A 144,179-nucleotide genomic window follows, 5' to 3' on the forward strand; every position below is an offset into this window, starting at 1 on the left:
TTGAAATTTCTGAGATTTCGGAGAATTCGGACATTCCTTAGCACTCTGAGATTTTTGATATTCCTGAGATTTCTGAGAATTTTGAGATTCATAAGTTTCTGAGATCTCTGAAATTTCTGATATTTCCTAAATTTCTAAGAAAACTGGGATTTTTGAAATTTTTTAAATTTCTTACATTTCTGAGATATCTGAGCTTTTTCAAAGCTCTGCGAGTTCTGAGAATGTTTCAGAGAATTTTGAAAGTTATTTGATTTCTGAAAATTTTTTTAGATTTTTGAAATTTCTGAGATGTCTGAGATTTTTGAAATTTCTGAGATTTCTGAAGTTTGCGAGATTTAATAAAATTCTAAGATTTCTGAAAATTCTGTGATTTTTGAAAGTTTTGAGATTTTTGAGATTTCTGAAATTTCTGAGATATCTGAGATTTTTCAAAATTCTGAGTTTCTGAAATTTCTGAGGATCTTGAAAATTCTCAGATATCTGAGAATTCTGAAATTTCTGAAATTTCTGAATTTTCAGAAATTTCTGAGATTGAGAAAATTTCTGAGAATTCTGAAACTTTTTTAATTTCTGAGATTTCTGCGAGTTTTGATATTTGTGAGATTTCTAATATATATAAAAATTCTAAGATTTTTGAAAATTCTGAGATTTTTGAGAATACTGAAGTTACTGATAATTCTGAGATTTTTGAGATTTATGAAATTTCTGATATTTCTGAATTTTTTTATAAACATTGTTTATTTAAAACAACTTTAAAACTTGCAAAACAAAAGAATAGTGGGGTACATGTAGGGACGACGTACAGGTTTTACAAAGAACACTTAAGGATATTTTCATCAATCAAAGCATTGTTGTTTCCAACAATGTGGATGATGTAGTTTGCAAACAAACGTAGGATAGGAATCCTCTTACTTATGCTAATGTGACTTAAAATAGGTAAGAGGAGGGAAGGGAAGTTGAGGTTGTGGTTTGGGACAATGGCTTCCATAGCCTGCATCAGTGTGCTCCAAGCACTAGACACCCTGGAGCACAGGGCAAACTTGTGCTCCAGAGTCTCTGTCCGGGAGCAGAATGAACAGGCTGAAGGAGCCCGATTCATCCTGTCGAGCAGCAGTCCGTGTGGCACCTTGTTGTGCACCAGCAAGTACAGCATCGAGCGTTGGTCGGAAGAGAGTTTGTAGCTGGTGACGTTTTCCAAATCCATCGCCAATCCGTGGAAGGTGACTCCATAGCCACTTTGGAGTCTGGAAGTCTGTCGAGCATCATTTGCCGCAAACTTTTGGTTGTGACTGTAGGTACCGGATGGTATGCGAGCTGCTGGATTACCATCCGAAGGCACGGATAAGTTGTGGCAATGGAGCCTATATTCGGGGGATTCCCAGCACAATCTATGTGCTGAGCCCCGACTTTCAGGCAACCCTGCCCTGCAACGTACCGATTCACCAGCAACGCTGTTGTGGTAATGGCGGGAATGTGAAGATTGAGTCCACCTCGGTTGCGTGGAAGGGCCAAATGGGTTAACGGGATTCGAAAACCCCCAGATCCGTCCCACAGGTAAGACCACACCGTCTTGGAGGCCAAATCGATGTCCATCGATCGTGCGCCACACACCGATGCAACAAACCAAAGCTTGGGCAGAAGGAAAGTGTTCAAAAGCACCACCTTTTGCGCCAAATTGAGGTCTCTAACACGATGCAATCTGACCAAATGACGGAACTGTTGGATCACGTTTACCCAGTTATGCCCCATGGCCTCCCGTATATTGTTCGTGAACAATATGCCAAGCAGGCGCAATCTTTCTACTTCCCGCAGCTACGGAACATGCATCGGGGTGGTTGTTGGTGTGATATGTCCTATGTCCAGTGCCGTTGTTTTTTCCACGTTCAGCTTCGCCCCAGCGGTTCTGCCAAACGCTTCTATTGTTGTTTTAACCTCCTCGAGTTTGGGAAGGGAGGTTGTCACCACCGAGATGTCGTCAGCATATGCGTTGATCAGGTCATCCTGATCGCAACAAATACTTTCTAATCTGGAGATGAGCGGATTAGGGTAAAGGACAAACAGGTGCATCGATAAAGGATAACCCTGTCTGACAGAGCAGCGTATGGGAAACGACGGGGAAAGGTTTCCATTCACAAGGATACGGGAGGAGGATCGTTCACCAACCGTTCGCAAAAATCGCACAAGTCCTGGATTGAAGCCCAGAGAAGACATAGTTTGCCACAAAAAACTTCTATTAACTCTGTCAAAGGCCTGTGATAGATCAAAGGAAACGAGTTTACCACGCTTTCGCTGATTCTTGAGATCAACCACCCTCTCCTTAACAGAGAGCACCGCTTGAAAAATGTTGCAAGGTTTGTTGCTACATTTTTGCACTGTCGATAATATTCCCCACTTCCTGATTATAGAATCAAGACGTAGTTTAATAATTCTCGACAGTAGCTTGTAATCTGTGTTAAGAAGGGATATGGGTTGAAAACAAGAAATGGAGCCCGTACCTCCTTTTTTTTCACTAGAACTATGACACCGTCAACAAAGTCTCGCGGAAACTTTCCTTCAAGAGCCTCATTCAAAATGAGATGTAGTTCCCTTTGGATTATCTCGTTTGCACGAAGATAAAATTCCTTAGGAATCCCATCAGGGCCAGGAGACTTTCGCGACGCAGATTTTTTAATCGCATCGAGGATTTCATCAGGTGTGATCTCAACCATGCAATAATTACAATTATGCAATTGGTATCACAATCCTCTGGAATGATTTGGATACAGGTAAACGTGTCGTCCGTAGGCAAGTCTTCGTCAGAGTAAAGTTGTTTGTAATATTTGTGAATGTGTTGTCTGATATCTTCTTCTTGATCAATCACTCTGCCATCTTCAGACAAAAGTTTGTAAATTACGGTTCGAATTCGCCTGCGTTCCTCAAGTTGAAACGTGGACACACTCTCACCAGCAACACGAGTTTCGTTGATGCGTGTGTACTCTTCAGAGAAGCGTCTCTGAAGAGATAAGATTTTACCCTTGACTCGGTTTATATTACTAAGATCGTCAGGGTTTGCCAGATAGTTATTGTAAGAGTTTTTTAGAACTCTATGCAGGATGTCCATACGCAAGCTAAACGCGGAGTATTTTTGATTCGTCTTCCAGCGGAAAAATGATTTGATTTTTGGTTTGGCGAATTGAATCCACCAATCCATCCAGGAACTGAATTTCCTTCTTTGTCTTGTCCATACGTTCCACTTGCATCTGAATTCCTGCATATTTTCCTGTGTTAATATATGAGGCCTTAACTGCCAGTATTCATTGCTACGCGATCTTTGACAAATGTTAACTGGCAGGCAAACTCGAACCGTCAGAGCTTTATGATCAGAAAAGGCCAGTACGTGTAAGCAAGTCGTCCGTAAGTGTGTCTTGAGTGTCGATGATTCGTAACATCGATCGATACGTGAACCCGAACTACGTGTGATATGGGTAAACTCTACAAAGTCGCCTTTGAGGGCCTCCCAGCTATCACACATCCCCATAACGTTGACAACATTCCTCAGAGCAGGGCTAATATTTCTCTCGCCCGTTGCGTCCTTTTGATTCAACACGAAGTTGAAATCCCCTGCGAGAATGACATGCTGAGATGCATTTCGCAGGTAGTACGCTATGGTGCGATTGAAAAACTCCTCCCGCTCTAACCAACGTTGGCTTCCAGAGGGAGCGTAAACGTTACAGAGTGTGGTAGAATTCTCAAGACGAAGACAGATTATACGTGAGTCTAAACTGCGTTCGACCTGAGAATATTTCAGGTGTTCCCGTATAGCGATCGCTGTTCCACGTTTATCAACATTCACATTCGAGAGCACTTTTTACCCAGGAAGCGCAATGTTGCCATCATACACTTCTTGTAGGAAAATAATATCTGCGTCAATTGATCGAACAAATGAACGCAGAGTATTTATTTTAGTCGGGTTTGAGATGGTATTTAAATTAATTGAAACTAATGTAAAACTAGCGAATTTCAAATAACTTTTTACCCCTCAGTGTGTGTGTTAGTAGCCGTGACTGTCTTTGTATTTTTCGGTGGTCTGCCAGGCTTACGCCTGACTGATTCTCCGGTCGATGCGTTAGACGCGTCACTATCAGTCTCGTCTTGGTTTTTACGCTCACCTTTTGTTTCAGCGTCAGGATTTGTGGTAGGAGGTGTGGGGGTAGGATCCCGAGGAGCTTTGAACACAGGTACAGCTATCGCCGTAGCGCACTCGAGTTCCTTCTGCTGTGCTGTTGATGTCGATGCTGCCGCTGCGCTGCTCGGTTTCATCGGTGCCAGCGTCAGAGCCTTCGGTGCTACGGTCGGTTCCGTCGGTGCCACTGTCGGAGCCTTCGGCGCTACGGTCGGAGCCTTCGGTGTCACGCTCAGAGACTTTGGTGCTTCAGTCGGAGCCTTCGGTGTCGCTGTCGGAGTCTTCGGTGCTACGGCTTTGCTAGTGAGCGGTGCACCGTCTACTTTTAGCGTTTTTGCCGGAGCTTTCGGTGGTGCAGTGTTTTTGGGTGCTGTTGCTGTTGCTGCTGCTTTTGTCACTCCAGCATATGATATGCCTTGCTTAGTCAAGCTACGCTTGCTCTGCATGCATCCCATGCCAGTGTGTTCGGGCATCCAGCAGTAACGGCAGTACGGATTTTGCCCATCATATGTTATGGTGGTGCGCTCTTCCCCGATGGTAATCGTCGGTCCGATTTGGAGTATCGGTGATTTGAGGATGATCTTCATCGCGATGATCCCAGTTTTTTTCCCCGGAACTTTACCATCCGGACCGTACTCAGTCTCCGTGATAGAGATGATTTTGCCGAAGCAAGACATCGCTGCCTCGATTTCTGCTGCCGTGACATACGGCGGAAGCTCGTGCAGCCGCATTTCCGTTGCATCATCCTCTAGCATAATCGGCAGCGGGTATGATGCTTCGTCGATGGTCAGGAAATGCTTCCTCTGGTGTTTCGATACGATCTGCTCTGCTTGTTGCATCGTTTCCGTCTCAACGTAAACGATTGCCGTCGACGTGCACATTTGGATCCTCGTGACGACCTCTCCGGCTTCAAGCGTATCGACAATAAAGTCGATCACCTCTGAACGGGAAGGGCGTCTCGGAATCCATTCGTACACTATTTTTAAGGTGTTTGCCCTAATGGGCCTTGGTTTGATTGTCTCCATGATAATTTGAAACTCTGGTTACGAGATGAAAAAGTACTCTTGCTACTTGAAAAAATCGCGTCTGCTCGCTGCAGTAGTCAAGAGTCAACTGGGATAATTCTGAGATTTTTTAAATTTCTGAGCTTTCTAAAAATTCTGAGGTTTTAGAAATTTCTGAGATTTCCGACATTTCTGAGCTTTCTGAGAATTCTGAGGTTTTAGAAATTTCTGAGATTTCCGACATTTCTGAGAATACTGAAAGTTCTGAGGTTTTAGAAATTTCTGAGATTTCTGACATTTCTGAGAATTTTGATATTTCTAAGAGTTCTGAAATTTTAAATAACCTGAGATACCTAAGGATTTGGAGACTTTCGAGAATTCTGAGATATTTGAGATTATTGAAAATTCTGAATTTTCTCAGATTTCTGAGATTTCAGATTTTTCTAAGCTTTCTGAGATTTTTAAAAATAACGACATTCCTAAGAATTCAGAGATTTTTTAAAATTCTGAGATTTTTGAGAATTCTGATATTTTTGAAATTACTGAGATTTCTGAGATTCCTGAGATTTTTTAAGTTCTGAGATTTTTGAAAATTCTGTGATTTACTGAGAATTCTGAGATTTTTGAAAATTCTGAAATTCCTGAGATTTCTGAGAATTTTTAATATTCTGAGACTTTTGAAAATTTTGAGAATTTTGAAATTTCTGAGATTTTTGAGATTTCTAAGAATTCTGAGGATTTTGAAAATTCTTAGATTTCTGAGATTTCTGCGAATTTTGAGATTTCTCAAATAACTAAGTTATCTGAGATTTCTGATATTTCTGATTTTTCTGATATTTCTAAGATTTCTAAGAATTCTGAGATTTTTTAAAATTGTTAGATTTCAGAGTATTCTGCGATTTTTTTAATTTCTGAGATTAATGAAATTTCTGAGATTTCGGAGATTTCGGAAATTCCTGAGCATTCTGAGATTTTTGAAATTTCTGAGATTTCTGAGAAATTCGGGATTCATAAATTTCTGAGATCTCTGAAATTTCTGATATTTCCTAAATTTCTAAGAAAACTGGGATTTTTGAAATTTTTACAATTTCTTACATTTCTGAGATTTTTTCAGAGTTTTTCAAAACTCTGCGAGTTCTGAGAATGTTTCAGAGAATTTCGAAAATTATGTGATTTCTTAGAATTCTGAGATTTTTGAAATTTCTGAGATGTCTTAGATTTTTGAAATTTCTGAGATTTCTGAAGTTTGCGAGATTTAATAAAATTCTAAGATTTCTGAAAATTCTGTAATTTTTAAAGTTTAGAGATTTCTGAGATTTTTGAAATTTCTGAGAGATTTGAGATTTGTGAAATTTCTGAGATAACTGAAGTTTGTGAGATTTAAGAATATTTTGAGATTTCTGAAAATTCTGAGATTTTTGATAGTTTTGAGATTTCTGAGACTATCAAGATTATTGAAAATTTTGAGATATCTGAGAATTCCCAAATTTATAAAATTTCTGAGATTTCTTATATTTCTGAGATTTTTGAGTTATTTAAAAATTTTGATATTTATGAGAATTCTAAAATTTTTGAAATTTTTGAAATTTCTGAGATTTCTGAGATTTCTGAGATTTCAGAGATTTCTGATATTTCTTAGCTTTCTGAGACTTCTGAGATTTATGAGAATTCTGAGTGTTTTGAAAATTCTTCGATTCAATTTCTGAGAGTTCTGAGGTTTTATAAATTTCTGAGATCTCCGAGATCTTTGTGAATTTTGAAAATTCTGAGATTTCTGAGAATTCTGATATTTTTGAAATATCTGAGATACCTGAGACTCCTGAGATTGTTTAAAATTGCAGGATTTCTATTATTTCTTAGAATTTTGAAATTTTTGAAAATTCTGAGATATTCTGAGAATTCTGAGATTTTGGAATATCTGAGACTTCTGAGACTCTGATTTTAGTGAGATTTTTGAAAATTCCAAAATTTCTGAGAATTGTGATATATTTGAAATTTCTGAGATTTCTGAGATTTCTCAGATTTCTGATTTTTTTTTAAATTCTTAGATTTGTGAGATTTCTGAGATTTCTGAGATTTTTGAAATTTCGAAGATTTCTGAGATTGCTGAAAATTATGATATTTTTGAAATTACTGTGAATTCTGAGATTCCTGAAAATGATAAAAAATTGGTGATTTCTGAGATTTCGAAGAAATCTGATTGTTAAAAAACGAGCGGCTTCTTTTGCCTCTTCAGTGTACTGAGCTTTCTTTATTACCAAGCTCTTTAGATACAATAGCGAGAAAGAAAGAAAGAGCCAAAAAATTAGTCCGCTGTTCGCGCGCGCTAATATTAATTTTCCTAACTTTATCCGCTCGTGATACGTTTTCGAAAGAATCGATCGTTCCCTAACTGATCCCGGGGCAGGCTCGTCCTGCCCTTTTCTGATCCTTCTTATTTCTTCTATTCTTCTTCTTGCCTCCTAACTGACAGGGCGTTGAGAACCTTATAAAGTTTCCAACACTGATATTTTTGAAAATTCAGAGATTTATTGAGAATTCTGATATTTTGAATATTCTGAGATTTCGGAAATTTGAGAGATTTTTAAAAATTCTGAGTTTTCTGAAAATTCTAAGATTTTTGAACTGTCTAAGATTTCTGAGATTTCAAAGAATTCTGAGATTTTTGAAAATTCTTAGAATTCTGAGATTTCTGAGATTGCTGAGATTTCTGAAATATCTAAGAACTTTGAGATTTCGAGGTTGATTCCAATGCTGCCTTACAAGCGAGGCAGGCGTTGTTCCAGGTGCAGTGTTCTCCACTCCAATCCAGTTTTGACACATTTAGTTTGACAGCGTTGGCGTCGGGTTCGAGGTGTTTGGCGGGCTCAGTTTCGAAAGAAGTGAAGTCGCTTTCGCTGCTGTTGACTAGAGTGAGCTTTAAATGTCATGGCTGGATTGCACTGGAGAGCACTGTACGCAGACAAATAAATGTTTGTGCTGTCTTAACAATGTTTGTTTGTTTGTTAAAGTCGAGACCAAACATCAAATGTCAACAATAGAACAGCCACATCACCAATTTAGCCGGAATTCAGATGCAACCAACCACCATCATCACAATAGTCACAGCAATAGTCCTGGACCATCAAAATTCACAACATCCACCACTACATAAGGCAAAGTATAAGGAGGAAATGCCTTATCAATATGTGAAAATCTACTCAACACAACGGTGTTGACAATACGGCACTGGACCGTAATAATCAAATGAAAATAAATAAATAAATAAAAATTCTGAATATTTTGAAAATTCTGAGATTTCTGAGATGTTTGAAAATTGTGAGATTTCTGCGATCTCTGAGATTTTGATATTTCTGAGATTTCAGAGATTTCTGAGATTTCTATCATTGGTGATATTTCTGAGATTTCTGAGAATTCTGCGATTTTTGAAATTTTTGAGATTATTGAAATATTTTAGATTTCTGAAATTTCTGAGATTTCTGTGATTTTTGAAAAATCTGAGTTTCTGAAATTTCTGAGAATCTTGAAAATTCTCAGATATCTGAGAATTCTGAAATTTCTGAAATTTCTGAGATTTCTGAGAGTTCTGAAATTTCTTATATTTCTGGTGTTTTTTTTTTTTAACATTGTTTATTTAAAACAACTTTAAAACTGGTTACCAAAGAATAGTGGGGTACATGTAGGGACGACGTACAGGTTTTACAAAGAACACTTAAGGATATTTTCATCAATCACAGCATTGTTGTTTCCAACAATGTGGATGATGTAGTTTGCAAACAAGCGTAGGATAGGAATCCTCTTACTTATGCTAATGTGACTTAAAATAGGTAAGAGGAGGGAAGGGAAGTTGAGGTTGTGGTTTGGAACAATGGCTTCCATAGCCTGCATCAGTGTGCTCCAAGCACTAGACACCCTGGAGCACAGGGAAAACTTGTGCTCCAGAGTCTCTGTCCGGGAGCAGAATGAACAGGCTGAAGGAGCCCGATTCATCCTGTCGAGCAGCAGTCCGTGTGGCACCTTGTTGTGCACCAGCAAGTACAGCATCGAGCGTTGGTCGAAAGAGAGTTTGTAGCTGGTGACGTTTTTCCAAATCCATCGCCAATCCGTGGAAGGTGACTCCATAGCCACTTTGGAGTCTGGAAGTCTGTCGACCATCATTTGCCGCAAACTTTTGGTTGTGACTGTAGTTACCGAATGGTATGCGAGCTGCTGGATTACCATCCGAAGGCACGGATAAGTTGTGGCAATGGAGCCTATATTTGGGGGATTCCCAGCACAATCTATGTGCTGAGCCCCGACTCTCAGGCAACCCTGCCCTGCAACGTACCGATTCACCAGCAACGCTGTTGTGGTAATGGCGGGAATGTGAAGATTGAGTCCACCTCGGTTGCGTGGAAGGGCCAAATGGGTTAACGGGATTCGAAAACCCCCAGATCCGTCCCACAGGTAAGACCGCACCGTCTTGGAGGCCAAATCGATGTCCATCGATCGTGCGCCACACACCGATGCAACAAACCAAAGCTTGGGCAGAAGGAAAGTGTTCAAAAGCACCACCTTTTGCGCCAAATTGAGGTCTCTAACACGATGCAACCTGACCAAATGACGGAACTGTTGGATCACGTTTACCCAGTTATGCCCCATGGCCTCCCGTATATTGTTCGTGAACAATATGCCAAGCAGGCGCAATCTTTCTACTTCCCGCAGCTACGGAACATGCATCGGGGTGGTTGTTGGTGTGATATGTCCTATGTCCAGTGCCGTTGTTTTTTCCACGTTCAGCTTCGCCCCAGCGGTTCTGCCAAACGCTTCTATTGTTGTTTTAACCTCCTCGAGTTTGGGAAGGGAGGTTGTCACCACCGAGATGTCGTGAGCATATGCGTTGATCAGGTCATCCTGATCGCAACAAATACTTTCTAATCTGGAGATGAGCGGATTAAGGTAAAGGACAAACAGGTGCATGGATAAAGGATAACCCTGTCTGACAGAGCAGCGTATGGGAAACGACGGGGAAAGGTTTCCATTCACAAGGATACGGGAGGAGGATCGTTCACCAACCGTTCGCAAAAATCGCACAAGTCCTGGATTGAAGCCCAGAGAAGACATAGTTTGCCACAAAAAACTTCTATTAACTCTGTCAAAGGCCTGTGATAGATCAAAGGAAACGAGCTTACCACGCTTTCGCTGATTCTTGAGATCAACCACCCTCTCCTCAACAGAGAGCACCGCTTGAAAAATGTTGCAAGGTTTGTTGCTACATTTTTGCGCTGTCGATAATATTCCCCACTTCCTGATTATAGAATCAAGGCGTAGTTTAATAATTCTCGACAGTAGCTTAGAATCTATGTTAAGCAGGGATATGGGTTGAAAACAAGAAATGGAGCCCGTACCTCCTTTCTTTTTCACTAGAACTATGACACCGTCAACAAAGTCTCGCGGAAACTTTCCTTCAAGAGCCTCATTCAAAATGAGATGTAGTTCCCTTTGGATTATCTCGTTTGCACGAAGATAAAATTCCTTAGGAATCCCATCAGGGCCAGGAGACTTTCGCGACGCAGATTTTTTAATCGCATCGAGGATTTCATCAGGTGTGATCTCAACCATGCAATTATTACAATTATGCAATTGGTATCACAATCCTCTGGAATGATTTGGATACAGGTAAACGTGTCGTCCGTAGGCAAGTCTTCGTCAGAGTAAAGTTGTTTGTAATATATGTGAATGTGTTGTCTGATATCTTCTTCTTGATCAATCACTCTGCCATCTTCAGACAAAAGATTGTCAATTACGGTTCGAATTCGCCTGCGTTCCTCAAGTTGAAACGTGGACACACTCTCACCAGCAACACGAGTTTCGTTGATGCGTGTGTACTCTTCAGAGAAGCGTCTCTGAAGAGATAAGATTTTACCCTTGACTCGGTTTATATTACTAAGATCGTCAGGGTTTGCCAGATAGTTATTGTAAGAGTTTTTTAGAACTCTATGCAGGATGTCCATACGCAAGCTAAACGCGGAGTATTTTTGATTCGTCTTCCAGCGGAAAAATGATTTGATTTTTGGTTTGGCGAATTGAATCCACCAATCCATCCAGGAACTGAATTTCCTTCTTTGTCTTGTCCATACGTTCCACTTGCATCTGAATTCCTGCATATTTTCCTGTGTTAATATATGAGGCCTTAACTGCCAGTATTCATTGCTACGCGATCTTTGACAAATGTTAACTGGCAGGCAAACTCGAACCGTCAGAGCTTTATGATCAGAAAAGGCCAGTACGTGTAAGCAAGTCGTCCGTAAGTGTGTCTTGAGTGTCGATGATTCGTAACATCGATCGATACGTGAACCCGAACTACGTGTGATATGGGTAAACTCTACAAAGTCGCCTTTGAGGGCCTCCCAGCTATCACACATCCCCATAACGTTGACAACATTCCTCAGAGCAGGGCTCATATTTCTCTCGCCCGTTGCGTCCTTTTGATTCAACACGAAGTTGAAATCCCCTGCGAGAATGACATGCTGAGATGCTTTTCGCAGGTAGTACGCTATGGTGCGATTGAAAAACTCCTCCCGCTCTGACCAACGTTGGCTTCCAGAGGGAGCGTAAACGTTAAAGAGTGTGGTAGAATTCTCAAGACGAAGACAGATTATACGTGAGTCTAAACTGCGTTCGACCTGAGAATATTTCAGGTGTTCCCGTATAGCGATCGCTGTTCCACGTTTATCAACATTCACATTCGAGAGCACTTTTTACCCAGGAAGCGCAATGTTGCCATCATACACTTCTTGTAGGAAAATAATATCTGCGTCAATTGGTCGAACAAATGAACGCAGAGTATTTATTTTAGTCGGGTTTGAGATGGTATTTAAATTAATTGAAACTAATGTAAAACTAGCGAATTTCAAATAATTTTTTACCCCTCAGTGTGTGTGTTAGTAGCCGTGACTGTCTTTGTATTTTTCGGTGGTCTGCCAGGCTTACGCCTGACTGATTCTCCGGTCGATGCGTTAGACGCGTCACTATCAGTCTCGTCTTGGTTTTTACGCTCACCTTTTGTTTCAGCGTCAGGATTTGTGGTAGGAGGTGTGAGGGTAGGATCCCGAGGAGCTTTGAACACAGGTACAGCTATCGCCGTAGCGCACTCGAGTTCCTTCTGCTGTGCTGTTGATGTCGATGCTGCCGCTGCGCTGCTCGGTTTCATCGGTGCCAGCGTCAGAGCCTTCGGTGCTACGGTCGGTTCCGTCGGTGCCACTGTCGGAGCCTTCGGCGCTACGGTCGGAGCCTTCGGTGTCACGCTCAGAGACTTTGGTGCTTCAGTCGGAGCCTTCGGTGTCGCTGTCGGAGTCTTCGGTGCTACGGCTTTGCTAGTGAGCGGTGCACCGTCTACTTTTAGCGTTTTTGCCGGAGCTTTCGGTGGTGCAGTGTTTTTGGGTGCTGTTGCTGTTGCGGCTGCTTTTGTCACTCCAGCATATGATGTGCCTTGCTTAGTCAAGCTACGCTTGCTCTGCATGCATCCCATGCCAGTGTGTTCGGGCATCAAGCAGTAACGGCAGTACGGATTTTGCCCATTATATGTTATGGTGGTGCGCTCTTCCTCGATGGTAATCGTCGGTCCGATTTGGAGTATCGGTGATTTGAGGATGATCTTCATCGCGATGATCCCAGTTTTTTTCCCCGGAACTTTACCATCCGGACCGTACTCAGTCTCCGTGATAGAGATGATTTTGCCGAAGCAAGACATCGCTGCCTCGATTTCTGCTGCCGTGACATACGGCGGAAGCTCGTGCAGCCGCATTTCCGTTGCATCATCCTCTAGCATAATCGGCAGCGGGTATGATGCTCCGTCGATGGTCAGGAAATGCTTCCTCTGGTGTTTCGATACGATCTGCTCTGCTTGTTGCATCGTTTCCGTCTCAACGTAAACGATTGCCGTCGACGTGCACATTTGGATCCTCGTGACGACCTCTCCGGCTTCAAGCGTATCGACAATAAATTCGATCACCTCTGAACGGGAAGGGCGTCTCGGAATCCCTTCGTACACTATTTTTAAAGTGTTTGCCCTAATGGGCCTTGGTTTGATTGTCTCCATGATAATTTGAAACTCTGGTTACGAGATGAAAAAGTACTCTTGCTACTTGAAAAAATCACGTCTGCTCGCTGCAGTAGTCAAGAGTCAACTGGGATAATTCTGAGATTTTTTAAATTTCTGAGCTTTCTAAAAATTCTGAGGTTTTAGAAATTTCTGAGATTTCCGACATTTCTGAGCTTTCTAAGAATTCTGAGGTTTTAGAAATTTCTGAGATTTCCGACATTTCTGAGAATACTGAAAGTTCTGAGGTTTTAGAAATTTCTGAGATTTCTGACATTTCTGAGAATTTTGATATTTCTAAGAGTTCTGAAATTTTAAATAACCTGAGATACCTAAGGATTTGGAGACTTTCGAGAATTCTGAGATATTTGAGATTATTGAAAATTCTGAATTTTCTCAGATTTCTGAGATTTCAGATTTTTCTAAGCTTTCTGAGATTTTTAAAAATAACGACATTCCTAAGAATTCAGAGATTTTTTAAAATTCTGAGATTTTTGAGAATTCTGATATTTTTGAAATTACTGAGATGTCTGAGATTCCTGAGATTTTTTAAGTTTTGAGATTTTTGAAAATTCTGTGATTTACTGAGAATTCTTAGATTTTTGAAAATTCTGAAATTCCTGAGAATTCTGAGAATTTTTAATATTCTGAGACTTTTGAAAATTTTGAGAATTTTGAAATTTCTGAGATTTTTGAGATTTCAAAGAATTCTGAGGATTTTGAAAATTCTTAGATTTCTGAGATTCCAGCGAATTTTGAGATTTCTCAAATAACAAAGTTATCCGAGATTTCTGATACTTCTGATTTTTCTGATATTTCTAAGATTTCTAAGAATTCTGAGATTTTTAAAATTGTTAGATTTCAGAGTATTCTGCGATTTTTTTAATTTCTGAGATTAATGAAATTTCTGAGATTTCGGAGAATTCGGAAATTCCTGAGCATTCTGAGATTTTTGAAATTTCTGAGATTTCTGAGAAATTTGGGATTCATAAATTTCTGAGATCTCTGAAATTTCTGATATTTCCTAAATTTGTAAGAAAACTGGGATTTTTAAAATTTTTTAAAATTTCTTACATTTCTGAGACTTTTTCATAGTTTTTCAAAACGCTGCGAGTTCTGAGAATGTTTCAGAGAATTTCGAAAATTATGTGATTTCTTAGAATTCTGAGATTTTTGAAATTTCTGAGATGTCTTAGATTTTTGAAATTTCTGAGATTTCTGAAGTTTGCGAGATTTAATAAAATTCTAAGATTTCTGAAAATTCTGTAATTTTTGAAAGTTTAGAGATTTCTGAGATTTTTAAAATTTCTGAGAGATTTGAGAATTGTGAAATTTCTGAGATAACTGAAGTTTGTGAGATTTAAGAAAATTTTGAGATTTCTGAAAATTCTGAGATTTTTGATAGTTTTGAGATTTCTGAGACTATCAAGATTATTGAAAATTTTGAGATATCTGAGAATTCCCAAATTTATAAAATTTCTTAGATTTCTCATATTTCTGAGATTTTTGAGTTATTTAACAATTTTGATATTTATGAGAATTCTAAAATTTTTGAAATTTCTGAGATTTCTGAGATTTCTGAGATTTCAGAAATTTCTGATATTTCTGAGCTTTCTGAGACTTCTGAGATTTATGAGAATTCTGAGTGTTTTGAAAATTCTTCGATTCAATTTCTGAGAGTTCTGAGGTTTTATAAATTTGTGAGATCTCCGAGATCTCTGTGAATTTTGAAAATTCTGAGATTTCTGAAAATTCTGATATTTTTGAAATATCTGAGATATCTAAGACTCCTGAGATTGTTTAAAATTGCAGGATTTCTAATATTTCTTAGAATTTTGAAATTTTTGAAAATTCTGAGATATTCTGAGAATTCTGAGATTATTGAAATTTCTGAGACTTCTGAGACTCTGATTTTAATGAAATTTTTGAAAATTCCAAAATTTCTGAGAATTGTGATACATTTGAAATTTCTGAGATTTCTGAGATTTCTCAGATTTCTGATATTTTTTACATTCTTAGATTTGTGAGATTTCTGAGATTGCTGAGATTTTTGAAATTTCGAAGAATTCTGTGATTTTTGAAAATTCTGAGATTGCTTAAAATTATGATATTTTTTAAATTACTGAGATTTCTGAGATTCCTGAAAATGATAAAAAATAAGAGATTTCTGAGATTTCTAAGAAATCTGATATTTTTGAAAATTCAGAGATTTACTTAGAATACTGAGATTTTGAATATTCTGAGATTTCTGAAATTTGAGAGATTTTTAAAAATTCTGAGTTTTCTGAAAATTCTGAGATTTTTGGAATGTCTAAGATTTCTGAGATATCACAGAATTCTGAGATTTTTGAAAATTCTTAGAATTCTGAAATTTCTGAGATTGCTGAGATTTCTGAAATATCTAAGAACTTTGAGATTTCGAGGTTGATTCCAACGCTGCCTTACAAGGGAGGCAGGCGTTGTTCGAAGTGCAGTGTTCTCCACTCCAATCCAGTTTTGACACATTTAGTTTGACATCGTTCGGGTTCGTCGGGTTCGAGGTGTTTGGCGGGCTCAGTTTCAAGAGAAGTGAAGTCGCTTTCGCTGCTGTTGACTAGAGTGAGCTTTAAATGTCATGGCTGGATTGCACTGGAGAGCACTGTACGCAGACAAATAAATGTTTGTGCTGTTTTAACAATGTTTGTTTGTTTGTTAAAGTCGAGACCAAACATCAAATGTCAACAATAGAACAGCCACATCACCAATATAGCCGGAATTCAGATGCAACCAACCACCATCATCACAATAGTTAAGATGACAGCACAGCACAAGAAAAGCAACGCAGCAAAACGCGCCACCCAGCATCGCAACATGAGAACCTGCAACATAAACAAACAAACGACCGAGCAGCGCGCGCAACATTATCTGCAACGCAGCATAATTCACCACGCACCAACGCACCAGCATCAATCCAAACCAAACCAAATTTAGTTAGTTGATATTCAGACGCTAATCCGAACGGTATCTAACTCCGCCGGTCGATGGTAATAAAGTTAAGTTTTTTTTAAAAACACTTCTCCCGGACACCGTGCGTTAACTGGCGCCTGAATAGAGACCGCGCTATGTGAAAAATAAAGTTAAGGTGCAAGTGAAAAGTAACCACGTTACAGTGAAAGTTACCACCAAATCCTAAACTGAAAAAGACTTCCTGATCGCCGAGTGCAGCCGTGTGAAAAGGATCCCGAGTCACCTGTGCAGTTAGCAGCTCACGCAGGACAAAAAGGAGCCATCCGTCACACTGAGAAGGAGGACTATCATAGCCGGTTTTCTACAAAAACAACACATCGTCCGTTAGAGGAACGAAAAACAACACAAGGCCCGCTAGAGGAGCTGAATCAAGACAACATAAAACGTACAAGCAACGCCCGAAACAGGATGCGTATGGTACTGTAAGTATATTACAAAAAAATTGTAAGTGAAAAATTTGAATTGTGAAAAAATCTATAACGCGTATCAAAAACGATCGCAAACTAATATAACATATTACCAACTCCAACAAGTGAAATTAAAAACGTGTTAAAACTAACGAAAAAATCCTGGAGAATTTAATTAATTCATTACAATCCCTAACACTAAAAATGTCGAGACCCGAACTTGATCAAATTATCAACCGCATTACCGCACTCGAAGCGTGCAATATTGCCCCCACTTCTATCGATTATTCCGATCCACCGCTTTATTTTACAAAACTAGATGGAACAAGTGTAAATCCTGAAACGTTTGAAAAAATCCCTGATTTAGTAAAGGATTTACCAACATTCACTGGGGATCCCAGCGAACTGAATAGCTGGTTAAATGACGTAGATAGTTTAGTGAAACTATACCAAACTAAAGGTACAGACACCATCGAACGTCAAAATAAATACCACATGATATGCAAATTCATTCGTAGAAAAATTCGAGGTGAAGCGAATGACTCACTCGTCGCTTCAAACGTAGGCATAAACTGGAACCTGATCAAAAAAACATTGGTCACTTATTACGGTGAAAAACGTGACTTGGAAACATTAGACTTCCAACTCATGAGCGTACAACAGAAGAACCGCTCACTTGAAGTATATTACGACGAGGTGAACAGATTACTGTCCCTCATCGCAAATCAAATAAACACCGACGAAAGATTTACACACCCCGAAGCTTCCAGAGCTTTAATTGAAATGTATAACAAAAAAGCAATTGATGCTTTCATGAGAGGACTCGATGGAGACGTTTACAAATTCATAAGGAATTATGAGCCAACATCCCTTGCAGGAGCATACAGCTATTGTATCTCTTTCCAAAACATTGAATGCAGAAAAATGTTAACAAAACCAAGAACCTACACTCCACCAACGGCACCAAGGAATATGATTCCCTTACCGCCACCAACACCAATAAGGTACACACATCCTCAGCCACCACCAAGGCCTCATTACCCAAAACCACAAATGTATGGAAATCGAAATTTTAACAATTTCACTCCAAGGCACCAACAACCCTTTCAACAAAGGCAATTTAATCAATTTCAACGTCAACCACCACCAGAACCGATGGATGTTGATAAATCCATCAGAACTCACCAAGTGAATTACGGAAATCGTCCCAATTCAAACAATGCGAGACCACCAAAACGACCTAGAATCAATAATATCCAAACAAACTCAGGAAACATAAACACCATGAACCATATAGCAGATGCCAATCTAGCACAAATATTCGAAAACGTACACAACAACGTGAACAACACAATGGATGACATTGTGCAACAGTCATTCGAACGATATCTCAGAACAATTGAAAAACAAGAAGGTAAAAACTTCAGAGACACTCTTGAAGAAGCAGAGCTCAATTTTTTAGATTAAAATCAGCGTTGCCCTACTTCTTATTCTATGGTAACGCTTCAGAACCACTCAAAATGTTAATTGATACTGGATCTAATAAAAATTACATACATCCTAAATATGCAAAAATTTCACATAAGGTTGATAAACCATTTTTTGTATCAACTGTAGCAGGAGATATTAAAATCGACGCTTATTCTCAAGCACGATTATTCAAACCATATTCAGAAAAAATGCTAAAATTTTATCATTTAGAAAATTTAAAGTCATTTGATGCCATAATCGGACACGATTCATTAAAGGAAATTAAAGCAGTAATTGACACAGCCAATGAAATATTAATCATTGACGGCACAAATATCATTCCATTACAACAATACCAACTACAGGAAGTAAATAAAATCAATATTCGTGATAACCATTTGAACCAAAACGAAAAAAGAAAGTTACATGACCTATTACAGGAATATCAAGATCTTTTCCAACCACCAGATATGAAACTACCTTGCACTTCGCGAGTCAAAGCGACAATAAGAACAAAAGATGAATCACCAGTTTATAGTAAAACGTATCCCTATCCCCAAGCACTTAAAGGTGAAGTTAACAGGCAAATTGAAAAACTCTTAAATGATGGAATCATCAGACCTTCGAAATCCCCATACAATGCACCAGTGTGGATTGTTCCAAAAAAACTGGATGCTGCAAATGAAAAAAAATATAGACTTGTCGTAGACTACAGAAAATTAAACACTCAAACAATAAGCGATAAATATCCTATTCCGGATCCATCTACTGTTTTAGCCATTCTAGGTTCAAATAAATATTTCACAACTGTTGACTTAGCGTCAGGATTTCATCAAGTACATATGTCGGAAAATGATATTGAAAAAACCGCATTTTCGGTAAACAACGGAAAATATGAATTCGTACGCATGCCTTTTGGTTTAAAAAATGCCCCTTCAATATTCCAACGCGTCATGGACGACACTTTAAGGGAACACATCGGAAAAATTTGTCACATATACATCGATGACGTAATCATTTTTAGCGAAACAATTGAAGAACATCTGAAAAATTTAAAAATTGTTCTAGAAACTTTGAGAACCGCTAATTTTAAAATACAACCGGACAAATCTGAATTTATAAAAACAGAAGTTGAATTCCTTGGATTCATAGTCTCAAGTGAAGGACTTAAACCAAATATAAAAAAGGTTGAAGCCATAAAAAATTTCCCAGAACCACAAAACCTTAAAGAACTGAGAAGATTCTTAGGACTGTCAGGGTATTACCGCAGGTTTATTAAAAATTATGCACAACTGGCAAAACCCATCACAAAATTCCTAAGAGGGGAGGATGGCCATCGCCAAATTTCCAAACACGAATCAAAAAATTTTCCTATTGAATTTGACCAAGCCGCAAAAAACGCATTTCAAACCCTTAAAGACATAATATCTTCTAATGATGTTTTAGCTTTTCCAGATTTCAAGAAGCCATTCGAACTAACAACAGACGCATCGGACAAAGCACTAGGAGCTGTGCTTTCACAAAAATTTCACGACGGTGATAGACCGATAACCTTCATTTCTCGCACTCTTTCCAAAACACCGGAAAATTACGCAACCAACGAAAAAGAAATGCTTGCCATCGTTTGGGCATTACACACATTGAGAAACTTCATATACGGAGCTAAAATTAATATTCATACAGATCATCAACCATTAACATTTGCTTTATCTCCGCAGAATAACAACGCAAAACTGAAAGGATGGAAATCTTTCATGGAGGAACACGACTACCAATTATTCTACAAACCCGGAAGATCAAACGTCGTAGCAGACGCACTTTCCCGTATACAACTAAACTCACTAACCCCAACTCAGCACTCAGCTGACGAAGACGATCATTCGTATATACCTTCAACAGAAGCACCAATTAATGTATTCCACAACCAACTAATATTTAAAATTGGAACTAATTCTTCCTACCAATTAATTACCCCTTTCCCGAAATTCAAAAGACATATTTTCATTGAACCAATATTTACTTCTGATTTTATCAAGGATAAATTCAAAAAATTAATCAATCCAAATGTAATTAATGGTATTCACACAGATGAACAAACAATGGGAATTATCCAAGAGGTTTATAAAAATCTCTATAATCCAAAAACAGTCAAAGCTAGATTTTCCCAAATACAAGTACAAGACCTATGCGATGAAGAAACACAAATTGAAGAAATCAAAAATATTCATAATTTTGCTCACAGAAATGCTAAGGAAAACTCATCACAATTTAAAAAAAAATCTACTTTCCTGGAATGAGAAAAAGTATTCAAAACATTGTAAAAAATTGTGAAATATGTAAAACAGAAAAATACGAGAGAAAACCAAAAAATTTATACCAGTAAAAACACCAATACCGACATATCCTGGAGAAATTATCCATGTCGACATATTTGCTTATAACGCAAATTTTTTATTTATCTCATCAATAGAAAAATTTTCAAAATACGTTCAAATACGACCAATAAAATCGAAATCCATCGCTGATGTAAAAGAAGTTTTACTACAACTCCTATATGACTGGGACTTACCAGCTCAAATTGTAATAGACAACGAATGTACGTTTGTGTCAAACGTTATCGAACAATCAATACTAAATCTAGGAGTAAAAATATTTAAAACTCCAGTTAATCGTTCAGAAACGAATGGACAAATAGAACGTTGCCATTCGACTATAAGGGAAATCGCTAGATGCACAAAAAGACTCAATCCAGAGATGAGCATTATAACATTAGTACAACAAGCTGTTTATAAGTATAATCACAGCATACATTCATTCATAAAGGGTACACCACGAAATGTGTATGTAGGAGAAATATCAAACGATCTGCTAGAGAGATCAAGAATAAGAGAAAAAACAAATGAAAGAATACTAGAGCTATTGAAAAAGAATGAAGAAAAAATCTAAAACGAAAAATATAAGGATTACGTAGAAAACGAATATGCATTCGAAAAGAAAAAGACGAATAACAAACGCGATAGTCGTTTTAACAGAGTAAAAGTAAAGGAGAATCATCCAACATATATTATCGATTCAAACAATCGAAAAATACATAAAGTAAACTTTAGAAAGTAATGAAAAAATATTAACATTCTTTCAAATTTATTTTAAATATCGTTACAGAATACTAATGATCCTGTTGATCAAACTAATTTTCGGAGATATAAACATATATGATTTAAATAACAATCCATTAGCCATAATACCGATAGGTAAAGCTAAGACACAAATTGGATACATAAGAACAATACATCCAATAGATTTAACTGATATAAAAGAAACAATAGAGGAAACATTACAAGATAGTCCAAACGGAAATTCTACTGAATCTATCGAAAATTTGATCAGAATAAAAGCTAGCATGCTACAGGACACTTTTGCGAAAATCAAACCATTTGTGAACAGACAAAAACGATGGGACACAATAGGCAAAATTTGGAAATGGATCGCTGGAACTCCAGATGCTGACGACCTACATGTCATTAACTCCACAATGAACTCCCTGATAGCAGAAAGCAACAAACAAATAATAATCAACCATGGTTTCAACGACAGGTTGAAACAAATAACTGATGTCGCTAACCAAGTCGTAAATATTGAAAACGAACGCTATGAGTCACACCAAGTGGAAATTCGAAAACTTATTCTACTTTCCAACATAAATATGCTACAAGAAAAATTGGATGTCATAGAAGACGCTATACTGTTAGCTAAACACGGGATTCCGAGCAGTAAGCTACTATCCCTTGAGGATCTGACCTCAATAGAACAGTTTCTTGAGAAGAATAACATTAAATACAACACACCGGAAGAATTGCTAAGGGAATCAACTGCCCAAGTTGCAGTAAATGAATCACATATACTTTACATGCTAAAATTCCCCAAACTATCTTCAAGAGAAGTGCCAACAACAAGAAGATGTTTATATATGTCCGCAAATCGGCTTACAAAAACCCACGACATGCATTCAACAAATTGTGAGAAGAGAAGATTCACAATGTAACTATGAAAAGATTTACAGTCGAGGCATCATAAAAAGAATCAAAGAAGACACAATACTAATCAACGACGTAATAGCAGAAATCGCATCAAACTGCAGCAAAATGAACCAAGTACTGAACGGTTCCTACGTCATACAATTCGAAAATTGTAACATTATCATAAATGGAGAAATTTATTCAAACAACGAAGTCACCATTCCTGGTAAACCATTCAAATCAACAGCAGGAATCAACATCGATAAGGGCGACATCGAACATAAACCGCCTCTCCAACTCATACAAAAACTCACCATAGAACATAGAGAAAAACTACAAAGTATTAACTTGCAGAATGATTCTTTGAGATGGAAATTCAATGTATTCGGAGGTACATTTGCATTCATATGCCTATGCGCATTGATAATCTGTTTATTCTTCCACTTCAAGAAAACGACGATAAAAGTAAACATGACTCAAGCGAAACGACCCGAAACCTTCGTTAGCAGACCAACTTCATTCCACGCAGCAACGAGACTTTGAGGGCAAAGTCATTTAAGAGGGGAGGAGTTAAGATGACAGCACAGCACAAGAAAAGCAACGCAGCAAAACGCGCCACCCAGCATCGCAACATGAGAACCTGCAACATAAACAAACAAACGACCGAGCAGCGCGCGCAACATTATCTGCAACGCAGCATAATTCACCACGGACCAACGCACCAGCATCAATCCAAACCAAACCAAATTTAGTTAGTTGATATTCAGACGCTAATCCGAACGGTATCTAACTCCGCCGGTCGATGGTAATAAAGTTAAGTTTTTTTTAAAAACACTTCTCCCGGACACCGTGCGTTAACTCAATAGTCACAGCAATAGTCCTGGACCATCAAAATTCACAACATCCACCACTACATAAGGCAAAGTATAAGGAGGAAATGCCTTATCAATATGTGAAAATCTACTCAACACAACGGTGTTGACAATACGGCACTGGACCGTAATAATCAAATGAAAATAAATAAATAAATAAAAATTTTGAATATTTTGAAAATTCTGAGATTTCTGAGATGTTTGAAAATTGTGAGATTTCTGAGATCTCTGAGATTTTGATATATCTGAGATTTCTGAGATTTCTATCATTGGTGATATTTTTGAGATTTCTGAGAATTCTGCGATTTTTGAAATTTTTGAGATTATTGAAATATTCTAGATTTCTGAATTTTCTGAGATTTCTGCGGTTTTAGAAAATTCGGAGTTTCTGAAATTTCTGAGAATCTTAAAAATTCTCAGATATCTGAGAATCCTGAAATTTCTGAAATTTCTGCTTATTCTGAGATTTCTGAAATTTCTGATATTTCTGATTTTTTTTTAACATTGTTTATTTAAAACAACTTTAAACCTTGCTTACAAAAGAATAGTGGGGTACATGTAGGGACGACGTACAGGTTTTACAAAGAACACTTAAGGATATTTTCATTAATCACAGCATTGTTGTTTCCAACAATGTGGATGATGTAGTTTGCAAACAAGCGTAGGATAGGAATCCTCTTACTTATGCTAATGTGACTTAAAATAGGTAAGAGGAGGGAAGGGAAGTTGAGGTTGTGGTTTGGAACAATGGCTTCCATAGCCTGCATCAGTGTGCTCCAAGCACTAGACACCCTGGAGCACAGGGAAAACTTGTGCTCCAGAGTCTCTGTCCGGGAGCAGAATGAACAGGCTGAAGGAGCCCGATTCATCCTGTCGAGCAGCAGTCCGTGTGGCACCTTGTTGTGCACCAGCAAGTACAGCATCGAGCGTTGGTCGAAAGAGAGTTTGTAGCTGGTGACGTTTTTCCAAATCCATCGCCAATCCGTGGAAGGTGACTCCATAGCCACTTTGGAGTCTGGAAGTCTGTCGACCATCATTTGCCGCAAACTTTTGGTTGTGACTGTAGTTACCGAATGGTATGCGAGCTGCTGGATTACCATCCGAAGGCACGGATAAGTTGTGGCAATGGAGCCTATATTCGGGGGATTCCCAGCACAATCTATGTGCTGAGCCCCGACTTTTCCACCGTCTTGGAGGCCAAATCGATGTCCATCGATCGTGCGCCACACACCGATGCAACAAACCAAAGCTTGGGCAGAAGGAAAGTGTTCAAAAGCACCACCTTTTGCGCCAAATTGAGGTCTCTAACACGATGCAATCTGACCAAATGACGGAACTGTTGGATCACGTTTACCCAGTTATGCCCCATGGCCTCCCGTATATTGTTCGTGAACAATATGCCACGCAGGCGCAATCTTTCTACTTCCCGCAGCTACGGAACATGCATCGGGGTGGTTGTTGGTGTGATATGTCCTATGTCCAGTGCCGTTGTTTTTTCCACGGTCAGCTTCGCCCAGCGGTTCTGCCAAACGCTTCTATTGTTGTTTTAACCTCCTCGAGTTTGAGAAGGGAGGTTGTCACCACCGAGATGTCGTCAGCATATGCGTTGATCAGGTCATCCTGATCGCAACAAATACTTTCTAATCTGGAGATGAGCGGATTAAGATAAAGGACAAACAGGTGCATGGATAAAGAATAACCCTGTCTGACAGAGCAGCGTATGGGAAACGACGGGGAAAGGTTTCCATTTACAAGGATACGGGAGGAGGATCGTTCACCAACCGTTCGCAAAAATCGCACAAGTCCTGGATTGAAGCCCAGAGAAGACATAGTTTGCCACAAAAAACTTCTATTAACTCTGTCAAAGGCCTGTGATAGATCAAAGGAAACGAGCTTACCACGCTTTCGCTGATTCTTGAGATCAACCACCCTCTCCTTAACAGAGAGCACCGCTTGAAAAATGTTGCAAGGTTTGTTGCTACATTTTTGCGCTGTGGATAATATTCCCCACTTCCTGATTATAGAATCAAGACGTAGTTTAATAATTCTCGACAGTAGCTTGTAATCTGTGTTAAGCAGGGATATGGGTCGAAAACAAGAAATGGAGCCCGTACCTCCTTTCTTTTTCACTAGAACTATGACACCGTCAACAAAGTCTCGCGGAAACTTTCCTTCAAGAGCCTCATTCAAAATGAGATGTAGTTCCCTTTGGATTATCTCGTATGCACGAAGATAAAATTCCTTAGGAATCCCATCAGGGCCAGGAGACTTTCGCGACGCAGATTTTTTAATCGCATCGAGGATTTCATCAGGTGTGATCTCAACCATGCAATTATTACAATTATGCAATTGGTATCACAATCCTCTGGAATGATTTGGATACAGGTAAACGTGTCGTCCGTAGGCAAGTCTTCGTCAGAGTAAAGTTGTTTGTAATATATGTGAATGTGTTGTCTGATATCTTCTTCTTGATCAATCACTCTGCCATTTTCAGACAAAAGTTTGTCAATTACGGTTCGAGTTCGCCTGCGTTCCTCAAGTTGAAACGTGGACACACTCTCACCAGCAACACGAGTTTCGTTGATGCGTGTGTACTCTTCAGAGAAGCGTCTCTGAAGAGATAAGATTTTACCCTTGACTCGGATTATATTACTAAGATCGTCAGGGTATGTCAGGTAGTTATTGTCAGAGTTTTTAGAACTCCATGCAGGATGTCCATACGCAAGCTAAACGCGGAGTATTTTTGATTCGTCTTCCAGCGGAAAAATGATTTGATTTTTGGTTTGGCGAATTGAATCCACCAATCCATCCAGGAACTGAATTTCCTTCTTTGTCTTGTCCATACGTTCCACTTGCATCTAAATTCCTGCATATTTTCCTGTGTTAATATATGAGGCCTTAACTGCCAGTATTCATTGCTACGCGATCTTTGACAAATATTAACTGGCAGGCAAACTCGAACCGTCAGAGCTTTATGATCAGAAAAGGCCAGTACGTGTAAGCAAGTCGTCCGTAAGTGTGTCTTGAGTGTCGATGATTCGTAACATCGATCGATACGTGAACCCGAACTACGTGTGATATGGGTAAACTCTACAAAGTCGCCTTTGAGGGCCTCCCAGCTATCACACATCCCCATAACGTTGACAACATTCCTGAGAGCAGGGCTAATATTTCTCTCGCCCGTTGCGTCCTTTTGATTCAACACGAAGTTGAAATCCCCTGCAAGAATGACATGCTGAGATGCATTTCGCAGGTAGTACGCTATGGTGCGATTGAAAAACTCCTCCCGCTCTGACCAAGGTTGGCTTCCAGAGGGAGCGTAAAAGTTACAGAGTGTGGTAGAATTCTCAAGACGAAGACAGATTATACGTGAGTCTAAACTGCGTTCGACCTGAGAATATTTCAGGTGTTCCCGTATAGCGATCGCTGTTCCACGTTTATCAACATTCACATTCGAGAGCACTTTTTACCCAGGAAGCGCAATGTTGCCATCATACACTTCTTGTAGGAAAATAATATCTGCGTCAATTGATCGAACAAATGAACGCAGAGTATTTATTTTAGTCGGGTTTGAGATGGTATTTAAATTAATTGAAACTAATGTAAAACTAGCGAATTTCAAATAACTTTTTACCCCTCAGTGTGTGTGTTAGTAGCCGTGACTGTCTTTGTATTTTTCGGTGGTCTGCCAGGCTTACGCCTGACTGATTCTCCGATCGATGCGTTAGACGCGTCACTATCAGTCTCGTCTTGGTTTTTACGCTTACCTTTTGTTTCAGCGTCAGGATTTGTGGTAGGAGGTGTGGGGGTAGGATCCCGAGGAGCATTGAACACAGGTACAGATATCGCCGTAGCGCACTCGAGTTCCTTCTGCTGTGCTGTTGATGTCGATGCTGCCGCTGCGCTGCTCGGTTTCATCGGTGCCAGCGTCAGAGCCTTCGGTGCTACGGTCGGTTCCGTCGGTGCCACTGTCGGAGCCTTCGGCGCTACGGTCGGAGCCTTCGGTGTCACGCTCAGAGACTTTGGTGCTTCAGTCGGAGCCTTCGGTGTCGCTGTCGGAGTCTTCGGTGCTACGGCTTTGCTAGTGAGCGGTGCACCGTCTACTTTTAGCGTTTTTGCCGGAGCTTTCGGTGGTGCAGTGTTTTTGGGTGCTGTTGCTGTTGCTGCTGCTTTTGTCACTCCAGCATATGATATGCCTTGCTTAGTCAAGCTACGCTTGCTCTGCATGCATCCCATGCCAGTGTGTTCGGGCATCAAGCAGTAACGGCAGTACTGATTTTGCCCATTATATGTTATGGTGGTGCGCTCTTCCCCGATGGTAATCGTCGGTCCGATTTGGAGTATCGCTGATTTGAGGATGATCTTCATCGCGATGATCCCAGTTTTTTTCCCCGGAACTTTACTATCCGGACCGTACTCAGTCTCCGTGATAGAGATGATTTTGCCGAAGCAAGACATCGCTGCCTCGATTTCTGCTGCCGTGACATACGGCGGAAGCTCGTGCAGCCGCATTTCCGTTGCATCATCCTCTAGCATAATCGGCAGCGGGTATGATGCTCCGTCGATGGTCAGGAAATGCTTCCCCTGGTGTTTCGATACGATCTGCTCTGCTTGTTGCATCGTTTCCGTCTCAACGTAAACGATTGCCGTCGACGTGCACATTTGGATCCTCGTGACGACCTCTCCGGCTTCAAGCGTATCGACAATAAAGTCGATCACCTCTGAACGGGAAGGGCGTCTCGGAATCCCTTCGTACACTATTTTTAAAGTGTTTGCCCTAATGGGCCATGGTTTGATTGTCTCCATGACAATTTGAAACTCTGGTTACGAGATGAAAAAGTACTCTTGCTACTTGAAAAAAACACGTCTGCTCGCTGCAGTAGTCAAGAGTCAACTGGGATAATTCTGAGATTTTTTAAATTTCTGAGCTTTCTAAAAATTCTGAGGTTTTTGAAATTTCTGAGATTTCCGACATTTCTGAGCTTTCTGAGAATTCTGAGGTTTAAGAAATTTCTGAAATTTCCTACATTTCTGAGAATACTGAAGGTTCTGAGGTTTTAGAAATTTCTGAGTTTTCTGACATTTCTGAGAATTTTGATATTTCAAAGAGTTCTGAAATTTTAAAAAACCTGAGATACTTAAGGATTTGGAGACTTAAGGACTTTGAGAATTCTGAGATTTTTGAGATTTTTGAAAATTCAGAATTTTTTCACATTTCTGAGATTTCAGATTTTTCTAAGCTTTCTGAGATTTCTAAAATAACGACATTCTTAAGTATTCAGAGATTTTGTAAAATTCTGAGATTTTTGAGAATTCTGATATTTTTGAAATTACTGAGATTTCTGAGATTCGTGAGATTTTTTAAGTTCTGAAATTTTTGAAAATTCTGAGATTTACTTAGAATTCTGAGATTTTTGAAAATTCTGAGACTTCTGAGATATTTTCGAATTTTCAAAATTTCGAAACTTCTAAAAATTCTGAGATTTTTGAAAATTCTGAGATTTCTAAGAATTCTGAGGTTTTTAAAAATTTTAAGATTACTGAGATTTCTGAGATTGCTGAGGTTTCTGAAATTTCTAAGAATTTTGAGATTTCTAAAATAACTGAGATATCTGAGATTTCTGATATTTCTGATTTTTCTGATATTTCTAAGATTTCTTAGAATTCTGAGATTTTTTAAATTGTTAGATTTCAGAGTATTCTGCAATTATTTTAATTTCTGAGATTTATGAAATTTCTGAGATTTCGGAGAATTCGGAAATTTCTAAGCATTCTGAGATTTTTGAAATTCCTGAGATTTCTGAGGATTTTGAGATTCCTGTTTGTTATGCCCGTTTGCCCGGGGTAAGGCAAAGAATAAGGAGGAAATGCCTTATCAATATGTGAAAATCTACTCAACACAATGGTGTTGACAATACGGCACTGGACCGTAATAATCAAATGATAATAAATTAATAAATAAAAATTCTGAGAATTTTGAAAATCCTGAGATTTCTGAGATGTTTGAAAATTCTGAGATTTCTGAGATTTTTGATATTTCTGAGATTTCTGAGATTTCTGAGATTTCTGAGATTTCTGATATTTGTGAAATTTCTTGGATTTCTGAAAATTCTGCGATTTTTAAAATTTTGGAGATTATTAAAATTACCTAGATTTCTGAAATTTCTGAGATTTCTGAGATTTTTGAAAATTCTGAGATTTCTGAAATTTCTGAGAATCTTGAAAATTCTCAGATATCTGAAAATTCTGAAATTTCTGAAATTTTTGCGATTTAAGAAGTTTCTGAGGTTAAGAAAATTTCTTAGAATTGTGATATTTTTTTAATTTCTGAGATATCTGCGATTTCTGAGATTTTTGCGATTTTTGATATTTCTGAGGTTTCTGATAATTCTATGAATTTTTAAATTTCTGAGCTTTCTGAGAACTCTGAGGTTTTAGAAATTTCTGAGATTTCCGACATTTCTGAGAGTCCTGATGTAACTGAGAACTCTGAGATTTTTTATAATCTGAGATATCTAAGAATTTTGAGACTTTTGAAAATTCTGAGATTTTTGAGATTTTTGCAAATTCTGAAATTTCTGAGATTTATGGGATTTCAGATTTTGCTGAACTTTCTGAGACTTCTAAGAATTTTGACATTCCTAAGAATTCTAAGATTTTTGAAAATACTTAGATTTCTGACATTTCTGAGAATTTTAAAAATTTTGAGATTTCTGAAAATTCAGCGATCTCTGAATTTTTTGAGAATTCTTAAAGTTCTGAGAATTCTGAGATTTGTGAAATTTTTGATTTTCTAACATTTCTGAAATTTCTGAGATTTTTGAAAATTCTGGGAGTTCTGAGAATCCTGAGATTTCTGAGATTTCTGAAATTTCTGAGATATTTAAAAACAGAAGTTTTTGAATATTAAGTGATTTCTGAGAATTCTGAGATTTTTGAAATTTCTGAGATTTCTGAGAAATTTGAAATTTGTGAGATATATGATGTTTCTGAGATTTTTGAAATTTCTGAGATTTCTCAAATATCTGAGATTTACAAAATTTTTGAAAATTCTGACATTTTTGAAAGTTTTGAGATTTGTGAGACTTCTGAGATTTGTGAAATTTCTGAGATTTCTGAGAATTCTGAAATTTCTTAGATTTCTGAGATTTCTTTTATTTCTGAGATTTCTGACACTAATGAGAATTCTGAGATTTTTGAAATTCTTCAATTCGATTTCTGAGAGTTCTGAAAATTTTATAAATTTATGAGATTTCCGAGATCTCTGCGAATTTTTGAAAATTCTGAGATTTCTGAGAATCCTGAGATTTGTAAGAGTTCGGAGATTTTTTTTAAATATGAGATTTTTGAAAAATCTGAGATTTCTTAGAAATTCGAGATTTTTGAAAATGCTGAGATTTCTGAGATTGCTGAGATTCCGAGTTTTCTGAGATTTCTAAGAATTCCGACAATTCTAAAAATTCTGAGATTTTTTAAAATTCTGAAACTTCTGAAGATTCTGAGATTTTTAAGATATCTTAGATTTCTGAGATTCCTGAGATTTTAAAAAATTGAAAGATTTCTGAGATTTCTAAGAACTCTGAGATTTTTGATTATTCTGAGATTTTCTAAAAATCCTGAGATTTTCGAAAATCTGACATTTCTGAAATTTCTGGAATTTTTGAAAATTTTTTGATTTCTGAGAATTTTGAAATTTTTGAAAAATCTGAGATTTCTGAAATTTTTGAGCTTCCTGAAATTTCTGAGATTTCCAAAATTTCTGAGAATTCTGAGATTTTTGAAATTTTTTGAAAATTCTGGGATTTCTGAGGATTCTGAGATTTCAAAGATTATTGAAAATTCTGTGAATTCTGAGGAGTCTGGGAGTTCGGAGAATTCTTAGATTTTTGAGGTTTCTGATATAGTTAAAAATTCTGAGAATTTTGAAAATTCTTAGATTTCTCAGATTTCTGAGATTTTTGAAAATTCTGATTTTTCTGTGATTTCTGATATTTCTGAAATTTGTGAGATTTCTGTGATATTTAATAATTATAAGAATTTTGAATATTCTGAGATTCCTTCGATTTTGGAAATTTCTAGGATTTTTGAAATTTCGTAGATTTCTGAAATTACTGAGATTTCTGAAGTTTCTGAGATTTCTGAGATTTTTGAAAATTCCGAAATTTCTGAAATTAATGAGATTCTTGAAAATTCTTAGATATCAGAGAATTCTTAAATTTCTTAAATTTCTGAGAAATCAGAAGTTTCTGAGATTTAAAAAAATTCTGAGAATTCTGATAATTTTTTTAATTTCTGAGATTTCTGCGATTTCTGAAATTTATGAAAATTTTGAGATTTCTGAGATATCTGAGTATTTTATAAATTCCGAGTTTTCTGAATTTTCTGAGATTTTTAAAATATCTGAGTTTTCTGAGATTTCTAAGAATTCTGAGGTTTTTGAAAATACTGAGGTTTCTCAGATTTCTAAGATTGCTGAGATTTCTGAAATATCTAAGGATTTTGAGATTTCTAAAATTTCTTAGACATCTGAGATTTCGGATATTTCTCATTTTTCTGATATTTCTGAGATATCTAAGAATTCTGAGATTTTTTAAAATTGTAAGATTTCTGAGTACTCTGCGGTTTTTTAATTTCTGAGATTTATAAGATTTCTGAAATTTCGGATAAATCGGCTATTTCTGAGCATTCTCAGATTTTTAAAATTCCTGTGATTTCTAAGAATATTCAGATTCTTTAAATTTGTGAGATCTCTGAAATTTCTTGTATTTCCTAAATTTCTGAGAGTGCTGAAATTTTTGAAATTTTTTAAATTTCTTACACTTCTGAGATATCTGAGTTTTTTGAAAATTCTGAGAGTTCTGAGATTTTTTCACAGAATTTTGAAAATTATGTGATTTCTGAGAATTGTGAAAAATCTGAGATTTCTGAAGTTTCTGAGATTTAAGAAAATTCTGATAGTTCTGAGAATTTCAAAATTTCTAAAATTTCTGAGATTTCTGATATTTCTGATATTTCTGATATATCTGAGATTTCCGAGATATCTAAAATTCTGAGATTTATGAAAATTCAAATTTTTTTGAAAAATTCTGAGATTTCTGAGATTTCTGAGTTTTCTGAGATTGCTGAGACTTCTGAGTTTTATGAGAATTCTGAGATTTTTGAAAATTCTTCGATTCGATTTGTGAGAGTTCTGAAGTTTTATAAATTTCTGAAACCTCCTAGATCTCTGAGAATTTTGAAAACAAAAAACTGAGATTTCTGAGAATTCTGAGATTTCTAAGAGTTCTGAGATTTTTGAAATATCTAAGATTTCTAAGAATTTTGAGATTTTTGAAATTTCTGAGATTTCTGAGTTTTCTGGGATTTCTAAGAATTCGGACATTTCTAAGAATTCTGAGATTTTTTTAAAAATTCAGAGATTTCTGAGAATTCGATTATTTTTTAAACTTCTGAGGTTTCTGAGATTCCTGAGATTTCTGTGATTTTTGAAAATGCTAAAATTCCTGAGAATTCTCATATTTTTGGAATTTCTGGGATTTCTGAGAATTCTAAGAATTCTGATTTTATTAAATTCTTAGATTTCTGAGATTTCTGAGATTGCTGAGATTTTTGAAATTTCTAAGAGTTCCGAGATTTTTGAAAATTATGAGATTGCTTTGAATTATGATAAGTTTGAAATTACTGAGATTTCTGAGATTCCCAATAATTATAAAAATTGTGACATTTCTGAGATTTCTAAGAAGCCAGATATTTTTGAAAATTCTGTGATTTCTGAGATTTGTGAGAATTTAGAAATTTCTGAGGTTTCTGAAGTTTCTGAGACTTTAGAAGATTCTTAGATTTCTGTAATTTCTGAGATTTCCAAAATTTCTGAGAATTCTGACATCTTTGAAAGTTTTGAGATTTCTGAGACTTCTGAGATTTGTGAAATTTTTGAGAGTCCTTAGATTTCTGATATTCCTGAGATTTCTGAGATATCTTAAAATTCTGCGATTTATAAGAATTCTAAAATTTTTGAAATTTCTGAGATTTCTGAGATTTCTGATATTTCTGAGATTTCTGAGATTTCTGAGATTTCTGAGATTTCTGAGATTTTTGAGATTTCTGAGATTTCTGAAATTTCTTAGATTTCTGAGATTTCTGAGATTTATGAGAATTCTAAGATTTTTGAAAGTTCTTCGATTCTATTTCTGCGAGTTCTGAGGTTTTATATATTTCTGAGATTTCCGAGATATCTGAGAATTTTAAAAATTCTTAGATTTCTGAGCATTCTGAGATTTCTATGATTGCTGAGATTTTTTAAAAATATGAGACTTTTTCAAAATCTGAGATTTCTAAAAATTTTGAGATTTTTGAAAATTTTGAGATTTCTGAGATTTCTGAGTTTGCTGAGATTTCTAAGAATTCTGGCACTTCTAAGAATTCTGAGATTTTTGAAAATTCTGAGATTTCATAGAATTCTGAGATTTTTGAATAATCTGAGATTTCTGAGATTTTTTAAAATTGAATGCTTTCTGAGATTTCTAAGAATTGTGAGATTTTTAAAAATTCTGAGATTTTCTGAGAGTTCTGAGATTTTTTAAATTTCTGAGATTTCTGAGATTCCTCACATTTTTAAAACTTCGATTTTTTTGAAATTTCTGAGATATCTGAGATTTCTAAGAATTCTGAGATTTTTGAAAATTCTTAGATTTCCGAGATTTCAGAGATTGCTGAGATCTCTTCTGAGTTTTATGAGAATTCTTAGATTTTTGATAATTCTTCGATTCGATTACTGAGAGTTTTGAGGTTTTAAAAAATTCTGAGAGCTTCGAGAACTCTGAAAATATTGAAAATTCTGGGATTTATGAGAATTTTGAGAATTCTTATAGTTCTGAGATTTCTAAGAATTTTGAGATTTTTGAAATATCTGAGATTTCTGAGATTTCTGAGTGTTCTGAGATTAAAAGAGTTCTGAAATTTTTTAAATTCTGAATTTTTTGAAAATTCTTAGATTTCTGAGAATTCAGATATTTTTGAAATTTCTGAGATTTCTGAGAATCCTGAGATTTTTATAAACTGAGAGTTTTCTGAGATTTCAAGGAATTCTGAGATTTTTGAAAATTCCGAGATTTTACGAGCATTCTGAGATTTTTGAAATTGAAAATGAGACTCTGTTTTTAATAAGATTTTTGACAATTCCAAAATTTCTGAGAATTGTAATATTTTTGAAATTTCTGAGATTTCTGAGATTTCTAAGATTTCTGATTTTTTTATTAATTCTGAGATTTGTGAGATTTCTGAGATTGCTGAGATTTTTGAAATTTCGAAGAATTCTGAGATTTTTGAAAATTCTGAGATTGCTGAAAATAATGATATTTTTGAAGTTACTGAGATTTCTAAGATTCCTGAAAATGATAAAAAATTAGAGATTTCTGAGAATTCTATGAAATCTGATATTTTTATAAATTCAGAGATTTACTGAGAATTCTGAGATTTTGAATATTCTGAGATTTCTGAAATTTGAGAGATTTTTTAAAATTATGAGTTTTCTGAAAATTCTGAGATTTTTGAAACGTCTAAGATTTCTGAGATTTCAAAGAAATCTGAGATTTTTGAAAATTCTTAGAATTCTGAGATTTCTGAGATTGCTGAGATTTCTGAAATATCTTAGAATTGAGATTTCGATGTTGATTCCAATGCTGCCTTAAAAGGGAGGCAGGCGTTGTTCGAAGTGCAGTGTTCTCCACTAAAATTCAGTTTTGACACATTTAGTTTGACAGCGTTGGCGTCGGGTTCGAGGTGTTTGGCGGGCTCAGTTTCGAGAGAAGTGAAGTCGCTTTCGCTGCTGTTGACTAGAGTGAGCTTTAAATGTCATGGCCGGATTGCACTGGAGAGCACTGTACGCAGACAAATAAATGTTTGAGCTGTCTTAACAATGTTTGTTTGTTTGTTACAGTCGAGACCAAACATCAAATGTCAAGAATAGAACAGCCACATCACCAATATAGCCGGAATTCAGATGCAACCAACCACCATCATCACAATAGTCACAGCAATAGTCCTGGACCATCAAAATTCACAACATCCACCACTACATCATCATCATCATCTTCATCATCATCACCATCACCAAAACCATCCATAACCGAGTATGCCCGGGATAAGGCAAAGTATAATGAGGAAATGCCTTATCAATATGTGAAAATCTACTCAACACAACGGTGTTGACAATACGGCACTGGACCGTAATAATCAAATGAAAATAAATAAATAAATAAAAATTCTGAATATTTTGAAAATTCTGAGATTTCTGAGATGTTTGAAAATTGTGAGATTTCTGAGATCTCTGAGATTTTTGATATTTCTGAGATTTCTGAGATTTCTGAGATTTCTGAGATTTCTGAGATTTCTATCATTGGTGATATTTCTGAAATTTCTGAGAATTCTGCGATTTTTGATATTTCTGAGATTTCTTATATATATAAAAATTCTAAGATTTTTAAAAATTCTGAGATTTTTAGAATTCTGAAATTTTTGCTTATTCTGAGATTTCTGAGATTTATGAAATTTCTGATATTTCTGATTTTTTTTTAAACATTGTTTATTTAAAACAACTTTCAAACTTGCTAACAAAAGAATAGTGGGGTACATGTAGGGACGACGTACAGGTTTTACAAAGAACACTTAAGGATATTTTCATCAATCACAGCATTGTTGTTTCCAACAATGTGGATGATGTAGTTTGCAAACAAACGTTGGATAGGAATCCTCTTACTTATGCTAATGTGACTTAAAATAGGTAAGAGGAGGGAAGGGAAGTTGAGGTTGTGGTTTGGAACAATGGCTTCCATAGCCTGCATCAGTGTGCTCCAAGCACTAGACACCCTGGAGCACAGGGCAAACTTGTGCTCCAGAGTCTCTGTCCGGGAGCAGAATGAACAGGCTGAAGGAGCCCGATTCATCCTGTCGAGCAGCAGTCCGTGTGGCACCTTGTTGTGCACCAGCAAGTACAGCATCGAGCGTTGGTCGAAAGAGAGTTTGCTGGTGACGTTTTTCCAAATCCATCGCCAATCCGTGGAAGGTGACTCCATAGCCACTTTGGAGTCTGGAAGTCTGTCGACCATCATTTGCCGCAAACTTTTGGTTGTGACTGTAGTTACCGAATGGTATGCGAGCTGCTGGATTACCATCCGAAGGCACGGATAAGTTGTGGCAATGGAGCCTATATTCGGGGGATTCCCAGCACAATCTATGTGCTGAGCCCCGACTTTCAGGCAACCCTGCTCTGCAATGTACCGATTCACCAGCAACGCTGTTGTGGTAATGGCGGGAATGTGAAGATTGAGTCCACCTCGGTTGCGTGGAAGGGCCAAATGGGTTAATGGGATCCGAAAACCCCCAGATCCGTCCCACAGGTAAGACCGCACCGTCTTGGAGGCCAAATCGATGTCCATCGATCGTGCGCCACACACCGATGCAACAAACCAAAGCTTGGGCAGAAGGAAAGTGTTCAAAAGCACCACCTTTTGCGCCAAATTGAGGTCTCTAACACGATGCAATCTGACCAAATGACGGAACTGTTGGATCACGTTTTCCCAGTTATGCCCCATGGCCTCCCGTATATTGTTCGTGAACAATATGCCAAGCAGGCGCAATCTTTCTACTTCCCGCAGCCACGGAACATGCATCGGGGTGGTTGTTGGTGTGATATGTCCTATGTCCAGTGCCGTTGTTTTTTCCACGTTCAGCTTCGCCCCAGCGGTTCTGCCAAACGCTTCCATTGTTGTTTTAACCTTCTCGAGTTTGGGAAGGGAGGTTGTCACCACCGAGATGTCGTCAGCATATGCGTTGATCAGGTCATCCTGATCGCAACAAATACTTTCTAATCTGGAGATGAGCGGATTAAGGTAAAGGACAAACAGGTGCATGGATAAAGGATAACCCTGTCTGACAGAGCAGCGTATGGGAAACGACGGGGAAAGGTTTCCATTTACAAGGATACGGGAGGAGGATCGTTCACCAACCGTTCGCAAAAATCGCACAAGTCCTGGATTGAAGCCCAGAGAAGACATAGTTTGCCACAAAAAACTTCTATTAACTCTGTCAAAGGCCTGTGATAGATCAAAGGAAACGAGCTTACCACGCTTTCGCTGATTCTTGAGATCAACCACCCTCTCCTTAACAGAGAGCACCGCTTGAAAAATGTTGCAAGGTTTGTTGCTACATTTTTGCGCTGTGGATAATATTCCCCACTTCCTGATTATAGAATCAAGACGTAGTTTAATAATTCTCGACAGTAGCTTGTAATCTGTGTTAAGCAGGGATATGGGTCGAAAACAAGAAATGGAGCCCGTACCTCCTTTCTTTTTCACTAGAACTATGACACCGTCAACAAAGTCTCGCGGAAACTTTCCTTCAAGAGCCTCATTCAAAATGAGATGTAGTTCCCTTTGGATTATCTCGTATGCACGAAGATAAAATTCCTTAGGAATCCCATCAGGGCCAGGAGACTTTCGCGACGCAGATTTTTTAATCGCATCGAGGATTTCATCAGGTGTGATCTCAACCATGCAATTATTACAATTATGCAATTGGTATCACAATCCTCTGGAATGATTTGGATACAGGTAAACGTGTCGTCCGTAGGCAAGTCTTCGTCAGAGTAAAGTTGTTTGTAATATATGTGAATGTGTTGTCTGATATCTTCTTCTTGATCAATCACTCTGCCATTTTCAGACAAAAGTTTGTCAATTACGGTTCACGAAACACGAGTTTCGTTGATGCGTGTGTACTCTTCAGAGAAGCGTCTCTGAAGAGATAAGATTTTACCCTTGACTCGGTTTATATTACTAAGATCGTCAGGGTTTGTCAGGTAGTTATTGTAAGAGTTTTTTAGAACTCTATGCAGGATGTCCATACGCAAGCTAAACGCGGAGTATTTTTGATTCGTCTTCCAGCGGAAAAACGATTTGATTTTTGGTTTGGCGAATTGAATCCACCAATCCATCCAGGAACTGAATTTCCTTCTTTGTCTTGTCCATACGTTCCACTTGCATCTGAATTCCTGCATATTTTCCTGTGTTAATATATGAGGCCTTAACTGCCAGTATTCATTGCTACGCGATCTTTGGCAAATGTTAACTGGCAGGCAAACTCGAACCGTCAGAGCTTTATGATCAGAAAAGGCCAGTACGTGTAAGCAAGTCGTCCGTAAGTGTGTCTTGAGTGTCGATGATTCGTAACATCGATCGATACGTGAACCCGAACTACGTGTGATATGGGTAAACTCTACAATGTCGCCTTTGAGGGCCTCCCAGCTATCACACATCCCCATAACGTTGACAACATTCCTGAGAGCAGGGCTAATATTTCTCTCGCCCGTTGCGTCCTTTTGATTCAACACGAAGTTGAAATCCCCTGCAAGAATGACATGCTGAGATGCATTTCGCAGGTAGTACGCTATGGTGCGATTGAAAAACTCCTCCCGCTCTGACCAACGTTGGCTTCCAGAGGGAGCGTAAAAGTTACAGAGTGTGGTAGAATTCTCAAGACGAAGACAGATTATACGTGAGTCTAAACTGCGTTCGACCTGAGAATATTTCAGGTGTTCCCGTATAGCGATCGCTGTTCCACGTTTATCAACATTCACATTCGAGAGCACTTTTTACCCAGGAAGCGCAATGTTGCCATCATACACTTCTTGTAGGAAAATAATATCTGCGTCAATTGATCGAACAAATGAACGCAGAGTATTTATTTTACTCGGGTTTGAGATGGTATTTAAATTAATTGAAACTAATGTAAAACTAGCGAATTTCAAATAATTTTTTACCCCTCAGTGTGTGTGTTAGTAGCCGTGACTGTCTTTGTATTTTTCGGTGGTCTGCCAGGCTTACGCCTGACTGATTCTCCGATCGATGCGTTAGACGCGTCACTATCAGTCTCGTCTTGGTTTTTACGCTTACCCTTTGTTTCAGCGTCAGGATTTGTGGTAGGAGGTGTGGGGGTAGGATCCCGAGGAGCATTGAACACAGGTACAGATATCGCCGTAGCGCACTCGAGTTCCTTCTGCTGTGCTGTTGATGACGATGCTGCCGCTGCGCTGCTCGGTTTCATCGGTGCCAGCGTTAGAGCCTTCGGTGCTACGGTCGGTTCCGTCGGTGCCACTGTCGGAGCCTTCGGCGCTACGGTCGGAGCCTTCGGTGTCACGCTCAGAGACTTTGGTGCTTCAGTCGGAGCCTTCGGTGTCGCTGTCGGAGTCCTCGGTGCTACGGCTTTGCTAGTGAGCGGTGCACCGTCTACTTTTAGCGTTTTTGCCGGAGCTTTCGGTGGTGCAGTGTTTTTGGGTGCTGTTGCTGTTGCTGCTGCTTTTGTCACTCCAGCATATGATGTGCCTTGCTTAGTCAAGCTACGCTTGCTCTGCATGCATCCCATGCCAGTGTGTTCGGGCATCAAGCAGTAACGGCAGTACGGATTTTGCCCATTATATGTTATGGTGGTGCGCTCTTCCCCGATGGTAATCGTCGGTCCGATTTGGAGTATCGGTGATTTGAGGATGATCTTCATCGCGATGATCCCAGTTTTTTTCCCCGGAACTTTACCATCCGGACCGTACTCAGTCTCCGTGATAGAGATGATTTTGCCGAAGCAAGACATCGCTGCCTCGATTTCTGCTGCCGTGACATACAGCGGAAGCTCGTGCAGCCGCATTTCCGTTGCACCATCCTCTAGCATAATCGGCAGCGGGTATGATGCACCGTCAATGGTCAGGAAATGCTTCCCCTGGTGTTTCGATACGATCTGCTCTGCTTGTTGCATCGTTTCCGTCTCAACGTAAACGATTGCCGTCGACGTGCAATCGTTTGGATCCTCGTGACGATCTCTCCGGCTTCAAGCGTATCGACAATAAAGTCGATCACCTCTAAACGGGAAGGGCGTCTCGGAATCCCTTCGTACACTATTTTTAAAGTGTTTGCCCTAATGGGCCATGGTTTGATTGTCTCCATGACAATTTGAAACTATGGTTACGAGATGAAAAAGTACTCTTGCTACTTGAAAAAAAAAACACGTCTGCTCGCTGCAGTAGTCAAGAGTGAACTGGGATAATTCTGAGATTTTTTAAATTTCTGAGCTTTCTAAAAATTCTGAGGTTTTAGAAATTTCTAAGATTTCCGACATTTCTGAGCTTTCTGAGAATTCTGAGGTTTAAGAAATTTCTGAAATTTCCTACATTTCTGAGAATACTGAAGGTTCTGAGGTTTTAGAAATTTCTGAGTTTTCTGACATTTCTGAGAATGTTGATATTTCAAAGAGTTCTGAAATTTTAAAAAACCTGAGATACTTAAGGATTTGGAGACTTTAGAGAATTCTGAGATTTTTGAGATTTTTGAAAATTCAGAATTTTCTCAGATTTCTGAGATTTCAGATTTTTCTAAGCTTTCAGAGATTTCTAAAATAACGACATTCCTAAGTATTCAGAGATTTTGTAAAATTCTGAGATTTTTGAGAATTCTGATATTTTTGAAATTACTGAGATTTCTGAGATTCGTGAGATTTTTTAAGTTCTGAGATTTTTGAAAATTCTGAGATTTACTTAGAATTCTGAGATTTTTGAAAATTCTGAAACTTCTGAGATATTTTCGAATTTTTAAAATTTCGAAACTTCTAAAAATTCTGAGATTTTTGAAATTTCTGAGATTTCTGAGATTTCAATGAATTCTGAGGTTTTTAAAAATTCTTAGATTTCTGAGATTTCTGAGATTGCTGAGGTTTCTAAAATTTCTAAGAATTTTGAGATTTCTAAATTAACTGAGATATCTGAGATTTCTGATATTTCTGATTTTTCTGATATTTCTAAGATTTCTTAGAATTCTGAGATTTTTTAAATTGTTAGATTTCAGAGTATTCTGCGATTTTTTTTAATTTCTGAGATTTATGAAATTTCTGAGATTTCGGAGAGTTCGGAAATTTCTAAGCATTCTGAGATTTTTGAAATTCCTGTTTGTTATGCCCGTTTGCCCGGGGTAAGGCAAAGAATAAGGAGGAAATGCCTTATCAATATGTGAAAATCTACTCAACACAATGGTGTTGCCAATACGGCACTGGACCGTAATAATCAAATGATAATAAATTAATAAATAAAAATTCTGAGAATTTTGAAAATCCTGAGATTTCTGAGATGTTTGAAAATTCTGAGATTTCTGAGATTTTTGATATTTCTGAGATTTCTGAGATTTCTGATATTTGTGAAATTTCTTGGATTTCTGAAAATTCTGCGATTTTTGAAATTTTGGAGATTATTAAAATTACCTAGATTTCTGAAATTTCTGAGATTTCTGAGATTTTTGAAAATTCTGAGATTTCTGAAATTTCTGAGAATCTTGAAAATTCTCAGATTTCTGAGAATTCTGAAATTTCGGAAATTTCTGCGATTTCAGAAGTTTCTGAGGTTAAGAAAATTTCTTAGAATTGTGATGTTTCTTTAATTTCTGAGATATCTGCGATTTCTGAGATTTTTGCGATTTTTGATATTTCTGAGATTTCTGATAATTCTATGAATTTTTAAATTTCTGAGCTTTCTGAGAACTCTGAGGTTTTAGAAATTTCTGAGATTTCCGACATTTCTGAGAGTTCTGATGTAACTGAGAACTCTGAGATTTTTTATAATCTGAGATATCTAAGAATTTTCAGACTTTTGAAAATTCTGAGATTTTTGAGATTTTTGCAATTTCTGAAATTTCTGAGATTTATGGGATTTCAGATTTTGCTGAACTTTCTGAGACTTCTAAGAATTTTGACATTCCTAAGAATTCTAAGATTTTTGAAAATACTTAGATTTCTGACATTTCTGAGAATTTTAAAAATTTTGAGATTTCAGAATTTCAGAAATTCAGAGATCGCTGAATTTTCAGAATTCTTAAATTTCTGAGAATACTGAGATTTGTGAAATTTTTGATTTTCTGACATTTCTGAAATTTCTGAGATTTTTGAAAATTCTGGGAGCTCTGAGAATTCTGAGATTTCTGAGATTTCTGAAATTTCTGAGATATTTAAAAACAGAAGTTTTTGAATATTAAGTGATTTCTGAGAATTCTGAGATTTTTGAAATTTCTGAGATTTCTGAGAAATTTGAAATTTGTGAGATATCTGATGTTTCTGAGATTTTTGAAAAATCTGAGATTTCTCAAATATCTGAGATTTACAAAATTTTTGAAAATTCTGACATTTTTGAAAGTTTTGAGATTTGTGAGACTTCTGAGATTTGAGAATTGCGAGATTTTTGAATTTTTTTTTTTTCTAAAATATCTGAGATTTTTGAGATTTTTGAAATATCTGACATTTCTGAAATTTCTGAGATTTTTGAAAATTTTTTGATTTCTGAGAATTTTGAAATTTTTGAAAAATCTGAGATTTCTGAAATTTTTGAGCCTCCTGAAATTTCTGAGATGTCCAAAATTTCTGAAAATTGTGAGATTTTTGAAATTTTTTAAAAAATTCTGGGATTTCTGAGGATTCTGAGATTTCAAAGATTATTGAAAATTCTGTGAATTCTGAGGATTCTGGGAGTTCGGAGACTTCTTAGATTTTTGAGGTTTCTGATATATTTAAAAATTCTGAAAATTTTGAAAATTCTTAGATTTCTCAGATTTCTGAGATTTTTGAAAATTCTGATTTTTCTGTGATTTCTGACATTTCTGAAATTTGTGAGATTTCTGTGATATTAAATAATTCTAAGAATTTTGAATATTCTGAGATTTCTGCGATTTTGGAAATTTCTACGATTTTTGAAATTTCGTAGATTTCTGAAATTACTGAGATTTCTAAAATTTCTGAGATTTCTGAGATTTTTGAAAATTCTGAAATTTATGAGATTCTTGAAAATTCTTAGATAGCAGAGAATTCTGAAATTTCTAAAATTTCTGAGAAATCAGAAGTTTCTGAGATTTTAAAAAATTCTGAGAATTCTGATAATTTTTTTAATTTCTGAGATTTCGGCGATTTCTGTAATTTATGAAAATTCTAAGATTTCTGAGATATCTGAGTATTTTATAAATTCCGAGATTTCTGAATTTTCTGAGATTTTTAAAATATCTGAGTTTTCTGAGATTTCTAAGAATTCTGAGGTTTTTGAAAATACTGAGGTTTCTCAGATTTCTAAGATTGCTGAGATTTCTGAAATATCTAAGGATTTTGAGATTTCTAAAATTTCTTAGATATCTGAGATTTCGGAGATTTCTCATTTTTCTGATATTTCTGAGATATCTAAGAATTCTGAGATTTTTTAAAATTGTTAGATCTCTGAGTACTCTGCGGTTTTTTAATTTCTGAGATTTATAAGATTTCTGAAATTTCGGATAAATCGGATATTTCTGAGCATTCTTAGATTTTTAAAATTCCTGAGATTTCAGAGAATATTGAGATTCTTTAAATTTGTGAGATCTCTGAAATTTCTTGGATTTCCTAAATTTCTGCGAGTGCTGTGATTTGTGAAATTTCTGAGAGTTCTTAGATTTCTGATATTTCTGAGATTTCTGAGATATCTTAAAATTCTGCGATTTATAAGAATTTTAAAATTTTTGAAATTTCTGAGATTTCTGAGATTTCTGATATTTCTGAGATTTCTGAGATTTCTGGGATTTCTGAGATTTTTGAGATTTCTGAGATTTCTGTGCTTTCTGAGATTGCTGAGACTTCTGAGATTTATGTGAATTCTAAAATTTTTGAAAGTTCTTCGATTCTATTTCTGCGAGTTCTGAGGTTTTATATATTTCTGAGATTTCCGAGATATCTGAGAATTTTAAAAATTCTTAGATTTCTGAGCATTCTGAGATTTCTAAGATTTCTGAGATTTTTTAAAAATATGAGACTTCTTCAAAATCTGAGATTTCTAAAAATTTTGAGATTTTTGAAAATTTTGAGATTTCTGAGATTTCTGAGTTTGCTGAGATTTCTAAGAATTCTGACACTTTAAGAATTCTGAGATTTTTGAGAATTCTGAGATTTCATAGAATTCTGAGATTTTTGAATAATCTGAAATTTCTGAGATTTTTTAAAATTGAATGCTTTCTGAGATTTCTAAGAATTGTGAGATTTTTAAAAATTCTGAGATTTTCTGAGAGTTCTGAGATTTTTGAAATTTCTGAGATTTCTGAGATTCCTCAGATTTTTAAAACTTTGAATCTTTTGAAATTTTTGAGATATCTGAGATTTATGAAATTTTCAAAAATTCTTAGATATCTGAAAATTCTGAGATTTTTGAAATTTCTGAGATATCTGAGATTTCTATGAATTCCGAGATTTTTGAAAATTCTTAGATTTCAGAGTGAATTCCTGAGATTTTTGAATTATATGACATTTCTGCATTTTCTGAGATTTTTGAAAATTTTTTAATTTATGAGATTTTAGAGATTTTTGAAATTTCTGAGATTTCTGAAATTTTTGAAATTTCTGAGAATTTTGAGATTGTTGAAAATTTTGAGAGTTCTGAAAATTCTTAGATTTCTGATATTTCTGAAATTCTTAAAAAAATTCTTAGATATCTGAGAATTCTGAAAATTCTGAAATTTTTGAAAATTTTGAGATTTCTGAGGCTTCTGAGGTTTTTGAAAATTCTTAGAGTTCTGAGAATTCCATCATTTCAAAGCTTTCTGACATTTCTGATATATCTGAGATTTCGGAGCTATTTAAAAATTCCGAGATTTCTGCGGATTCTTTAATTTTTGAAATTTCTGAGATTTCTGAGATTTGTGAGATTTCTGAGATTTCTGAGATCTCTGAGATTTCTGAGAATTCTTAGATTTTTGATAGTTCTTCGATTCGATTACTGAGAGTTTTGAGGTTTTAAAAAATTCTGAGAGCTTTGAGAACTCTGAAAATATTGAAAATTCTGGGATTTATGAGAATTTTGAGAATTCTTATAGTTCTGAGATTTCTAAGAATTTTGAGATTTTTGAAATTTCTGAGATTTCTGAGTTTTCTGAGATTAGAAGAGTTCTGAAATTTTTTAAATTCTGAATTTTTTGAAAATTCTTAGATTTCTGAGAATTCTGATATTTTTGAAATATCTGAGATTTCTGAGAATCCTGAGATTTTTATAAACTGAGAGTTTTCTGAGATTTCAAAGAATTCTGAGATATTTGAAAATTCCGAGATTTTCCGAGCATTCTGAGATTTTTGAAATTTCTGAGACTTCTGAGACTCTGTTTTTAATAAGATTTTTGAAAATTCCAAAATTTCTGAGAATTGTAATATTTTTGAAATTTCTGAGATTTCTGAGATTTCTCAGATTTCTGATTTTTTTTTTATTCTGAGATTTGTGAGATTTCTGAGATTGCTGAGATTTTTGAAATTTCGAAGAATTCTGAGATTGTTGAAAATTCTGAGATTGCTGAAAATTATGATATTTTTGAAGTTACTGAGATTTCTTAGATTCCTGAAAATGAAAAAAAATTAGAGATTTCTGAGAATTCTATGAAATCTTATATTTTTAAAAATTCAGAGATTTACTGAGAATTCTGAGATTTTGATATTCTGAGATTTTTGAAACGTCTAAGATTTCTGAGATTTCAAAGAAATCTGAGATTTTTGAAAATTCTTAGAATTCTGAGATTTCTGAGATTGCTGAGATTTCTGAAATATCTAAGAATTGAGATTTCGAGGTTGATTCCAATGCTGCCTTAAAAGGGAGGCAGGCGTTGTTCGAAGTGCAGTGTTCTCCACTAAAATTCAGTTTTGACACATTTAGTTTGACAGCGTTGCGTCGGGTTCGAGGTGTTTGGCGGGCTCAGTTTCGAGAGAAGTGAAGTCGCTTTCGCTGCTGTTGACTAGAGTGAGCTTTAAATGTCATGGCTGGATTGCACTGGAGAGCACTGTACGCAGACAAATAAATGTTTGAGCTGTCTTAACAATGTTTGTTTGTTTGTTACAGTCGAGACCAAACATCAAATGTCAAGAATAGAACAGCCACATCACCAATATAGCCGGAATTCAGATGAAACCAACCACCATCATCACAATAGTCACAGCAATAGTCCTGGACCATCAAAATTCACAACATCCACCACTACATCATCATCATCATCTTCATCATCATCACCATCACCAAAACCATCCACAACCGAGTATGCCCGGGATAAGGCAAAGTATAATGAGGAAATGCCTTATCAATATGTGAAAATCTACTGAACACAACGGTGTTGACAATACGGCACTGGACCGTAATAATCAAATGAAAATAAATAAATAAATAAAAATTCTGAATATTTTGAAAATTCTGAGATTTCTGAGATGTTTGAAAATTGTGAGATTTCTGAGATCTCTGAGATTTTTGATATTTCTGAGATTTCTGAGATTTCTGAGATTTCTATCATTGGTGATATTTCTGAGATTTCTGAGAATTCTGCGATTTTTGATATTTCTGAGATTTCTTAAATATATAAAAATTCTAAGATTTTTGAAAATTCTGAGATTTTTGAGAATTCTGAAATTTCTGCTTATTCTGAGATTTCTGAGATTTATGAAATTTCTGATATTTCTGATTTTTTTTAAACATTGTTTATTTAAAACAACTTTAAAACTTGCTAACAAAAGAATAGTGGGGTACATGTAGGGACGACGTACAGGTTTTACAAAGAACACTTAAGGATATTTTCATCAATCACAGCATTGTTGTTTCCAACAATTTGGATGATGTAGTTTGCAAACAAACGTTGGATAGGAATCCTCTTACTTATGCTAATGTGATTTAAAATAGGTAAGAAGAGGGAAGGGAAGTTGAGGTTGTGGTTAGGAACAATGGCTTCCATAGCCTGCATCAGTGTGCTCCAAGCACTAGACACCCTGGAGCACAGGGCAAACTTGTGCTCCAGAGTCTCTGTCCGGGAGCAGAATGAACAGGCTGAAGGAGCCCGATTCATCCTGTCGAGCAGCAGTCCGTGTGGCACCTTGTTGTGCACCAGCAAGTACAGCATCGAGCGTTGGTCGAAAGAGAGTTTGTAGCTGGTGACGTTTTTCCAAATCCATCGCCAATCCGTGGAAGGTGACTCCATAGCCACTTTGGAGTCTGGAAGTCTGTCGACCATCATTTGCCGCAAACTTTTGGTTGTGACTGTAGTTACCGAATGGTATGCGAGCTGCTGGATTACCATCCGAAGGCACGGATAAGTTGTGGCAATGGAGCCTATATTCGGGGGATTCCCAGCACAATCTATATGCTGAGCCCCGACTTTCAGGCAACCCTGCCCTGCAACGTACCGATTCACCAGCAACGCTGTTGTGGTAATGGCGGGAATGTGAAGATTGAGTCCACCTCGGTTGCGTGGAAGGGCCAAATGGGTTAACGGGATTCGAAAACCCCCAGATCCGTCCCACAGGTAAGACCGCACCGTCTTGGAGGCCAAATCGATGTCCATCGATCGTGCGCCACACACCGATGCAACAAACCAAAGCTTGGGCAGAAGGAAAGTGTTCAAAAGCACGCCCTTTTGCGCCAAATTGAGGTCTCTAACACGATGCAATCTGACCAAATGACGGAACTGTTGGATCACGTTTACCCAGTTATGCCCCATGGCCTCCCGTATATTGTTTGTGAACAATATGCCAAGCAGGCGCAATCTTTCTACTTCCCGCAGCTACGGAACATGCATCGGGGTGGTTGTTGGTGTGATATGTCCTATGTCCAGTGCCGTTGTTTTTTCCACGGTCAGCTTCGCCCCAGCGGTTCTGCCAAACGCTTCTATTGTTGTTTTAACCTCCTCGAGTTTGGGAAGGGAGGTTGTCACCACCGAGATGTCGTCAGCATATGCGTTGATCAGGTCATCCTGATCGCAACAAATACTTTCTAATCTGGAGATGAGCGGATTAAGGTAAAGGACAAACAGGTGCATGGATAAAGGATAACCCTGTCTGACAGAGCAGCGTATGGGAAACGACGGGGAAAGGTTTCCATTTACAAGGATACGGGAGGAGGATCGTTCACCAACTGTTCGCAAAAATCGCACAAGTCCTGGATTGAAGCCCAGAGAAGACATAGTTTGCCACAAAAAACTTCTATTAACTCTGTCAAAGGCCTGTGATAGATCAAAGGAAACGAGCTAACCACGCTTTCGCTGATTCTTGAGATCAACCACCCTCTCCTTAACAGAGAGCACCGCTTGAAAAATGTTGCAAGGTTTGTTGCTACATTTTTGCGCTGTCGATAATATTCCCCACTTCCTGATTATAGAATCAAGACGTAGTTTAATAATTCTCGACAGTAGCTTGTAATCTGTGTTAAGCAGGGATATGGGTCGAAAACAAAAAATGGAGCCCGTACCTCCTTTCTTTTTCACTAAAACTATGACACCGTCAACAAAGTCTCGCGGAAACTTTCCTTCAAGAGCCTCATTCAAAATGAGATGTACTTCCCTTTGGATTATCTCGTATGCACGAAGATAAAATTCCTTAGGAATCCCATCAGGGCCAGGAGACTTTCGCGACGCAGATTTTTTAATCGCATCGAGGATTTCATCAGGTGTGATCTCAACCATGCAATTATTACAATTATGCAATTGGTATCACAATCCTCTGGAATGATTTGGATACAGGTAAACGTGTCGTCCGTAGGCAAGTCTTCGTCAGAGTAAAGTTGTTTGTAATATATGTGAATGTGTTGTCTGATATCTTCTTCTTGATCAATCACTCTGCCATCTTCAGACAAAAGTTTGTCAATTACGGTTCGAGTTCGCCTGCGTTCCTCAAGTTGAAACGTGGACACACTCTCACCAGCAACACGAGTTTCGTTGATGCGTGTGTACTCTTCAGAGAAGCGTCTCTGAAGAGATAAGATTTTACCCTTGACTCGGTTTATATTACTAAGATCGTCAGGGTTTGTCAGGTAGTTATTGTAAGAGTTTTTTAGAACTCTATGCAGGATGTCCATACGCAAGCTAAACGCGGAGTATTTTTGATTCGTCTTCCAGCGGAAAAATGATTTGATTTTTGGTTTGGCGAATTGAATCCACCAATCCATCCAGGAACTGAATTTCCTTCTTTGTCTTGTCCATACGTTCCACTTGCATCTGAATTCCTGCATATTTTCCTGTGTTAATATATGAGACCTTAACTGCCAGTATTCATTGCTACGCGATCTTTGGCAAATGTTAACTGGCAGGCAAACTCGAACCGTCAGAGCTTTATGATCAGAAAAGGCCAGTACGTGTAAGCAAGTCGTCCGTAAGTGTGTCTTGAGTGTCGATGATTCGTAACATCGATCGATACGTGAACCCGAACTACGTGTGATATGGGTAAACTCTACAAAGTCGCCTTTGAGGGCCTCCCAGCTATCACACATCCCCATAACGTTGACAACATTCCTCAGAGCAGGGCTAATATTTCTCTCGCCCGTTGCGTCCTTTTGATTCAACACGAAGTTGAAATCCCCTGCAAGAATGACATGCTCAGATGCATTTCGCAGGTAGTACGCTATGGTGCGATTGAAAAACTCCTCCCGCTCTGACCAACGTTGGCTTCTAGAGGGAGCGTAAACGTTACAGAGTGTGGTAGAATTCTCAAGACGAAGACAGATTATACGTGAGTCTAAACTGCGTTCGACCTGAGAATATTTCAGGTGTTCCCGTATAGCGATCGCTGTTCCACGTTTATCAACATTCACATTCGAGAGCACTTTTTACCCAGGAAGCGCAATGTTGCCATCATACACTTCTTGTAGGAAAATAATATCTGCGTCAATTGATCGAACAAATGAACGCAGAGTATTTATTTTAGTCGGGTTTGAGATGGTATTTAAATTAATTGAAACTAATGTAAAACTAGCGAATTTCAAATAATTTTTTACCCCTCAGTGTGTGTGTTAGTAGCCGTGACTGTCTTTTTATTTTTCGGTGGTCTGCCAGGCTTACGCCTGACTGATTCTCCGATCGATGCGTTAGACGCGTCACTATCAGTCTCGTCTTGGTTTTTACGCTTACCCTTTGTTTCAGCGTCAGGATTTGTGGTAGGAAGTGTGGGGGTAGGATCCCGAGGAGCATTGAACACAGGTACAGATATCGCCGTAGCGCACTCGAGTTCCTTCTGCTGTGCTGTTGATGTCGATGCTGCCGCTGCGCTGCTCGGTTTCATCGGTGCCAGCGTTAGAGCCTTCGGTGCTACGGTCGGTTCCGTCGGTGCCACTGTCGGAGCCTTCGGCGCTACGGTCGGAGCCTTCGGTGTCACGCTCAGAGACTTTGGTGCTTCAGTTGGAGCCTTCGGTGTCGCTGTCGGAGTCCTCGGTGCTACGGCTTTGCTAGTGAGCGGTGCACCGTCTACTTTTAGCGTTTTTGCCGGAGCTTTCGGTGGTGCAGTGTTTTTGGGTGCTGTTGCTGTTGCTGCTGCTTTTGTTACTCCAGCATATGATGTGCCTTGCTTAGCCAAGCTACGCTTGCTCTGCATGCATCCCATGCCAGTGTGTTCGGGCATCAAGCAGTAACGGCAGTACGGATTTTGCCCATTATATGTTATGGTGGTGCGCTCTTCCCCGATGGTAATCGTCGGTCCGATTTGGAGTATCGGTGATTTGAGGATGATCTTCATCGCGATGATCCCAGTTTTTTTCCCCGGAACTTTACCATCCGGACCGTACTCAGTCTCCGTGTTAGAGATGATTTTGCCGAAGCAAGACATCGCTGCCTCGATTTCTGCTGCCGTGACATACGGCGGAAGCTCGTGCAGCCGCATTTACGTTGCACCATCCTCTAGCATAATCGGCAGCGGGTATGATGCTTCGTCGATGGTCAGGAAATGCTTCCCCTGGTGTTTCGATACGATCTGCTCTGCTTGTTGCATCGTTTCCGTCTCAACGTAAACGATTGCCGTCGACGTGCACATTTGGATCCTCGTGACGACCTCTCCTGCTTCAAGCGTATCGACAATAAAGTCGATCACCTCTTAACGGGAAGGGCGTCTCGGAATCCCTTCGTACACTATTTTTAAAGTGTTTGCCCTAATGGGCCTTGGTTTGATTGTCTCCATGACAATTTGAAACTCTGGTTACGAGATGAAAAAGTACTCTTGCTACTTGAACAAAACACGTCTGCTCGCTGCAGTAGTCAAGAGTCAACTGGGATAATTTTGAGATTTTTTAAATTTCTGAGCTTTCTAAACATCCTGAAGTTTTAGAAATTTCTGAGATTTCCGACATTTCTGAGCTTTCTGAGAATTCTGAGGTTTTAGAAATTTCTGAGATTTCCGACATTTCTAAGAATACTGCAAGTTCTGAGGTTTTAGAAATTTCTGAGATTTCTGACATTTCTGAGAATTTTGATATTTCTAAGAGTTCTGAAATTTTAAAAAACCTAAGATACCTAAGGATTTGGAGACTTTTGAGAATTCTGAGATTTTTAAGATTTTTGAAAATTCTGAATTTTCTTAGATTTCTGAGATTTCAGATTTTTCTAAGCTTTCTGAGATTTCTAAAAATAACGACATTCCTAAGAATTCAGAGATTTTTTAAAATTCTCAGATTTTTGAGAATTCTGATATTTTTGAAATTACTCAGATTTCTGAGAGTCCTGAGATTTTTTAAGTTCTGAGATTTTTGAAAATTCTGAGATTTACTGAGAATTCTGAGATTTTTAAAAATTCTGAAATTCCTGAGATTTCTGAGAGTTTTTAAAATTCTGCGACTTCTGAAAATTTTGAGAATTTTGAAATTTCTGAGATTTTTGAGATTTCTTAGAATTCTGAGGTTTCTGAAAATTCTTAGATTTCTGAGATTTCTGCGATTGCTGAGGTTTCAGAAATTTCTAAGAATTTTGAGATTTCTCAAATAACTAAGATATCTGAGATTTCTGATATTTCTGATTTTTCTGAGATTTTTGAGATTTCTGAGATTTCTGAGATTTCCGAGATTTCTGTGCTTTCTGAGATTGCTAACACTTCTGAGATTTATGAGAATTCTGAGATTTTTGAAAGTTCTTCGATTCTATTTCTGCGAGTTCTGAGGTTTTATATATTTCTGAGATTACCGAGATATCTGAGCATTTTGAAAATTCTTAGATTTCTGAGCATTCTGAGATTTCTAAGAGTTATGAAATTTTTTAAAAATGTGAGACTTTTTAAAAATCTGAGAAATCTAAAACATTGAGATTTTTGAAAATTTTGAAATTTCTGAGATTTCTGAAATATCTGAGTTTTCTGAGATTTCTAAGAATGCTGGCACTTCTAAGAATTATGAGAATTTTGAAAATTCTGAGATTGCTGAGAATTCGGATTTTTTTGAATTATCTGAGAATTCTGAGAATTCTTAGATTTTTTAAAAGTGAAAGCTTTCTGAGATTTTTAATATTGTGAGATTTGTAAAATTCTGAGATTTTCTGAGAGTTCTGAGATTTTTGAAATTTCTGAGATTTTGAGTTTCCTGAGATTTTTTAAATTTTCAAATTTTTGAGAATTTCTGAGATGTCTGAGGTTTCTGAGATTTTCAAAAATTCTTAGATTTGTGAAAATTCTGAGATTTTTGAAATTTCTGAGACATCTGAGATTTCTAAGAATTCTGAGATTTTAAAAATTCTTAGATTTCCAAGCTTTCAGAGAATCCTGAGATCACTAAAATTTCTTAGAATTTTGAGATTTCTTAAATTTCTGAGATTTAGTGATTTCTGTTAATTCTGATAATTCTGATATTTCTGAAATGTTTAATATTTCTTATATTGCTTAGAAAACTGAAATTTATTAGCATGCTGAATTTTTCTAAATTCCTTAGATTTAAAAGAATATCGAGAAATTTCAAAATTCTGAAACTTCTGAGATTTCTGAGATTTTTGAAAATTCTGAGATTTCTGAGAATTCTGCGATTTTTGAAATTTCTGAGATTTCTTAAATTCTGAGATTTGTGAATATTCTTAGATGTTTGAGAATTGTGAGATTTTGAAATTTTTTTATTTTTCTTATATTTCTGAGATTTCTGAGATTTTTTAATTATATGACATTTCTGAATTTTCTGAGAATTTTGAAAAAAATGTAATTTATGAGAATTTAAAGATTTTTGAAATTTTAGATATTTCTGAAATTTCTGAGATTTCTGAAATTTCTGTGAATTCTGAGATTTTTGAAAATTCTGAGAGTTCTGAGAAGTGTTAGATTTTTGAGATTTCTGAGATATCTTAAAATTCAGAAAATATTTAAAAATTCTCAGATTTCTCAGAATTCTCAGATTTTTGAAAATTCTGAGATTTCTGAAGTTACCTAGATTTTTGAAATTTCTAATTTTCTAAAATTTTAGAGATTTCTGAAATTTTTGAATTCTCTGAGATTTCTGAAATTTCTGAAATTCTTGAAAATTCTTAGAGATATCTGAGAATTCTAAACTTTCTGAAATTTCTGAGATTTCAGAAGTTTATGATATTAAGAAAATTTCCGAGTTTTTATTAATATTTTTTTGATTTCTGAGATTTCTGAGATTTCTGATATTTCTGAGATTTTTGAGATGTTTCAGATTTCAGAGATTTCTGAGATTTATGAGATTTATGAAAATTCTGAGATTTTTAAAAATCCTTCGATTTGTGAGAATTCTGAGATTTTTGAAATTTCTGAGATTTCTGAGAATTCTGCGATTCTTGAAATTTTTGAGATTTCTGAGATTTCTAAAAGTTTTGAGATTTTTGAAAATTCTTATATGTTCGAGATTTGTGAGATTTTTGAATTTTTTTTTCTGAAATTTCTGAGATTTTTGAGATTTTTGAAATATCTGACATTGCCGAAATTTCTGGGATTTTTGAAAATATTTTGATTTCCGAGAAATTTGAATTTTTTGAAATTTCTGAGATTTTTTAAATTTTTTAAGATTTCCTGAAATTTCTGAGATTTAAAAAATTTCTAAGAACTCTGAGATTATTGAAAGTTTTTGAAATGGTGGGATTCCTGAGGTTTCTGAGATTTCTGAGATTTTTGAGTATTTTGAGAGTTCTGAGAAGTCGTAGATATCTGAGATTTTTGAGATATTTGAAATTTCCGAAAATTTTGAAAATTCTGGGATATCTTCTTCGATTTCTGCGATTTTGGAAATTTTTAAGATTTTTGAAATTTTGTAGATCTCTGATATTTCTGAGATATCTAAAATTTTTGAGATTTCTGAGATTTTTGAAAATTCTGCAATTTCTGAAATTTATGAGATTCTTGAAATTCTTAGATATCAGAGTATTCTGAAATTTCTGAAATTTCTGAGTTGTCAGAAGTTTCTGAGATTAAGAAAATTTCTGAGAATTCTGATTTTTTTTTTATTTCTGAGATTTCTGAGATTTCTGCGATTTCTGCGATTTCTGAAATTTCTGCGATTTCTGATATTTCTGAGACTTCTGAGATTTCTGAGATTTATGAAAATTCTGAGACTTTTGTGAATTCTTATATTTTTGAAATTTCTGAGATTTCTAAGCTTCCTGAGATTTACAAGTTCTGAGATTTTTGAAAATTCTGAAATTTACTGAGAATTCTGAGATTTTTAAAAATTCTGAGATTTCTGATATTTCTGAGTATTTTAAAAAATCTGAGATTTCTGAGAATTCTGAGATTTTTAAAATATCTCAGATTTCTGAGATTTCTAAGAATTCTGAAGTTTTAGAAAATTCTGAGATTTCTGAGATAGATGAGATTTCTGAAATTTCTAAGGATATTGAGATTTCTAAAATTTCTGAGATATCTGAGATTTCTGAGATATCTCATTTTTCTGATATTTCTGAGATATCTAAGAATTCTGAGATGTGGTAAAATTGTTAGATTTCTGTGTATCCTGCGAATTTTTTAATTTCTGAGATTTATAAGATTTCTGAAATTTCGGATAATTCGGAAAATCTGAGCATTCTCAGATTTTGAAAATTCCTGAGATTTCTGAGAATATTGGAATTCTTGAAATTTCTGACAACTCTGAAATTTCTGAGATTTCCTTGATTTCTGAGAGTACTGAGATTTTTTAAATTTTTGAAATTTCTTAAACTTCTGAGATATCTGAGTTTTTTGAAAATTCTGAGAGTTCTGAGATTTCTTCACAGAATTTTGAAAATTATGTGATTTCTGAGAATTGTGAAATTTCTGAGATTTCTGAAGTTTCTGAGATATAGGGAAATTCTGATAGTTTTGAGAATTCCAAAATATCTAAGATTTCGGAGATTTCTGATATTTCTGATATTTTTGAGATTTCCGAGATATCTTAAAATTCTGAGATTCATGAAAATTCTAATTTTTTTGAAATTTTCTGAGATTTATGAGATTTCTGAGCTTTCTGAGATTGCTGAAACTTATGAGTTTTATGAGAATTCTGCGATTTTTGAAAATTCTTCGATTCGATTTGTGAGAGTTCTGAGGTTTTATAAATTTTTGGAACCTCCTTGATCTCTGAGATTTTTGAAAAATCGAAGATTTCTAAGAATTTTGAGATTTTTGAAAATTCTGAGATTTCTGAGTTTTCTGGGATTTCTTAGAATTTTGACATTTCTAAGAATTCGGAGAATTCCATTATGTTTTAGACTTCTGAGGTTTCTGAGACTCCTGAGATTTCAGAGATTTTTGAAAATGCTAAAATTCATGAGAATTCTCATATATTTGGAATTTCTGGGATTTCTGAGATTTCTAAGAATTCTGATTTTTTTTTTAATTCTTAGATTTCTGAGATTTCTGAGATCGCTGAGATTTTTGGAATTTCTAAGAGTTTCGAGATTTTTTAAAATTCTGAGATTGTTTTGAATTATGATAATTTTGAGATTATCGAGATTTCTGAGATTCCTGATATTTATAAAAATTGTGACATTTCTGAAATTTCTAAGAAGCCAGATATTTTTGAAAATACTGTGATTTCTGAAATTTTTGAGATTTCCAAATTTCTGAGAATTCCGACATCTTTGAAAGTTTTGAGATTTCTGAGACTTCTGAAATTTGTGAAATATCTGAGAGTTCTTAGATTTCTGATATTTTTGAGATTTCTGAGATATCTTTAAATTCTGAGAATTATGAGAATTCTAAAATGTTTGAAATTTCTGAGATTTCTGAGACTTCTGAGATTTCTGAGATTTCTGAGATTTCTGAGATTTCTGAGATTTTGGAGATTTCTGAGATTTCTGTGCTTTCTGAGATTGCTGAGACTTCTTAGATTTATGAGAATTCTGAGATTTTGAAAATTCTTCGATTTCTGAGCATTCCGAGATTTCTAAGAGATCTGAGATTTTTTAAAAATGTCAGACTTTTTCAAAATCTGAGATTTCTAAGAATTTTGAGATTTTTGAAAATTGTGAGATTTCTGAGATATCTGAGTTTTCTGAAATTTAAAAGAATTCTGACACTTCTAAGAATTATGAGATTTTTGAAAATTCTGAAATTTCTGAAAATTCTGAGAATTTTTAAAATTGAATAATTTCTGAGATTTCTAAGTATTGTGAGATTTTTAAAAATTCTGAGATTTTCTGAGAGTTCTAAGATTTTTGAAATTTCTGAGATTTTTGAGATTCCTGAGTTTTTTAAAATTTTGAATTTTTTGAGAATTTCTGAGATTTCTGAGATTGCTGAGATATTTATAAATTCTTAGATTTCTGAAAATTCTGGGATTTTTGAAATTTCTGAGATATCTGAGATTTCTTAGAATTCTGAGATTTTTGAAAATTCTTAGATTTCCGAGATTTCAGAGATTGCTGAGATCTCTGAAATTTCTTAGAATTTGGAGATTTCAAAAGTTTCTAAGATTTCTATGATTTCTGTTATTTCTGATATTTCTGCTATTTCAGAGATTTTTGAAATTTCTGAGATTTCTAAAATTTCTGAGATTTCAGAAATTTCTAAGAATTCTGAGATTTTTGAAAATTTTGAGAGTTCTGAAAATTCTTAGATTTCTGAGATTTCGGAAATTCTTAAATAATTCTCAGATATCTGAGAATTCTGAAATTTCTGAAATTTTAGAAAATTTTGAGATTTCTGAGGCTTCTGAGGTTTTTGAAAATTCTGAGAGTTCTGAGAATCACAACATTTCAAAGCTTTCTGAAATTTCTGATATATCTGAGATATCTGAGCTATCTTAAAATTCCGAGATTTCTGAGGATTCTTAAATTTTTGAAATTTCTGTTATTTCTGAGATTTCTGTGATTTCTGAGATTTCTTAGATGTCTGATATTTCTGAAATTTCTGAGCATTCTGAGTTTAACGCAATTCCTAAGATTTATAAGATTTCTGAGCATTTTTAAAATTCTGAAATTTCTGTGATTTCTGATATTTTTAAAAATTCTGAAATTTCTTAGAATCCTGCGGTTTTTGAAATTTCCGAGCTTTCTGAGATTTTTGAATTATCTGAGATTTCTGAAAATTCTGAGATCTCTGAAATTTCTGAGATTTCCTAAATATCTGAGAAGACTGAGATTTTTGAAATTTTTGAAATTTTGAAAATTTCTGAGATTTCTGAGAATTTTGATATTTCTGAGATTTCCGAAGTTTCTGAGATTTTAGAAAATTCCTAGATTTCTGAAACTTCTGCGATTTTTGAAATTTCTGAGATTTCTGAAATTTCTGAAATTTCCAAAATTTCTGAGAATTCTGACATCTTTGAAAATTTTAATATCTGAGACTTTTGAGATTTGTGAAATTTTTGAGAGTCTTGAGAATTCATAAATTTCTAAGATTTCTAAGATTTTTGATATTTTTGAGATTTCTGATATACTCAAAATTCTGAGATTTAAAAATTTCTGATGTTTCCAAGATCTCTGAGGATTTTGAAATTTAAAGAGTTCTGAGATTTTTGAAAAATATGAGAAATTTGAAAACTCTTAGATTTCTAAGAATTTTTAGAATTTTGAAAATTCTGAGATTTTTGAGATTTCTAAGATTTCTGAGTTTTCTGACGTTTCCAAGAATTCTGACATTTCTAAGAATTCTGAGATTTTTGAAAATTCTGAGATTTCTGAGAAATCTGAGATTTTTGACTTATCTAAGATTTCTGAGATTCCTTAATTTTTTTAAAATTGTGAGTTTTCTGAGATTCCTTACAAGTCTGATATTTTTTCTGAGATTTTTAAAAATTCCAAGATTTCTGAAAATTCAGAAATTTTTGAAATTTCTGAGATATCTGAGATAGAATTCTGAGTGTTATTGTTTTTAATTTGCAAAGCGTTTGCTCAGGACATTCTTTGCTCGAATGTAAGGCGTGACACCAAGCGTGACTGCTCGAATGCTGATCCGCTTGAATCAGGATCGAGTGGATCGCAAGTCCACGAATTTGCGATGGTGGAAAACTATAAAAGGGCTAATTGGCGAATCATCGACCTCTTTTTTCCAACATCAACGCGCGCGAAAAACAGTGGAATTTTTTAACGCCACACCACACACCGTACCACGATATAATCGAGAACTACGAAAATAAAGTAAAGTTAAGAAAACGCTGACTTCGCAAGTGAATTATTTCGGAATAAAAGTGCAATATCACCGTACGTTGCTAACGCAACATTTTTAAAAAATTCCACGTCTGGAAATTTTACGCGACTACGCGAGTGCTAGAGTGAACCGTGTCGTAAGACAGTTGAGGCCGCGAAACACCGAAATAACGCGACCAACAAACGATACGTCGGACGGCGAGAGGGAATAGTTGAAGTGTACGTTACACATTACACTAACAGACGCACTCTCACTATGGAACACCAGCACGATTTAAACACTTCCACCGGGATTACAAACGAACGAGCCACAGGAACCTGAAACGGAAGCACCGGACCATAGGCCACTTGCACCGGCCGCGGTTTCGCCTCACTTCCGACCGTTCGCGCCCACCATGGAAGATTGGACGATTAACTCGTCGTTGGAGATCGTTGACCGCGCTAGGCCATCGACCTCGAATGCACCGTTGAGTGCTGGTTGGTTGCTGAGGGGACCGCAGCAACAGTTGACAACGGAGAGTCCCGAACAAATTATCGCGCCGCGGTACACACCGCTCGCGAACTCGACCGCAGCAGGCTTGGGCCCTTCACATCGCTCACCCTCGGGAACCGTACCGCGGACGGCGGTCGGTATATCTGGAGCGGCCATCGCGAATGTTCAACAGCTAGCGCCATCACAGAACGGCGCTAATACGGGGGCCGTACCGCGGACGGCGGTCGGTACATCTGGAGCGGCCATCTCGGGTGTCCATCAGCCGACGCCATCGCAGAGTTTTACACCCTTGAAGCCGATGGAGGACCAGCTTGCGGTATCAAGTGAAGCCGTTCGCGCCTTGGAGCTTCGAATGCGGAATTTGATGAGGCGAAAACTGGAGCTTGAGAGGCGAGAGCTGGAGATTGAGGAACAGTTGATTCTGGCTGAATCAAGAAGGATCGGTAACGGGTTCATCAGCATGGTTGACAACGAAGGTGAGTCCAACAAAATGGTAGATAGGTTGAGACGTGGCGATAGTGCGGGATCCTCGGGCACCCCGCCTCCGGGGCATGTGCAATCGGGAAACAGTGCAGTGATCAGTCAGCAGCGGCAGTCTAAAAACGAGCAACGTTTTAATTTCGGTAGTGAAGGTGTTTATACTTACCGCAACAGCCTCGCTGGCACTACGCTGATGAATCTCAGCCAGAGTCAAGTTTTGGCTCGAAAGGCAAGCTGCAGGGAGCTACCGTGTTTTTCCGGTAAACCCGAAGAGTGGCCCATTTTTATCGCCACGTTTGAAACTTCAACAGCTGCTTGTGGGTACTCGGATGAGGAGAACACATTAAGACTGCAACGGGCGCTTAAGGGCAAGGCACTTGAAGCTGTGCAACCAAGTTTGCTTCATGTGTCTAACCTAGCTAGTGTGATCGATACACTGCGCATGCTTTTTGGTCGCCCGGATATAATCGTCCATTCGTAGATCCACCGAATACGCCAACTGCCTCCGCCACGTATAGAGCGTTTAGAAACACTAATTGACTTCGGGATGGCGGTCCGCAATATGTGTTCAACTATATCTGCTTCAGGGCTAGAAGAATACAAATGCAATGTGGCATTAATGCACGAGTTGGTGGAAAAGTTACCGCATGTGCTTCGGCTTGATTGGACGCGACACCGTATGCAGTCGAGCTCCGCGACACTTTCGAAGCTTTGCAAGTGGATAGAGACTCAGGTTAAGGCTGCAAGTCTGATAACTTTGCCGTCTCTAGAACCGAACAAGGAGAAAAAGGCGACAATAGAAGTAGAACCCATCACATGAATGTGCATAAAGCTACGGGGTTAGATAGTGAAGGGAGCCAAATTTGTCTGCTGTGTGAAGGCACTTGCGTTGACCTGTCGCAGTGTGAGCAGTTCAACAAGCAAAAGGTAAATGATCGATGGGCAACTATACACAGACTGAAGGCTTGTCGCAAGTGCCTGAAAGCGCACACCTACAGCTGTAAGGGAAGGAAAGCTTGCAGGGAAAATGGTTGTGAGTACTTACACCACGAACTCCTACATAATGACGAGCGCCATCGTAAACCAAACGGAAACGCGGTTACCACAGCTTCACTGAACGCGCATTCTGATGTAGCCGGTGATGTATTTTTAAAATACATTCCCGTAATGGTTTATGGACGTGATAGGGTCATCGAAACCTTTGCCTTTTTTGACAGTGGATCTACCGGTATCTTCCTGGAGCACAGCCTTATTGAAGAGCTTGGGCTGGAAGGACAGCCACACGCTCTGTGTCTAAAATGGGCAGGCAACTCGGAACGCGACGAATCGGGTTCGATACAAATAGTTCTTTGAAGATTTCGGGAGTCGGGCCAAACCACAGTATGCATGTAATCCCAAAGGCGCATACAGTACAGAACCTATCTTTACCAGCCCAGACTCTGTCAGGGAGCCAATTGGCTGAACAGTATGCGCACCTTCAGGGTTTGCCAATTCAAGCGAATGATGACGCAAGACCTCGTTTGCTCATTGGCATCGACAATTATCACTTGGCCCGCCCGACTCGATACGCGGAAGGAGGGATATATGAACCCGTAGCGGCAAAGACTTCATTGGGTTGGGTTGTATACGGCCCACGCAGTAATAACCCTCCAAAGGCTAATGTTCATGCGCTACACAAAATCCGAATATGCAAGTTCGGTGCGGATGCAGATGCCAATCTGGATGCAGCGGTGAAAAACTTTTTTACGCTCGAGTCCCTCGGTATCGTCAGACCGTTGGAAACACTTCGTTCGAAGGATGATGAGCGAGCGTTAAAGATTCTCAGCTCGACGACGAATTTCACCGGCAAGCATTATGAATCCTGATTACTGTGGCGTTTTGACGACGTCAAGCTGCCATGCTCTCGTGATATGGTTCTGAAAAGATACAAATGCCTGCGGAATAGAATGTCGAAAGATTCAGCATTAGCTAACGCAGTTATTGACAAAATGAGAAGCTATGAAAAGCAGGGCTACATTCGACGATTATCGCCCGAGGAGCTGTCAAAGAAAGGTCCTCGAGACTGGTTTCTTCCGATATTTCCGGTCTTCAATGTGAATAAACCAGGCAAGGTTCGTGTAGTTTTCGACGCTGCGGTGAAGTTCCAGGGTGTAAGCCTCAACACTTATTTGCTGAACGGACCAGATCTTTTGGCAGGGCTTCTATCTGTTTTATATAAATTCCGTGAGCATCGTGTTGCCATAGTCGGGGACATTAAGGAAATGTTTTTCCAAGTCCGTATGAAACCAGAAGACCAACGATCCCAGATGATCTTGTGGAATGAGAACGACTCTGCTGGTAGTGAGCCGAACGTCTATGCGGTTGCGGTGATGACGTTCGGTGCTGCGTGTTCTCCGAGTACCGCACAGTTCGTTAAAAATTTGAACGCGGATCGCTTTACTGATAAATATTCTCGGGCAGCGAAATGTATAAAAGAGGAACACTATGTAGATGATCTACTGGCCAGCGCGGAAACGGAGGAAGAAATCATCACGTTAGCTGAACAAGTCCGATTTATACATGCAGAAGGTGGTTTCGAAATTCGAAACTGGCTGTCTAACTCGCATCGTGTGACATCGCATCTACAGCGTGAAGCGTCGTCCGAAGAAAAGATAGCCATGTGTTCCCATGATCCCGTCGAAAAAGTGTTGGGTATGTGGTGGGATACGTTAACTGACACATTTACTTTCAAGCTATCCCCCAAACACGATATACGGCTGCTATTTGAAGGACGACTGCCAACAAAACGTGACGTCCTACGTACAGTGATGGCGATTTACGATATAATGGGCATCATCTCGAATTTTCTGATGTACGTGAAGATTCTCATGCAGGAGATTTGGCGTGCTGGCCTTGGATGGGATGAGGTTTTGTCCGGTCGGCTAGCAGAAAAATGGAGCGTTTGGATTGCGGTATTGCCGAGTATTCTACAAGTACGTGTTCCCAGGTGTTACCGTCAGCTTACTTCGGTAGATGCAAAAATACAGCTTCACGTATTTTGCGATGCCAGCGAGAACGGGGTAGCTGCAGTGGCTTTTTTCCGTTTCGACGATGGAGGTGTCATCGAGTGCGCTCTTGTGGGTGCCAAAACTCGCGTGGCTCCGATTAAATTTGTGTCCATCCCTCGTTTAGAACTACAGGCCGCAGTCATCGGAGCCCGTTTCGCTGCAGCCATTATCACACAACACCGAATAACCGTTGAACGCACCTTTTACTGAACCGATTCCCGTGACGTTGTGTGTTGGTTGAGATCAGACCATCGCCGATTTAGCCAGTTCGTTGCCTTCCGAGTAGGTGAACTCCTGGAGACGACTTCTGTTCATGAGTGGCGCTGGTTATCAACGAAGATAAACGTAGCGGACGATGGAACCAAGTGGCAGAAGGTGCCAACTGCAGATCCGGATAGTCGTTGGTTTCGCGGTCCGGAGTGCCTGTAGAAGCCCGAAAGCGAGTGGCCAGCCCCTGAACAATATCCCACCGACACGATGGAGGAGGTACGCTTACACGTGAAGCATCACACTACCAATACGAAGCCATGGATTCAGCTCGAACGTTTCTTCTCGTGGAACCGCTTGTTAAGGTCAGTAGCCTACGTCTGTAGATTTGTCTCCTTTATCGTCTCCAAGAAAACGTCTAGAAAAACAGGACCGTTAACGCAAGGCGAGCTGGAAAAAGCGGCGCATGCTATTATTCGTTTGGCACAACTCGATGCTTATCAACAGGAGATACGACAATTAACCGACGCACGCGACACACGCGAACAGCGCTGCCCATGGAAACCAGTACAACCAAAGACGAGCATACTGGCAAAGCTGTCCCCTGAGATAGACGACAACGGAGTGCTGAGAATGCGTGGACGTCTGACAAATTGTCCTTGGGTTTGCGAATCTACAAAGCGACCAGTGATTCTCCCGCGACAACATCAGGTGACAACACTAATTTTGGCAGATTTTCATCGTAGATACCAGCACATAAATCATCATGCGGCGATAAATGCGATTAGATGTAAATTCTACATACCGAGACTGCAAGCCGAATTTAATCGCATCCGTAGAACGTGTCAGCGCTGCAAAAATCGTGATACCAAGCCGGAGCCTCCAGAGATGGGAAATCTTCCCCCCGAGCGTCTTGCCACTTATCAAAGGCCGTTTTCTTTCGTAGGTGTTGATAACTTTGGTCCGGTCACTGTAGCCATTGGTCGTCGGGTTGAAAAACGTTGGGGCGTTCTCTACCGACCCGACGAAATGTCGTACCGACCGACGAAATGTTGACTACTGCTCCAACGGAGATCGAAGCGATGCTTAATTCCCGCCCTTTAACGCAGGTACCACTAGACTGCGAATCCGAACTCCCTTTAACTCCGAATCACTTCCTGTTAGGAACAGCAAACGGCGAGGCCCCGAAAGCAGTACTTAGTGACGACGCTGCAACTCTAAAAACCACCTGGAAGGCATCAGAGGTTATGGCGAATCTCTTCTAGAAAAAATGGGTGGCATACTACTTACCGACTTTAACGCGCAGGGCCAAGTGGCATCACCAGGTTCGTCCGATTAAGGAGGGTGACGTTGTTTTGATCGTGGATCCAAACCTTCCCCGAAACACATGGCCCAAAGGACGGGTGGTTGCAGTCATCCAGTCGAAGGACGGGCAAGTCCGACGCGCAACAATAGCTAATAACACCGGAATCTACGAGCGGCCGGCCACGAAGATACCTGTATTAGATGTACAACAAGCGAGTAATACTTACCCACGGGTCATCAACAGCCAGCAGCACTAAGAACAAAGCACGCACTGATAACCGAAAACCGCATGGTCACGACACAATAACCAACTGAAAAGTCAAACGCTTCCGGGCAATTGACTGGGGGGAGAATGCTATTGTTTTTGATTTGCAAAGCGTTTGCTCAGGACATTCTTTGCTTGAATGTCAGGCGTGACACCAAGCGTGACTGCTCGAATGCGGATCCGCTTGAATCAGGATCGAGCGGATCGCAAGTCCACGAATTTGCGATTCATCGACCTCTTTTTTCCAACATCAACGCGCGCAAAAAACAGTGGAATTTTTTTAACGCCACACCACACACCGTACCACGATATAATCGAGAACTACGAAAATAAAGTGTAGTAAAGAAAACGCTAACTTCGCGAGTGAATTATTTCGGAATAAAAGTGCAATATCACCGTACGTTTGCTAACGCAATATTGAGATTTTTGAAAATTTTTAGATTTCCGAGAATTCTGAGATTTTTTAAATTTATGAGATTTCAGAGGTCTCTGAGATTTCCAAAATTTCTGAGAATTCTGCGATTTTTGAAAAATCTGAGATATCTGAGATTTCTGAGATTTTTTAAATTTCTGAGGTATTAGAGATTTCTTAGATTTTTGAAAATTCGGATATTTCTGAGTTTTCAGATATTTCTGAGATGTTTGAGATTTATTATATATCTGAGTTTTCCAACATTTCTGAGAATTCTGAGCTTTCTGATATTTCTGAGATATCGTTAAATTCTTAGAATTTGCAATTTGAAATAAGAATTCTGAGATTTTTGAGATTTCTGATATACCTAAGATTTCTGAGATTTCCAAAAATTCTGACATTTCTAATAATAATGAGATTTTGGAAAATTCCGAAATATTTGAGGAATCTGATAGTTTTGAAATTTCTGAGATTTCTGAGTTTAATGAGATTTTTAAAAAATTGTGAGATTTCTGCGATTTCTAAATATTATGAGATTTTTAAAAATTCTGTGATTTACTGCAAATTCTGAGAATTTCGAAAATCCAAAAGATTCTGAGATTTCGGAGATTTTTAAAAATTCTAAGATTTCTGAAATTTCTAAGAATTCTGAGATATTTTAAATTTCTGAGATTTCAGAGATTTCTGAGATTTCTGATTTTTTTTATATTTCTGATATTTCTTAGAATTCTGAAATTTATGAGTCTTCTGAGATTTCTGAGAATTCTGAAATTTTTAAATATCTGAGATTTCTGTGATTTCTGATATTTCTGAGATTCCTGAGATTTCTGAGAATTCTGAATTTCCTGAGATTTCTTTTCTGAGATTTTTGGAAATTGAATTTCTTAGATTTCTGAGAATTCTGAGATTTTTGAAACTTCTGAGATTTCTAAGATTTCTGAGATTTCCGATATTTCTTACATTTCAGAGATTTTTTAGATTTCTGAGATTTATGAGATAACTGGGATTTCTTAAAATCCTGAGATATTTGAAAATTCTGAGATATTTGACAATTGTGAGATTTCTTAAATTTTTTGTTTTTCTAAAATTTCTGAGATTTCTGAGATTTTTTAAATATCTGACATTTCAGAAATTTTAAAATTCGGAGAATTTTGAAAAATTCTGAGACTTCTGAGAATTCTGCGATTTTTGAAATTCCTGAGATTTCTGAAATTTCCTAGATTTCTGAAATTTCTGAGATTTCTAAGAATTCTCATTTCTGAGATTTTTAAAAATTCTTAGATATCTGAAAATTCTCAAATTTCTGAAATTTCTGAGATTTCAGAAGTATTTGAGATTATGAAACATTCTGAGATTTTTGAGAATTCTGAGATTTCTGATAATTCTGATATTTCTGAGATTTCTGGGATTTCTGAGATTTCTGAAATTTCTGAGATTTCGGAGATTTGTAAGATTTCTGAGATATCTTAGATTTCAGATTTTTCTGAACGTTCTGAAATTTCTAAGATTTCTGACATTATTAAGAATTCTGAGATTTTTGAAATTTCTGAGATTTCTGAGATTTCTCATATTTCTGAAAATTACTGAGATTTCTGAGATTCCTGAGATTTTTAAAGTTCTGAGATTTTTGAAAATTCTGAGATATACTGAGAATTCTGAGAATTTAGAAAATTCTAAGATTTTTGAGACTTCTGAGGATTTTAAAAACTTTGATATTTCTGAAAATTCTGAGATTTCTGAGATTTCCTTAATTTTTGAGAATTCTGAGATTTCTGAGGATTCTGAATTTTTTGAGATATTTTAAAATTCAGAGAATTATGAAAATTATGTGATTTTTGAGAATTCTGAGGTTTTCGAAATTTCTGATATTTCTTAAATTTCCGAGATTCCGAAATTTCTGAGATTTCCAACATTTCTGAGAATTCTGACATTTTTGAAAGTTTTGCGATTTCTGAGACTTCTGAGATTTGTGAAATTTCTGAGAGTTTTGAGAATTGCGCAAGTTCTATGAGATCTGAGATTTCTGATATTTCTGAGATTTCTGAGATATCTAAAAATTCTGAGAATTATTAAAATTCTAAAATTTTTAAGAAAATTTCTGAGATTTCAAAGATTTCTGAGAATTCTGAGATTTCTGAGCTTTCTGAGGTTGCTGAGACTTCTGAGATTTCGAAGAGTTCTGAGATTTTTGAGATATCTGAGATTTCTGAGTTTTCTGAGATTTTTGATAGTTTTGAGATTTCTGAGACTTCTGAAATTTTTGATAATTTTGATAGTTCTGAGAATTGCGAGATTTCTAAGATTTCTGAGATTTCTTATATTTCTGAGATTTCTCAGTTATATTAAAATTTTGAGATTTCTTAGAATTCTAAAATATTTGAAATTTCTGAGATTTCTGAGTTTTCTGAAATTTCTGAGTTTTCTGAGATTCCTGAGATTTCTGAAATTTCTGAGATTTCTGAAATTTCTGAGATTTTTTAGATTTCTGAACTTTGTAAGATTGTTGACACTTCTGAGTTTTGTGAGAATTGTGAGATTTTTGAATATTTGTCGATTCGATTTCTGAGATTTCTGAGCTTTCTGAGATTGCTGAGACTTCTGAGATTTCGAAGAGTACTGAGATTTTTGAAAATTCTGAGATTTCTGAGAATTCTGAGATTTTTGAAAGTTTTGAGATTTCTGAGACTTCTGAAATTTTTCATAATTCTGATAGTTCTGAGAAATCCGAGAATTTTAAGATTTTTGAGATTTCTGATATTTCTGATATTTCTGAGTTATCTTTAAATTCTGAGATTTGTAAGAATTCTATTTTTTTTTTTTTGAAATTTCTGAGATTTCTGAGTTTTCTGAAATTTTTGAGTTTTCTGAGATTTCTGAGATTTCTGAAATTTCTGAGATTTCTGAGATTTCTGAGATTTGTTAGATTTCACTTCTGAGTTTTATGAGAATTGTGAGATTTTTGAAAATTTTGCGATTTGATTTCTGAGAGTTGTGAGGTTTTAAAAATTTCTGCGATCTTCGAGACCTCTTAAAATTTTGAAAATGCTGAGATTTTGTAGAATCTTGAGATTTCTTAGAGTTCTGAGATTTTTGAAATATTTTAGTTTTCTAAGAATTTTGAGATTTTTGAAAATTCTGAGGTTTCTGAGATTTTTGAGTTTATTGAGATTTCTAAGAATTCTGACATTTCTAAGAATTCTTAGATTTTTAAAATTCTGAGATTTCCGAGATTTATGATATTTTTGAAATTTCTAAGATTTCTGAGATTCCTGAGATTTTTAAAAATTGAGAGATATCTGAGATTTCTAAGAATTCTGAGATTTTTCAAATTTCTGTGATTTCATAGATTTTTGATATTTCTGAGTTTTGAAAATTCTGAAATTTCTGAGAATTCTGAAATATCTGAAATATCTTAGATTTCTGAGATTTCTGAAATTTCTGATATTTTTGATATTTCTGTGATTTATGATATTTCTGATATTTCTTAGAATACTAAACTTTCTGAGCATTCAGAGCATTTTTCGAAATTCCTAAGATTTATGAGAATTCTGAGAGTTTTCAAAATTCTGAAATTTCTGAGATTTTTAAGATTTTTAAAAATTCTGAGATTGCTAAGAATTCTGCGATTTTTTAAATTGCGGAGATTTCTGAGATTTCTTAAAATTCTGAGATTTTTGAAAATTCTTAGATGTTTGAGAATTGTGAGATTTTTAAAAAATTTAAAATTCTTAAATTTCTGAGATTTCTGAGATTTATGAATTATCTGACATTTCTGATATATCTGAGATATCTAAAAATTCTGAATGTTTTGAAAATTCTGAGATTTCTCAGAATTGTGAGTTTTCTGAAAATTCTGAGATTTCTGAAATATCCTAGATTTCTGAAATTTTTGAGATTTTTCAAATTTCTTCTGAGATTTTTTATATATCTGCGATGTCTAAAATTTCTGAAAATCTTGAAAATTCTAAGATATCTGATAATTCTGAAATTTCTGAAATTTTAGAGATTTCAGGAGTTTCTGCGATTTAGAAAATTTCTGAGATTTTTGAGATTGCTACGATTTCTGAGATTTCTGAGATTTATGAAAATTCTGAGATCTTTGAATAGTCTTCGATTTCTGAGAATCCTAAGATTTTTGAAATTGGTGAGCTTTCTGAGAATTCTGAGTTTTTAGAAATTTCTGAGATTTCTGAGATTTCAAAGAATTCTGATTTTTTAAAAAATTCTTTAATTTTTGATATTCCTGAGATTGCTGCGATTTGTAAAATTTATAACAATTCTGAGATTTTTGAAAAAATCTGTGATTGTTGAGAATTCTGATATTTTATAAATTACTGAGATTTTTGAGATTCCTGAAATTTATAAAAATTGTGAGATATCTGAGATTTAAAGGAAGTCTGCTATTTTTGAAAATTTGGAGATTTAGTGAGAATTCTAAGATTTTGAAAATTATGATATTTCTGTGATTTCTGAGATTTTAAAAAAATTCTGAGATTTCTTAGAATTCTGCGATTTTTAAAATTTCTGAGATTTGTTAGATTTCTAACAATTCTGAGATTTTTGAAAACTCTTAGATGTTTGAGAATTGTGAGATTGTTGAATTTTTAATTTTTTTTTTTAATCTGAGATTTCTGAGATTTTTGAATTATCTGACATTTCTGAATTTTCTGAGATTTTTTAAAATTTCTGAGAATTTTGAGGTTTTTGAAAATTCTGAGAGATCTGATAATTCCGAAATTTCTAAGATTTCTGAGATTTCTGATATTTCTGAGATTTCTGAGTTATCTTAAAATTCTGAGATTTCTGAGAATATTAAAATTTTTGAAATATCTGAGATTTGAGAGAATTCTGATATTTTCGAAAATTCTGAGATTTCTGTGAGTCCTGAGATTTTTAAGGTTCTGAGATTTTTGAAAATTCTGAGATTTACTGAGAGTTCTGAGATTTTTGAAATTTCTAAGATTTCTGAGATTTCTGAGAATTTAAAAAATTCTGAGATTGCTGAAAATTCTGAGATCTCTGAAATTTCTGAGATTTCTGAATATTCTGAGGTCTCTGAAATTTCTGAGATTTCTGAGATTTTTGAATTATCTGACATTTCTGTAATTTCTGAGATTTTTCAAAATTTCTGAGAATTTTGAGATTTTTGAAAATTCTGAAGGTTCTGAGAATTACGAAAATTCTAAGATTTCTGAGATTTCTGAGTTATCTAAAAATTCTTAGATTTCTGAGAATTTTTAAATTTTTGAAATATCTGAGATTACTTAGAATTCTGATATTTTTGAAATTACTGAGATTTCTGAGATTCCTGAGATTTTTAAGGTTCTGAGATTTTTGAAAATTCAGAGATTTACTGGGTATTCTGAGATTTTTGAAAATTCTAAGATTTCTGAGATTTCTGAGAATTTTAATAATTCTGAGATTTCTGAAAATCCTGAAATGTTGAAATTTCTGAGATTTCCTAAATTTCTGAGAATTCTGACATCTTTGAAAGTTTTAATATCTGAGACTTTTGAGATTTGTGAAATTTTTGAAAGTCTTGAGAATTCCGAAATTTCTAAGATTTCTTAGATTTTTTGATATTTCAGAGATTTCTGATATAATAAAAATTCTGAGATTTATGATGATTCTGAAATTTTTCAAATTTCTGAGATTTCTGAGATTTCTGAAATTTCTGACAATTCTGAGATTTCTGAGATTTCTGATATTTCTGATATTTCTGAGATTTCTGTACTTTCTGAGATTGCTGAGATTTCTGAGATTAATGAGAATTCAGAGATTTTTGAAAAATCTCCCGTTCGATTTCTGAGACTTTTGAGGTTTTTAAAATTTGTGATATTTCCGAGATCTCTGAGAATTTTGAAATTTTAAGAGTTCTGAGATTTTTGAAAAATATGAGAATTTTGAAAAATTTGAGATTTCTCAGAATTTTGAGATTTTTAAAAAATCTGTGATTTTTGAGATTTCTAAGATTTCTGAGTTTTCTGAGGTTTCCAAGAATTCTGACATTTCTAAGAATTATGAGATTTTTGAAAATTCTGAGATTTCTGAGAAATCTGAGATTTTTGACTTTTCTCAGATTTCTGAGATTCCTGAGATTTTTAAAAATTGTGAGATTTCTGAGATTTCTTACGAGTCGGTTTTTTTTTTCTGAGTTTTTTTCAAAATTCCAAGATTTCTGAAAATTCAGAGATTTTTGAGATTTCTGAGGTATCTGAGATAGAATTCTGAGTGTTATTGTTTTTAATTTGCTAAGCGTTTGCTCAGGACATTCTTTGCTCGAATGTCAGGCGTGACACCAAGCGTGACTGAATTTTACGCGACTACGCGAATGCTAGAGTGAACCGTGTCGTAAGACAGTTGAGGCCGCGAAACACCGAAATAACGCGACCAACAAACGATACGTCGGACGGCGAGAGGGAATAGTTGAAGTGTACGTTACACATTACACTAACAGACGCACTCTCACTATGGAACAACAGCACGATTTAAACACACTTCCACCGGGATTACAAACGAACGAGCCACAGGAACCTGAAACGGAAGCACCGGACCATAGGCCACTTGCACCGGCCGCGGTTTCGCCTCACTTCCGACCGTTCGCGCCCACCATGGAAGATTGGACGATTAACTCGTCGTTGGAGATCGTTGACCGCGCTAGACCATCGATCTCGAATGCACCGTTGAGTGCTGGTTGGTTGCTGAGGGGACCGCAGCAACAGTTGACAACGGAGAGTCCCGAACAAATTATCGCGCCGCGGTACACACCGCTCGCGAACTCGACCGCAGCAGGCTTGGGCCCTTCACATCGCTCACCCTCGGGAACCGTACCGCAGACGGCGGTCGGTATATCTGGAGCGGCCATCGCGAATGTTCAACAGCTAGCGCCATCACAGAACGGCGCTAATACGGGGGCCGTACCGCGGACGGCGGTCGGTACATCTGGAGCGGCCATCTCGGGTGTCCATCAGCCGACGCCATCGCAGAGTTTTACACCCTTGAAGCCGATGGAGGACCAGCTTGCGGTATCAAGTGAAGCCGTTCGCGCCTTGGAGCTTCGAATGCGGAATTTGATGAGGCGAAAACTGGAGCTTGAGAGGCGAGAGCTGGAGATTGAGGAACAGTTGATTCTGGCTGAATCAAGAAGGATCGGTAACGGGTTCATCAGCATGGTTGACAACGAAGGTGAGTCCAACAAAATGGTAGATAGGTTGAGACGTGGCGATAGTGCGGGATCCTCGAGCACCCCGCCTCCGGGGCATGTGCAATCGGGAAACAGTGCAGTGATCAGTCAGCAGCGGCAGTCTAAAAACGAGCAACGTTTTAATTTCGGTAGTGAATGTGTTTATACTTACCGCAACAGCCTCGCTGGCACTACGCTGATGAATCTCAGCCAGAGTTAAGTTTTGGCTCGAAAGGCAAGCTGCATGGAGCTACCGTGTTTTTCCGGTAAACCCGAAGAGTGGCCCATTTTTATCGCCACGTTTGAAACTTCAACAGCTGCTTGTGGGTACTCGGATGAGGAGAACACATTAAGACTGCAACGGGCGCTTAAGGGCAAGGCACTTGAAGCTGTGCAACCAAGTTTGCTTCATGTGTCTAACCTAGCTAGTGTGATCGATACACTGCGCATGCTTTTTGGTCGCCCGGATATAATCGTCCATTCGTAGATCCACCGAATACGCCAACTGCCTCCGCCACGTACAGAGCGTTTAGAAACACTAATTGACTTCGGGATGGCGGTCCGCAATATGTGTTCAACTATATCTGCTTCAGGGCTAGAAGAATACAAATGCAATGTGGCATTAATGCACGAGTTGGTGGAAAAGTTACCGCATGTGCTTCGGCTTGATTGGACGCGACACCGTATGCAGTCGAGCTCCGCGACACTTTCGGAGCTTTGCAAGTGGATAGAGACTCAGGTTAAGGCTGCAAGTCTGATAACTTTGCCGTCTCTAGAACCGAACAAGGAGAAAAAGGCGACAATAGAAGTAGAACCCATCACATGAATGTGCATAAAGCTACGGGGTTAGATAGTGAAGGGAGCCAAATTTGTCTGCTGTGTGAAGGCACTTGCGTTGACCTGTCGCAGTGTGAGCAGTTCAACAAGCAAAAGGTAAATGATCGATGGGCAACTATACACAGACTGAAGGCTTGTCGCAAGTGCCTGAAAGCGCACACCTACAGCTGTAAGGGAAGGAAAGCTTGCGGGGAAAATGGTTGTGAGTACTTACACCACGAACTCCTACATAATCACGAGCGTCATCGTAAACCAAACGGAAACGCGGTTACCACAGCTTCACTGAACGCGCATTCTGATGTAGCCGGTGAGGTATTTTTAAAATACATTCCCGTAATGGTTTATGGGCGTGATAGGGTCATCGAAACCTTTGCCTTTTTTGACAGTGGATCTACCGGTACCTTCCTGGAGCACAGCCTTATTGAAGAGCATGGACTGGAAGGACAGCCACACCCTCTGTGTCTAAAATGGACAGGCAACTCGGAACGCGACGAATCGGGTTCGATACAAATATCTTCTTTGAAGATTTCGGGAGTCGGGCCAAACCACAGTATGCATGTAATCCCAAAGGCGCATACAGTACAGAACCTATCTTTACCAGCCCAGACTCTGTCAGGGAGCCAATTGGCTGAACAGTATGCGCACCTTCAAGGTTTGCCAATTCAAGCGTATGATGACGCAAGACCTCGTTTGCTCATTGGCGTCAACCATTATCACTTAGCCCGCCCGACTCGATACGCGGAAGGAGGGATATATGAACCCGTAGCGGCAAAGACTTCATTGGGTTGGGTTGTATACGGCCCACGCAGTAATAACCCTCCAAAGGCTAATGTTCATGCGCTACACACAATCCGAATATGCAAGTGCGGTGCGAATGCAGATGCCAATCTGGATGCAGCGGTGAAAAACTTTTTTACGCTCGAATCCCTCGGTATCGTCAGACCGTTTGAAACACTTTGTTCGAAGGATGATGAGCGAGCGTGAAAGATTCTCAACTCGACGACGAATTTCACCGGCAAGCATTATGAATCCTGATTACTGTGGCGTTTTGACGACGTAAAGCTGCCATGCTTTCGTGATATGGTTCTGAGAAGATACAAATGCCTGCGGAATAGAATGTCGAAAGATTCAGCATTAGCTAACGCAGTTATTGACAAAATGAGAAGCTATGAAAAGCAGGGCTACATTCGACGATTATCGCCCGAGGAGCTGTCAAAGAAAGGTCCTCGAGACTGGTTTCTTCCGATATTTCCGGTCTTCAATGTGAATAAACCAGGCAAGGTTCGAGTAGTTTTCGACGCTGCGGTGAAGGTCCAGGGTGTAAGCCTCAACACTTATTTGCTGAACGGACCAGATCTTTTGGCAGGGCTTCTATCTGTTTTATATAAATTCCGTGAGCATCGTGTTGCCATAGTCGGGGACATTAAGGAAATGTTTTTCCAAGTCCGTATGAAACCAGAAGACCAACGATCCCAGATGATCTTGTGGAATGAGAACGACTCTGCTGGTAGTGAGCCGAACGTCTATGCGGTTGCGGTGATGACGTTCGGTGCTGCGTGTTCTCCGAGTACCGCACAGTTCGTTAAAAATTTGAACGCGGATCGCTTTACTGATAAATATTCTCGGGCAGCGAAATGTATAAAAGAGGAACACTATGTAGATGATCTACTGGCCAGCGCGGAAACGGAGGAAGAAATCATCACGTTAGCTGAACAAGTCCGATTTATACATGCAGAAGGTGGTTTCGAAATTCGAAACTGGCTGTCTAACTCGCATCGTGTGACATCGCATCTACAGCGTGAAGCGTCGTCCGAAGACAAGATAGCCATGTGTTCCCATGATCCCGTCGAAAAAGTGTTGGGTATGTGGTGGGATACGTTAACTGACACATTTACTTTCAAGCTATCCCCCAAACACGATATACGGCTGCTATTTGAAGGACGACTGCCAACAAAACGTGACGTCCTACGTACAGTGATGGCGATTTACGATATAATGGGCATCATCTCGAATTTTCTGATGTACGTGAAGATTCTCATGCAGGAGATTTGGCGTGCTGGCCTTGGATGGGATGAGGTTATGTCCGGTCGGCTAGCAGAAAAATGGAGCGTTTGGGTTGCGGTATTGTAGAGTATTCTACAAGTACGTGTTCCCAGGTGTTACCGTCAGCTTACTTCGGTAGATGCAAAAATACAGCTTCACGTATTTTGCGATGCCAGCGAGAACGGGGTAGCTGCAGTGGCTTTTTTCCGTTTCGACGATGGAGGTGTCATCGAGTGCGCTCTTGTGGGTTCTAAAACTCGCGTGGCTCCGATTAAATTTGTGTCCATCCCGCGTTTAGAACTACAGGCCGCAGTCATCGGAGCCAGCTTTGCTGCAGCCATTATCACACAACACCGAATAACCGTTGAACGCACCTTTTACTGGACCGATTCCCGTGACGTTGTGTGTTGGTTGAGATCAGACCATCGCCGATTTAGCCAGTTCGTTGCCTTCCGAGTAGGTGAACTCCTGGAGACGACTTCTGTTCATGAGTGGCGCTGGTTATCAACGAAGATAAACGTAGCGGACGATGGAACCAAGTGGCAGAAGGTGCCAACTGCAGATCCGGATAGTCGTTGGTTTCGTGGTCCGGAGTGCCTGTGGAAGCCCGAAAGCGAGTGGCCAGCCCCTGAACAATATCCCACCGACACGATGGAGGAGGTACGCTTACACGTGATGCATCACACTACCAATCCGAAGCCATGGATTCAGCTCGAACGTTTCTCCTCGTGGAACCGCTTGTTAAGGTCAGTAGCCTACGTCTGTAGATTTGTCTCCTTTATCGTCTCCAAGAAAACGTCTAGAACAACAGGACCGTTAACGCAAGGCGAGCTGGAAAAAGCGGCGCATGCTATTATTCGTTTGGCACAACTCGATGCTTATCAACAGGAGATACGACAATTAACCGTCGCACGCGACACACGCGAACAACGCTGCCCATGGAAACCAGTGCTACCAAAGACGAGCATACTGGCAAAGCTGTCCCCTGAGATAGACGACAACGGAGTGCTGAGAATGCGTGGACGTCTGACAAATTGTCCTTGGGTTTGCGAATCTACAAAGCGACCAGTGATTCTCCCGCGACAACATCAGGTGACAACACTAATTTTGGCAGATTTTCATCGTAGATACCAGCACATAAATCATCATGCGGCGATAAATGCGATTAGATGTAAATTCTACATACCGAGACTGCAAGCCGAATTTAATCGCATCCGTAGAACGTGTCAGCGCTGCAAAAATCGTGATGCCAAGCCGGAGCCTCCAGAGATGGGAAATCTTCCTCCCGAGCGTCTTGCCGCTTATCAAAGGCCGTTTTCTTTCGTAGGTGTTGATTACTTTGGTCCGGTCACTGTAGCCATTGGTCGTCGGGTTGAAAAACGTTGGGGCGTTCTCTTTACCTGCCATACATCCTAGCCATACGCCGTTTCATCGCTAGGCGTGGACAACCCCTAGAGTTCATCAGCGACAACGGGACAAATTTCGTCGGTGCATCGCGAGAGCTAGCTGAGGCCTGCGAAGCAGTAGACAAGCAGCGATTAGCGGAGAATTCACAACACCACGTCTCGCGTGGAAATTCATCCCACCTGGTGGACCACATTTTGGAGGTTGCTGGGAACGGTTGGTGCGATCCGTGAAGCAAGAGTTAAGATGACAGCACAGCACAAGAAAAGCAACGCAGCAAAACGCGCCACCCAGCATCGCATCATGAGAACCTGCAACATAAACAAACAAACGACCGAGCAGCGCGCGCAACATTATCTGCAACGCAGCATAATTCACCACGGACCAACGCACCAGCATCAATCCAAACCAAACCAAATTTAGTTAGTTGATATTCAGACGCTAATCTGAACGGTATCTAACTCCGCCGGTCGATGGTAATAAAGTTAAGTTTTTTTTAAAAACACTTCTCCCGGACACCGTGCGTTAACTGGCGCCCGAATAGGGACAGCGCTATGTGAAAAATAAAGTTAAGGTGCAAGTGAAAAGTAACCACGTTATAGTGAAAGTTACCACCAAATCCTAAACTGAAAAAGACTTCCTGATCGCCGAGTGCAGCCGTGTGAAAAGGATCCCGAGTCACCTGTGCAGTTAGCAGCTCACGCAGGACAAAAAGGAGCCATCCGTCACACTAAGAAGGAGGACTATCATAGCCGGTTTTCTAGAAAAAACAACACATCGTCCGTTAGAGGAACGAAAAACAACACAAGGCCCGCTAGAGGAGCTGAATCAAGACAACATAAAACGTACAAGCAACGCCCGAAACAGGATGCGTATGGTACTGTAAGTATATTACAAAAAAATTGTAAGTGAAAAATTTGAATTGTGAAAAAATCTATAACGCGTATCAAAAACGATCGCAAACTAATATAACATATTACCAACTCCAACAAGTGAAATTAAAAACGTGTTAAAACTAACGAAAAAATCCTGGAGAATTTAATTAATTCATTACAATCCCTAACACTAAAAATGTCGAGACCCGAACTTGATCAAATTATCAACCGCATGACCGCACTCGAAGCGTGCAATATTGCCCCCACTTCTATCGATTATTCCGATCCACCGCTTTATTTTACAAAACCAGATGGAACAAGTGTAAATCCTTAAACGTTTGAAAAAATCCCTGAATTGGTAAAGGATTTACCAACATTCACTGGGGATCCCAGCGAACTGAATAGCTGGTTAAATGACGTAGATAGTTTAGTGAAACTATACCAAACTAAAGGTACACACAACATCGAACGTCAAAATAAATACCACATGATATGCAAATTCATTCGTAGAAAAATTCGAGGTAAAGCGAATGACTCACTCGTCGCTTCAAACGTAGGCATAAACTGGAACCTTATCAAAAAAACATTGGTCTCTTATTACGGTGAAAAACGTGACTTGGAAACATTATACTTCCAACTCATGAGCGTACAACAGAAGAACCGCTCACTTGAAGTATATTACGACGAGGTGAACAGATTACTGTCCCTCATCGCAAATCAAATAAACACCGACGAAAGGTTTACACACCCCGAAGCTTCCAGAGCTTTAATTGAAATGTATAACAAAAAAGCAATTGATGCTTTCATGAGAGGACTCGATGGAGACGTTTACAAATTCATAAGGAATTATGAGCCAACATCCCTTGCAGGAGCATACAGCTATTGTATCTCTTTCCAAAACATTGAATGCAGAAAAATGTTAACAAAACCAAGAACCTACACTCCACCAACGGCACCAAGGAATATGATTCCCTTACCACCACCAACACCAATAAGGTACACACATCCTCAGCCACCACCAAGGCCTCATTACCCAAAACCACAAATGTATGGAAATCGAAATTTTAACAATTTCACTCCAAGGCACCAACAACCCTTTCAACAAAGGCAATTTAATCAATTTCAACGTCAACCACCACCAGAACCGATGGATGTTGATAAATCCATCAGAACTCACCAAGTGAATTACGGAAATCGTCCCAATTCAAACAATGCGAGACCACCAAAACGACCTAGAATCAATAATATCCAAACAAACTCAGGAAACATAAACACCATGAACCATATAGCAGATGCCAATCTAGCACAAATATTCGAAAACGTACACAACAACGTGAACAACACAATGGATGACATTGTGCAACAGTCATTCGAACGATATCTCAGAACAATTGAAAAACAAGAAGGTAAAAACTTCAGAGACACTCTTGAAGAAGCAGAGCTCAATTTTTTAGATTAAAATCAGCGTTGCCCTACTTCTTATTCTATGGTAACGCTTCAGAACCACTCAAAATGTTAATTGATACTGGATCTAATAAAAATTACATACATCCTAAATATGCAAAAATTTCACATAAGGTTGATAAACCATTTTTTGTATCAACTGTAGCAGGAGATATTAAAATCGACGCTTATTCTCAAGCACGATTATTCAAACCATATTCAGAAAAAATGCTAAAATTTTATCATTTAGAAAATTTAAAGTCATTTGATGCCATAATCGGACACGATTCATTAAAGGAAATTAAAGCAGTAATTGACACAGCCAATGAAATATTAATCATTGACGGCACAAATATCATTCCATTACAACAATACCAACTACAGGAAGTAAATAAAATCAATATTCGTGATAACCATTTGAACCAAAACGAAAAAAGAAAGTTACATGACCTATTACAGGAATATCAAGATCTTTTCCAACCACCAGATATGAAACTACCTTGCACTTCGCGAGTCAAAGCGACAATAAGAACAAAAGATGAATCACCAGTTTATAGTAAAACGTATCCCTATCCCCAAGCACTTAAAGGTGAAGTTAACAGGCAAATTGAAAAACTCTTAAATGATGGAATCATCAGACCTTCGAAATCCCCATACAATGCACCAGTGTGGATTGTTCCAAAAAAACTGGATGCTGCAAATGAAAAAAAATATAGACTTGTCGTAGACTACAGAAAATTAAACACTCAAACAATAAGCGATAAATATCCTATTCCGGATCCATCTACTGTTTTAGCCAATCTAGGTTCAAATAAATATTTCACAACTCTTGACTTATCGTCAGGATTTCATCAAGTACCTATGTCGGAAAATGATATCGAAAAAACCGCATTTTCGGTAAACAACGGAAAATATGAATTCGTACGCATGCCTTTTGGTTTAAAAAATGCCCCTTCAATATTCCAACGCGTCATGGACGACACTTTAAGGGAACACATCGGAAAAGTTTGTCACATATACATCGATGACGTAATCATTTTTAGCGAAACAATTGAAGAACATCTGAAAAATTTAAAAATTGTTCTAGAAACTTTGAGAACCGCTAATTTTAAAATACAACCGGACAAATCTGAATTTATAAAAACAGAAGTTGAATTCCTTGGATTCATAGTCTCAAGTGAAGGACTTAAACCAAATATAAAAAAGGTTGAAGCCATAAAAAATTTCCCAGAACCACAAAACCTTAAAGAACTGAGAAGATTCTTAGGACTGTCAGGGTATTACCGCAGGTTTATTAAAAATTATGCACAACTGGCAAAACCCATCACAAAACTCCTAAGAGGGGAGGATGGCCATCGCCAAATTTCCAAACACGAATCAAAAAATTTTCCTATTGAATTTGACCAAGCCGCAAAAAACGCATTTCAAACCCTTAAAGACATAATATCTTCTAATGATGTTTTAGCTTTTCCAGATTTCAAGAAGCCATTCGAACTAACAACAGACGCATCGGACAAAGCACTAGGAGCTGTGCTTTCACAAAAATTTCACGACGGTGATAGACCGATAACCTTCATTTCTCGCACTCTTTCCAAAACACCGGAAAATTACGCAACCAACGAAAAAGAAATGCTTGCCATCGTTTGGGCATTACACACATTGAGAAACTTCATATACGGAGCTAAAATTAATATTCATACAGATCATCAACCATTAACATTTGCTTTATCTCCGCAGAATAACAACGCAAAACTGAAAGGATGGAAATCTTTCATGGAGGAACACGACTACCAATTATTCTACAAACCCGGAAGATCGAACGTCGTAGCAGACGCACTTTCCCGTATACAACTAAACTCACTAACCCCAACTCAGCACTCAGCTGACGAAGACGATCATTCGTATATACCTTCAACAGAAGCACCAATTAATGTATTCCACAACCAACTAATATTTAAAATTGGAACTAATTCTTCCTACCAATTAATTACCCCTTTCCCGAAATTCAAAAGACATATTTTCATTGAACCAATATTTACTTCTGATTTTATCAAGGATAAATTCAAAAAATTAATCAATCCAAATGTAATTAATGGTATTCACACAGATGAACAAACAATGGGAATTATCCAAGAGGTTTATAAAAATCTCTATAATCCAAAAACAGTCAAAGCTAGATTTTCCCAAATACAAGTACAAGACCTATGCGATGAAGAAACACAAATTGAAGAAATCAAAAATATTCATAATTTTGCTCACAGAAATGCTAAGGAAAACTCATCACAATTTAAAAAAAAATCTACTTTCCTGGAATGAGAAAAAGTATTCAAAACATTGTAAAAAATTGTGAAATATGTAAAACAGAAAAATACGAGAGAAAACCAAAAAATTTATACCAGTAAAAACACCAATACCGACATATCCTGGAGAAATTATCCATGTCGACATATTTGCTTATAACGCAAATTTTTTATTTATCTCATCAATAGAAAAATTTTCAAAATACGTTCAAATACGACCAATAAAATCGAAATCCATCGCTGATGTAAAAGAAGTTTTACTACAACTCCTATATGACTGGGACTTACCAGCTCAAATTGTAATAGACAACGAATGTACGTTTGTGTCAAACGTTATCGAACAATCAATACTAAATCTAGGAGTAAAAATATTTAAAACTCCAGTTAATCGTTCAGAAACGAATGGACAAATAGAACGTTGCCATTCGACTATAAGGGAAATCGCTAGATGCACAAAAAGACTCAATCCAGAGATGAGCATTATAACATTAGTACAACAAGCTGTTTATAAGTATAATCACAGCATACATTCATTCATAAAGGATACACCACGAAATGTGTATGTAGGAGAAATATCAAACGATTTGCTAGAAAGATCAAGAATAAGAGAAAAAACAAATGAAAGAATACTAGAGCTATTCAAAAAGAATGAATAAAAATCAAAAACGAAAAAGTTAAGGATTACGTAGAAAACGAATATGCATTCGAAAAGAAAAAGACGAATAACAAACGCGATAGTCGTTTTAACGCAGTAAAAGTAAAGGAGAATCATCCAACATATATTATCGATTCAAACAATCGAAAAATACATAAAGTAAACTTAAGAAAGTAGTGAAAAAATATTAACACTCTTTCAAATTTATTTTAACTATCGTTACAGAACACTAATGATCCTGTTGATCAAACTAATTTTCGGAGATATAAACATATATGATTTAAATAACAATCCATTAGCCATAATAACGATAGGTTAAGCTAATATACAAATTGGATACATAAGAACAATACATCCAATAGGTTTAACTGATAAAAATGAAACAATAGAGGAAACATTACAAGATAGTCCAAACGGAAATTCTACAGAATCTATCGAAAATTTGATCAGAATAAAAGCTAGCATGCTACGGGACACTCTTGCGAAAAGCAAACCATTTGTGAAAAAACAAAAACGATGGGACACAATAGGCAAAATTTCTAGAAGGTTCCAGATGTTGACGACCTACATGTCATTAACTCCACAATGAACTCCCTGATAGCAGAAAGCAACAAACAAATAATAATCAACCAAAGTTTCAATGACAGGTTGAAACAAATAACTGATGTCGCTAACCAAGTCGTTAATATTGAAAACGAACGCTATGAGTCACACCAAGTGGAAATTCGAAAACTTATTCTACTTTCCAACATAAATATGCTACAAGAAAAATTGGATGTCATAGAGGACGCTATACTGTTAGCTAAACACGGGATTCCGATCAGAAAGCTACTATCCCTTGAGGATCTGACCTCAATAGAACAGTTTCTTGAGAAGAATAACATTAAATACAACACACCGGAAGAATTGCTAAGGCAATCAACTGCCCATGCTAAAATTCCCCAAACTATCTTCAAGAATTTACGAGTACGACTAAATCGACTCGATAATACAACACGATGCACGTATAATCGTTACACAAAACTTTATATCACAAAATCAAACCCACGTATATGCTATTACAGAGAAGTGCCAACAACAAGAAGATGTTTATATATGTCCGCAAATCGGCTTACAAAAACCCACGACATGCATTCAACAAATTGTGAGAAGAAAAGATTCTCAATGTAACTACGAAAAGATTTACAGTCGAGGCATCATAAAAAGAATCAAAGAAGACACAATACTAATCAACGACGTAATAGCAGAAATCGCAACAAACTGCAGCAAAATGAACCAAGTACTGAACGGTTCCTACGTCATACAATTCGAAAATTGTAACATTATCATAAATGGAGAAATTTATTCAAACAACAAAGTCACCATTCCTGGTAAACCATTCAAATCAACAGCAGGAATCAACATCGATAAGGGCGAAATTGAACATAAACCGCCTCTCCAACTCATACAAAAACTCACCATAGAACATAGAGAAAAACTACAAAGTATTAACTTGCAGAATGATTCTTTGAGATGGAAATTTAATGTATTCGGAGGAACATTTGCATTCATATGCCTATGCGCATTGATAATCTGTTTATTCTTCCACTTCAAGAAAACGACGATAAAAGTAAACATTACTCAAGCAAAACGACCCGAAACCTTCCTTAGCAGACCAACTTCATTCCACGCAGCTACGAGACTTTGAGGGCAAGAGGCATTTAAGAAGGGAGGAGTTAAGATGACAGCGCAGCACAAGAAAAGCAACGCAGCAAAACGCGCCACCCAGCATCGCAAAATGAGAACCTGCAACATAAACAAACAAACGACCGAGCAGCGCGCGCAACAATATCTGCAACGCAGCATAATTCACCTCGGACCAACGCACCAGCATCAATCTAAACCAAACCAAAGTTAGTTAGTTGATATTCAGACGCTAATCCGAATGGTATCTAACTCCGCCGGTCGATGGTAATAAAGTTAAGTTTTTTTTAAAAACACTTCTCCCGGACACCGTGCGTTAACTGAAGTTTTTTGAAATTTCGGAGATTTCCTTAATTTCTGAGAATACTGAAATTTTTGAAATGTGTAAAATTTCTTACATTTCTGAGATTTCTGAGTGTTTTGAAAATCCTGAGAGTTCTTAGATTTTTTCAGAGAACATTGAAAATCATGTAATTGCTGAGAATTTAGAGATTTTTAAAATTTCTGAGATTTCAGAGAATTTTGAAATTTCTGAGATTTTAGAAAATTCTTAGATTTCTGAAAATTCTTAGATTTTTGAATGTTTTGAGATTTCTGAGACTTCTGAGATTTTTGAAAACTCTGAGAGTTCGGAAAACCCCGAAATTTCTAAGATTTATGAGATTTCTGCTTTTCTGAGATTTCTGAGTTATCTAAAAATTCTGAGATTTATTTGAATACTAAAATTTTTGAAAATTCTGAGCTTTCTGAGATTTCTGAGAAATCTGAGATTTCTGATACTCCTGAGGTTTGTGAGATTTCTGTGCTTTCTGAGATTGCTGAGACTTCTGAGATTTATGAGAATTCAGAGATATTTGAAAATTCTTTGATTCGATATCTGAGAGTGCTGAGGTTTTATAAGTTTCTGAGATTTCCGAGATCTCTGAGAATTTTGAAATTTTGAGAGTTCTGAGATTTTTGAAAAATATGAGATATTTTAAAAATCTGAGATTTCTAAGAATTGTTAGATTCTTGAAAATTCTTAGATTTTTCAAATTTCTGAGATTTCTGAGCATTTTAATATTTTGAAATTTCTGAGAATACTGGAATGTTTGACATTTCTGAGATTTCTGTTATTTCTAAGAAAACTGATTTTTTTGAAAATTCTTAGATTTCTGCGATTTCTGAGATTGCTGAGATTTCTGAAATTTCTAAGAATTCTGAGATTTTTAAAAATTCAGAGATTTCTGAGAGTTCTGTTATTTTTGAAGTTACTGAGATTTCTAAGATTCCTAAGATATATAAAATTGTGAGATTTCTGAGATTTCGTTGAAGTCTGATATATTTGAGATTTCTGAGATTTTTAACAATTCCAAGATTTCTGAAAATTCTGACATTTCTGAATTTTCTGAGATTTCTGATATGTTTAAAAATTCTGAGAATTTTGAATATTTTGAGATATCCGAGGCTTCTGCGATTATGGAAATTTCTGTTATTTTTGAAATTTAATAGATTTCTAAAATAACTGAGATTTCTAAAATTTCTGATATTTCTGAGATTTCTGCGATATCTGATATTTCTGAGTTTTGTGAGATTTCTGAGATTTCTAAGATTTATAAAAATTCTTAGTTTTTGAAATTTCTGAGAATTCTGAGAATTCTTGGTTTTAGAAATTTAAGAGAATTCTGACATTTCTGAGAATTCTGAAATTTCCCAGAATTCTAAGATTTTTAAAAACCTGAGATAACTTAGAATTTTGAGACTTTTGAGAATTCTGAGATTTTTTCGATTTTTGAAAATTCTGAAATTTCAGATATTTTTGAGATTTCAGATTTTTTTTTCTGAGCTTTCTGAGATTTCTAAGAATTCTGACATTCCTTAGAATTTTGAGATTTTTGAAACTACTGAGATTTCTAAGATTTTTAAAGTGCTGAGATTTTTGAAAATTCTGAGATTTATTGAGAATGCTGAGATTTTTGAAAGTTCTGAGATTGCAGAGATTTTTGAGTATTTTAAAAATTCTGGGATTTCTGAAATTTCTAAGATTTCCGAGATTTCTAAGAATTCTGAGGTTTTTGAAAATTCTTAGATTTCTGAGATTTCCAAGGTTGCTGAGATTTTTTAAATTTCTGAGGATTTTGAGATTTTAAAAATTCCTGAGATATCTGAGATTTCTGAGATTTCTCATATTTCTGATATTTCTGAGATATCAAAGAATACTGAGATATATTAAAATTATGAAATATCTGAGTATTCTGCGATTTTTTTAATTTCTTAGATTGATGAGGTTTCTGAGATTTTTAAAAGTTTTGAGACTTCTGAGATCTCTCAGATTTCTGAGAATTTTTAAAATTCACAGATTCAGAAAATTCTGAGATTTTTGAAATTTCTGATCTTTTTGACATTTCTGAAATTTCTGAGATTTTGGATTTATTCAATAATTCTGAGAATTTTGAATATTTTGAGATATCCGAGACTTCTGCGATTTTGGAAATTTCCGTTATTTTTGAAGTTTACTAGATTTTTAAAATATCTGAGATTTCTAAAATTTCTGATATTCCTGAGATTTCTGCGATTTCTCAGAAATATCAGATATATTTCTGAGTTTGGTGAGATATCTGAGATTTCTTAGATTTATAAAAATTCTGAAGTTTTTGAAATTTCTGAGAATGCTGAGAATTCAAGGTTTTAGAAATTTCAGAGAATTCTGACATTTCTGAGAATTCTGAAATTTCTCAGAATTCTAAGATTGTTAAAAACCTGAGATATCTTAGAATTTTTAGATTCTTGAAATTTATGAGATCTCTCAAATTTCTGAGATTGCCTTAATTTCTGAGAATACTGAGATTTTTTAAATTTTTGAATTTTCCAATTTTTCTGAAAAATCTGTGTGTTTTAAAAATTCTGAGAGTTCTGAGAATTTTTCAGAGAATTTTGAAAATTATGTGATTCCTGAGATTTCCGCGATTTTGGAATTATCTGAGGTTTCTCAGAATTTTGAAATGTCTTAGATTCCTGAAGTTTCTTAGATTTTAGAACATTCTGAGATTTTCGAAAGTTTTGAGATTTCTGAGACTTCTGAGATTTTTAAAAATTCTGAGAGTTCTGAAAATTCCGAAATTTCTAAGATTTTTGAGACTCTGAGATTAAGACTTTTGAGATTTTTTAAAATTGTTAGATTTCTGAGACTTCTGCGATTTTTTTTATCTCTGAGATCTATGAGATTTATGATATTTCGGAGAATCCGGAAGTTTCTGAGCATTCTGAGATTTTTGAATTTCCGGAAATTTCTTAGAATTTTTAGATTCTTGGAATTTCTGAGATCTCTGAAATTTCTGAGATTTCCTTAATTTCTGAGAATACTGAGATTTTTTAAATTTTTGAATTTTCTAATTTTTCTGAGAAATCTGTGTGTTTTGAAAATTCTGAGAGGTCTGAGAATTTTTCAGAGAATTTTGAAAATTATGTGATTTCTGAGATTTCTGCGATTTTGGAATTATCTGAGATTTCTCAGAATTTTGAAATGTCTTAGATTTCTGAAAATTCTGAGATTTTAGAAAATTCTGAAATTTTTGAAAGTTTTGAGAATTCTGAGACTTCTGAGATTTTTTAAAATTCTGAGAGTTCTGAGAATTGCGAAATTTCAAAGATTTCTGAGAATTCTGATATTTCTGAGATTTTTGAGTTATCTTAAAATTCTGCGATTTCCGAGGATTTTAAAATTTTTGAAATATCTGCGATTTCTGAGATTTTTGGGATTTATGAGATTTTTGAGTTTTCTGATATTTTTGAAAATACTAAAATTTCTGAGATTTCCTAAATTTCTGAGAATTCTGACATCTTTGAAAGTTTTATATTTCTTAGACTTTTGAGACTTGTGAAATTTTTAGAGTTCTGAGAATTCCGAAATTTCTAAGATTTATGAGATTTCTGATATTTCTGATATTTCTTATATTTCTGATATATCTTAAAATTCTGAGATTTATGAGATATTTTAAATTTGAAATTTCTGGGATATCTGAGATTTCTGAGATATATGAGACAACTGCGATTTCTGACACTTCTGAGATTTCTGAGATTTTTGTGCATTCTGAGATTGCTGAGACTTCTGAGATTTATGAGAATTCTGAGATTTTTGAAAATTCTTCGATTCGATTTCTGATAGTTCTGAGGTTTTATATATTTCTGAGATTTCCAAGCTCTCTGAGAATTATGAAATAGAAAGAGTTCTGAGATTTTTGAAAAATATGAGAATTTTGAAAAATCTGACATTTCTAAGTATTCTGAGATTTTTGAAAATTGTGTGATTTCTGAGAAATCTCTGATTTGTGAAATATCTGATATTTCTGAAGTTCCTTAGATTTCTAAAAATTGTAAGATTTCTGAGATTTCTAAGAAATGTTAGATTTTTGAAAAAATCTGAAATTTTCTGAGAATTCTGAGATTTTTGAAATTTCTGAGATTTCTAAGATTTTTAAAAATTTTGAAATTTCTGAGAATTCTGAATTTTATGAAATATCTGAGATTTCTGTAATTTTTAAGAAATCTGATTTTTTTGAAAATTCTTAGATTTCTGCAATTTCTGAGATTGCTAAGAATTCTGAAATTTTTAAGGATTCTGAGATTTTTGAAAATTCTGAGATTTCTGAGAGTTCTGATATTTTTGAAGTAACTGAGATTTCTGAGATTCCTGAGATTTTGAAAAATTCCAAGATTTCTGAGATTTCTTAGTCTGAAATTTTTGAGATTTCTGAGATTTTCAAAAATACCAAGCTTTCTGAAAATTCTAAGATTTTTGGAATATCTGAGATATCTGAGATTTCTAAGAATTCTGAGATTTTTGAAAACACTGAGATTTCTGAGATTTTTTATATTTCTGAGATTTTTGATAATTTTTATGTTTTTTAGAATACTGAAATTTCTGAACATTATGCATTTTTCGAAATTCATATGATTTATTAGAATACTGAGAATTTTCAAAATTCTCAAATTGCTGAGATTTCTGAGATTTTGTCAAGTTCTGAGATGTCTGAGAATTCTGCGATTCGTGAAATTTCTGCGATTTCTGAGATTTCTTAAAATTTTGAGATTTTTGAAAATTGTTAAATGTTAGAGAATTGTGAGATTTTTGAATTTTTTTTTCTAACATTTTCAGTGATTTCTGACATTTTTGAAATATCTGACATTTCTGAAATTTCTGAGATTTTTAATTTTTTTTTGATTTCTGAGAATTTTGAGATTTCGGAAATTTCTGAGATTTCTGAAATTTCTGAGATTTCCAAAATTTCTGAGATTTTTCGGAAATTTCTGGGCTTTCTGGGGTTTCTGAGATTTTTGAGATTTTTGGAAATTCTAAGAGTTCTAAGATTTCTGAGATTTGTGAATTATCTAAAAATTGTGAGATTTTTAAGAATTCTAAAATTTTAAGAATTTCTAGCATTTCTGAGATTTCTGAGATATCTGAGATTTCTGAGCTTTGTAAGATTTCTGAGAATTCTGAGTTTAATGAGAATTCTGAGATTTTTGAAAATATTTCGAATCGATTTGTGAGAGTTCGGAAATTTTAAATATTTCTGAAACCTCGTAGATCTCTGAGAATTTTGAAAAAAAGAGAGTTCTGAGAATTTTGAGATTTCTGAGAGTTCTGAGATTTTTTAAATCTCTGAGATTTCTGAGAATTCTGACGTTTTTGAAATTTCAAAGATTTCTGACATTTCTGAGATTAATGATATTTCTAAGAATTGTGAGATTTTCAAAAACCTGAGATATTTAATAATTTTGACTTTTGAAAATTCTGAGATTTTTGAAAATTCTAACATTTCAGAGTTTTCTGCGATTTCAGATTTTTCTGAGCTTTCTGAGATTTCTAAGAATTCTGATATTCCATAGAATTCTGAGGTTTTTGAAAATTCAGAGATTTTTGAGAATTCGGATATTTTTAAAATAACTGAGATTTCTGAGATACCTGAGATTTTTAAATTTCTGGGATGTTGGAAAAATCTGAGATTTACTGAGAATTCTGAGATTTTTGAAAATTCTGAGATTTCTGAGATTTCTGAGAATTTTAAAAATTCTGAGATTTTTGAAATTTCTGAGAATTCTGCGGTTTTTGAAAATTCTTAAATTTCTGATATTTCTGAGATTACTATGATTTCTGAAATTGATAAGAATTTTCAGATTTCTAAAATTTCTTAGATCTTTGAGTTTCCTGAGATTTCCAATTTTTCTGATATTTCTGAGATTTCAAAGAATTCTGAGAAATTTTTAAAATGTTAGATTTCTGAGAATTCTGCGATTTTTTTTCTCTGAAGATCTCTGAAATTTCTAAGATTTCCTTAATTTGTGAGAATACTGAGATTTTTGAAATGTTTGAAATTTCTTACATTTCTGAGATATCTGAGATTTTTGAAAAACCTGAGATTTCTTAGAATTTTTTGGAGAATTTTGAAAATTATGTAATTTCTGAGAATTTTGAGATTTTTGAATTTTCTGAGATTTCTGAGATTTCTGAAGTTTCTGAGATTTAAGAAAATTCTTAGATTTCAGAAAATTCTGAGATTTTGTAAATTTCTTAGATTCCTTAGAATTTGGAAATGTCTGAGATTTCTGAAGTTTCTGAGATTTAAGAAAATTCTTAGATTTCTGAAAATTCGGAGATTTATGAAGGTTTTGAGATTTCTTAGACTTTTGAGATTTTTGAAAATTCTGTTAGTTCTGAGAATTCCGAGATTTCTAAGATTTCTGAGATTTCTGATATATCTGAGATTTCTGGGGTGTCTAAAAATTATGAGATTTCTGAGAATTCTGAAATTTTTGAAATTTCTGATATTTCTGAGATTTCTGTGATTTCTGAGATATCTGAGATTTCTGATATTTCTGAGATTTCTGAGTTTTATGAGAATTCTGAGATTTTTGAAAATTCTTCATTTCGATTTGTGAGAGTTCTGAGTTTTTTTCATTTTCTGAAATCTCCGAGGCCTCTGAGAATTTTGAAAATTCTGAGATTTCTGAGGATTCTGAGATTTCTAAGAGTTTTCAAAAGATTTTTGAAAAATTTGAGATTTTTGAAAAATCAGAGATTTCTATGAATTTTGAGATCTTTGAAAATTCTGAGTTATCTGAGATTTCTAACAATTCTGACGTTTCTACGAATTTTGAGAGTTTTGAAATTTCTGAGATTTCTGAGACTTCGATTATTTTTGAAATTTCTGAGGTTTCTGAGATTTCTCAGATTTCTGAAATTTCTGAAAATTCTGAGATTTTTGAGAATTCTGATATATTTGAAATTTCTGAGATTTCTGAGATTTCTTAGAATTCTGATTTTTTTTAAATTCTTAAATTTCTAAGAATTCTGAGATTTTTGAAAATTCTGAGATTTCTGAGAAATATGATAAATTTGAAATAACTGAGATTTTTGAGATTCCTGAATTTAATAAAAATTGTTAGATTTCTGAGATTTCTAAGAAGTCTGATTTTTTTGAAAATTCTGTGATTTCTGAAAATTCTGAGAATTTTGAAATTTCTGAGATTTGTGAAGTTTCTGAGATTGTAGAAAATTCTTAGATTTCTGAAATTTCTGAGATTTCCTAAATTTCTGAGAATCCTTACGTCTTTGAAAGATTTAGATTTAGATTTCTGAGACTTCTGAGATTTGTGAAATTTCTGAGAGTTCTGAGGATAACGAAATTTCTAAAATTTCTGAGATTTCTAAGATATCTTAAAATTCTGAGATATATGAGATTTCAAATTTTTTTGAAATTTCTGAGATTTCTGATTTTCCTGAGATTTCTGAGATTTCTGATTTTCCTGAGATTTCTGAGATTTCCGAGATGTCTGAGAATTTTGAAAATACTTAGATTTCTGAGCATTCTGAGATTTCTAATTGTTTTGAGATTTTTGAAAAATCTGAGATTTCTAAGAATTTTGAGATTTATGAAAATTCTGAGATTTCTGAGATTTCTTAGAATTCTGACAAATCTAAGAATTCTGAGATTTTTTAAAATTCTGAGATTTACTGAGAATTCTGAAATTTTTGAAATTTTTGAGATTTCTGAGATTCCTGAGATTTTTTTAAATTTTGAAAAATCTGAGAATTCTGAAATTTTTGAAATTTCTTGGATTTTTGATATTTTAAAGAATACTGATTTTTTTGAAAATTCTTAGATTTCTGCCATTTCTCAGATGACTGAGATTTCTGAAATTTCTAAGAATTCTGAGATTTTTGAAAATTCTGAGATTTCCGAGAGTTCTGATATTTTTGAGATTCCTGAGGTTTCTGAGATTCCTTAGATTTATAAAAATTGTGAGATTTCTGAGAATTCTGAGATTTTTAAAAAAATGAGATTTCTGAGATTTTTAAAAATTCTGAGATTTCTGAAAATTCTTAGATTTTTGAAATTTCTGTCAAATCTGAGATTTCTTAGAATTTTGAGTGTTGCGTTAGCAGCGTACGGTGATATTGCACTTTTATTCCAAAATAATTCACTCGCGAAGTCAGCGTTTTCTTAACTTCTTTTTATTTTCGTAGTTCTCGATTGTACCGTGGTACGGTGTGTGGTGTGGCGTTAAAAAAAAATTCCACTGTTTTTCGCACGCGGTGATGTTGGAAAAAAGAGGTCGCCAATTAGCCCTTTTATAGTTTTCCACCATCGCAAATTCGTGGACTTGCGATCCGCTCGATCCTGATTCAAGCGGATCCGCATTCGAGCAGTCACGCTTGTTGTCACGCCTGACATTCGAGCAAAGAATGTCCTGAGCAAACGCTTTGCAAATTAAAAACAATAACATCTCCCCCCAGTCAATTGCCCGGAAGCGTTTGACTTTTCAGTTGGTTAATGTGTCGTGACCATGTGGTTTTCGGTTATCAGTGCGTGCTTTGTTCTTAGTGCTGCTGGCTGTTGATGACCCGTGGGTAAGTATTACTCGCTTGTTGTACAGCTAATACAGGTATCTTCGTGGCCGGCCGCTCGTAGATTCCGGTGTTAGTAGCTATTGTTGCGCGTCGGACTTGCCCGTCCTTCGACTGGATGACTGCAACCACCCGTCCTTTGGGCCATGTGTTTTGGGGAAGGTTTGGATCCACGATCCCAACAACGTCACCCTCCTTAATCGGACGAACCTGGTGGTGCCACTTGGCCCTGAGCGTTAAAGTCGGTAAGTAGTATGCCACCCATTTTTTCCAGAAGAGATTCGCCATAACCTCTGATGCCTTCCATGTGGCTTTTAGAGTTGCAGCGTCGTCACTAAGCACTGCTTTCGGGGCCTCGCCGTTTGCTGTTCCTAACAGGAAGTGATTCGGAGTTAAAGGGAGTTCGGATTCGCTGTCTAATGGTACCTGCGTCAAAGGGCGAGAATTAAGCATCGCTTCGATCTCCGTTGGAGCAGTAGTCAACATTTCGTCGGTCGGTAACCGCGACATCCGCATCTCGCTTATCGCTTGCTTCATGGATCGCACCAACCGTTCCCAGCAACCTCCAAAATGTGGTCCACCAGGTGGGATGAATTTCCACGCGAGACGTGGTGTTGTGAATTCTCCGCTAATCGCTGCTTGTCTACTGCTTCGCAGGCCTCAGCTAGCTCTCGCGATGCACCGACGAAATTTGTCCCGTTGTCGCTGATGAACTCTAGGGGTTGTCCACGCCTAGCGATGAAACGGCGTATGGCTAGGATGTATGGCAGGTAAAGAGAACGCCCCAACGTTTTTCAACCCGACGACCAATGGCTACAGTGACCGGACCAAAGTTATCAACACCTACGAAAGAAAACGGCCTTTGATAAGTGGCAAGACGCTCGGGGGGAAGATTTCCCATCTCTGGAGGCTCCGGCTTGGTATCACGATTTTTGCAGCGCTGACACGTTCTACGGATGCGATTAAATTCGGCTTGCAGTCTCGGTATGTAGAATTTACATCTAATCGCATTTATCGCCGCATGATGATTTATGTGCTGGTATCTACGATGAAAATCTGCCAAAATTAGTGTTGTCACCTGATGTTGTCGCGGGAGAATCACTGGTCGCTTTGTAGATTCGCAAACCCAAGGACAATTTGTCAGACGTCCACGCATTCTCAGCACTCCGTTGTCGTCTATCTCAGGGGACAGCTTTGCCAGTATGCTCGTCTTTGGTTGTACTGGTTTCCACGGGCAGCGCTGTTCGCGTGTGTCGCGTGCGTCGGTTAATTGTCGTATCTCCTGTTGATAAGCATCGAGTTGTGCCAAACGAATAATAGCATGCGCCGCTTTTTCCAGCTCGCCTTGCGTTAACGGTCCTGTTTTTCTAGACGTTTTCTTGGAGACGATAAAGGAGACAAATCTACAGACGTAGGCTACTGACCTTAACAAGCGGTTCCACGAGGAGAAACGTTCGAGCTGAATCCATGGCTTCGTATTGGTAGTGTGATGCTTCACGTGTAAGCGTACCTCCTCCATCGTGTCGGTGGGATATTGTTCAGGGGCTGGCCACTCGCTTTCGGGCTTCCACAGGCACTCCGGACCGCGAAACCAACGACTATCCGGATCTGCAGTTGGCACCTTCTGCCACTTGGTTCCATCGTCCGCTACGTTTATCTTCGTTGATAACCAGCGCCACTCATGAACAGAAGTCGTCTCCAGGAGTTCACCTACTCGGAAGGCAACGAACTGGCTAAATCGGCGATGGTCTGATCTCAACCAACACACAACGTCACGGGAATCGGTTCAGTAAAAGGTGCGTTCAACGGTTATTCGGTGTTGTGTGATAATGGCTGCAGCGAAACGGGCTCCGATGACTGCGGCCTGTAGTTCTAAACGAGGGATGGACACAAATTTAATCGGAGCCACGCGAGTTTTGGCACCCACAAGAGCGCACTCGATGACACCTCCATCGTCGAAACGGAAAAAAGCCACTGCAGCTACCCCGTTCTCGCTGGCATCGCAAAATACGTGAAGCTGTATTTTTGCATCTACCGAAGTAAGCTGACGGTAACACCTGGGAACACGTACTTGTAGAATACTCTACAATACCGCAACCCAAACGCTCCATTTTTCTGCTAGCCGACCGGACAAAACCTCATCCCATCCAAGGCCAGCACGCCAAATCTCCTGCATGAGAATCTTCACGTACATCAGAAAATTCGAGATGATGCCCATTATATCGTAAATCGCCATCACTGTACGTAGGACGTCACGTTTTGTTGGCAGTCGTCCTTCAAATAGCAGCCGTATATCGTGTTTGGGGGATAGCTTGAAAGTAAATGTGTCAGTTAACGTATCCCACCACATACCCAACACTTTTTCGACGGGATCATGGGAACACATGGCTATCTTGTCTTCGGACGACGCTTCTCGCTGTAGATGCGATGTCACACGATGCGAGTTAGACAGCCAGTTTCGAATTTCGAAACCACCTTCTGCATGTATAAATCGGACTTGTTCAGCTAACGTGATGATTTCTTCCTCCGTTTCCGCGCTGGCCAGTAGATCATCTACATAGTGTTCCTCTTTTATACATTTCGCTGCCCGAGAATATTTATCAGTAAAGCGATCCGCGTTCAAATTTTTAACGAACTGTGCGGTACTCGGAGAACACGCAGCACCGAACGTCATCACCGCAACCGCATAGACGTTCGGCTCACTACCAGCAGAGTCGTTCTCATTCCACAATATCATCTGGGATCGTTGGTCTTCTGGTTTCATACGACTTGGAAAAACATTTCCTTAATGTCCCCGACTATGCTCACGGAATTTATATAAAACAGATAGAAGCCCTGCCAAAAGATCTGGTCCGTTCAGCAAACAAGTGTTGAGGCTTACACCCTGGACCTTCGCCGCAGCGTCGAAAACTACACGAACCTTGCCTGGTTTATTCACATTGAAGACCGGAAATATCGGAAGAAACCAGTCTCGAGCGCCTTTCTTTGACAGCTCCTCGGGCGATAATCGTCGAATGTAGCCCTGCTTTTCATAGCTTTTCATTTTGTCAATAACTGCGTTAGCTAATGCTAAATCTTTCGACATTCTATTCCGCAGGCATCTGTATCTTCTCAGAACCATATCACGAGAGCATGGCAGCTTGACGTCGTCAAAACGCAACAGTAATCCGGATTCATAATGCTTGCCGGTGAAATTCGTCGCCGAGTTGAGAATCTTTAACGCTCGCTCATCATCCTTCGAACGAAGTGTTTCCAACGGTCTGACGATACCGAGGGATTCGAGCGTAAAAAAGTCTTTCACCGCTGCATCCAGATTGGCATCTGCATCCGCACCGCACTTGCATATTCGGATTGTGTGTAGCGCATGAACATTAGCCTTTGGAGGGTTATTACTGCGTGGGCCATATACAACCCCACCCAATGAAGTCTTTGCCGCTACGGGTTCATATATCCCTCCTTCCGCGTATCGAGTCGGGCGGGCCAAGTGATAATTGTCGATGCCAATGAGCAAACGAGGTCTTGCGTCATCATAAGCTTGAATTGGCAAACCCTGAAGGTGCGCATACTGTTCAGCCAATTGGCTCGCTGACAGAGTCTGGGCTGGTAAAGATAGGTTCTGTACTGTATGCGCCTTTGGGATTACATGCATACTGTGGTTTGGCCCGACTCCCGAAATCTTCAAAGAAGATATTTGTATCGAACCCGATTCGTCGCGTTCCGGGTTGCCTGTCCATTTTAGACACAGAGAGTGTGGCTGTCCTTCCAGCCCAAGCTCTTCAATAAGGCTGTGCTCCAGGAAGGTACCGGTAGATCCACTGTCAAAAAAGGCAAAGGTTTCGATGACCCTATCACGTCCATAAACCATTACGGGAATGTATTTTAAAAATACATCACCGGTTACATCAGAATGCGCGTTCAGTGAAGCTGTGGTAACCGCGTTTCCGTTTGGTTTACGATGGCGCTCGTGATTATGTAGGAGTTCGTGGTGTAAGTACTCACAGCCATTTTCCCCGCAAGCTTTCCTTCCCTTACAGCTGTAGGTGTGCGCTTTCAGGCACTTGCGACAAGCCTTCAGTCTGTGTATAGTTGCCCATCGATCATTTACTTTTTGCTTGTTGAACTGTTCACACTGCGACAGGTCAACGCAAGTGCCTTCACACAGCAGACAAATTTGGCTCCCTTCACTATCTAACTCCGTAGCTTTATGCACATTCATGTGATGGGTTCTACTTCTATTGTCGCCTTTTTTCTCCTTGTTCGGTTCTAGAGACGGCAAAGTTATCAGACTTGCAGCCTTAACCTGAGTCTCTATCCACTTGCAAAACTCCGAAAGTGTCGCGAATCTCGACTGCATACGGTGTCGCGCCCAGTCAAGCCGAAGCACATGCGGTAACTTTTCCACCAACTCGTGCATTAATGCCACATTGCATTTGTATTCTTCTAGCCCTGAAGCAGATATAGTTGAACACATATTGCGGACCGCCATCCCGAAGTCAATTAGTGTTTCTAAACGCTCTATACGTGGCGGAGGCAGTTGGCGTATTCGGTGGATCAACGAATGGACGATTATATCCGGGCGATCAAAAAGCATGTGCAGTGTATCGTACACACTAGCTAGGTTAGACGCATGAAGCAAACTTGGTTGCACAGCTTCAAGTGCTTTGCCCTTAAGCGCCCGTTGCAGTCTTAATGTGTTCTCTTCATCCGAATACCCACAAGCAGCTGTTGACGTTTCAAACGTGGCGATCAAAATGGGCCACTCTTCGGGTTTACCGTAAAAACACGGTAGCTCCCTGTAGCTTGCCTTTCGAGCCAAAACTTGACTCTGGCTGAGATTCATCAGCGTAGTGCCAGCGAGGCTGTTGCGGTAAGTATAAACACCTTCACTACCGAAATTAAAACGTTGCTCGTTTTTAGACTGCCGCTGCTGACTGATCACTGCACTGTTTCCCGATTGCACATGCCCCGGAGGCGGGGTGCCCGAGGATCCCGCACTATCGCCACGTCTCAACCTATCTACCATTTTGTTGGACTCACCTTCGTTGTCAACCATGCTGATGAACCCGTTACCGATCCTTCTTGATTCAGCCAGAATCAACTGTTCCTCAATCTCCAGCTCTCGCCTCTCAAGCTCCAGTTTTCGCCTCATCAAATTCCGCATTCGAAGCTCCAAGGCGCGAACGGCTTCACTTGATTCCGCTAGCTGGTCCTCCATCGGCTTCAAGGGTGTAAAACTCTGCGATTCGAGCAGTCCGCTTGGTGTCACGCCTGACATTCGAGCAAAGAATGTCCTGAGCAAACGCTTTGCAAATTAGAAAAAATAACACTGAGATTTTTGAAAATTCTTAGATTTCTGAGATTTTAGGGATTGCTGAGATCTATGAAATTTCTAAGAATTTCGAGATTTCTAAAATTTCTGAGATATCTGAGATTTATAAGATTTCTGATGTTTATGATATTTCTTAGATTTTGGATTTTTCTGATATTTCTAAGAAAATTGAAATTTCTGAGCATTCTGAATTTTTCGAAATTTCTAAGATTCATAAGATGTGAAATTTCAAAATTCTGAAATTTCAGAAATTTCTGAGATTTTTAAAAATTCTGAGATTCCTGAGAATTCTGCGATTTTTGAAATTTCTGAGATTTTTGAAAATTCTTAGATGTTTGAGAATTGAGAGATTTTTGAAATTTTTTAATTTTCTAAAATTTCTCAGATATGAAATTTTTGAAGTATCTAACATTTCTAAAATTTCTGAGATTTTTGAAATTTTTTTGATTTCTGAGAATATACAGATTTTTGAAATTACTGAGATTTCTGAAATTTCTGAGATTTCTAAAATTTCAAAGATTTCCAAAATTTCTGAGAATTCTGAGAGTGTTGGAAACTTTATAAGGTTCTCAACGCCCTGTCAGTTAGGAGGCAAGTTAGGAGGCAAGAAGAAGAATAGAAGAAATAAGAAGGATCAGAAAAGGGCAGGACGAGCCTGCCCCGGGATCAGTTAGGCAACGATCGATCATTCGAAAACGTATCACGAGCGGATAAAGTTAGGAAAATTAATATAAGCGCGCGAACAGCGGACTAATTTTTTTGGCTCTTTCTTTCTTTCTCTCTATTGTATCTAAAGAGTTTGGTAATAAAGAAAGCTCAGCACACTGAAGAGGCAAAAGAAGAGGCTCGTTTTTTAACAGAGAGTTTTGAAATTTTTTGAAATTTTTGGGATTTTTGAGGTTTCTGAGATTTCTGAAAATTCTGCGATTTATGATATTTCTGAGATTTCTCAAATTTTTGAAAATTCCGAGATTTTTGAAAATTCTTCGATTTCTGAGAATTCTGAGATTTTTTAAATCGCTGTGATTTCTGAGAGTTTTGACGTTTTTGAAATTTCTGATATTTCTAACATTTCTGAGAATTATGATATTTCCAAGAACACTGAGATTTTTAAAAACCTGAGATATCTAAGAATTTTGAGACTTTTGAAAATTGTTAGATTTTTTAGATTATTGAAAAATCTTAAATTTCAGAGATTTCTGAGATTTCAGATTTTTCTGAGCTTTCTAAGATTTCTCATAATTCTGACATTAGAATTCTGAGGTTTTTGAAAATTCTAAGATTTTTGAGAATTTTGATATTATTGAAATTACTGAGATTCCTGGGATTCCTGAGATTTTAAAAGTTTTGAGATGTTTGAAAAGTCTGATATTTACTGAAAATTCTTAGATTTTTTAAAATTCTGAGATTTCTGAGAATTTTAATAATATTGAGATTTCTGAAAATTCTAAGATTTTTGAAATTTCTAAGATTTCTGAGATATTTAAGAATTCTGATGTTCTGAAAATTCATAGATTTCTGAGATTTCTTAGATTGCTTTGATTTCTGCAATTTCTAGGAATATTAAGATTTCTGAAATTTCTGAGATCTCAGAGATTTCTGAGAATTCCAATTTATCTGATTTTTCTAGGATTTCAAAGAATTCTGAGATTTTTTAAAATTTAAGATTTCTGAGAATTATGCAAATTTTTTTCTCTGAAGATCTCTGATACTTCTGATTTTTCCTTAATTTGTGAGAATACTGAGATTTTTGAAATGTTTGAAATTTGTTACATTTATGAGATATCTGAGATTTTTGAAAATCCTGAGAGTTCTTTGAATTTTTCAGAGAATTTTTAAAATTATGTGATTTCTGAGAATTTTGAGATTTTTGAAATTTCTGATATTTCTGAGAATTTTGAAATTTATTAGATTTCTGAAATTTCTGAGATTTTAGAAAATTCTTAGATTTCTGAAAATTCTGAGATTTTTAAAAGTTTTGAGACTTCTGAGAATTTTGAAAATTCTGAGAGTTCAGAGAATTCCAAAATTTCTAAGCTTTCTGAGTTTTCTGATCTATCTGAGATTTCTGAGTTGTCTAAAAATTCTGAGATTTCAGAGAACTCTGAAATTTTTGAATTTTCTGAAATTTCTGAGATTTTTGATATTTCTGAGATTCACTAAGAATTCTGAGATTTTGGAAAATTCTAAGATTTCTGAGATTTATGAGAATTTTAAAAATTCTGAGATTTCTGAAAATGCTGAGATTTTTGAAATTTCTGAGATTTCTGATTTTGCTGATATATCTAAGATTTATAAGAATCCTGAGATTTTTTAAAATTGTTAGGTTTCTGAGACTTCTGCGATTGTTTTAATTTCTGTTATCTATGAGATTTCTGAGATTTCGGAGAATTCGGAAATTTCTGAGCATGCTGAGATTTTTGAAATTCCTGAGATTTCTTAGAACTTTGAGATTCTTGAAATTTCTGAGATCTCTGAAATTCATTGATTTATTTATTTACAATTGAATAAGACGGTCCAGTGCCGTGTAGTAAACACCACTTGTGTTGAAAAAAAAATTATATTGATAAGGCATTTCCTCCTTATTCTTTGCCTTATCCCGGGCATAATCGGTAATGGATGGTTGTGGTGATGGTGTTGATGATGCTGATGATGATGATGATGATGATGATGATGATGATGTAGTGGTGGTTGTTGTGAGTTTCTGGACTGCAACAAACAAACAAATATTGTTTAGACAGCACATTTATTTGTCTTCGTACAGTGTTATCCAGTGCAGTCCAGCAATGACATTCCAAGCTCGCTCTAGTCAACGTCCAGTCGAAGGATGATCGACAAGCTCTATCCCGCAGCAGCGAAAGCGACTTCACTACTCCCGAGACTGAGTCCGCCAAACACCCCGAACCCGACGCCAACGCTGTCAAACTCAATGTGTCAAAACTGGACTGGAGTGGAGAACACTGCACTTTCCACAACGCCTTCCGGATCACCCGTGGCACTACAAGCAATACACTTAAGACATAGACAACACAGCATTTAACAACAAAGGAATTGGGGAATACGAATAAGGATTGGAAGGATACTTGGGATGTGGAATCATAGGAAAAGACCGTTGTCTCTGGCGAATCGGTAAATGATCCTCATGTAGAGGAATGAAGATGAAGTACTGGTCCGAAGGTCTCGCTGCTATCATCGATAGTGCGTAAAATATTGCGGCTAGCTCTGCGGTGTAAACACTACATGGCTGCCTCAATTTGAAAAAAGCTTCGGTGAACTCGCTAAAAACACCGAAGCCAGTGCCTTCCTCAGAGGATGATCCATCAGTGTAGTACTGGCTTATTTGGTCTAAATGACCATACTTATTCATGAAAATACCAGGAACTACCCTCGGGCGAAGATCATTAGGTATGATCTTAACTTCCTCGTGCAACGAGGAATCTGTTATTAAAATGGAACTGTAGTTCTCAGGAAGGGCAGCAGTATTTAATGCCTGTGGAGCGCTAGGATGCACTTGTAGGGCAACAAAATCTTCATAAATCTTGAGGATTTTGCTGTTGTCTAATACAGTCTCAGGACGTCTGATGGATGTGCGCCCCACCAGAATCCTGTGACTGTCCTTAGAAAGTTGATTCTTTTACCGCATTTTTGCACCAGACGGGTGAAGTGAGTACTCCAGTTTAGCCTTGAATTAAACCATACACCAAGGTATCGAAAATTGTCGGATGTTGATATCTTTTCACCATACAGAAAGACATCAATTTTCGGGTCATATAGCCTTTTTTCCTTGTTTTTTCCCGTGTCGCTTAAAGGAGAAAAGACTACCATCTCAGTTTTCGTAGCAGAGCACTTGATACCAAGGTTTTTAGACCACTCGGAAAGATTATCCAGAGTGGTTTGTAAAGCTAGTTGTATTTCGTCGACGTCTCTGCTTGCAACAGATATAACGCCGTCGTCTGCCAATTGTCTAAGACTGCAGTTTGGCGCTAGACAAGAGTCTATCTCACTAACATAAAAGTTATACAACAGGGGGCTCAAGCAGGACCCTTGTGCTAGTCCATGGAAACTGGTCCGTTTTAACTGCACGTGACCATTGTTGAAATTCATAGCTTTTGGCGACAAAAGGTTAAATAACAAGTTATTCAACTTTGATCCCAGGCCCGCATTTTCTAACTTTTGACTCAGTTTGTATGGAGAAACTGAGTCAAATGCCCCCTGTATGTCAAGGATGATAGACCCTATATTCTGCTTGCGTGCACGGGCAAGCTCTATTTCAGTGACCAAAAGCGCTAAACAGTCATTAGTACCCCTGGCTTTACGAAAACCAAACTGAGTACTTGAGAGAAGGTTGTTGGTTTCCAACCATTCTTCTAACCGTAAAAGAATAATCCTTTCAAGGAGTTTCCTCAGACACGAATGTAATGATATCGGCCGATATGAATCGTGTCTTGATGGCGGTTTGCCAGGCTTCAAAATAGTGACAACTTTCGCTTCCCTCTATTCTTGCGGGACGCTGTTAAACTCCAACATATCGTTGAAGGTTCTTAACAAACGTTTCTTGCCCATGTCGGGAAGATTTTGCAGCAGTTTGTTGTTGATCTGATCCAGGCCTGGGGAAGAATTTTTGCTTGAAAGGAGGGCAAGCGATAGTTCAACCATAGTGAACGGTGAGTCCATGATAGGGTCACTGCCAGGCGCATTTTGATGAAAGTTCTGCGCAGGAACGAAATCAGGGCAAAGCTTGTGGGCAAATTCATTTAGCCACTCGCCAGAAAAGCTTTCGTTCTCGTTGATGTTTTTTTATGTTTCGCATCCTTCTAGCCATCCTCCAAAGCGAATTAAGTGAAGCGGAAGGGTCTAGGTTATTGACGTATCTACGCCAGTAACCCTTTTACTTCACCTTCAACAGGTTTTTGCACGATCTCTCCAGTCCTTTATATTTTTCATATAAAGACCTTGAGCCCGTGTCCCGGAACGCTTTAAACGCCTCCCGCTTCTTGTTGAACCAAGGAGTGGGAGGTTTATTGAATGTCCTTGCTTGGTGGGAGCGCCTTGTTTGGGCTTCAAGAGCGCACTTGTTTATAATGGAAACAAGTTTTTTGTACTCCTGAGCTGGAGACAAATCTTCCAAGTCAAGAGAAAGCGAAGCGGCTACTAATTCGCCGTGTCTCGTCCAGTCGATGTTCCTCGTTAAGTCACATTTAACGGGGATTCCACTTTCTGGACATCCTCCCTTGATGTAAGAAATTTCTATCGGCAAGTGGTCACTACCGATAGAGTCCTGGATCACCTTCCAACTAAAATCCAGGGCCATCGCTGATGGACATAGAGACAAGTCCAGTGCACTCGCCCTACTCTTCGGTGTGTGCATCCTAGTTGCCTCTCCTGAGTTGAGGATTGAAAACCCGAATCTGTCGCAGATGTCTAGGATAATTGGAGCGCGAATGTCATCCTTATCGCAGCCCCAGTCGATTCCATGGGAGTTGAAATCTCCCAGGATCAAAAGTGGTCCAGGCAAGACCGCTGCTAAATTTCCAAGATCCTCTTTGAACTTTTCAATTTTATTTTTTTCATTGTTGGCTATCGGGGGGATATAAATGGAAGCAATTGTCACGTGAAGATCGCCAATTTTTGCCTTTACTGCGACAGTTTCGATATTTTATTGCCTAGGGGTAGGTATTCTGCTGAAAGCGTGACTCTTTCGAACACCAATTAGTACTCCCCCACCCCTTGTAATGCGATCTTCACGGATTATATTATATCCTTGGAAGGTAAGATTTATGTCTTCCGATAGCCAAGTTTCACAGAGGGCGAACACATCGCAGTTGTGCTCGCCCACTAATGCTTTAAAGGAGTCTAGCTTGCCAAGCAAACTCTAACAGTTCCACTGTAAGATGGTAGCCCTTGGAGGAATTAATCGTCCAATCGGACCATCATGCTTAAGCATGGCCATTGGGCCAGCCACTGTTTGATCATCCCCTTCAGGAAAGGAAGGGCCCAAGTAGCGATCATGTGCAGGTGCTGCGGGAGGTTGAGGGTTATGAGGAGGGACTCTAGGATCTCGGAAAGGAACGGGGTAGGGGTTTTCGGAGAACCCCCGATTGGAAAAGCCAAGCTTTCCAGAGGGGCTTCGGTCCGGGGAGATCGCTTTTTCTTGGGCTCCTTCCTGGCAATTTGGGGAGCGGGAATGGGATGTTCAACATCTCGTTTTTGGACTGGGGTGGAAGCTTTAGCTTTGGCGAGACGCTGTTGTGCCAAGGATTTAGTTTTTGTCCTTAGGACTTTCCTTTGTATCTTTTTATAAGGTACTCTCTTCACTTGTCTCAATGGCACCTGTTCGAGTGCAGTCGGGTTGGACGTGTCATTTGCATCTGTACCCAAAACAGCAAAAGGGTTTGATGCGTTTGCTCCCTTTAGAGCATCGCTGTACGATCCGCGTGCCCTCTCGGAAATTGTTTTCGTCTGCTCCTTTTGGAGTTTTCGGTACACGGGGCACAAAGCTACCTCATGCCACTCATCCCGACAATGCGAGCATTTCTGGGAAGGGGCTTTGCACTCATCGGTGGCATGTGCCCCTCTGCATTTTCCACAGGAAGTTTTGCGAGTGCAAAACGGATCGGCATGCCCAATCCGACTGCATTTTGAACAGGTGGCCACCCTTGGTACGTACGGCCGGTCAATGGGTATCCGGAGGTCTTCTAGAATGAGGGCCTGCGGGAGTACCGTACCCTCAAACGTAACCCTGATTGAGGAAGTCGGAATGTATGTTTTTTCTTGCTTGCTTGAAGCATCAAGCTTGAAGAGCTGTTTTGCTTCAAGCACTTTTATCTTGGGCGAGTTTGGGGTTTGAAAAATTCCAAAGCCCAATTGCACCACTTCCTCCTCAGGGTAATCGAAATCCTCGATTAAGCGGGAAACCTCAAACAAACTACCGGGAATATAAACACGATAGTGCTCCGTATATTCTGAGTCAGCCGCAATGACGTTGGCTTGAGCCCGGTCCTTTGCGGTAACCCTGATCTTGTTTGGGCGCATAAGAAAAACATCGGCAACGCCCGGGTACTTTTTAAATAACGATGCCGCGATCGTCCTAACATCGAGTTGTTTAACTCGCGGCATAAAATACACTATTGGCTTACCCTCCCACGACGGCGGGTAAGCACGCGCTCGGTGTTCTGATAGCGACTCGTTAGTTGCTACCAGCGGGGCACTCTTTGTCAGCGGGGCATTTTTTGTCACCTGGGCACTCTTTGCCAAAGTGACAGTACTACACGTGGCCTTCGATGTCGAAGGCCTTTCGTCCAAGGCAATTTTTTTGCCGCTGGTGCAGCCTTGGGACGCCCTGGCTTTCTTTTCACTTCTTTAGAGTGATCATTCTCCCGATCGGAGTCGGAAGCATCCTGCTCTACCGCCATGGTAGGGCCGGAGACAACGGAGCGGATTAAAAAAGGGTAACACTTACCGTATCACACGATGCACAAATAAACACACACCGACACACACACACACACACACACTAACTTGTAGCACAAGCGCCGATCAAAGCGATAGCGTTGCGTTGATACGCTTGCTTATCGTAACGATCAGCAGACACACACAATAACACGACAGGAGCACACGTCGATTGCCAGTCGATCGATAGGGATAACGGGACACTCTCCGCACGAATATCGGAGTAAGACGGAGACACCGATAGGTGCGTTACGGGTAATCGCGTTGACTACGCATTCGCACTCGAGAACAATAACCTCTTTCTGCCGTATACAAACGATCCGTAAAGACGCTTTCGAGCGAAACACGTCCTTTCGCTACGGAAGCTGGAGGAAGACTGATTTTTGAAGATTCTGATTTTCTTAAAATTACTGCGATTTCTGAGATTCCTGAGATTTTTAATGCTCTGAGATTTTTAAAAATTCTGAGATTTACTGAGAATTCTAAGATTTTTGAAAATTCTGAGATTTCTTAAATCTCTGAAAATTTTTCAAAATTCTGAGATTTCTGAAAGTTTTTCGAAATTTCTGAGATTTCTAAGAATTCTGAGTTTTTTTTTTAATTATTAGATTTCTGAGTATTCGGCGATTTTTTTAGTTTCTGAGATTTGTGAGATTGCTGAGATTTTGGAGGATTCCGAAATTTCTGAGCATTCTGAGATTTTTGAAATTCCTGAGATTTCTGAGAATTTTGAGAATCTTGAAATTTCTGAGATTTCCTAAATTTCTGAAAAAACTGAGAGTTTTGAAATTTTTAAAATTTCTTACATTTCTGAGATATCTGAGTTTTTTGAAAATTCTGCGAGTTCTGAGATTTTTTCAGAGAATTATGAAAATTATGTGATTTCTCAGAATTCTGAGATTTTTGAAATTTCCAAGATTGCAGAAAATTTTGATTTTTCTGAGATTTTTGAAGTTTCTGAGTTTTAAAAAAATTTCTGAGATTTTTGCAAGTTTTAAGATTTCTGTGACTTATGAGATGTTGAAAATTCTGAGAGTTCTGAGAATTCCAGAATATCTAAGATTTCTTAGATTTCTGATATTTCTAAGAATTTTGAGATTTTTGAAAATTCTGAGATTTTCTGAGAATTCTGAGATTTTTGAAATTTCTGAGATTTCTGATCTTTCTGAAATTTTTTGAAAATTCTGAAACTTTTGAGCACATTGATATATTTGAAATTTCTGAGATTACTGAGATTTCTTAGAATTCTGATTTGTTTTTAATTCTTAGATTTCTCAGATTTCTGAGATTGCTGAGATTTATGAAATTTCTAAGAAATTTGAGATTTTTGAAACTTCTGAGATTGCTGAGAGTTATGATATTTTTGAAATTACTGAGATTTCTGAGATTCCTGAAATTTTTACAAAATGTGAGTTTCCTGAGATTTCTAAGAAGTCTGATGTATTTCAAAATTCTGATTTTCACTGAAAATTCTGAAAATTTGAAAATTCTGAGATTTCTGAAATTTGAGAGATTTTTAAAAATTCTGAGATATCTGAAAATTCTGAGATTTTGGAAATGTCTGAGATTTTTGAGATTTCAAAGAATTCTGAGATTTTTGAAATTTCTTAGAATTCTGAGATTTCCGAGATTGCTGAGATTTCTGAAATATCCAAAAATTTTGAGATTTCGAAGTTGATTCCAACGCTGCCGTAAGAGGGAGGCAGGCGTTGTTCGAAGTGCAGTGTTCTCCACTCCAGTCCAGTTTTGGCACATTGAGTTTGACAGCGTTGGCGTCGGGTTCGAGGTGATTTACGGGCTCAGTTTCGAGAGAAGTGAAGTCGTTTTCGCTGCTGTTGACTAGAGTGAGCTTTAAAAGTCATGGCTGGACTGCACTGGAGAGCACTGTACGCAGACAAATAAATGTTCGTGCTGTCCTAACAATGTTTGTTTGTTTGTTACAGTCGAGACCAAACATCAAATATCAACAATAGAACAGCCACTTCACCACATTAACCGGAATTCGGATGCAATCAACCACCATCATCACAATAGTCATAGCAATAGAACCGGACCATCAAAACTCACAACAGTCACCACTACATCAACATCATCGTCTTCATCATCATCACCAAAACCATCCACAACCGAGTATGCCCGGGGTAAGGCAAAGAATAAGGAGGAAATGCCTTATCAATATGTGAAAATTTACTCAACACAACGGTGTTGACAATACGGCACTGGACCGTAATAATCAAATGAAAATAAATAAATAAATAAAAATTCTGAGAATTTTGAAAATTCTGAGATTTCTGAGATGCTTGAAAATTGTGAGATTTCTGAGATTTCAGAGATTTTTGATATTTCTGAGATTTCTGAGATTTCTATCATTGGTGAAATTTCTGAGATTTTTGTGAATTCTGCGATTTTTGAAATTTTTGAGATTATTGAATTTTCTTAGATTTCTGAGATTTCTGAGATTTTTGAAAATTCTGAGTTTCTGAAATTTCTGAGAATCTTGAAAATTCTCAGATATCTGAGAATTCTGAAATTTCTGAAACTTCTGATCTATCAGAAGTTTCTGAGATTAAGAAAATTTCTGAGAATTCTGAAATTTCTTTAATTTCTGAGATTTCTGCGATTTTTTATATTTCTGAGATTTCTAATATATTTAAAAATTCTAAGATTTTTGAAAATTCTGAGATTTTTGAGAATTCTGAAATTTCTGATAATTCTTAGATTTCTGAGATTTATGCAATTTCTGATATTTCTGATTTTTTTTATAAACATTGTTTATTAAAAACAACTTTAAACTAGCTTACAAAAGAACAGTGGGGTAAATTTAGAGACGACGTACAGGTTTTAAAAAGAACACTTAAGGATATTTTCATCAATCACAGCATTGTTGTTTCCAACAATGTGGATGATGTAGTTTGCAAACAAACGTAGGATAGGAATCCTCTTACTTATGCTAATGTGACTTAAAATAGGTAAGAGGAGGGAAGGGAAGTTGAGGTTGTGGTTTGGAACAATGGCTTCCATAGCCTGCATCAGTGTGCTCCAAGCACTAGACACCCTGGATCACAGGGCAAACTTGTGCTCCAGAGTCTCTGTCCGGGAGCAGAATGAACAGGCTGAAGAAGCCCGATTCATCCTGTCGAGCAGCGGTCCGTGTGGCAACTTGTTGTGCACCAGCAAGTACAGCATCGAGCGTTGGTCGGAAGAGAGTTTGTAGCTGGTGACGTTTTTCCAAATCCATCGCCAATCCGTGGAAGGTGACTCCATAGCCACTTTGGAGTCTGGAAGTCTGTCGACCATCATTTGCCGCAAACTTTTGGTTGTGACTGTAGGTACCGGATGGTATGCGAGCTGCTGGATTACCATCCGAAGGCACGGATAAGTTGTGGCAATGGAGCCTATATTCGGGGGATTCCCAGCACAATCTATGTGCTGAGCCCCGACTTTCAGGCAACCCTGCTCTGCAACGTACCGATTCATCAGCAACGCTGTTGTGGTAATGGCGGGAATGTGAAGATTGAGTCCACCTCGGTTGCATGGAAGGGCCAAATGGGTTAACGGGATTCGAAAACCCCCAGATCCGTCCCACAGGTAAGACCGCACCGTCTTGGAGGCCAAATTGATGTCCATCGATCGTGCGCCACACACCGATGCAACAAACCAAAGCTTGGGCAGAAGGAAAGTGTTCAAAAGCACCACCTTTTGCGCCAAATTGAGGTCTCTAACACGATGCAATCTGACCAAATGACGGAACTGTTGGATCACGTTTTCCCAGTTATGCCCCATGGCCTCCCGTATATTGTTCGTGAACAATATGAGACTGAGACTTCTGAAAATTTTGAGAATTTTGAAATTTCTGAGATTTCTGAGATTTCTAAGAATTCTGAGGATTTTGAAATTTCTTAGATTTCTGAGATTCCTGAGATTGCTGAGGTTTTTGAAATTTCTAAGAATTTCGAGATTTCTAAAATTTCTGAGATATCAGAGATTTCTGAGATTTATGATTTGTCTGATATTTGTAAGATTTCTAAGAATTCGTAGAATTTTCAAAATTGTTAGAATTCTGAGTATTCTGCGATTTATTTTATTTCGGAGATTTATGAAATGTCTGAGATTTCGGAGAATTAGGAAATTCCTGAGCATTCTGAGATTTTTGAAATTCCTGAGATTTCTGAGAATTTTGAGAGTCTTGCAATTTCTGAGATCTCTGAAATCTTTGAGATTTCCTTATTTTCTGAGAATACTCAAATTTTTGAAATTTTTGTATTTTCTAACATTACTGAAATTTCTGAGATTTAAGAAATTTCTGAGATTTCTGATAATTCTAAGGTTTTTAAAATTTCTGAGATTTCGGACATTTCTGAGAATTTTGATATTTCCAAGAATTCTAAGATTTTTAAAAACCTTTGATATCTAAGAATTTTGAGACTTTTGAAAATTCTTAGATTTTTGAGATTTTTGAAAATTCTGAAATTTCTAAGATTTCTGAGATTACAGATTTCTCTTAGCTTTCTGAGATTTCTGAGAATGCTGAAATTCCAAAAAATTCCAAGAATTTATAAATTCTAAGAATTCTGAGATATCTGAGAATTTTAAAAATTCTGAGATTTCTGTAAATTCTGAGATCTCTGAAATTTCTGAGATTTCCTAAAAATCTGAGAATACTGAGATTTTTGAAATTTGCAACATTTTTAAGATTTCTAAGATTTTTGAAAATTCTGAGAGTTCTGAGAATTCTGAGATTTCTGAGATTTCTGATATTTCTGAGATATTTAAAAATTCAGAGAATTTTGAAAATTATGTGATTTCTGAGAAGTCTGAGATTTTTGAAACTTCAGAGATTTCTAAAATTTTTGAGATTTCTGAGAAATTTGAAATTTCTGAGATTTCTGAAATTTCTAAGATTTCTGATAATTATAAGATTTTTGAAAATTCTAAGATGTTTGCGAATTGTGAGATTTTTTAAATTTTTTATCTTTCTAAAATTTCTGAAGTTTCTGAAATTTTGGAAATATCTGACATTTCTGAAAATTCTGAGATTTTTGGAATTTTTTTTGATTTCAGAGAATTTTGAGATTTCTGAAATTTCTGAGATTTATGAAAATTCTGAGATTTTTGAAAATTCTTCGATTTTTGAGAATTCTGAGATTTCTTAGAGTTCTGAGATTTTTGAAAAATCTGAGATGTCTTAAATTTTTGAGATTTCTGAGAACTTTATAAATTTTGAGATTTCTGAAAATTCTTAAAATTATTGAAAATTCTGAGAGTTCTGAGATCTCTGAGATTTCTGAGATTTCTTAAATTACTGAGATATTTAAAAATTCAGAGAATTTTGAAAATTATAAGATTTCTGAGAATTGTGAGATTTTTGAAATTTCTGAGATTTCTAAATTTTTTTAGATTTCTGAGAATTCTGAAGTTTCTGAGATTTAACAAAATTCTTAAATTTCTGAAAAATATGAGATTTTTTAAAGTTTTGAGATTTCTGAAATTGCTGAGTTTTCTAAAATTTCTGAGAAATCTGACATTTTTGAAAGTTTTGATATTTCTGAGACTTCACAGATTTTTGAAATTTCTGAGAGTTCAGAGAATTCCGAAATTTCTAAGATTTCTGAGATTTCTAATATTTCTGAGATATTTAAACATTCTGTGATTTTTGAGAATTCTAAAATTTTTGAAATTTCTGTGATGTCTGAAATTTCTAAGAAATCTGTTTTTTTTTAATTCTTAGACTTGTGAAATGCCTGCGATTTCTGAAATTTCTAATAAATATGATATTTTTGAAAATTTTGAGAGTTTTGGGAATTCTGATATTTTTAAAGTTACTGAGATTTCTGAAATTCCTGAAATTTCTAAAATTGTGAGATTTACTAAGAATTCTGGTATTTTTGAAATTTCTGAGATTTCTGAAATTTTTAAAAATTCTTAGATTTCTGAAAAGTCTGATTTTTTTAAATTTCTGAGAATTCTGACATCTTTGAAAGTCTTGAGATATGTTAGACTTCTGAGATTTCTATGATTTCTGAGATTTCTGATATTTCTGAGATTTCTGAGATATCTGAAAATTCTGAGATTAATGAGAATTGTAATTTTTTTAAAATTTCTGAGAATTCTGAGAATTCTGAGATTTCTGAGATTTCTGAGATTTTTGAGATTTCTGAGATTTTTGAGAATTCTTAGATTTATGAGCTTTCTGAAACTGCTGACACTTCTGAGGTTTATGAAAATTCTTAGATTTTTGAAAATTCTTCGATTCGATTTCTGAGAGTTCTGAGGTTTCATAAAATTCTGAGATTTCCGAGATCTCTGAGATTTTTGAAAATTCTGAGATTTCTGAGAATTCTGAGATTTTTAAGAGTCCTGAGATTTTTGAAAAATATGTGATGTTTCAAAAATCTGAGATTTCTATGATTTTTGCGATTTTTGAAAATTCTGAGATTTCAGAGAATTCAGAGATTCCTGCGTTTTCTGAAATTTCTATGAATTCAGACATTTCTTAGAACTCTGAGATTTTTGAAAATTTTAAGATTTCTGAGAATTCTGAGATTTTTGAATTATCTGAGATTTCTGAGTTTCCTGAGATTTTTAAAAATTGAAAGATTCCTGAGATTTCTAAGAATTCTGAGATTTTTGAAAAATTCTGAGAATTTCTGAGAATTCTGAGATTTTTGAAATTTCTGAGATTTCTGAGATTTTTAAAATATTTGTAAATTCTGAGCATACTGAAATTTTTGAAATTTCTGAGATTTCTTAGATCGCTGAAAATCTTTAAAATTCTGAGATTTCTAAAAATTCTAAGTTTTTTGAAATTTCGGAGATTCCTTAGATTTCTAAGAATTCTGAGGTTTTTGAAATTTCTTAGAATTCTGAGATTTCTGAGATTGCTGAGGTTTTTGAAATTTCTAAGAATTTCGAGATTTCTAAAATTTCTGAGATATCTGAGATTTCTGAATTGTCTGATATTTCTAAGATTTCTAAGATTTCTAAGAATTCTGAGAATTTTTAAATTTGTTAGATTTCTGAGTGTTCTGCGATTTATTTTATTTCGGAGATTTATGAAATGTCTGAGATTTCGGAGAATTTGGAAATTCCTGAGCATTCTGAGATTTTTGAAATTCCTGAGATTTCTGAGAATTTTGAGAGTCTTGCAATTTCTGAGATCTCTGAAATTTCTGATATTTCCTTAAATTCTGAGAAAACTGAGATTTTTGAAATTTTTGAAATTTCTTACATTTCTGAGATATGTGAGTTTTATGCAAACTCTGCAAGTTCTGAGAATTTTGCAGAGAATTTTAAAAATTATGTGATTTCTGAGAATTCGGAGATTTCTGAAATTTTTGAGATTTCAGAAGTTTGTGAAATTCAGAAAATTTCTAAGAATTCTGATATTTTTTTAATTTCTGAGATTTCTGCGATTTCTGATTTTTCTGAGATTTCTGATATATCTTTAAATTCTGAGATTTTTGAAAATTCTGAGATTTTTGAGAATTCTGAGAATTTTGAGCATTCTGGAATTTTTGATTATTCTGAGATTTCTGATAATTCTGGGATTTCTGATATTTCTGAGATTTTTGAACATTCATCGATTTCTGATAATTCTGAGATGTTTGAAATTTCTGACATTTCTGAGAATTCTGAGGTTATAAAATTTCTTAGATTTCCGACATTTCTAAAAATTCTGATATATCTAAGAATTCTGAGATTTTTAAAAACATGAGATATCAAAGAATTTTGAGACTTCTGAGATTTCTGAAATTTCTGAGATTTCTGAGAATTCTGAAATTTCTAAAATTTCTGAGATTTCCGATATTTCTGATATTTCTGAGAATAATAAGAATTCTGAGATTTTTGAAAATTTTTCGATTCGATTTCCGAGAGTCCTGACAATTTTTTAAATTTCTGAGATTTCCGAGCTCTTTGAGAATTTTAAAAATTCTGAGATTTCTGAGAATTCTGAGATTTGTAAGAGTTCTGAGATATTTGGGAAATATGAGATTTTTGAAAAATATGAGGTTTTTAAGAATTTTGAGGTTTTGAAAATGCTGAGATTTCCAAGGTGGCTGAGATTTCTGAGTTTTCTGAGATTTCCAAGAATTCTGACATTTCTAAATATTCTGAGATTTTTTCAAATTCTTAGACTTCTGAGAATTCTGAGATTTTTGAAACATGTAAGATTTCTGAGATTCCTGAGATTTTTTAAAAATTGATAGATTTCTGAGATTCCTTAGAGTTCTGATATATTTGAAATTTCTGAGATTTCTGAGATTTTTGAGATTTTTTATATTTCTGAGATTTCTGAGATTTCTAACATTTGTGAAATTTCTGAGATTTCTGAGAATTCTACGATTTTTGAAATTTTTGACATCATGGAAATTTCCTAGGTTTCTAAAATTTCTGAGAGTACTGAGATTTTTGAAAATTCTGAGATTTCTGAAATTTCTGAGAATCTTGAAAATTTTCAGATATCTGAGAATTCTGAGATTTCTGAAATTTCTGAGATTTCAGAAGTTTCAGAGATTAAGAAAATTTCTGAGAATTCTGAACCTTCTTTAATTTCTGAGATTTCTGCGATTTTTGATATTTCTGAGATTTCTGATATTTTTGAAGTTTTGTAAAATTTCTGAGATTTCCAAAAATTCTGAGAATGCTAAGATTTTTAAATTTTGTTTAAATTTCTGGTATTACTGAGGTTTCTGAGATTTCTGAGATTTTTTAAATTCTGAGAGTTCTGAGAATTCTTAGATTTCTGAGATTTCTGCGATATCTTAAAATTCTGAGAATTTTTAAAATTCTGATATTTCTCAGAATTTTGAGATTTTTAGATATTCTGAGTTTTCTGAGATTTCTGAGATTTCTGAGAGTCCTGATATCTCTGATAATTCTGAGATTTTTTAAATTTCTGAGCTTTCTGAGAATTCTAAGGTTTTAGAAATTTCTGAGATTTCCGACACTTCTGAGAATTCTGAGAAATCTGAGGTTTTAGAAATTTCTGAGATTTCTGACATTTCTGAAAATTCTGATATTTTTAAGAATTCTGAAATTTTAAAAATCCTGAGATATTCAAGAATTTGGAGACTTTTGAGAATTCTGAGATTTTTGAGATTTATGAAAATTTTGAATTTTCTCAGATTTCTGAGATTTTAGATTTTTCTAAGCTTTCCGCGATTTTTAAAAATAACGACATTCCTTAGAATTCAGAGATTTTGTAAAATTCTGAGATTTTTGAGAATTCTGATATTTTTGAAATTACTGAGATTTCTGAGATTCCTGAGATTTTTTAAGTTCTGGAATTTTTGAAAATTCTGAGATGTACTGAGAATTCTGAGATATTTGAAATTTCTGTGATTCCTGAGATTTCTGAGAATTCTAAAAATTCTGAGACTACTGAAAATTTTGAGAATTTTGAAATTTCTGAGATTTCTAAGAATTCTGAGGTTTTTGAAATTTCTTAGATTTCTGAGATTTCTGAGATTAATGAGGTGAAAAAGGGTTTTGAAATTTTTAAGAATTTTGAGATTTCTAAAATTTCTGAGATATCTGAGATTTCAGATATATCTGATTTTTCTGAAATTTCTAAGATTTCTAAGATTTCTGAGATTTTATAAAATTGTTAAATTTCAGAGTATTCTGCGATTTTTTTAATTTCTGAGATTTATGAAATTTCTGAGATTTCGGAGAATTCGGAAATTCCTGAGCATTCTGAGATTTTCGAAATTCCTGAGATTTCTGAGAATTTTGAGATTCATAAATTTCTGAGATCTCTGTAATTTCTGATATTTCCTAAATTTCTAAGAAAACTGGGATTTTTGACATTTTTTAAATTTTTTACATTTCTGAGATATCTGAGTTTTTTCAAAACTCTGCGAGTTCTGAGAATGTTTCAGAGAATTTTGCAAATTATGTGATTTCTGAGAATTCTGAGATTTTCGAAATTTCTGAGATTTCTGAGAATTGTGAAATTTCTGAGATATCTGAAGTTTGTGAGATTTTGGAAAATTTTTAGATTTCTGAAAATTATGAGATTTTTGATAGCTTTGAGAATTCTGAAACTCCTGAGATTTTTGAAAATTCTGAGGTATCTGAGAGTTCCCAAATTAATTAGATTTCTGAGATTTCTTATATTTCTGAGATTTCTGAGTTACCTAAAAATTTTGATATTTATGAGAATTCTAAAATTTTTGAAATTTCTGAGATTTCTGAGATTTCTGAGATTTCTGAAATTTCAGAGATTTCTGAGATTTCTGAGCTTTCTGAGACTTCTGAGGTTTATGAGAATTCTGAGTGTTTTGAAAATTCTTCGATTCAATTTCTGAGAGTTCTGAGGTTTTATAAATTTCTGAGATCTCCGAGATTTCTGTGAATTTTGAAAATTCTGAGAATTCTGAGAATTCTGAGATTTCTAAGAGTTCTGAGATTTTTAAAAATCTGACGTTTTTGAAAAATCTGAGATTTCTTAGAATTTTGAGATTTTTGAGAACTCTGAGATTGCTGATATTTCTGAGTTTTTTGAGATTTCCAAGAATTCTGACATTTCTAAGAATTCTGAACTTTTTGAAATTTCTGATATTTCTGATATTTTTGAAACATCTGAGATATCTGAGACTCCTGAGATTGTTTAAATTTGCAGGATTTCTAATATTTCTAAGAATTTTGAAATTTTTGAAAATTCTGAGAAATTCTGAGAATTCGAGATTCTTGAAATTTCTGAGACTTCTAAGATTTTGATCTTAATGAGATTTTTGAAAATTCCAAAATTTCTGAGAATTTTGATATATTCGAAATTTCTGAGATTTCTGAGATTGCTTGGATTTCTGTTTTTTTTTTTTATTCTTAGATTTGTGAGATTTCTGAGATTGCTGAGATTTTTGAAATTTCGAAGAATTCTGAGATTTTTGAAAATTCTGAGATTGCTGAAAATTATGATATTTTTTAAATTACTGAGATTTCTGAGATTCCTAAAAATGATAAAAAATAAGAGATTTCAGAGATTTCTAAGAAGTCTGATATTTTTGAAAGTTCTGAGATTTTCTGAGAATTCTGAGATTTTGAATATTCTGAGATTTCTGAAATTTAAGAGATTTTTAAAAATTCGAAGTTTTCTGAAAATTCTGAGATTTTTGAAAAGTGTAAGATTTCTGAGGTTTCAAAGAATTCTGAGATTTTTGAAAATTCTTAAAATACTTAGATTTCTGAGATTATTGAGATTTCTGAAATATCTAAGAACTTTGAGATTTCGAGGTTCATTCCAACGCTGCCTTAAAAGGGAGGCAGGCGTTGTTCGAAGTGCAGTGTTCTCCACTCCAATCCAGTTTTGACACATTTAGTTTGACAACGTTGGCGTCGGGTTCGAGGTGTTTGGCGGGCTCAGTTTCGAGAGAAGTGAAGTCGCTTGCGCTGCTGTTGACTAGAGTGAGCTTTAAATGTCATGGCTGAACTGCACTGGAGAGCACTGTACGCAGACAAATAAATGTTCGTGCTGTCTTAACAATGTTTCTTTGTTTGTTACAGTCGAGACCAAACATCAAATGTCAAGAATAGAACAGCCACATCACCAATATAGCCGGAATTCAGATGCAACCAACCACCATCATCACAATAGTCACAGCAATAGTCCCGGACCATCAAAATTCACAACATCCACCACCAATAATCAAATGAAAATAAATAAATTAAAATTCTGAATATTTTGAAAATTCTGAGATTTCTGAGATGCTTGAAAATTGTGAGATTTCTGAGATTTTTGATATTTCTGAGATTTCTGAGATTTCTATCATTGGTGATATTTCTGAGATTTTTGAGAATTTTGCGATTTTTGAAATTTTTGAGATTCTTTAATTTTCCTAGATTTCTGAGATTTCTGAGATTTTTGAAAATTCTGAGTTTCTGAAATTTCTGAGATTTCAGAAGTTTCTGAGATTAAGAAAATTTCTGAGAATTCCGAAATTTCTTTAATTTCTGAGATTTCTGCGAGTTTTGATATTTCTGAGATTTCTAATATATATAAAAATTCTAAGATTTTTGAAAATTCTGAGATTTTTGAGAATACTGAAGTTTCTGATAATTCTGTGATTTCTGAGATTTCTGAAATTTCTGATATTTCTGGTTTTTTTTTAAACATTGTTTATTTAAAACAACTTTAAAACTTCCTAACAAAAGAATAGTGGGGTACATGTAGGGACGACGTACAGGTTTTACAAAGAACACTTAAGGATATTTTCATCAATCACAGCATTGTTGTTTCCAACAATGTGGATGATGTAGTTTGCAAACAAACGTAGGATAGGAATCCTCTTACTTATGCTAATGTGACTTAAAATAGGTAAGAGGAGGGAAGGGAAGTTGAGGTTGTGGTTTGGAACAATGGCTTCCATAGCCTGCATCAGTGTGCTCCAAGCACTAGACACCCTGGATCACAGGGCAAACTTGTGCTCCAGAGTCTCTGTCCGGGAGCAGAATGAACAGGCTGAAGAAGCCCGATTCATCCTGTCGAGCAGCAGTCCGTGTGGCACCTTGTTGTGCACCAGCAAGTACAGCATCGAGCGTTGGTCGGAAGAGAGTTTTTAGCTGGTGACGTTTTTCCAAATCCATCGCCAATCCGTGGAAGGTGACTCCATAGCCACTTTGGAGTCTGGAAGTCTGTCGACCATCATTTGCCGCAAACTTTTGGTTGTGACTGTAGGTACCGGATGGTATGCGAGCTGCTGGATTACCATCCGAAGGCACGGATAAGTTGTGGCAATGGAGCCTATTTTCGGGGGATTCCCAGCACAATCTATGTGCAGAGCCCCGACTTTCAGGCAACCCTGCTCTGCAACGTACCGATTCAGCAACGCTGTTGTGGTAATGGCGGGAATGTGAAGATTGAGTCCACCTCGGTTGCATGGAAGGGCCAAATGGGTTAACGGGATTCGAAAACCCCCAGATCCGTCCCACAGGTAAGACCGCACCGTCTTGGAGGCAAAATCTATGTCCATCGATCGTGCGCCACACACCGATGCAACAAACCAAAGCTTGGGCAGAAGGAAAGTGTTCAAAAGCACCACCTTTTGCGCCAAATTGAGGTCTCTAACACGATGCAATCTGACCAAATGACGGAAATGTTGGATCACGTTTTCCCAGTTATGCCCCATGGCCTCCCGTATATTGTTCGTGAACAATATGCCAAGCAGGCGCAATCTTTCTACTTCCCGCAGCCACGGAACATGCATCGGGGTGGTTGCTGGTGTGATATGTCCTATGTCCAGTGCCGTTGTTTATTCCACGTTCAGCTTCGCCCCAGCGGTTCTGCCAAACGCTTCTATTGTTGTTTTAACCTCCTCGAGTTTGGGAAGGGAGGTTGTCACCACCGAGATGTCGTCAGCATATGCGTTGATCAGGTCATCCGGATCGCAACAAATACTTTCTAATCTGGAAATGAGCGGATTAAGGTAAAGGACAAACAGGTGCATGGATAAAGCATCACCCTGTCTGACAGAGCAGCGTATGGGAAACGACGGGGAAAGGTTTCCATTTACAAGGATACGGGAGGAGGATCGTTCACCAACTGTTCGCAAAAATCGCACAAGTCCTGGATTGAAGCCCAGAGAAGACATAGTTTGCCACAAAAAACTTCTATTAACTCTGTCAAAGGCCTGTGATAGATCAAAGGAAACGAGCTTACCACGCTTTCGCTGATTCTTGAGATCAACCACCCTCTCCTTAACAGAGAGCACCGCTTGAAAAATGTTGCAAGGTTTGTTGCTACATTTTTCTGCTGTCGATAATATTCCCCACTTCCTGATTATAGAATCAAGACGTAGTTTAATAATTCTCGACAGTAGCTTGTAATCTATGTTAAGCAGGGATATGGGTCGAAAACAAGAAATGGAGCCCGTACCTACTTTCTTTTTCACTAGAACTATGACACCGTCAACAAAGTCTCGCGCAAACTTTCCTTCAAGAGCCTCATTCAAAATGAGATGTAGTTCCCTTTGGATTATCTCGTATGCACGACGATAAAATTCCTTAGGAATCCCATCAGGGCCAGGAGACTTTCGCGACGCAGATTTTTTAATCGCATCGAGGATTTCTTCAGGTGTGATCTAAACCATGCAATTATTATTGGTATCACAATCCTCTGGAATGATTTGGATACAGGTAAACGTGTCGTCCGTAGGCAAGTCTTCGTCAGAGTAAAGTTGTTTGTAATATGTGTGAATGTGTTGTCTGATATCTTCTTCTTGGTCAATCACTCTGCCATCTTCAGACAAAAGTTTGTCGATTACGGTTCGAGTTCGCCTGCGTTCCTCAAGTTGAAACGTGGACACACTCTCACCAGCAACACGAGTTTCGTTGATGCGTGTTTACTCTTCAGAGAAGCGTCTTTGAAGAGATAAGATTTTACCCTTGACTCGGTTTATATTACTAAGCTCGTCAGGGTTTGTCAGGTAGATATTGTAAGAGTTTTTAGAACTCTATGCAGGATGTCCATACGCAAGCTAAACGCGGAGTATTTTTTATTCGTCTTCCAGCGGAAAAACGATTTGATTTTTGGTTTGGCGAATTGTATCCACCAATCCATCCAGGAACTGAATTTCCTTCTTTGTCTTGTCCATACGTTCCACTTGCATCTAAATTCCTGCATATTTTCCTGTGTTAATATATGAGGCCTTAACTGCCAGTATCCATTGCTACGCGATCTTTGGCAAATGTTAACTGGCAGGCAAACTCGAACCGTCAGAGCTTTATGATCAGAAAAGGCCAGTACGTGTAAGCAAGTCGTCCGTAAGTGTGTCTTGAGTGTCGATGATACGTAACATCGATCGATACGTGAACCCGAACTACGTGTGATATGGGTAAACTCTACAAAGTCGCCTTTGAGGGCCTCCCAGCTATCACACATACCCATAACGTTGACAACATTCCTCAGAGCAGGGCTAATATTTCTCTCGCCCGTTGCGTCCTTTTGATTCAACACGAAGTTGAAATCCCCTGCGAGAACGACATGCTGAGATGCATTTCGCAGGTAGTACGCTATGGTGCGATTGAAAAACTCCTCTCGCTCTGACCAACGTTGGCTTCCAGAGGGAGCGTAAACGTTACAGAGTGTGGTAGAATTCTCAAGACGAAGACAGATTATACGTGAGTCTAAACTGCGTTCGACGTGAGAATATTTCAGGTGTTCCCGTATAGCGATCGCTGTTCCACGTTTATCAACATTCACATTCGAGAGCACTTTGTACCCAGGAAGCGCAACGTGCCATCATACACTTCTTGTAGGAAAATAATATCTGCGTCAATTGATCGAACAAATGAACGCAGAGTATTTATTTTAGTCGGGTTTGTGATGGTATTTAAATTAATTGAAACTAATGTAAAACTAGCGAATTTCAAATAATTATCTACCCCTCAGTGTGTGTGTTAGTAGCCGCGATTGTCTTTGCATTTTTCGGTGGTCTGCCAGGCTAACGCCTGACTGATTCTCCGATCGATGCGTTAGACGCGTCACTATCAGTCTCGTCTTGGTTTTTACGCTTACCTTTTGTTTCAGCGTCAGGATTTGTGGTAGGAGGTGTGGGGGTAGGATCCCGAGGAGCTTTGAACACAGGTACAGCTATCGCCGTAGCGCACTCGAGTTCCTTCTGCTGTGCTGTTGATGTCGATGCTGCCGCTGCGCTGCTCGGTTTCATCGGTGCCAGCGTCAGAGCCTTCGGTGCTACGGTCGGTTCCGTCGGTGCCACTGTCGGAGCCTTCGGCGCTCAGGTCGGAGCCTTCGGTGTCACGCTCAGAGACTTTGGTGCTTCAGTCGGAGCCTTCGGTTTCGCTGTCGGAGTCCTCGGTGCTACGGCTAGTGAGCGGTGCACCCGCTACTTTTAGCGTTTTTGCCGGAGCTTTCGGTGGTGCAGTGTTTTTGGGTGTTGTTGCTGTTGCTGCTGCTTTTGTCACTCCAGCATATGATGTGCCTTGCTTAGCCAAGCTACGCTTGCTCTGCATGCATCCCATGCCAGTGTGTTCGGGCATCAAGCAGTAACGGCAGTACGGGTTTTGCCCATTATATGTTATGGTGGTGCGCTCTTCCCCGATGGTTATCGTCGGTCCGATTTGGAGTATCGGTGATTTGAGGATGATCTTCACCGCGATGATCCCAGTTTTTTTCCCCGGAACTTTACTATCCGGACCGTACTCAGTCTCCGTGATAGAGATGATTTTGCCGAAGCAAGACATCGCTGCCTCGATTTCTGCTGCCGTGACATACGGCGGAAGCTCGTGCAGCCGCATTTCCGTTGCACCATCCTCTTGCATAATCGGCAGCGGGTATGATGCTCCGTCGATGGTCAGGAAATGCTTCACCTGGTGTTTCGATACGATCTGCTCTGCTTGTTGCATCGTTTCCGTCTCAACGTGAACGATTGCCGTCGACGTGCAATCGTTTGGATCCTCGTGACGACCTCTCCGGCTTCAAGCGTATCGACAATAAAGTCGATCACCTCTGAACGGGAAGGGCGTCTCGGAATCCCTTCGTACACTATTTTTAAAGTGTTTGCCCAAATGGGCCTTGGTTTGATTGTCTCCATGACAATTTGAAACTCTGGTTACGAGATGAAAAAGTACTCTTGCTACTTGAAAAAAACACGTCTGCTCGCTGCAGTAGTCAAGAGTCAACTGGGATAATTCTGAGATTTTTTAAATTTCTGAGCTTTCTAAAAATTCTGAGGTTTAAGAAATTTCTAAGATTTCCGACATTTCTGAGCATTCTGAGAATCCTGAGGTTTTAGAAATTTCTGAGATTTCCGACATTTCTGAGAATACTGAAAGTTCTGAGGTTTTAGAAATTTCTCAGATTTCTGACATTTTTGAGAAAAAAGATATTTCTAAGAGTTCTGAAATTTTAAAAAACCTGAGATACCTAAGGATTACGAGACTTTTGAGAATTCTGAGATTTTTGAGATTTTTGAAAATTCTGAATTTTTTCAGATTTCTAGGATTTCAGATTTTTCTAAGCTTTCTGAGATTTCTAAAAATAACGAAATTCCTAAGAATTCAGAGATTTTTAAAAATTCTGAGATTTTTGAGAATTCTGATATTTTTGAAATTACTGAGATATCTGAGATTCCTGAGATTTTTTAAGTTCTGAGATTTTTTAAATTTCTGAGATTTACTTTGAATTCTGAGATTTTTTAAAATTCTGAGATTGCTGAGATATTTGAGAATTATAAAATTTTTTAAACTTCTAAAAATTCTGAGATGTTTAAAATTTCTAAGATTTCTGAGAATTTTGAAATTTTTGAGATGTCTGAAGTTTCAGAGATTTAAGAAAATTCTTAGATTCCTGAAAACTCTGAGATTTTTGAAAGTTTTGTGATTTCTGGGACTTCTGAGATTTTTGAAAATTCTGAGAGTTCTGAGAATTCCGAAATTTGTAAGACTTCTGATTTTTCTGATATTTCTGAGATTTCTGAGTCATCTAAAAATTCTGAGATTTATGAGAATTCTGAAATTTTTGAAATTTCTGAGATTTTTGAGATTTCTGAGATTTCTGAGATGTCTGAGATTTCTCAGGTTGCTGAGATTTCTGAGTTTTATGAGAATTCTGAGTTTTTGAACATTCTTCGATTCGATTTCTGAGAGCTCCGAGGTTTTAAAAATTTCTGAGACCTCGGAGATCTCTGATAGTTTTGAAAATGCTGAGATTTCTGAGAATTCTGAGTTTTCTACGAGTTCTGAGATTTTTGAAAAATCTGAGATTTTTGAAAAATCTGAGAATTCCAGGAATTTTGAGATTTTTGAAAATTCTGAAATTTCTGAGGTTTCTGACTTTTCTGAGATTTCTAAGAATACCAACATTTCTAAGAATTTTGAGATTTTGGAAAATTCTGAGATTTCTGAGAATTCTGATATTTTTGAAATTTATGGGATTTCTGAGATTGCAGAGATTGTTAAAAATTGAGGGATTTCTGATCTTTCTAAGATTTTTGAAATTTTTGAAAATTCTGAGATTCACCGAGAATTCTGAAATTTTGAAAATTCTGAGATTTCTGGGATTTGGGAGATTTTTAAAAATTCTGAGATATCAGAAAATTCTGAGATATCAGAAAATTCTGAGATTTTTGAAATGTCTGAGATTTCTGAGATTTGTAAGAATTCTGAGATTTTTGAAAATTCTTAGATTTGTGAGATTTCTGAGATTTCTGAAATATCTAAGAATTTTGATATTTCGAGGTTGATTCCAACGCTGCCGTAAAAGGGAGGCAGGCGTTGTTCATAGTGCAGTGTTCTCCACCCTAATCCAGTTTTGACACATTTAGTTTGACAGCGTTGGCGTCGGGTTCGAGGTGTTTGGCGGGCTCAGTTTCGAAAGAAGTGAAGTCACTTTCGCTGCTGTTGACTAGAGTGAGCTTTAAATGTCATGGCTGAACTGCACTGGAGAGCACTGTACGCAGACAAATAAATGTTCGTGCTGTCTTAACAATGTTTCTTTGTTTGTTACAGTCGAGACCAAACATCAAATGTCAACAATAGAACAGCCACATCACCAATATAGCCGGAATTAAGATGCAACCAACCACCATCATCACAATAGTCACAGCAATAGTCCCGGACCATCAAAACTCACAACATTCACCACTACATCATCATCATCATCTTCATCATCATCACCATCACCAAAACCATCCACAACCGAGTATGCCCGGGATGAGGCAAAGAATAAGGAGGAAATGCCTTATCAATATGTGAAAATCTACTCCACACAACGGTGTTGACAATACGGCACTGGACCGTAATAATCAAATGAAAACAAATAAATAAATAAAAATTCTGAGAAATTTGATAATTCGGAGATTTCTGAGATGTTTGAAAATTGTGAGATTTATGAGATTTCTGAGATTTCGGAGATTTTTGATATTTCTGAGATTTCTGAGATTTCTGACAATTGTGAAATTTCTGAAATTTCGAAGAATTCTGCGATTTTTGAAATTTTTGAGATTATTGAAATTTCCTAGATGTCTGACATTTCTGAGATTTCTGAAATTTTTGAAAATTCTGAGATTTCTGAATTTTCTGAGAATCTTGAAAATTCTCAGGTACCTGAGTATTCTGTAATTTCTGAAATATCTGAGATTTTAGAAGTTTCGGAGATTAAGAAAGTTTATGTGAATTCTGATATTACTTTAATTTCTGAGATTTCTGCGATTTCTGATATTTCTGCGATTTTTTATATTTCTGAGATTTCTAATATATATAAAAATTCTAAGATTTTTTAAAAATTCTGAGATTTTTGAGAATTCTGAAATTTATGATAATTCTGAGATTTCTGAGATTTTTGAAATTTCTGATATTTCTGATAATTATGAGATTTTTTAAATTTCTGAGCTTTCTGAGAATTCTGAGGTTTTAGAAATTTCTGAGATTTACGACATTTCTGAGAATTCTGATATATCTAAGAATTCTGAAATTTTTAAAAACATGAGATATCTAAGAATTTTGAGACTTTTGAAAATTTTGAGTGTTAAAAAACGAGCGGCTTCTTTCGCCTTTTCAGTGTACTGAGCTTTTCTTTATTACCAAGCTCTTGAGATACAATAGAGAGAAAGAAAGAAAGAGAAAAATTAGTCCGCTGTTCGCGCGCGCTAATATTAATTTTCCGATCCTTATCCGCTCGTGATACGTTTTCGAAAGAATCGATCGTTCCCTAACTGATCCCGGGGCAGGCTCGTCCTGCCCTTTTCTGATCCTTCTTATTTCTTCTATTCTTCTTCTTGCCTCCTAACTGACAGGGCGTTGAGAACTTTATAAAGTTTAGAACACTGAGATTTTTGAGATTTTTGAAAATTCTTAAATTTCTGAGATTTCAGATTTTTCTGAGCTTTCTGAGATTTATAAGATTTCTGACATTCCTTAGAATTCTAAGATTTTTGGAAATTCTACGCTTTGTAAGATTTCTGAGAATTTTAAAAATTCTGAGATTTCTGAAAATTCTGAGATCTCTGAAATTTTTGATATTTCCTAAATTTCTGAGATTTCTGAGAATTTTGAAATTCCTGATATATTTGTAGTTTCTTCGATTTTAGAAAATTCTTAGATTTCTGAGAATTCTGAGATTTTTCAAATTTCTGAGATTTCTGAGATTTTAAAAAATTCTAAGATTTCTGAAAATTCTGAGATTTTTGAAATTTCTGAGATTTCTGATATTTCTAAGAATTCGGAGATTTTTGAAAATTCTTAGATTTCTAAAATTTCTGAGATTGCTGAGATGTCTGATATTTCTGATATTTCTGATATTTCCGAGATTTTAATATTTCTTATATTTCTTAGACTGTGGGCCCTTCCTTTCCTGAAGGGGATGATCAAACAGTGGCTGGCCCAATGGCCATGCTTAAGCATGATGGTCCGATTGGACGATTAATTCCTCCGATTCCCACCATCATACAGTGGAACTGTAGGAGTTTGCTTGGCAAGCTAGACTCCTTTATAGCATTAGTGGGCGAGCACAACTGCGATGTGTTCGCCCTCTGTGAAACTTGGCTATCGGAAGAAATTAATCTTACCTTCCCTGGATATAATATAATCCGTGAAGATCGCATTACAAGGGGTGGGGGAGTACTAATTGGTGTTCGAAAGAGTCACACTTTCACCAGAATACCCACTCCTAGACAAGATATTATTGAAACTGTCGCAGTCAAGGCAAAACTTGGCGATCTTCACGTGACAATTGCATCCATTTATATCCCCCCGATAGCCAACAATGAAAAAGAAAAAAATGAAAAGATCAAAGAGGATCTTGGAAATTTAGTAGCGGTCTTGCCTGGACCACTTTTGATCCTGGGAGATTTCAACTCCCATGGAATCGACTGGGGCTGCGATAAGGATGACATTCGCGCTCCAATTATCCTAGACATCTGCGACAGATTTGGGTTTTCAATCCTCAACTCAGGAGAGGCAACTAGGATGCACACACCGAAGAGTAGGGCGAGTGCACTGGACCTGTCTCTATGTCCGTCAGCGATGGCCCTGGATTTTAGTTGGAAGGTGATCCAGGACCCTATCGGCAGTGATCACTTGCCGATAGAAATTTCCTACATCAGGGGAGGGTGTCCAGGAGGTGGTATCCCCGTTAAATGTGACTTAACGACGAACATCGACTGGACGAGATACGGTGAATTAGTAGCCGCTTCGCTTTCTCTTGACTTGGAAGATTTGTCTCCAGCTCAGGAGTACGAAAAACTTGTTTCAATTATAAACAAGTGCGCTCTTGAGGCCCAAACAAGGCGCTCCCACCAAGCAAGGACATTAAAAAAACCCCCCACTCCTTGGTGGGACAAGGATTGCCAAGCGGCTTTAAACAAGAAGCGGGAGGCGTTTAAAGCATTCCGGGACACGGGCTCAAGGTCTTTATATGAAAAATATAAAGGACTGGAGATATCGTGCAAAAACCTGTTGAAGGCGAAGAAAACGGGCTATTGGCGTAGATACGGCAATAACCTAGACCCTTCCGCTTCACTTAATTTGCTTTGGAGAATGGCTAGAAGGATGCGAAACAGCAATAACACCAACGAGAGCGAAAACTTTTCTGGCGATTGGTTGAATGAATTTGCCCACAAGCTTTGCCCCGATTTCGTTCCTGCGCAGAACTTTCATCAAAATGCGCCTGGCAGTGATCCTATCATGGACTCACCGTTCACTATGGTTGAGCTATCGCTTGCTCTCCTTTCAAGCAAAAATTCTTCCGCAGGCCTGGATCAGATCAACAACAAACTGCTGCAAAATCTTCCCGACATGGGGAAGAAACGTTTGTTAAGAACCTTCAACGATATGTTGGAGTTTAACAGCGTCCCGCAAGAATGGAGGGAAGCGAAAGTTGTCACTATTTTGAAGCCTGGCAAACCGCCATCAAGACACGATTCATATCGGCCGATATCATTACTTTCGTGTCTGAGGAAATTCCTGGAAAGGATGATTCTTTTAAGGGTTAGTAGAATGGTTGGAAACCAACAACCTTCTCTCAAGTACTCAGTTTGGTTTTCGTAAAGCCAGGGGTACTAATGACTGTTTAGCGCTTTTGGTGACTGAAATAGAGCTTGCCCGTGCACGCAAGCAGAACATGGGATCTATCTTCCTTGACATACAGGGGGCATTTGACTCAGTTTCTCCATACAAACTGAGTCAAAAGTTAGAAAATGCGGGCCTGGGATCAAAGTTGAATAACTTGTTATTCAACCTTTTGTCGCAAAAAGCTATGAATTTCAACAATGGTCACGTGCAGTTAAAACGGACCAGTTTCCATGGACTAGCACAAGGGTCCTGCTTGAGCCCACTGTTATATAACTTTTATGTTAGTGAGATAGACTCTTGTCAAGCGCCAAACTGCAGTCTTAGACAATTGGCAGACGACGGCGTTATATCTGTTGCAAGCCGATGAAATTCAACTGGCTTTACAAACCACTTTGAATAATCTTTCCGAGTGCTCTGAAAACCTTGGTATCAAGTTCTCTGCTACGAAAACTGAGATGGTAGTCTTTTCTCCTTTTAGCGACACGGGAAAAAACAGGGAGAAAAGACTATATGACCCGAAAATTGATGTCTTTCTGTATGGTGAAAAGATATCAACATCCGACAATTTTCGATACCTTGGTGTATGGTTTATTTCAAGGCTAAACTGGAGTACACAGTTCACCCGTCTGGTGCAAAAATGCGGTAAAAGAATCAACTTTCTAAGGACAGTCACAGGATTCTGGTGGGGCGCACATCCATCAGACGTCCTGAGACTGTATTAGACAACAGCAAAATCCTCAAGATTTATGAAGATTTTGTTGCCCTACAAGTGCATCCTAGCGCTCCACAGGCATTAAATCGTGCTGCCCTTCCTGAGAACTACAGTTCCATTTTAATAACAGATTCCTCGTTGCACGAGGAAGTTAAGATCATACCTAATGATCTTCGCCCGAGGGTAGTTCCGGGTATTTTCATGAATAAGTATGGTCATTTAGACCAAATAAGCCAGTACTACACTGATGGATCTGAGGAGGGCACTGGCTTCGGTGTTTTTAGCGAGTTCACCGAAGCTTTTTTCAAATTGAGGCAGCCATGTAGTGTTTACACCGCAGAGCTAGCCGCCATATTTTACGCACTATCGATGATAGCAGCGAGACCTTCGGACCAGTACTTCATCTTCACTGATAGCCTTAGTGCTATTGAAGCTCTGAGATCTCCGAAGGCTGTTAAGAGTCAGGATTTCCTCACCATAAAAATCATTGAACTGCTTGGCTCAATGTTCGATAAGGCGTATAGCATCTCGCTAATTTGGGTCCCTTCTCATTGTGGAATTCCCGGCAATGAGAAGGCAGACTCACTGGCCAAAACAGGCGTCCAAGAAGGCGCTTTTTACGACCGACCTATCTCGGCCCAGGAGTTCCTTCGTTTCCCACAGCAACTTTTCCTGTCTCGCTGGCAGAGCATGTGGGAGGCGGATGAACTCGGGCGTTTCCTTTACTCGATCTCTCCGCAAGTGTCCCTGCGGCCTTGGTTCGATGGGCTCTCTGTAGACCGGGCATTTAAACGAATGATGTCTCGACTGATGTCGAATCATTTTGCGTTGAATGCTCATCTACAGCGTATAACTCTGGCTCAGACAAAAGTATGTGGCTGCGGTGACGGATTCCACGATGTGGATCACCTTCTGTGGTCCTGCGTGGAATTTGAAACCGCAAGACCCTCCTTGTTGAGCGCAGTCGAGAATATCGGCAGACGACCGGGTACAGAAATTAGAGAAGTGTTGGCTACCAAGGACCTCCCCTACATGAGGACCATCTTCCGATTCGCCAGAGACAACGGTCTTGTCCTATGATTCCACATCCCAAGCATCCTTCCAATCCTTATTCGTATTTCCCCATTACTTTTTTGTTAAATGTTGTGTTGTCTATGTTTTAAGTGTATTTTTTGAAGTGCCACGGGTGATCCGATGACTGGGCAACAGCACTCGAGGGCGATTCCAAAACTGCCGTAAAAGGGAGGCAGGCGTTGTTCAAAGTGCAGTGTTCTCCACTCCAGTCCAGTTTTGACACATTTAGTTTGACAGCGTTGGCGTCGGGTTCGAGGTGTTTGGCGGGCTCAGTTTCGAAAGAAGTGAAGTCGCTTTCGCTGCTGTTGACTAGAGTGAGCTTTAAATGTCATGGCTGGACTGCACTGGAGAGCACTGTACGCAGACAAATAAATGTTCGTGCTGTCTTAACAATGTTTCTTTGTTTGTTAAAGTCGAGACCAAACATCAAATGTCAACAATAGAACAGCCACATCACCAATATAGCCGGAATTAAGATGCAACCAACCACCATCATCACAATAGTCACAGCAATAGTCCCGGACCATCAAAACTCACAACATCCACCACTACATCAACATCATCATCATCATCATCATCACCATCACCAAAACCATCCACAACCGAGTATGCCCGGGATGAGGCAAAGAATAAGGAGGAAATGCCTTATCAATATGTGAAAATCTTCTAAGCACAACGGTGTTGACAATACGGCAGTAGACCGTAAAAATCAAATGTAAATAAATAAATAAATAAAAATTCTGAGAATTTTTAAAATTCTGAGATTTCGGAGATGTTTGAAAGTTCTGAGATTTTTGAGATTTTTAAAAATTCTTAAATTTTTGAAAATTCTGATATTTTTGAAATTTTTGAGATATCTGAGATTTCCAACAATCCTGAAATTTCTGAAATTTTTAAAAATTCTGGGATTTTTGAGAATTTTAAAATATTTGAAATTTGTGAGATTTCTGATATTTCTATGAATTCTGATTTTTTGAAAATTCTTAGATTTCTAGGATGGCTGAGATTTTTGAAATTTCTAAGAATCATGAGATTTTTGAAAATTCTAGGATTTCTGAGAATTCTAATATTTTTGAAATTACTGAGATTTCTGAGATTTCTGAGATTTCTGCGATTTATGAGTTTTCTGAGAGTTCTAAGAATTCTGTCATTTCTTAGAATTCTGAGATTTTTGAAAATTCTGAGATTTCCGAAAATTCTGAGATTCTTGAAAATGCTGAGATTTTGTGAGATTCCTGAGATTTTTAACAATTCTTCGATTTCTGAGGATTGTGAGTTTCCAAAATTTATCAGAATTCTGAGATTTTTGAAATTTTTTCGAAATTTCTGGTATTTCTGAGATTTTAGAGATTTTTGTAAATTCTGAGAGTTCTCAAAATTCTTAGTGTATAATTTTGCACTGGCGGTGGGAATTTATAAACTTGTGATATTGGCGGTTGTAAAAAGATGTTTCACGCTTGGCTTCTCTTTTGCTACTGTTTATTCCTATGTCCGTTTTAGTTAATTTTTACAAGTTCATTCGTGTTTATGCAACTTATCTTACCACAGTTCATATGCCTAAGATTTTGCGTTCAGTTAACATGTATAGCTCCTACGGTTGTCAAGTACGAAACGTAAACAAAACAATTACTTGACATATTTCTAACTGTGAATTAATCCCTAGAAATCCAACATTCCGGCCACCAAAAGATAATTCTTTTTAACTAGTACTAAAGTTATAATTCGCATTCAATTCCTGAAACCGTTTTCTATTTAGCACTGTCCTGCTCCTCAGTGTTTACATAACATTTGTCGGTAGTGACAATGTTTACCTGTCAATCAGTTTACACGTGGTGGGCCTTGTGTTGAATTATCCGTAATAGGATTCGGTAGTAAGGCGAGTCTGTTGACTGCTCTAACTATTTCCTTCCCTGACCCAGTGCGTAAAGTTACTACTCTGACCACTCCGTCTTTACCTGGGTGTAGTGCTTTGATTCGTCCTCTCGGCCACACGGTAGGCGGTACGTTGTCTTCCTTCACAATCACTAACTGGTTTACTTCTAGTGTAACCGGGGAGACTTTAGAATACTTTGCTCTAGCTTGAAGTTGTTGCAAGTATTATGGGTACCATCGTGTCCAAATTGATTGCACATGTTTCTGAACGAGCTGATATTGTGTCAAGCGATTATTTGGAATATTGGTAAGGTCGACCTCTGGTACCGCTTGCATATTAGATCCTACTAGAAAATGACCGGGAGTCAACGTTTCTAAATCAGTCGGTTCATCAGACAATGGTATCAATGGACGCGAATTTAAACATTGTTTGACCTGTGCCAAAAGGGTAAGCATATTTTCTTGTGTAATGCTGCTAACTCCTATCGTTTTAGTGATATGCCTTTTTGCTGACTTTACTGCTGCCTCCCAAAGTCCTCCGAAATGAGGCGCCCTTGGAGGAATGAATTTCCAACTTATTTCATTGTTCGCACACCAATCAAATATCAATCTCCTATCACTATCGTCGGTTTTCAACATTTTGTAAATGCGATTCAGTTCGTGAACTGCTCCTTTGAACGTAGTCGCATTGTCCGAGTATAACTCGATTATCTTGCCTCTGCGAGCAACAAATCGACGTAATGCTGCTAAAAACGCCGTCGTGGTGAGATCGCTCACCAACTCGATATGTACGGCCCGTGTCGCGAAACAGACAAAAATCGCGATATACGCCTTTACTGGACTTCGATTGCGGATCGTTGATTTCAGAAGAAATGGTCCGCAGTAGTCCACACCGCTAACGACAAACGGCCTCGTTGGTGTTACTCGGGATTCTGGCAAGTCTGCTACCGCTTGTTTCACCAATACCGGTTTGTGCTTGAAGCAAGTGTGGCATCGGTGATAGACACTCCTCGTAAGATTTCGACCACCAATCAACCAAAAACGTTGTCGAATCGTTGCTAACATCAGCTGCGGTCCGGCATGAAGTAACTGCAGATGGTAGGCTGTTACTAACAGTGTGGCTAAGTTATGCGATGCGGCAATGATGGGATGCTTTGAATCATTGGAAATGTGTGCATTTCCAAGCCGGCCACCGATGCGTAGAATGCCCATTTCATCAAGGTACGGTGACAACCACTTTAACTTCGATTTTTCACTAACGTGTTTCCCTCCTTTCAGTTCGTTAAGCTCTTCCGTGAATGAATCCTGTTGTGCTAGCTGGCACAACCTTAGTTCTGCACTTCGCAGTTCCGTCGCCGTAAGTGGTGGAACAGCATTCTCCAGCTGCTTGATAGGCAACAGCTTCTTACTCGATGATAACTCGCTGATGCTTGCTCGGCAGCTCTTGATGAAGCGTAGGCAATATCCCATAACTCGTCTCAACTTACTGTACGATGAAAATCGTTCGAAAAGTTTGACACGGAACTCACACTTCGTTGAGACAATCAGTGACACCTTTGCTCGCTCTTCGATGTCTCCTTTGTCCTTGATGGGAAGTGGGACAGGTTGTGGCCACTCATCCTTACCGAGAGCCAGCCAATGAGGTCCATGCCACCAACGATCACTTTTCAACAAATCGTCTGGTTTCAGACCCCGTGAGATGTCATCTGCAGGGTTATCACAGCCTGGAACATGACACCAGGCTGTGACTCTCGTCTCCTCCTGTATTTGGGCCACCCTATTGGCCACAAATGGTTTCCATCGACGTGGAGGAGAATTCAGCCAGTACATCACTGTCATTGAGTCGGTCCAACAAATGGTCATCGTAGATGACGTTATCGCTCGACTGGCTTTCTGGAATAGTTGGACCGCTAGTCGCGCGGCGCACAACTCCAACCTGGCAATTGCATGTGTGTTTGCCAAGGCTACGACTTTGGATTTGGCAGTCAACAGTTGTACCATTGTTGACCCCATCGACTCTGCACGTACATAGCAGCAAGCACCGTATGCATTTTGCGAAGCATCCGCAAACATGTGTAATTGCAGGCTGACCGCTTCCGACTGGGATACGAAACGCGGTACTCGTAATTTGCGTAGCAAATATAGAGTTGAATGGAAGCTTCTCCACTCTTCCTGAATTTCACCTGGCAATGCACGATCCCAATCCCAAGCCTTTCCATCGTGCTTTAAGCTCCATAAACGTTGCAGGAAAATCTTGGCCAGAATGATTGTCGGACCCAATAACCCGAGAAGGTCGAATATACTTGCTGTGTACGACAATACCAGACTTCTCGTCAATACTTCAGCGGGTGGTGAAAGATCGACTTTGAAGCGAAACGAATCATTGGTTGGTTCCCAAACCAACCCCAACGTTGATACTGCCTGGCCATCCTTCCATTCGTGTAACGATTGGATAGCAAGATCTTCACGCGGAACATCTCGTAGAGATGCAGGAACATTTGATGCCCACTTCTTCAGTGCAAAGCCCGCCGAATCTAGCATTTGCGAAATTTGATTCCGCACTTCGATGGCCTCTTCCAAATCTGCTGCACCGGTTAATAGGTCATCCACATAGAAATCGTGCAGAACAGGATCTACCGCTTTAGGATAACGGCTCTTCTGGTCATGCGCTATCTGTTGTAACGTACGAGTGGCCAAGAATGGCGCTGATGCAGTACCGTAGGTCACTGTCTGTAGTTCGTACGTTGCTATCGGATCGGTGAACCGTTCTCGGTAACGTATTCGCAGAAGTTTGTGATCACTTTCACAATGGCGCACTTGCCGATACATCTTTTCGACGTCTGCTACTAAGGCTATGGCGTGCTTTCTGAACCTTAGAATGATCGTCCTGATCCTTAGAATGATCGAACAGATCATCCTGTACCGTAGGGCCTATGAGCAGAGTATCGTTCAACGAGTACCCAGATGTTGTCTTGCAGGAAGCATCGAAGACAACACGTACCTTGGTGGTCGTACTCGTTTCCTTAACCACTGCATGGTGAGGGATATAATAGTGCGGTATGCTATGATCAACAGGTTCGGTAAGCTTTCGCATATGTCCCAAACTTTCATACTCCGACATAAACTTTTTGTATTCTCGATCCATTTCAGGATTGCCCATCAACCGACGCTCGACAGCTACAAGCCGTCTATCTGCTATCATTCTTGAGAGACCGAGGACAATCTCAGAATTCGTTTTACGGGGCAAGCTTACGATGTATCGACCTTGTTCATCGCGTTTTGTAGTTGTAGTGTAGTGTCTTTCACATTGCTCTTCTTCTAGCGATAATGCGGGACCTTCTAGGATCGATTCAGTTTCCCAAAAGCGTTGCACGATTGTTTCTAGTGACTCTTGAGCAACGGTTGTGAGGCAAGACCGTTGGCTGGAAGCCGATGTCTGGGAAGTATTCCCAGAGATTGTCCACCCGAAGGAAGTCTCTACAAACCATGGTCTGCCTTTGCCCAATCCACGCTTTCTTCCAGTATGCATTTCCCAATATGCATCACTACCGATGACAATATCGACCTTGCTTGGGATGTGGAATGACGGGTCTGCTAATGTGACGTTCGGAATCTTCCATGACGTGATGTCGATCGGTATTGTGGGAATATCAGCAGACGGTGTATTTAAAATCAGAAACTCCATAGGGGTAGACACCTGTTCTGATTTGCTCTGCACTATAGCATCGATAGAGCCCTTAGCCTGCTGTATCGCTTGACCGATACCTACTATCGAAACATCGACCTTCGACCGAGTTGTTAACAACTTTCGTGCTAAGGATTCCGACATGAAATTGCACATGGATCCTGAATCCAAAAGTGCTCGAGCTTCGTGTCGAATACCATGGTCGTCGACCACCCAAAGTAGCACGGTTTCGAGAAACACCATTTCTTGGTTCGAATTTGCCGCCATTGACACTTTCGGACGCGTGTTGTCATGTACGGGCTATGATGTCTGGCATTGCACGTAATACAACGATTCACGGACTTACATGACTTCACCTGATGGTTGTGGTTCAAGCAGTTGTAGCACAGTCGATTTTTCGTCACCAGCTCTCGTCGATGTTCGATATCCTCCTTCAAGAACTCTGGGCAGCTCCGAAGATTATGCGTCTCTACGCATCCCAATGGACACGAAGGCTGCATGGCGTTTGACTGGCCATGCGTCGTGTGCCGTGTTGTAGCTGCGTGTGCGGTGTGTCTCGGTCTGACCTTCTGCTCGCTGCCGGCCACCGTTCTCCCATACGTCTCGATGTCTTGCGTGAACTTCCGAGTTGACCTGAGAATAACGATGCGATCTTGTAAGAAATCGATAAGATCCTTATACTTATCTCTCGGTGCTTGTGACGAATGCTTTTCCCAAGCCAGCATTGTCGAAGGATGTAGCTTGAAGAACATCAAAGTAGTGAGCGGAGAGTCCCAATTGTCGACAGGTTCTTTTAGCTTTTGTAGGCCGTGCACATTCCGCTTAAACTCGTCGACGAGTTGTACCAACTCATCGACAGATTCCGATTTCAGCGCAGGGAGATGTTGAATGTTGCGCAGATAGTCCCGAATCAGCATGCGCGGGTTGTCGAACCGTTTCTGCAACGCAGCCCATGTGACTGCATAATTATCTGCTACCAGCGTAGTGTGCTCAAAGAGCAGCGCGGCATCCCCCTTCAGCGATGACAGCAGATACTGTAGCTTCATGATCGGTGGAATCTCAGCTGACGAATCGATCATCGACACAAACCGATCACGGAACGTAAGCCACTTAGTTGAATCGCCATCGAAAGTTGGCAACTCAATTTTCGGGAGTCGTAGACTTGGTCCCGAATTACCCGATGCACTAACACTTGTGTTCGCATACAGCACCGAAGCATTAAGCGGATTAGCGTCACAAGGTTTCTTTTGTAGCAAGAAACCTTTCACTTTGCGATAAACGCTGTCCAATTCACACCTTTCTTGCAAACACTTTTCTTGTGCCTCTACTGATTCATCATATTCCTCTATTTTAGCGATTGCGCTCATGAAATCGTCCTTGTATTGCTCCAACTGTTCTAAACACACTGGGACTTCATGAGCATCACTATCCAAATAGTTCAGTTTGAATTGCTCAATGTTCTTTATGAGCATCTGCGCTTGGCGCTTTTTTAATTGCGCGGCTTTCATTTTTTTCTCCATCTAAATCTCACTCCACTAATACTTTGGCACACCTGTAAGGTCGTTACCAGATGGCGATGTTGCACGCAAGTTGTTCAAACTGATGGCGCGATCGAATGTTCGTTAAGATGGTCACGTTTCGCGATGGCGTATCCTTACGACGACGCTTCACTGTTCAGGATGCTTAGCGGATGACGCCGTATAATTGGTGCGGAGCAACAACTCACAATTCTCACTAAACGTGCAATAACGAAGCACAATCACGGAACAGGAACAAAATTGTCTCTAAGCAACGGATACGTAGTACACGTTTCAACTTAATTCGCGCCTGTGGTGCAAGGCATCGATCGTTGTGCTTCACTGTACTAACACAACTATAGCAAGCCAAAATCAATTTACGCCACAATTCACGTAGTGAAATTGTTCAATATCACAATCAACTGATGAATTCCACCCAATCCGGTTCGAAGGACCAAAAAATGATTAATTTAGCACTGGCGGTGGGAATTTATAAACTTGTGATATTGGCGGTTGTAAAAAGATGTTTCACGCTTGGCTTCTCTTTTGCTACTGTTTATTCCTATGTCCGTTTTAGTTAATTTTTACAAGTTCATTCATGTTTATGCAACTTATCTTACCACAGTTCATATGCCTAAGATTTTGCGTTCAGTTAACATGTATAGCTCCTACGGTTGTCAAGTACGAAACGTAAACAAAACAATTACTTGACATATTTCTAACTGTGAATAAATCCCTAGAAATCCAACACTTAGATTTTAGAGAATTCTGAGATATCTAAAAATTCTGAGAATTTTTAAAATTCTGAGAATTTGTAAAATTCTGAGATTTTCATAAATGTGAGATTTATTAAAATTCTGAGTTTTCTGAGATTTCTGAGATTTTTGATATTTCTAAGATTCCAGAGATTTCTGAGATTTCTGACATTTCTGGAATTTCTGAGATTTCTGGAATATCTAAAAATTCTGAGAATTTTGAAAATTCTGAGATATCCGAGAATTTTGCGATTTTGGAAATGTCTGAGATTTCTAAAATTTCCTAGGTATCTGAAATTTTTGAGATATTTTAAATTTCTGAGATTTCTGAGATTTTTGAAATTTCTGAGATTTTTGAAATTTCTGAGATTTCTGAAATTTCTAAGATTCTTGAAAATTCTTAATATCTGAGAATTTTGAAATTTCTGAGATCTCAGAAGTCTCTGAGATTTAGAAAATTTCTGAGATTTCTTAGATTTCTGCGATATCTGATATTTCCGCGATTTTTGATATTTCTGAGAATTATGAAATTTCTGAGATTTTTTATAATTCTTCGATATCAGAGAATTCTGAGATTTTTGAAATTTGTGAGATTTCTGAGAATTCTGAGTTTTAAGAAATATCTGAGATTACTTACATTTAACCTGAGATATCTAAGAATTTTGAGACTTTTTTGATTCTTTTGATGGATTTGATTTGATTCTGACTGAATTTTGAGATTTTTGAGATTTTTGAAAATTCTGAGATATCTGAGATTTCAGAGATTTCAGATTTTTCTGAGCTTTCTGAGATTTCCTGACGACATTCCTAAGAATTCAGAAGTTTTGAAAATTCTGAGATTTTTGAAGATTCTTATTTATTTATTTATATACAATTGAATATGACGGTCCAGTGCCGTATTGTCAACACCACTTGTGTTGAAAAAAAAATACAATTATATTGATAAGGCATTTCCTCCTTATTCTTTGCCTTATCTCGGGCATACTCGATTATGGTTGTGGTGATGGTGATGATGATGGTGATGATGATGATGATGATGATGATGATGATGATGATGATGATGATGATGATGATGATGATGATGATGATGATGATGATGATGATGATGATGATGATGATGATGATGATGATGATGATGATGATGATGATGATGATGATGATGATGATGATGATGATGATGATGATGATGATGATGATGATGATGATGATGATGATGATGATGATATATAGGCTACACTACACTCTTACACTCTACGTAAAATTATTTAACTCTAAACTTAGAGAAATGGGGAGGGAGTTATGTGCTAAAGGGAAGACCGCATACTGGAGCGAAAGGATGGAAGGGAGAGATGGAAATCGAACACAAGAGACGAGGAGTTAAACGAACGCATTGCCCTCAAAAAAGGATCGTTGCGACCGGCAGACGTACGGCGCCTAGGGATAATCAAAGGGGGACGAATACGAAGGGAACGGTTAGGGACATAGAACGGGATGGAACCAAGCAGAGAAGGAGCATCTATACAGTTCAACAAGAGGGAAGCGACAAAAAGTGTTTGGGAACGTGATCGACGGTCTTCGAGAGAGTCAAGACTCAGCAACTGACACCTTGACTCGTAACCGGGCAGAGTGGAGGTGGATCTTCCAAGGAATTTGCGAACCGCAAACCTGGTAAAAGACCTCTGCACCCGCTCGATTCGATCCATATGGATCCGAGCCGTTGGTGACCAGATTACTGAGCAATACTCCAGTATAGACCTGACCAGCGAACAGTACAGCGTTTTCGAACACAGAAGATTAGAGAAGTCACGAGCAATACGCTTCTGGATACCCAGTGTTTTCCAGGCTCTAGCAACCATAGAGTCGATGTGGGACGTTAGGGTAAGGCCACTATCGAGCCATACGCCTAAGTCCTTGACCAGCGAAACCCGGTTGACTAGGACCTGATCAAGCACATAAGGATAGAGGAAAGGAGTGCGGGAACGAGTAAACGAAATGATTTGACACTTCACAGGACAAAGGGTGAGAGAGTTATGAGCACACCAAGAGGAAAAACGGTTGAGAACAGTTTGAAGGAAAACGCAATCCGCACCCGATGAGATTGGGAAAAAGATTTTCACATCATCGGCATAGCAAAGAAAGCTATCTTGTGGCAAGACAGAAGTAATGTCATAAAGGAATAGGACGAACAATAGAGGACTTTAGACACTACCCTGGGGAACACCGGCCCCAGAACAGAAGGAAGTAGAGAAATTAACATTTAGTTTAACACGATATGTACGCTCACTTAGAAATGACTGCAACAAGGAAACAATTATGCTATTGCAACAAGGAAACATTTATGCTATTGATCCCTAATTGTGACAATTTCTCAAGAAGTAACTCATGAGGAACGCGGTCAAACGCGGATTTGAAATCCGTGTAAATAGCGTCGACTTGAGGCACAACATCAAGATGAGTCGACACGAACGACGTAAAACACATGAGGTTGGAGGAAGTGGAACGTTTAGGAACAAACCCGTACTGTTGAGGGATGACAAGACTACGTGAAACGTTAAGGATACAGGCATGCAAGACATACTCAAATACCTTGGAAAATGCACATAAAAGTGAGATACCGCGATAGTTCGAGACAATGGAGGGATTTCCCTTCTTAAGTATAGGAACAAGCCAAGCTTGTTTCCAGACCGAAGGAAAAACGGACGAACACATAGATAAACGGAATAACTTTAGTAACAAAGGGGCGAAAACAGTACTACATTTTTTCACAACTACAGCAGGGATACCGTCAGGACCAGGAGAAAAGGATGATTTGAGTTTGTTAATGGCGAGGAGTATTGCATCGATCGTAATAAGAGAGGAAGGAATAGTGTTTGAAGTCTCTGACATATGTGATCTAACTGAAGTAATTAGAGGCTGACTATTCACAGGAGCAGAGAAATTGCAGGAGAAATGCTCAGCAAAAAGGGTGCAGATATCAGAGCTATTGTCAACCGACACATCTCCGAGCGACATAACAGTGGGAATGGAGGCGGTTTTGCGCTGACTCTTGACGAAAGCCCAGAAGGAATGATGATGATGATGAAGGAATGATGATGATGATGAACATGTATTCGTGGATGATGGTCCGGTTCTATTGCTGTGGCTATGTAATGGTGGTTGGTTGCATCCAAGTTCCGGCTATTGTGGTGTTGTGGCTGTTCTATTGTTGTCCTTTGTGGATTGGTCTGGACTGCAACAAACAAACAAATATTGTTTAAACAGCACATTTATTTGTCTTCGTATAGTGTTATCCAGTGCAGTCCAGCAATGACATTCCAAGCTCGCTCTAGTCAACGTCCAATCAAAGGATGATCGACAAGCTCTATCGCGCAGCAGCGAAAGCGACTTCACTACTCCCGAGACTGAGCCCCCCAAACACCCCGAACCCGATGCCAACGCTGTCAAACTCAATGTGCCAAAACTGGACTGGAGTGGAGAACACTGCACTTTCAACAACGTCTGCCTCCCTTTTACGGTAGTGTTGGAATCACCCTCGAGTGCTGTTGCCCAGTCATCGGATCACCCGTGGCACTACAAAAAACACACTTAAAACATAGACAACACAGCATTTAACAAAAAAGGTATTGGGGAATACGAATAAGGATTGGAAGGATACTAGGGATGTGGAATCATAGGACAAGACCGTTGTCTCTGGCGAATCGGTAAATGATCCTCATGTAGGGGAGGTCACTGGTAGCCAACACTTCTCTAATTTCTGTACCCGGTCGTCTGCCGATATTCTCGACTGCGCTCATCAAGGAGGGTCTTGCGGTTTCAAATTCCACGCAGGACCACAGAAGGTGATCCACATCGTGGTATCCGTTACCGCAGGCACATACTTTTGTCTGAGCCAGAGTTATACGCTGTAGATGAGCATTCAACGCAAAATGATTCGACATCAGTCGAGACATCATTCGTTTAAATGCCCGGTCTACAGAGAGCCCATCGAACCAAGGCCGCAGGGACACTTGCGAAGAGATTGAGAAGAGAAAACGCCCGAGTTCATCCGCCTCCCACATGCTCTGCCACCGAGACAGGAAAAGTTGCTGTGGAAAACGAAGGAACTCCTGGGCCAAGATAGGTCAGTCGTAAAAAGCGCCTTCTTGGACGCCTGTTTTGGCCAATGAGTCAGCCTTCTCATTGCCGGGAATTCCACAATGAGAAGGGACCCAAATTAGCGAGATCTTAAACGCATTTTCGAACATTGAGCCAAGCAGTTCAATGATTTTTATGGTGAGGAAGTCCTGACTCTTAACAGCCTTCGGAGATCTCAGAGCTTCAATAGCAGTGAGGCTATCAGTGAAGATGAAGTACTGGTCCGAAGGTCTCGCTGCTATCATCGATAGTGCGTAAAATATTGCGGCTAGCTCTGCGGTGTAGACACTACATGGCTGCCTCAATTTGAAAAATGCTTCGGTGGACTCGCTAAAAACACCGAAGCCAGTGCCTTCCTCAGAGGATGATCCATCAGTGTAGTACTGGCTTATTTGGTCTAAATGACCATACTTATTCATGAAAATACCCGGAACTACCCTCGGGCGAAGATCATTAGGTATGATCTTAACTTCCTCGTGCATCGAGGAATCTGTTTTTAAAATGGAACTGTAGTTCTCAGGAAGGGCAGCAGGATTTAATGCCTGTGGAGCGCTAGGATGCACTTGTAGGGCAACAAAATCTTCATAAATCTTGAGGATTTTGCTGTTGTCTAATACAGTCTCAGGACGTCTGATGGGTGTGCGCCCCACCAGAATCCTGTGACTGTCCTTAGAAAGTTGATTCTTTTACCGCATTTTTGCACCAGACGGGTGAAGTGAGTACTCCAGTTTAGCCTTGAATTAAACCATACACCAAGGTATCGAAAATTGTCGGATGTTGATATCTTTTCACCATATAAAAAGACATCAATTTTCGGGTCATATAGCCTTTTTTCTTTGTTTTTTTCCCGTGTCGCTTAAAGGAGAAAAGACTACCATCTTTGTTTTCGTAGCAGAGATCTTGATACCAAGGTTTTTAGACCACTCGGAAAGATTATCCAGAGTGGTTTGTAAAGCTAGTTGTATTTCGTCGACGTCTCTGCTTGCAACAGATATAATGCCGTCGTCTGCCAATTGTCTAAGACTGCAGTTTGGCGCTAGACAAGAGTCTATCTCACTAACATAAAAGTTATACAACAGGGGGCTCAGGCAGGACCCTTGTGCTAGTCCATTGAAACTGGTCCGTTTTAACTGCACGTGACCATTGTTGAAATTCATAGCTTTTTCCGACAAAAGGTTGAATAACAAGTTATTCAACTTTGGTCCCAGGCCCGCATTTTCTAACTTTTGACTCAGTTTGTATGGAGAAACTGAGTCAAATGCCCCCTGTATGTCAAGGATGATAGACCCTATATTCTGCTTGCGTGCACGGGCAAGCTCTATTTCAGTGACCAAAAGCGCTAAACAGTCATTAGTACCCCTGGCTTTACGAAAACCAAACTGAGTACTTGAGAGAAGGTTGTTGGTTTCCAACCATTCTTCTAACCGTAAAAGAATAATCCTTTCAAGGAGTTTCCTCAGACACGAAAGTAATGATATCGGCCGATATGAATCGTGTCTTGATGGCGGTTTGCCAGGCCTCGAAATAGTGACAACTTTCACTTCCCTCCATTCTTGCGGGACGCTGTTGAACTCCAACATATCGTTGAAGATTCTTAACAGACTTTTCTTGCCCATGTCGGGAAGATTTTGCAGCAGTTTGCTGTTGATCTGATCCAGGCCTGGGGAAGAATTTTTGCTTGAAAGGAGGGCAAGCGATAGCTCAACCATAGTGAACGGTGAGTCCATGATAGGGTCTCTGCCAGGCGCATTTTGATGAAAGTTCTGCGCAGGAACGAAATCGGGGCAGAGCTTGTGAGCAAATTCATTCAGCCACTCGCCAGAAAAGCTTTCGCTCTCGTTGATGTTGTTTATGTTTCGCATCCTTCTAGCCATCCTCCAAAACGAATTAAGTGAAGCGGAAGGGTCTAGGTTATTGACGTATCTACGCCAGTAACCCTTTTTCTTCACCTGCAACAGGTTTTTGCACGATCTCTCCAGTCCTTTATACTTTTCATATAAAGACCTAGAGCCCGTGTCCCAGAATGCTTTAAACGCCTCCCGCTTCTTGTTGAACCAAGGAGTGGGAGGTTTCTTGAATGTCCTTGCTTGATGGGAGCGCCTTGTTTGGGCTTCAAGAGCGCACTTGTTTATAATGGAAACAAGTTTTTCGTACTCCTGAGCTGGAGACAAATCTTCCAAGTCAAGAGATAGCGAAGCGGCTACTAATTCACCGTACCTCGTCCAGTCGATGTTCCTCGTTAAGTCACATTTAACGGGGATTCCACCTTCTGGACATCCTCCCTTGATGTAGGAAATTTCTATCGGCAAGTGGTCACTACCGATAGGGTCCTGGATCACCTTCCAACTAAAATCCAGGGCCATCGCTGATGGACATAGAGACAGGTCCAGTGCACTCGCCCTACTCATCGGTGTGTGCATCCTAGTTGCCTCTCCTGAGTTGAGGATTGAAAACCCGAATCTGTCGCAGATGTCTCAGATAATTGGAGCGCGAATGTCATCCTTATCGCAGCCCCAGTCGATTCCATGGGAGTTGAAATCTCCCAGGATCAAAAGTGGTCCAGGCAAGACCGCTGCTAAATTTCCAAGATCCTCTTTGATCTTTTCAATTTTTTCTTTCTCATTGTTGGCTATCGGGGGGATATAAATGGAAGCAATTGTCACGTGCAGATCGCCAAGTTTTGCCTTTACTGCGACAGTTTCGATAATTTATTGCCTAGGGGTAGGTATTCTGCTGAAAGCGTGACTCTTTCGAACACCAATTAGTACTCCCCCACCCCTTGTAATGCGATCTTCACGGATTATATTATATCCTGGGAAGGTAAGATTAATGTCTTCCGATAGCCAAGTTTCACAGAGGGCGAACACATCGCAGTTGTGCTCGCCCACTAATGCTTTAAAGGAGTCTAGCTTGCCAAGCAAACCCCTACAGTTCCACTGTAAGATGGTAGCCCTTGGAGGAATTAATCGTCCAATCGGACCATCATGCTTAAGCATGGCCATTGGGCCAGCCACTGTTTGATCATCCCCTTCAGGAAAGGAAGGGCCCAAGTAGCGATCATGTGCAGGTGCTGCGGGAGGTTGAGGGTCATGAGGAGGGACTCTAGGATCTCGGAAAGGAACGGGGTAGGGGTTTTCGGAGAACTCCCGATTGGAAAAGCCAAGCTTTCCAGAGGGGCTTCGGTCCGGGGGGATCGCTTTTTCTTGGGCTCCTTCCTGGCAGTTTGGGGAGCGGGAATGGGTTGTTCAGCATCTCGTTTTTGGACTGGGGTGGAAGCTTTAGCTTTGGCGAGACGCTGTTGTGCCAAGGATTTAGTTTTTGTCCTTAGGACTTTCCTTTGTACCTTTTTATAAGGTACTCTCTTCACTGGTCTCAATGGCACCTGTTCGAGTGCAGTCGGGCTGGACGTGTCATTTGCATCTGTACCCAAAACAGCAAAAGGGTTTGATGCGTTTGCTCCCTTTAGAGCATCGCTGTACGATCCGCGTGCCCTCTCGGAAATTGTTTTCGTCTGCTCCTTTTGGTGTTTTCGGTACACGGGGCACAAAGCTACCTCATGCCACACATCCCGACAATGCGAGCATTTCTGGGAAGGGGCTTTGCACTCATCGGTGGCATGTGCCCCTCTGCATTTTCCACAGGAAGTTTTGCGAGTGCAAAACGGATCGGCATGCCCAATCCGACTGCATTTTGAACAGGTGGCCACCCTTGGTACGTACGGCCGGTCAATGGGTAT

This window comes from Anopheles maculipalpis, chromosome 2RL (assembly GCF_943734695.1).
Source record: "Anopheles maculipalpis chromosome 2RL, idAnoMacuDA_375_x, whole genome shotgun sequence".
Lineage (NCBI taxonomy): Eukaryota > Metazoa > Arthropoda > Insecta > Diptera > Culicidae > Anopheles > Anopheles maculipalpis.